We start from the raw sequence: 144179 nt of genomic DNA, 5'->3' as shown, positions 1-144179 counted from the left end.
TCTCACCTGCCTTTGCAGCCCTTATACACATCTAGGAGACTGCAGATTCTGCCTCCTGGCGTCACAGGCAAGGAGGCCTGCAGTGTCTTTCGGTTTTCCTGGTTACAGGATAGCTTCCAGGAGGAAAAGTGGAAAATGCTGACTTCAGCCCTGTTCATCTGGAAGTTTCCACTCTCTTCCTAAATGTTCATAAACCATCTGCTTAATGACCAGTTCTAAAAAAAAGAAAAAGTGCTAAAGAGCAGTAGTCTTCATCTGCCAGGAGTTCTGGAATTTTCCCTTTTCTCTTTTTGCAAACCCAGATAACGTTCTCTTGCCTCTTAGCTGAGTGAATTGAATGTTGCGTTATGTGTTTTCTGACGCATCTTGGGTTTCATTTCTGTCGGGCACATTTCCTACCCTTCCCTCCTCTGTTCCCCGTCGTAGGAGAGAAGGAAGCAAACCACTTAGCTCACACACTCGCTGCCTCGTAGCTCCCTGGGCTTCTCCAGCCCTTGCCTGACCCATTGTGTTACTATGACGTCCCTGTATGTGAGCGTCCCAAGAAGAAGGACTGAGTCTTACTCTGTGGCGTCTCCGTCCTCGTCAAATCCACCACAGGGACTCATCAGTGCTGTAGAATGACTAACTGCACCAACGAGCCCTTAGTTAATGACACTTTTGCTGTTAAGAATTTAGTCTGTTGGTTTTTTGTTTTGTTTTATTTTTTGTCAGTCACCTTGGAGTTGAGTCATAGCGACCCCGTGTGTTACAGAGTGGAACTGCTCTACAGGGTTTTCTTGGCTGTAATCTTAATGGAAGCATATCGCCAGGACTTTTCTTTCGCAGTACCGGCTGGGTAGATTCAAACTGCCAACCTTTAGGTTAGCAGCCAAGCACAGATCGTTTATGCCACTTAATGAATGAATCATGAGCTGACAGTCTCTTTCTTATTAAGGGCTTAGCCTAGCACATTGGAAGGAAGAAGCCTAAGATATCATGGGCATGCCATACTTTGCAGGAGGGAGAAAGGAAAGGGAGGAGGGAAGAATTCCTTCCACTTAGCAGACCAGAACCCTTGCGTACTGAAAAGAGACCAGATTTTGGAGTCTGATGCATCCTGATTTCATCCAGTCTCTTCTTGATATTTGCATGACCTTGCTATTGGAGTGACCTTAAGCAAATAAATTAACCTCTCTAGCACCCAGGTTTCCTCATCTCCTCGTCTATAAAGTATAGCTTATAAATGTCTCACCAGGCTTTTGTGAATAGTAAAGGAAAGAACGTAGTTCAGTAATCAGCTTGTAGTAGGTCCCGGGGTAGTGCGAACGGTTAATGCAGTCAGCTGCTAACCAAAAGGTTGACAGTTATTCCACCCAGAGGTGCCTCAGGAGAAAGGCCTGGAGATCTACTTCCAAAAAATCAGCCATGGAAATCCCTGTGGGGCACAGCTCTACCCCAACACATACGGGGTCGTCATGAATTGAAGTCTATTTGATGGCAGCTGATTTTTTTGCTTGGCTGCTTACCTAAAAGTTGGCAGTTTGAATCCACCCTGTGGTACTGCCAAAGAAAAGCCCTGGTGATCTGCTTCCATTAAGATTACAGCCAAGAAAACCCTGTGGAGCAGTTCCACTTTGTAACACACGGGGTCGCTATGACTTGAAATTTACTCCACAGTATATTTTGACTCCATGTCCTCTGTCCTTATTCTATTTCTTGTTCCCAGTGTATGTCTTCAGGGTTTTTTTGGTTTGAAAATTATGGTTTTCCTTGGTCATTCCAACAAACCTCCAACTTACTGAATGCCAGTGTTCTTCACGCTCTTTTTTCAGCAAGGTGCCCCCCTTTTGTACTGCTCTGAATGGGATCTCCTCCTTCCTCATTGTCAAATACTCCTTAAACCCTGACCTCTTGGGAGGACCCCCCCCCCCCAGTGCAGCCACCACAGTGTGACAATACCTGCCTTTCTCCTCCCCACCAGGGTCCTTTGTGCTTTTATTGTTGGCATATCATTTCTGACAACCCCCCATCACTCCTGAGCTGCCGCTCATTTTACTGCTCTGGGCAATAACACAGAAGCCACCTTTTTATGACTTTGTGAGATTTATATCCCTGGAGTACACAGAAGCGGTCTGCCGAGTTTTTTGACCACACACACCTATGAGTAAAATCACTTCATTTACGTCCCTCCAAGAATACTAATACAAGTATCTCTGGCTTTTCAAAAGTTCACTTTACCCCACTTCACTTTATCTTTTAACGAAAGACCTACATGGTAGTATTTATCTTTTAACTATGTGCAGACACAACCATAATAATGGTAGCAGAAAGCCTGGGACACTAATAATCTCTCTCTCTATATATACGTATATATTTTGTCTCTATGTATTTATCTCTTTCTATATATAGGTGTAGATTTCTACATATAAGTGCGTGTAGACAGACAGAGAGAAATAGAAAGAGAGATCTTTATTTATGGGGCACAGTTCTACTGACATACATAGAATTGCCATGAGTCAGAGCCTACTCGGCGGCAACTGCTTTGATCTTTTTAGTTATATCTATGTGTACATATACACACACACACTTGTATAAACACACATGTCGTTGTTGTGTGCTGACAAGTTGATTCCAATTCATAGCAACCCTGTAAGACACAGTAGAACTTCCCCATAGGGATTCCTAGGCTGTTGTCTTTACGGGAGCACATCGCCAGGTCCTATCTTCCACAGAGTGGCTAGTGGGTTCGAACTGCTGACCTTTCAGTTAGCAGCTGGGCACTTAATGGTGGAGCCACCAGGGCTTCTGTATATGTTGTTGTTGTTAGGTGCCATCGAGTCAGTTCTGACTCGTGGGGACCCTACGCACAACAGAATGAAACACTGCTCCGTCCTGCGTCATCCTTACAATTGTTGTTATGCTTGAGCTCATTGTTGCAGTCACTGTGTCAATCCATCTCGTTGAGGGTCTTCCTCTTTTCCGCTGACGCTGTATTTCACCAAGCATGAGGTCCTTCTCCAGGGACTGATCTCTCCTGACAACATGTCCAAAGTATGTAAGATGCAGTCTCACCATCCTTGCTTCTAAGGGGCATTCTGGTTGCACTTCTTCCGAGACAGATTTGTTCATTCTTTTGGCAGTGCATGGTATATTCAATATTCTTCGCCAACACCACAACTCGAAGGCATCAATTCTTCTTCGGTCCTCCTTATTCATTGTCCAGCTTTCACATGCATATGACGGAATTGAAAATACCATGGCTTAGGTCAGGCGCACCTTAGCCTTCAAGGTGACATCTTTGCTTTTCGACACTTTAAAGAGGTCCTTTATAGCAGATTTACCCAATGCAATGTGTCATTTGATTTCTTGACTGCTGCTTCCATGGCTGTTGGTTGTGTATCCAAGTAAAATGAAATCCTTGACAACTTCAATCTTCATTTATCATGATGTTGTGTACTGGTCCAGTTGCGAGGATTTTGTTTTCTTTATGTTGACGTGCAATCCATACTGAAGGCTGTGGTCTCTGATCTTCATTAGTAAGTGCTTCAAGTCCTCTTCACTTTCAGCAAGGAAGGTTGTGTCATCTGCATAATGCAGTTTGTTAATGAGTCTCCCCCAATCCTGATGCCCCATTCTTCTTTATATAGTCCAGCTTCTCGGATTCTTTGCTTAGCGTTCAGATTGAATAGATATGGTGAAAGGATACAACCCTGACGCACACCTTTCCTGATTTTAAACCACTCAGTGTCCCCTTGTTCTGTCCAAATAACTGCCTCTTGATCTATGTAAAGGTTCCTCATGAACACGATTAAGTGTTCTGGAATTCCCATTCTTCGCAATATTACCCATAATTTGTTATGATCCACGCAGTTGAATGCCTTTGCGTAGTCGATAAAACACAGGTAAACATCTTTCTGGTATCCTCTGCTCTCAGCCAGGATTCATCTGACATCAGCAATGATATCCCTGGTTCCATGTCCTCTTCTGAAACTGGCCTGAACTTCTGGCAGTTCCCTGTCGATATACTGCTGCAGCTGTTATTGAATGATCTTCAGCAAAATTTTGCTTGCATGTGATATTAATGATATTGTTCTATAATTTCCACATTGGGTTGGATCACCTTTCTTGGGAATAGGGATAAATATGGATCTCCTCCAGTCAGTTGGCAAGGTAGCTATCTTCCAAATCTCTTGGCATAGACGAGTGAGCACCTTCAGTGATTCATCCATTTGTTGAAACATCTCAATTGATATTCCATCAATTCCTGGAGCCTTGTTTTTCACCAGTGCCTTCAGAGCAGCTTGGACTTCTTCCTTCAGTAATTGGTTCCTGATCATATGCCACCTCTTGAAATGGTTGACTATCGACTAATCCTTTTTGGTATAATGACTCTGTGTATTCTTTCCATCTTCTTTTGATGCTTCCTGCATCATTAATATTTTCCCCATAGAATCCTTCAATATTGCAACTCAAGGCTTGAATTTTTTCTTCAGTTCTTTCAGCTTGAGAAACACCGAGCGTGTTCTTCCCTTTTGGTTTTCCATCTCCAGCTCTTTGCACATGTCATTATAATACTTTACTTTGTCTTCTCAAGACGCCCTCTGAAACCTTCTGTTCAGTTCTTTTACTTCATCAATCCTTCCTTTTGCTTTAGCTGCTCGACATTCGAGAGCAAGTTTCAGAGTCTCCTCTGACATCCATCTTGGTCTTTTCTTTCTTTCCCCTTTGCAAAGACTTCTTACTTTCTTCATGGATGATGTCCTTGATGTCATTCTACGACTCGTCTGGTCATCAGTCACTAGTTTTCAACACATCAAATCTTTTCTTGAGATGGTCTCTAAATTTAGGTGGAATATACTCAAAGTCATATTTTGGCTCTTATGGACTTGCTCTGATTTTCTTCAGCTTCACCTTGAACTTGCATATGAGCAATTGATGGTCTGTTCCACAGTTGGTCCCTGGCCTTGGTCTGACTGATGATATTGAGAGTTTCCATCGTCTCTTTCCACAGATGTAGTCAATTTGATTCCTGTGTGTTCCACCTGGTGAGGTCCATGTGTATAGTTGCCGTTTATGTTGATGAAAGAAGGTATTTGCCATGAAGAAGTCACTGGTCTTGCAAATTCTGTCATTCCATCTCTGGCATTGTTTCTATCACCAAGGTCATATTTTCTAATTACCGATCCTTCTTCTTTGTTTCCAACTTTTGCATTCCAATCACCAGTAATTATCAATGCATCTTGATTGCATGTTTGATCAATTTCAGACTGCAGCAGCTGATAAAAATCCTCTATTTCTTCATCTTTGACCTTAGTGGTGGGTGGATAAATATGTATAGAATATATGTGTGTGTGTGTGTGTGTGTGTATATATATATATATGCATATATGTGTGTATATATACAGAAGGGGGCCCTGGTGGCACAGTGGTTAGGTGTTTGGCTGCTAATCAAAAGGTTGGCAGTTCAAATCCACCAGCCACTCCTTGGAAATCCTTTAAGGTGGTTCTACTCTGTCCTGTAGGGTCGCTATGAGTCAGAATTCACTCGACAGCAATGGGTGTATATTCACATATGTACATATATATCCATACAGGTATCTATATGCATATACATATATGGAAATCCATATGTATTTTATAAGACATACCAAAAAAAAACAGAAATAGAAAGGATGAACTGAAAAATAAATATAGGGTGATTGTTGGATCTAGCTCAGACACTTGTCCTGTGCCAAAATGTTTTGAACCATTATTGAATATTATTGGATCCCTATGAGGGCCTGCTCTACTAGGTGTGCCAGGAGATTTGGTTTGGCCAGAGTTAATGAGCTTTATGGTTTATATAACTAGAAGAAATGCTGACCAAAAAGTCAATTGGAGTCTTCAAGTGCTATTCCTAATGGTCACCATTAAACTGCTTTACCTTGGCTTTTGTGTAAGGGGAACCCCGGCCCCCAGATCCACACGTGGGTAGCTGCATCAAAAGGAATCCCGGGAGCACCAGGAACCTGGGGTGGAAAGGGAAAGGGGGAGAGTGCTGACACATTGTGGGGATTGCAACCAATGTCACAAAACAATTTATGTACACATCTTTTAATGAGAAACTAATTTGTGCTGTAAACTTTCACCTAGAACAATAAAAAGGAAAAAAAAGGAATTCTGGATGGAAGTCATTGTACACAATTAGGCACAATGAAGAAATAGTGTGTGTGCTGGTGTGCTGAACTAGTTACTAGGTGTGAGTATCATGGGGGAAAACATTTAAAACAAAACAAAATGGCCTGACTCAACTAGATAAGTTGAAATAGGATCAAAGAACAAACTTTAATTGATTTTTAAAAAATGTGTGACTATGTTTTCCCTTATTTCACCCCAATACAAACTAGAATTTGAGTTGCTGGTCTCACATGACAAGATCAAATATTTCGGCCTACCCAAGCCACGAGGGCATCGTTTTGGTGATGATGGGGTCAGAGTGAGAGAGGAGGAATAGCTGATAATACTCAAGAGGCAGCTGTCTCTAATTTAGGGAATTTTTAAAAAGACGTTTGTTGTTGTTTGCTATCAACTCGATTCCTGCTCATAGAGACCCTATAGGAGGGAATAGAACTGCCTCATAGGGTTTCCTAGGCTGTAATCTCTATGGGAGCAGATCTCCGGGTCTTTTCTCCCCCTGCAGAGCAGCTGGTGAGTTCAAACCACCAACCTTTCAGTTAACAGCAACACTTAACCATCGTGCCACCAGGGCTCCTTGAAGTGAATCCTCCCTAATAATCAAAGAAAGTCAAATTAAAATAATCAATAATATTCTAACTCCAAATATTTAAATATTAAGGATTGGAAAGAGCGTGGTGCAGTGAGCACTTCATGCGTTGTAGGCAAGGAAGTAACGTGTTACATTATTTGGAAGACATTTTAGCCACAGTTGTGGGGAACTTCATATCCATCTGTGTGGTTCAGCCCAGTGAGTCTGCCTCAAAGAATTTATTCCAAAGACATAATTGTCAATAGGTCATAAAGACGTATTATGAGAACATCCTTTGTGTAGTAACCCACGGGGCTGCTGGGGCAGGAGGTGAAAGGTCAATAGGCCAACGGGAGTCCATCCAGCACCCCCAGCATGACCTCCAGGAAAGGACTGACATGCCCACGTTCCCCCACTGGCCAATGGCTTAAACATCCCCATCCTGGGACTGAGTACTTCCCATCAGGATAGCTATTCCAATGAAGCTGTGGTATAAAAAGGTATAGACATTAAAAAAAATGTGATGTCCGTCATATTAACCCAGTCAAAAGACATAGATTCATGGCTGTGAATCTATCTTGGGAGAAGTCACTCAAGAGAGTGACTTGAAATGTGAGGATCTCTGGATCACCACAAAGTTATGGCTCAGTGACTATGGCTTTGCTAACACTCTGCAGTCCTGTCAGGAGTCCTATAGATGGCTTCCCATAGAGTACATAAGATGCCTTGCAGTTATCTTCAGTCATGATCATCCATTCTGAGACTCAACCAATTTTTAAAAATATATCTTAAGGAATTAATAATTTTGTAATGCTGTGTGAATCTGGACATGACAGATGGTAGAAGAAATATTGTTATATGATTTTAAAGAAATAAAATTTTTATTGTGTTTTGGAAAAAAAAGAATGTCCTTTGCAGCATTAGTGTCAAAAACTAGGTCTTTGTTATTGTAAATAATGGTGTTATAATAAAAATACAGGTATTCAACCATTGGCATTAAACCAGTGGTTCTATATCCATATAACGCCATTGAAAAATGTATTTTCGAGAACTTTTTCAAAAATTATCTCATGACATAAGATGAATGCTTGCTAACGTTCAATAAGAGAAGCATGCTTTTGTTAAAATACAAAAATAATGCTTAAATATTACTTCATCTCTTGCTTCTTTTATTCTTTACATCTATAAATACATATAGAGAAAAAATATATAGAAGGGAAATATCCTACAATGTTAACTGAGAGAATCTTTGATGGTATTAGGTTGATTTTATTTTCTTTATATTTTTCCTTTTTTAAAAAAATTTTCTGCAGTGAATATTTAACACATTTAGAATCAGAAGGAATGTACATATTATTAAGAATGACTAATAAAAATCCCACAAACATGGCTCCTTTAGATTAGTTATAAACAATATATAATGTTAAACAGAATACATGATTTTGCTTATTCTTATCAGCCAGTTCTTTTCACTATAATTTCATGAGCCTTCATTTGGAGCCTCTTAAGATCAATCACGGAGTCCCTAGTGGGTACAGTTAACACGGTCAGCTGCTAACTAAAAGGTTGGAGGTTTGAGTTTAATCACATAAAAATCTACAAATATTACAAAAATAAAAAAGAAGCTATGTCAAAACTACAAAAGATTGCTTAAAAGTTTTAAAAAGCAAAGATATCACTTTGATGACTAAGGCACGCCTGACCCAAGCCATGGTCTTTTCAATTGCCTCATATGTGTTGAAAACTGAACAGTGAAAAGGAAGACAGAAGAACTGATACTTTCAAACTGTGGTGCTGGCAAAGAGTATTGAATATACCGTGGACTGCCAGAAGAAGGAGCAAATCACTCTTAGAAGACATACAATTAGGATGTTCCTTAGAAACGAGGATAGGGAGACTTTGGCTCACTTACTTTGAAAAGGTCATCAGGAAAGACCAATCACTAGAAATGGACATCATGGTTATTGAAGCAGAGAGTCAACAAAAACAAAGGAAACTCTCAGTGAGATGTATTGTGGACTAAACATACCAGTGATCGTAGATGGGACCAGACAGGGCAACGTTTTGTCCTGTTATGCATAAAATCACCATAGATTGTAGCTGACTCAATGGCAAGTAACTAACAACAACATACCAAAGGGATAACAGAATTCCTTAGATAAATTTTAAAATGTATAAAAACAGTAATGTGGTAGCAAGTGGCAGGGCCGGGGAAAGAAGAGATGGGTGTCGTTTACACTGGGTGGTCTGGGAGACCTCTCTGAAGAGGTGGCATTTGAGTGGAGATCTAGTTGTCGCGAAGGATAGGGAGCAGACAGATGTCCAGACAGAAACTTCCAGAAGAGAGCAGCAAGGGCAAGTGCACCTGTTGCGTGGTAAGAAGAGAAAGAAGTAAGTCAGTGTTTAGTGTTTGCTATAAACCATCTACTTTCAGTGATGGAAAATCTGGACCATCGTCTCAGATCTAAATTTAGGCTATGCATAATCAAACTTCCCTAAATATAGTGGGCAAAGATAGATCCAAGGCTGCCCATCACAACTCCTGGGATGAGAGTGAGAGAAGGGGCGGGGGGAGAGTAGGGACAAGGAAGGACATAAAAGTAAAACTTGCTGGCTTAAACCCTTGGTCTGGGTAGAACTTAATTTACTTCAAAGTCATAGAATCCCCATCGCTGCTTGGAAGACAGCGACGAGCCAGCAACAAGCGGAATAAAAGCTTGTGAAATCCCTCGACCTCCAAGTTCATGTTTCATGTTCTAAACCTTGCCATCTATCTAAATTTTATAAGAATGTTTCTATTTATTTAAATCTTTTTTTTAATCTAAAAATTGGCTTCTTAATTTTATGTAAAAATTTATTTCTTGGTACTTCTTGGACTGGCCCTTTAGAGCTAGCTAACTGCATGCAGCTAAAACATAATTTTTTTCCATTTTTGGTTTCTTTTTATTTATATAAAGGCAACAGCATTGCTTTAATTTTTGAAGTATTTTCAAAAGAGATTTAACAAAACGCTACCTCATGTTTGCATGTATGCACATGTATCACACGGCACAGGGCATGTTAGGAGTGACCCTCTCTATGCAATCTTGATCTGATTTTTTTGCATATATTTTCAACAAACCAGTAGCGAGTTCCTAGCTCAGCAATGTGTTACAGAATTTTTGCCTTATTCCTGTAATGGGACGCTTTGATGATGTCAGGGATATTCTTCACTGGCAATATGTGATGACTCTGTGTGTAGTCAAGAAAATAAAGATGGACTCTTTCTCGGTTCCCTTGGGGTTATAATAAAAATGTACAGTGGGAGATATCTGAGGCCTCCCTTTACGTTAAGGCATTTGTTATATGCCATATGTCAAGTGGAGAGGAAAGACGATCTTTCCAAAGAGCACGTTTTCCCCTGGCCAATCCACCCTGATAAAAATGAACGTCACACAGCTCGACAATCTAATGAAGCCCAACAGGCAACCTGCTCTCTCCATGGGGGAAACTGGAGTGAACAAGAGCTGCATATTCCCATCAGCCAGTCAGCCACCCAGGGCTTCCAGGTTTCCACTCTGTTGCTTTTGCTTCTTCCGGCCACTCAGATTGAAACGGCCTTCCCCTTCTATCCTTAGCTCTCCCCGCCCAGTGCACCTCAAGCACGGCCACCAGGTTTCTGTCAGTGGAGGCTTGCATGTTGCTATGATGCCAAACAGGTTTCAGCGGAGCTTCCAAACTAAGTCAGACTAGGAGGAAAGGCCTGCCAGCCTACTTGTGAAAATTAGCCAGTGAAAACCCTATGGAACACAAAGGTCTGATGTAACCAATCATGGGGATGGCACAGGACCAAGCGGCATTTTGTTTCATTGTGCATGGGGCCGCCATGAATTGGAGCCAGCTTGGTGCTGACTAGCCACCACCACAATAGCTCTGTAATTCTCCTACAAAATACAATGGGTTAACACTTTAATAAGTAACCCCCCCCTTTGATTCCTAATAATTCTGTAGGTATAAGACTGAAATAATTAGCAAAGTTACTCAAGTAAATTCCTCCATTAAAATAAACACTATATTACATTACATCACATCATTCTTAAATGTTTGCTATTGTGGTTAGGTGCCATCGAGTCAGTTCTGACTCATAGCGACCCTATGTACAGAAGAACGAAGCACTGCCCAGTCCTGCGCCATCCTCACAATCGTTGTTATGCTTGAGCTCATTTTTGCCGCTGCTGTGTCAGTCCACCTCGTTGAGGGTCCTCCTCTTTTCTGCTGACCCTGTACTTTGCCAAGCATGATGTCCTTCTCCAGGATCTGATCCCTACTGACAACATGTCCAAAGTATGTAAGACGCAGTCTCGCCATCCTTGCTTCTAAGGAGCATTCTGGTTGTACTTCTTCCAAGACCAGATTTGTTCATTCTTTTGGCAGTCCGTGGTATATTCAATATTCTCCAACACCACAATTCAAAGGCGTTAATTCTTCTTCGGTCTTCCTTATTCATTGTCCATCTTTCACATGCATATGAGGCGATTGAAAATTCCATGGCTTAAGTCAGGCTCACTTTAGTCTTCAAGGTGACATTTTTGCTTTTCAACACTTTAAAGAGTTCTTTCACAGATTTGCCCAATGCAATGCATCATTTGATTTCTTGACTGCAGCTTCCATGGCTGTTAATTGTGGATCCAAGTAAAGTGAAATCCTTGACAACTTCAATCCTTTCTCCATTTATCATGACGTTGCTTATTGGTCCAGTTGTGAGGATTTTTGTTTTCTTTATATTGACGTGTAATCCATACTGGAGGCTGTGGTCTTTGATCTTCATCAGTAAGTGCTTCAAGTCCTCTTCACTTTCAGTAAGCAAGGTTGTGTCATCTGCATAATGCAGGTTGTTAATGAGTCTTCCTCCAATCCTGATGCCTTAATCTTCTTCATATAGTTCAGCTTCTTGGATTATTTGCTCAGCATACAGATTGAATAGGTCTGGTGAAAGGATACAACCCTGATGCACACCTTTCCTGACTTTAAACTATGCACTATCCCCTTGCTATGTTCAAATTCTGCCTCTTGATCTATATACAGGTTCCTCATGAACATAATTAAGTGTTCTGGAATTCCCATTCTTTGCAATGTTAACCATAATTTGTTATGATCCACACAGTTGAATGCCTTTGCATGGTCAATAAAACACAGGTAAACATCTTTCTGGTATTCTCTGCTTTCAGCCAGGATCTATCTGGTTCCACGTCCTCTTCTGAAACCGGCCTGAATTTCTGGCAGTTCCCTATCAATATACTGCTGCAGCTGCTTTTGAATGATCTTCAGCAAAAATTTGCTTGCATGTGATATTAATGATATTGTTTGGTAATTTCCACATTTGGTGGCATCACCTTTCGTCAGAATAGGCATAAATACGCATCTTTTCCAGTCGGTTGGCCGGGTAGCTATCTTCCAAATTTCTTGGCATAGAAATAGAACCCAGTGCTCCATCCGTTTGTTGAAATATCTCAAGAGATGGATCCTGAAAATAACTAGGGATCTAGTCCCAAAGAGACCATGGCTCGGGTCAGACACACGTTAGTCATCAAAGTGACATCTTCTCTTTTTAAGGTTTTAAAGGAATCTTTTACAGTAGATTCACCCAATGCAACATGCTGTTTGATTGAAGAGACCAAGCCAAGCCATAGTATGTTTGGTCGCCTGATATATATGCAAAAGCTAGACAATGAAAAAGGAGGACGGAAGAAGAATTGACACCTTCAAGTTATGGTATTGATGAAGAATATTGAATACACCATGGACTGCCAAAAGAACAAACAAATCTGTCTTGAAGGCAGTACAGTCAGAATGCTTCTTAGAAATAAGGATGGAGAGACTTCATCTCCCTCACTTTGGGAACGTCCGTCAGGAAGGACCAATCCCAGGAGAAGGACATCATGCTTGGTAAAGTAGAGGGTCAGCGAAAAAGAAGAAGACCCCCAGTGAGATGGATTGACATAGGGGCTGCAACAATGGGCTCAAACATACCCACTGTTGTGATAGTGGCACAGGACCCGGCAATGTTTCATTCTGTTATAGATAGGGTCTCTGTGAGTCAGAAGCAACTCAACGGCACCCAACAACAAATTCCCAAAGAAGGGGAGTGGACGTAGCAAACAACAAACCCTGCTATGAGCAACTGCCTACCAACAGTCCATCTTCACTACTAATTCCATTGCCTTCTGTTTCCATAAGAGAGCATGTTACACCATAGTCATCCATTGGTGAATCTCTACCGCCTCCTGCTCACTTGCTGGCACCCCAAGGATAGGAGCCGTCTTACACATCTGTGTATTCCTCACAGGGCCTGGCTTATTTCCTTGCACACAGAAAGTGTTCAAGAAATGTTTGTGCATTGTAATTGAATTCTCATTCCTGAAGTTGACTTAGAGAGCTCAAGAGTTGGCCATACTCAAGGCAGGCAGATACTGTATTTTCACATGGATCTAGCAATCAAGTGTGTTCTAAGAAACTTCCCTTGCCATCCAAAATAGCATGGAATCCTACGTTAACACCGGTCAGCATAAAAAGCCCAAATTTATTGAATTGTTAGCGTCTTGTGCTCAGCACCTTTGGAGGTAATGTTAATGTCACAGTTTTATTATGATTTGACATTTCCACTAATATTTAGAGAAACACATCAGAGAGCCATACAAAAGTCTCTTGGATAGCACCAAACCAAAGCCAAACTCACTGCCATTGAGTCTGTTCCAACTCATAGGAACTCTTTGGATAGAGTAGAACTGCCCCACAGGGCTCCCAAGGCTGTAATCTTTACAGAAGCAGACTGCCACATCTTTCTCCCATGGAGTGGCTGGTGGGTTTGAACCACCTTCCTTTTGGTTAGCAGCCCAGTGCTTTAACCACCGCGCCACCAGGGCTCTTCTTTCATAGCACACCCTATATAATTTGTAGACAGAGCTTCAAACTGGTTAGGTCTGGTTCGAACCCTTGTTGAGAATTTGCATCTCTAACGAGTTCCCTGCTGAGAATTTTCGTTTCAGCCCCAGATACACTGAGTCAGAATCTACATTTTAACATGATCCGCAAGTGATTCTTATGTATAATTTCCCGGGAACTTGTTAGAAATGCAGATTCTCAGCAGGGGTTCAAACTGGAAAGGAACCAGTTCAAAGCCCCATTTGTAGGACGCAGGGCAAAGTGAAAATGCAGGTCCCCAGCTGGGGTGGATAAATTAATCCCTCCTCCCCATGGATCCATCACCCCAACCCATGGCAGATGGGAGATACCCAAGGGATTGCAACATCCTCACCAGTACACGCTCAGTACCTGGATGGGGGGTGGGGGAGAAGACCCCTAGAGCTGCCACTGAACTCACACTGGCACTGACTTGCCCAATGCCAAGGTGCCAAGTATGCTTGATCCCAACCCTACCTCCACCCGTGCCCAGGCCCCCACTGGGGCAGAATGCAACAGTAAAACTCCAGCGCTCCCCACAGAAGCGACCTAGCTACCATTAGGGCAGAGGGCGGCAGCAGTCGGAGGGCAGAGGTGCATGGGGTGGGGGAAGGTAAGGCACGGCTCAGCATCTGGTGGGTAGCTGAGAACCTACCCCAAGGAGGCAGCGGGAGGTGGAATGGTGCGTGAGCCAAGGCTCCAAGTCTCCATGCCTGCTCCACTGTCCCATAGCATTTCACTTACAAAACACAAATTCCAAGATGTTATTACTAAGGATTTCAAGATGGCGGCCACAAGCATCAACCCCAAGAACAAGGCGCTTCTGATCCTCAGATCTCGTGCTCCTGCATGGTTTTCACACTCACAAAGCTGGCCCAGGCCATAGATGTGCCTTGTTTTACGGAGTGTCCTGGCGGTGCAAACGGTTAATGCGCTCAGCTGCTAACCAGAAGGTTGGAGGTTCGCATCCACCCAGAGACACTTCAGAAGAAAGACCTGATGATCTACTTCTGAAAAAGCAGCCACTGAAAATCTGGTGGAACCCAGTTCTATGCTGACGCACATGGGATCCCCAGGAGTTGGAGCTGACTCTGCAGCACCTAGTTTAGTTTTATTACTTCCCCTAATTCATAATCTATTCTTACAGCCCTGGAGACATAATGCTAAAGTGGTCAGCTGACTGAAAGGTTGGCATGTGGGACCTACCCAGTGGCTCTGTGGGAGAAAGACTTGGCAGTCTGCTCCCGTAAAGATTAGAGCCAAGAAAACCCTGTGGGTCAGTTCTACTCTGACACCCGGGGTCGTTATCAGTCAAAAGCAACTTGACGGCAGCTAACTACACCCTCATAATCTCACTCTTCCACCTTCCGGCTGCAGCCTCCAGAGCTAGGTATCAAATATGGAGTGGCATCTTCTTTACAGAGAAACTCCTGCGAGGGTCCCTGAAATGTGAAAGGAATTTAGAAAAAGCGACTTTCTGTTCATAGCCTAATTTTAAACATATCATCTCGCTAAAAGAGGTCGTCTCATTCATTTTTCCATTCAGTCATTCATTTACGCTCTTTTGCCCTGGGTCAAAAAGCCTGTGTAAAGAAAACGATTAAAGAATAATGCCTTGACACTTTGAAATGTGGCGTCTGGGGTCTTAAATGCCAACAAGCGGCCATCTAAGATGCATCAGTTGGTCTCCACCCACCTGGATCAAAGGAGAATGAAGAACACCAAGGTCACACGATAACTATGAGCCCAAGAGACAGAAAGGGCCACATGAACCAGAGACTTACATCATCCTGAGACCAGAAGAACTAGATGGTGCCCGGCCACAACTAATGACTGCCCTGACAGGGAGCACAACAGAGAAACCCTGAGGGAGCAGGAGATCAGTGGGATGCAGACCCCAAATTCTCATAAAAAGACCAGACTTAATGGTCTGACTGAGACTAGAGGAATCCCGGCAGTCATGGTCCCCAAACCTGCTGTTGGCCCAGGACAGGAACCATTACCGAAGACAACTCATCAGACATGGAAGGGACTGGACAACGGGTTGGAGAGAGATGCTGACGAAGAGTGAGCTACTTGTATCAGGTGGACACTTGAGACTGTGTTGGCGTCTCCTGTCTGGAGGGGAGATAGGAGGGTAGGGAGGGTTAGAAACTGGCAAAATTGTCACGAAAGGAGAGACTGGAAGGAGGGAACGGGCTGACTCATTAGGGGGAGGGTAAGTGGGAGTATGGAGTAAGGTGTATATAAGCTTATATGTGACAGACTGACTTGATTTGTAAACGTTCACTTAAAGCTCAATAAAAATTAAAAAAAAAAAGAATAATGCCTTGAGGGAGCAATAAAAATACATTAATATTTGCAAAATATTGTCCCGACTGAAGAGATCATTTGTCATCGTTACAGTGATGTAATAAGCGAAGTCATTTGTGGAAGCCCCAAGTCTTGTCAGGATGCGTGTAATTCTGGAAACACAACAAGAGTGGATTTACCAGAAGCACCAGAGGCTGCTGGCTGTGTGTGCCAGGCGTTAGGAAAGACCTAGAAATTGAGTGAAAGAATGTGCTCGCCGAGGTAACCTCCAGGGTGTGCCCCTGGGCGTTAGAACCAGGCACATCAGATCGCAGGTGTGGAGCGAGGGGGAGAGTTAGCAATCAAATGGGCAAAGCCTGTTGGGGGTGGGCCCGTTGCAATTGCATTTCTGGCCATTGGGTGATAGCTTCAAGGAGCCCTGGCGGCGCAGTGGTTAAACACTCAGGCGCTAACTGAAAAGTCCACAGTTCAAACCCACCTGCTGCTCTGTGAGAAAAAGATGTGGCAGTCTGCTTCCGCAAAGATTACAGCCTCGGAAACCTCATGGGGCAGTTTTACTCTGTCCTGTAGGGCTGCTAGAAGTCAGAAGCAACAGCAGTGAGTCTGGTTTGGGGTTTTTTGAAATGACGGCTACAGATGAGGAAGTATGTGTTTTACGACCTCCTGGGCCCTAATGGTCAGTGTTAGGGACGAGATTGTGTCCTCTACCAAAATGTGTGTTGGAGTCCTAACACCTATACCTGTGGATGTGGTCCTGTTAAGAGACAGAGTTTTCTTTGTCATGTTAATTAGGTCATATCCTCATAGCATGGGTTCTAAATCTGATCACTTCTGAGTTATGAAAAGAGCAGATTAGCACAGACACATGCGGGGAGGACAGACACCATGGAATTATAATCTAGAAGCCAAGGATCCAAGGAATGCTCGGGAGCCTACAAGGGAGGAATGGACATGGCCAAGACCCTGATTTGGACTTCTAGCCTCCAGAACTGTGAGAAAGTAATTTTCTGTTCTTTAAAGCCACCCACTTGTGGTATTTGTGTTAAAATAGCTCTAGAATACTGTTGTTGTTGTGGTACGTTGAGTCGATTCCAACTCATGGTGACCCTACATGACAGAGTACAACTGCCCATTGGATTTCCTAGGCTGTAGTCTTTACGGGAAGGAGCCTTGGTGGCGCAGTGGTTAAGCACTTGGCTGCTAACCTGAAAGTGTATGGTTCGAACCTGTCAGCTGCTCTACGGAACAAAGATGTGGCAGCCTGCTTCTGTAAAGATTACAGCCTTGGAAACCCTATGGGGCAGTTCAACCTGGTCCTTTAGGGTCACTATGAGTTGGAATCGACTCAGCGGCAACAGGTGGGCTTTATGTGAGCTGATCACGAGGTCTTTCTCCTGCAGGGCAGCTGGGTGGATTCAAACCGCCAACCTTTAGGTTAGCAGCCAAGCTCTTAACTTTGTGCCACCAAGGCTTCTTCTAGGAAACTAAGACAGTCAATTAAAGAAGTTGCTGCTGAGGCAGGGGAGGAACCAGAGATGCAGATGATGTCTGGGTGTCCCTCCTCAAACTTTAACGTGCAAATGTGCATATATGTACATATATGTGTATATAATGTGCATAGGAATCTTCTGGAACTCTCCTTAAAATGCTGAGCCTGATTCAGGAAGTCTGGATGGTGCAGCTTGAGAGTCTGCATTTCCGACAAACTCATCATTGATGCCAGTGCTGTCGTTCCTGGACCTCACTCTGAGCAGCCAGGACCATGCTCTGTTGAACCCTCCTGGTGTGACCTGCATTACAAACCTCTTTATCTGAAGTCACTCTCTTGCTCTCACTCTTTTTCTTCAAAGCTGCCATCGTCTTAATCCTGAGCAGCAGCCTTCTAGTTTCAGAAAAGAACTGTTGTTCTTGTTGTTAGTTGCTCTAACTCATGGTGACCCCATGTACAACAGAAGGAAATGTTGCCTGGTCCTGGCCAAGTCCATTGTTGCAGCGCTGTGTATTTTGAATGCTTTCCAACTAGGGGACGCCTCCTCTAGCACTATATCAGACAATATTCTATTATGGTACATAGGGTTTTCATTGGGTGATTTTTGGAAGTAGATTGCCAGGCCTTCCTTCCTAGTCTGTATTAGTATGGAAGCTCCACTGAAATCTGCCCACCATGGTGAACCTGTTTGTATTTGAAATACTGGTGGCGTTGTTATTGTCAGGTGCCATCAAGTCAGCTCCCATTCATAGCGACCCTATTTACAACGGAATGAAACACTGCCCGGTCCTGCACCATCCTCACAATAGTTGCTGTATTTGAGCCCATTCTTGCAGCCATTGTGTCAATCTATCTTGTGGAGGATCTCTTCTTTTTTGCTGACCCTCGTCTCCTTGACCAAGCATGATGTCCTTATTCAGGGATTGGTCCCTTCTGATAACATATCCAAGGTACCTGAGGAAGTCTTGCCATCCTCGCCTCTAAGGAGCGTTCTGGCTGTATTTCTTCCAAGACAGATTTGTTCATTCTTCTGGCAGTCCATAGTATATTCAGTATTCTCCACCAACACCATAATTCAAATGCATCAATTCTTCTTTGGTCTTCCTTATTCATTGTCCAGTTTTTACATGATTTTTCAAAATTCTATCATGCAATCTCTGGCGTTGTTTTTTTTCACCAAGGCCATATTTTCCAACTACTGATCCTTCTTCTTTGTTTCCAATTCTCCATTCCAATTACCAGTAATTATCAATGAATCTTGATGGCATGTTTGATCAATTTCAGACTGCAGAAGTTGGTAAGAATCTGTAATTTCTTCATCTTTGGCCTTAGTGTTTGGTGCGTAAATTTGAATAATAGTCATATTAACTGGTCTTCCTTGTAGGTGTATGGATATTATCCTATCACGGACAGCAGTGTACTTCAGGATAGACCTTGAAATGTTCTTTCTGACAATGAATGTGATACTGCTCCTCTCCAATTTGCCATTCCTGGCTTCGTAGACCACATGTGTATCTGATTTACAATGACCAATACCAGTCCATTTCAGCTTGCTAATGCCTAGGATATCTACCTTCAAAAATGAAATGTCATTTCTGACAACTTCCAATTTTCCTAGATTCCTACCTCGTACATTCCACGTTCCAATTATAAATGGATGTTTGCCACTGTTTCTTTTCATTTTTGGTCATGCCACATCATTCACATGAAGGTTCTGAAAGCTTGACTCTATCCACATCGTTAATGTCCACTCTACTTTGAGGAGGCAGCTCTTCCCCGTCGTCTTCTGAGTGCTTTCCAACCTGAGGGGCTCATCTTTCGGCTCTAAATCATTGTTCCACTGCTATTCATAAGGTTTTCACTGGCCGTTTTTTTCAGAAGTAGACTGCCAGGTCCTTCTTCCTAGTCTGTCTTAGTCTGGAAGCTCCATTGAGACCTGTCCACCATAGAGAGTGAACCTGCTGGTATTTGAAATACTGGTGGCATAGCTTCCAGCATCACAGCAACATGAAAGCCACCATAGTACAACAAATTGACAGATGGGTGGTAAACGAGTGGTATTGTACCATATGTAGTCTTCTGTGTCTATGAAGCCTGGAATTTGACAATGTGAGGAGTAAGTGGATTTTTGTAGCTTCACCTAGCAGTTGCTGAATTCATGATAAATATTTTTTAGAGGAGCAGTTTTTTAGATCGTAGGCCTGTCAAGCTGGGTCTCCATTGTCTTCTCCTGTGTCTGGGAGCATCTGTTGAACAGAGTAGACATGTAGGGAGGTAGAAAGTAGAGGAATGAAGCGGGGGATGTGACATTTGTGTCTAAGCATCCTTATACCAGTTCCCCAGGGACTGTCATGGAACATGGCCATCAAAGCTACGTTCATTCCTCATGATCCCATCCTTTCTGGAATGCCTGGGAAGAGTCTGCCCTCCTGCCAGTATACCCACAGGTCCCTGGCTGGCTCTTCTGAAGTTAACAAGCTGCCAGCATCACCACCTGTCCCCCATCAAAACTGACTTTGTACTCCAAACTCCTCCTCTCAGTTGGTGGACCATCCTTGTAACGCCTCCATCATGGTTTCTCTTTAGCCAGGTCCCCAGGCTTCCCACCCCGTGAACCAGCTGCACGCCTGAGCCCATGTCCTCACAAAGGGCACATGTCTCTTGAATGTGAACCAATTTGAATATAAAATGACCACCTGACATGCCAAGTAAAGTGAAGCTCATTTTCAAATGATTCTCAGCTGTCAGCATAGCCACCTCCTTGGATGGCTTGGTCATCGCAGGAGTCAGGAGGGCAATTTCACTTCATATTTGACCTGATAGCAGGAAATGTGGTTGGAACTAAACTGGAGAGACTCAGAACAGCCACTTAGCATCACGTTGGTTAACATTTGTGCATTTTCTGCTGTTTACACAGCACTTTTATGTAGACTCTCATCGTATGTTAGGGAGGGATGGGGGCTCCAAGCAGAGAATAAACCTGCCTCATGTTACTTCCTAAGCTTTGAAACAGGGAGGAAAAAGCCAGGTTCTTGCAAAAGGGACTAGCAAAAACAGATGACAGAGCTAAGCACAAGAAGCATTACCAACTCCAGACCCAGTGAGGCTGGAATGAAAGCATCTCCAACTCCAGACATATTCACGATGGAGGAAACCAAGCCAAACTGAGATCCCGTACCAAAGTGCTCAAGACTAAGTGCTGAGCTCAAGACTGTTAGGTCTGAATAGATTTCTTATTGTTGTTGTTTTCTGTTTTGTTTTGTTGAGGGGGGGTGCTAAATACATTTATTGGCTTGATTTGAGTGGAATTTTTTTTTTTTTGGCTTTGTTTTTTGTTTTGTCCTTTAAGTGACAGTTTACAGCTCAAGTTAGTTTTTCATACAAAAATTTATACACATATTATGTGACCCTGGTTGCTCTCCCTGTAATGTGACAGCACGCTCTTCCTTTCCACCCCAGATTTCCTGTGTCCATTCAACCAGCTCCCACCCCTTCCTGCCTTCTCATCTCGCCTCCAGAGAGGAGCTGCCCACATAGTCTCATGTATCTACTTGAATTAAGAAACACGCTCTTCACAAGTATCATTTTATGTCTTACAGTCCAGTCTAGGAAACCCTGGTGTATAGTGGTTAAGTGCTGTGGCAGCTAACCAAAAGGTCAGCAGTTCAAATCCACCAGGCGCTCCTTGGAAACTCTATGCGGCGGTTCTAGTCTGTCCTATAGGGTCACTATGAGTCAGGATCAACTCGACAGCGACAGCAATGAGAGTCCAGTCTATGTCTGAAGAGTTGGCTTCGGGAATGGTTTTAGTTCTGGGTTAAGAGAGAGTCCAGGGTCATGTCTTCCGGGGTTCCTCCAATCTCAGTCAGACCATTAAGTCTGGTCTTTTTTAGCATAATTTGAGTTGTGCACCCCACTTTTCTCCTGCTCCATCAGGGAGTCTCTGTTGTGTTCCCTGTCAGAGTGGTCATTGGTGGTAGCTGGGCACCATCTAGCTCTTCTGGTCTCAGGCTGATGGAGTCTCTGGTTTACGTGGCCCTTTTTGTTTCTTGGGCTAATATTTTCCTTGGGCTAATGTTTTCTTTGGTGTTATTCATTCTCCTTTTCTTCAGGTGGGTTGGGACCAATTGATGCATCTTCCATGGCTGCTTTGCTAGCTTTTAAGACCCCAAACACCACTCATTAAAGTGGAATGCAGAACATTTTCTTAATAAACTTTGTTATGCCAATGGACCCAGATGTCCCCTGAAACTATGATCCCCAGATCCCCACCCTTGAAACTCTGTCCCTCAAAGTGTTTGGTTGTGTTCAGGAAACTTCTTAGCTTTTGGTTTAGTCCAGTTGTGCTAACTTTCCCTATATTGTGTGTTGTCCTTTCCTTTACCTAAGATGATTCTTGTCTATTATCTAGTCAGTGAATTCCCCTCTCTCTCCCTCCCTGCCCTCATAACCATCAAAGAATGTTTTCTTCTGTGTTTGAACCTTTTCTTGAGTTCTTATAATAGTGATCTCATATGATATTTGTCCTTTTGTGACTGACTAATTTCGCTCAGCATAATGCCTTCCAGATTCATCCATGTTATGAGATGTTTCACGGATTCATCATTGTTCCTTATTGTTGCATAGTATTCCATTGTGGAATATATCATAATTTGTTCATCCATTTGTCCATTGATGGGCACCTAGGTCGTTTCCACCTTTTTGCTATTGTGAACAGTGCTGCAATGAACATGGGTGTGCATATATCTGTTCATGTAAAGGCTCTTATTTCTCTGGGATATATTCCAAGGAGTGGGAATGCCAGATCATATGGCACTCCTATTTCTAGCTTTTTAAGAAAGCACCAAATTGATTTCCAAAGTGGTTGTACCATTTTATATTCCCACCAGCAGTGTATAAGTGTTCCAGTCTCTCCATAGCCTCTCCAACATTTATAATTTTGTGTTTTTTGCAAAATTTTTTAAATAATTTATTTTATTTTGTTGTTATTGTTGAACATATACACAGCAGAACACACACCAATTCAACAGTTTCTATGTGTTCGATTCAGTGACATTGATTACATTCTTCAAGTTGTGCAACCATTCTCACCTGCCTTTTCCGAATTGTTCCTCCCCCATTAACATAAACTCACTGCCCCCTAAGTTTCCTGTCTAACATTTCGAGTTGCTGTTATCAGTTTGATTCCATATAGATAGTTCTTTAAAAGAGCACGATGCTCACGGCAGACATTCTTTACTAAACTATTGTTTGGTTTAAAGAAGACTTAAGAAGATATTTTTGGGTTAAGGACTAAGGTTTACAGATATGTCAGAGCAATAGCTTTGGGGGTTTATCCAGCCTCAATGGCTCCAGAAAGTCTGAATTCTATGAGAATTTTAAATTATGTTCTGCATTTTTCCCCCTTTTGATCAGGATTCTTCTATAGCATCTTTGAGCAAAATATTTGGTGATGATAGATTGTCCTGAAATTTTTTTAATTTCATATAATTAACACATAACTTTGATCTTTTAAAGTAGCAACTGTAGATAAACCAAAAAAAAACTTCCACAAGTTACCTAGGAAGTAGTTGGTAATAGGATTAATAGGGCACAAAAACCACTTTGTCTCTAAAAAAGAATCCTGTAATTTCCATTTCTTTGTGAACATGATTGTTATTACTTTGTTCCTTTATTCATTTATTACTTTATTCCTGGACTACTGGAAAAGAATATAGCCCTTGTTACCAGAAGTAATTGCTTGGATTTTTTGCTTCTTTGACAGTTCATTTCTCAAGACAACCTTCTCTCCAGAGTTCTACAGTTGTACCCAAATGCCTCAAGTATAAATTGATCTGAGTTCTGGGAGAAAACAAGACTCAGGCCATCCTGGGCAGGACACAGTCAGAGATGAACACTCCAGAATGAAGAACAGTGGGAAACAAGGGAATGAAATGAGGACAGGAAGCAGGCCAATGAGATTCATGCTGAAATGTTATCTTAGTTATTCAGTGCTGCTATAACAGAAATACCACAAATAGTTGGAGGAAGGTCCTTGTCTCTTTTAACTTCTGCTTCTGGAAGATCTTCATGTGGCTTGGCATTTCTCTTCCCCATCTGTTTCTTTCACTTGCTTGTTTAAACTCTTTTGTATCTCAAAAGAGATTGACCAAAGATACATCCTATACTAATCCTGTCTCATTAACATAACAAAGAAAATCCATTACCAAATGGGATTATAACCACAGGCAAAGAGGTTAAGATTTATAACACATATTTTGGGGAGACACAAATCAATCCATAACATTCCACCCTTTGGCCCCAAAATTCATGTTCTTGCCACATGTTAAACATATTCATCTGATCACATCATCCCAGAAGTCTTAAATCCACTCCAGAATCTCATCTTCTGAATCATCAAAATTAAATATGGGTGAGACTTTAGGCATATTCCATCCTGGGGCAAAATTCCTCTCCATCAGCAAACCTGTGAAATCTAGACTACAAGTTCCCTGTTTCCAAAGTACAATGGTGGAACAGGTACAAAGTAGACATTTCCATTACAAATGAGAGAAACTGTGGGGAAAGCATAGATAACAGAAAAATCCAGAACCCAGCAGAATACATTACATTAGCTGTCAAGGTTTGAAAATGATCCTGTTCTCTGAAACCACCTGGGCGATGGCTCCATCCTCCAAACTCTGGGTGTTGGCCACACCCTCTGGATTCTGGATAGAGGCCCCTCAATCCTGTGCTTCAGCTTTGCTTTCCAGGCCCACTGGGACGGCAAACCTGCTTCCTTGGTTTTGGGCAGCCCTATTCTCCTAGTCCATCTGAATGGCGAACCTACTCTCTCAGCCCCAGTAGGCCCCATTCTTCTGTCCCCTGGGCATGGAAACCCCACCTCCTCAGCTTTGAACAATGGCTCCATCTGACTGGCACACCTTAATGGCAGTCCCACACTCCAGAACCCAGTTGGCGAAGATCCAACTCTTTGAAACCTAGGAGGCTATGGCTCACCCTTTGAGATCCAGGGGACTGTAGCCTCACCCTTTGAAACTGAGAAGGCCCTGCTTCCCATGCTCCTTCCAACAGTTCTGCTGATTTCCAAGCTTACTCCAGGGATGGTTCTTTTCTTTTCTTGGAGGACAACAGATGTAGCTCCTTTGGCCTGTTTCCTGCCTGTGGAATTTCAAGAGTCAGACAGCATTGTCTCCTTTTGTTGTTTCTATCTCTGCTTTAGTCTAAGCTGGTTGGTTTTCTATTATGGTAGTTGGTTAGATCCCTCAGTCACAGGGTTAATCTCTTTAACAAAGTTTGTGTAGCCATGTTATTGGAGTACGTTCTAGGACACATGTCTTTAGTTTGTACCACAGAATTTTCCAAATCTTTAAGTTCTGTTTTCATTTTGCATAGTTCATTTTTAAGCCCATCTCTTTCATCTCACATTTTACTATAAGCAGCAAGGAGAAACCACAAGGCCCCTTTAAGATCTTGCATAAAAATATTCTCAGCCAAATATTCAAGTTCACCATTTACAAGTTCTTTGTCAATGCATAGAAAGCATCGCCCTTGCTCCACTGTCCAATCATATGCTTGTCATTTTCTTTTACATCCTCACTAGAAGCACATTTAACATCCACATTTCTAACAACGTTCAGTTGCCAGTGTCATATGTATTCTCTAAGACGATAGAGACTTTCTCTATTGCTCTCCTAGCTTCCTTCTGAGCCCTCACCAGAATTGCCTTTGACATCCATAATTCTACCAACTGTCTCTTCAAGGCCATCTAAGCTTTTAATATTAGGCACCTTAAAACTCTTCGAGCCTCTACCCATTACCCAATTCCAAAACATGGAAGCAGCATTCTACTCTCCCAGTACGAAATTCTGTTTCAATTATCCAATACTGCTGTAACAGAAGTACAAGTGGATGGCTTTAACAAACAGAAATTTGTTTTCTCACAGTTTAGGAGGCTAGAAGTCCAAATTCAGGATTCCAGCTCTAGGCCAAGTCTTTCTCTCTCTATCAGCTCTGGAGGAAAATCCTTGCCTATTCTGAGCTTCTGCTCCTGGGCAATGTTCACGTGGCTTGGCATCTCTCTTCCCCCATCTTTACTTCCTTTGCTTGCTTGTTTAAACTCTTTTATATCTCAAAAGAGATTGACTTAAGAGACACCCCACACTAACCCTGTCTCATCACCTTAACAAAGACAACCCATTCCTGAGTGGGATTATAACCACAGGCATAGAGGTTAAGATTTACAACCCATATTTTGGGGGGACCCAATTCAATCATAACCCATGGTCCAAACAGTTAATGTGCTCAGCTACAACTGAAAGGTTGGCAGTTCAAGACCACCCAGAGATACCTCCAAAGAAAGATCTGGAGACCTACTTTAGAAAATCAGCCAGTGAAACCCTATGGAGCACAGTTCTGCTCTGACACACACGGGTCACCGTGAGTCAGAGTTGACCTAACAAGTGGTGGTTTTCTTTTTTAGCATTTCTGAAACATCATTGAGGGGCTTTTCCCCTCCCTCTGGAAAATACAGATTTCTTGCTCCCACCTCAGACTCTGCTCTGTCCCAGAGATGAGATAAAGAGCAGGAATGAGGCATAGGGGGAAAGACAAGAGAATGAATGCAAAGACATGTTGAATTGGAGGGAGAAAAGGGGATTGTAAGTAGAATCGATTGAATTATCAACAGCCCTTTTCCCAGGTAGCTGTTGAAGAGTGTCTGTCTGTCTAGCTATCATTATTTATTTATCTCCCTTACCCAGTTTTCCAACCTACCTACCCATCCATCCATCCATTTACCCATCTATCCATCCTTCCTGCCTTTTTCTAAAAATATCGACATTAGCTCCCAATGACAAGTTGTATATGATGTTATAGTGCAAATTAAAATTACAAGGAAACCCAAGGATGGGGGCAAATGAGCCTGTGCTACCACACACACTTGTTGTGGCTGGACCACAGTGCCTGTCATGGACAGCCTATGACAACAGAAGGCAGTGACACACCCCAGGTGAGCAGCTTGCTACACCTGGCACGTTGACCTGTGACACAGGTCTTCCATTCCAGATTTGCTTGAACTCAGCCTCACCCAGTTGGGCTTTGTGTTGTTGCTGTTACTAGTTGCGACCAAGTCAATTCTGACTCATGGCGACCCCATGTTTGCAGAGTAGAGCTGCACTCCACAGGGTTTTCAAGGTTATAACCTTTTGGAAGCGGATCGCCGGTCCTGTCTTCTGAGGCGCCTCTGTGGGTTCAAACTTCCAGACTTCTGGCTAGTAGGCGAGTTCTTAACCATTCTTGCCACCCAGCGGTGAGCGATGAGTGGCGAAGGGAAGACAGGCTAAAAGTGTGAGTATTATGTATGTTAAAACCCAATGCAAAACTTAACTTCACTTGCAGAAGGCAAAGTAACAGAGGAACCCACCCAGCTACAGAAGATACCTTGTCGGGGCCATAAAACAGAGCAAATAATTTTTTCAGAGCTCGAAAGATAGGAAATTTTAAAACCACTTTATGAGTTAAAAAAAAAATAGATATAAAAGTGTGTTGCTAGGAAAGTCCTTTTCTCATCTGACATCTCCCTCTACTGAGAGCAGTCCCTAGCTTCCCGCTAACAACCCAGCAGGAAAGCCTTTGTAAGGGGTATGTGGTGAAAGGCCTTTAAGCCCTTGCCTGGAGATCGCAGGAGGCCCAAGGTTGGTGGGGGAAGATCAGAGGTTCTGTTTGGGATTTGGGGAATTGGAGCCCTCCAGGTTCAGGCAGCAACAGGTTACATGCCTGGAGCTCAGAAGACAGATGGCAGACAAAGGCATGTGAGAGTGGATGAAAGGAAGGAGGACATCACCTGAGTCTCTGATACATAGGGGTCAGGTTGATGGTAGGCCACCAGCCATCTGTCAGTTTGCAGTTCTCTGATGGTTCTCGTGTTGCTAGGATACTGGAAGCTATGCCACCAATATTTCAAATACCAGCAAGTCACTCATAGTGGACAGACTTCAGCAGAGCTCCCAGGCTAAGACTAGGAAGAAATGCCTGGCAAGCTACTTCCAAAAATTAACCAATGAAAATCTAGTGGATCGCAACAGAATATTGTCTGATACAGTACTGAAAGATGAGCCCCCTAGGCTGGAAGGCATTCCAAATACACGATGGCTGCAACAATGGAGTCAGGCATACCAATGATCACGAAGATGGCAGGGGACCAGGCAATTTTTCATTCTCTTGTGAATCTGGTCGCTGTGAGTTGGAGCCAACTCCATGGCAACTAACAGCAACAGACGGGTAGGAGCAAAACCACGTAAATTTGGTCATTTATTCCTCCAAACGCCTTTGACGGCTTTTCCAGACAGACACGCCCATCTTTGGCATGTGTGATTCCAATGTCGGGAAACTCACTTCTTTGTCACTGTTTAATCATTTGTTGTTGTTGTTGTTGTTGTTGTTAGAACATAATCATTCCTTACAGTGAGCTGGAATCAGCTCCCCCACAATTTCTATCCTTCCCCCCTCCCCGATTCTGCGTGATAAAGATAGAATCTGTCGGCTCACACATTCACCCGACAAATGCTTCCCCACGAGAATCCAGTGAGACAAATATGACTAAATGGTTAAATCACTCCTTTCAAGGTCTGTTTCTGCCCCTCGCCCCTGCCTCACCATAAGCCCTTGAGAAGAAGGATGGTTTCGATGTTCCTCCCTCCCCCCACCATCCAGAATGTTAAACATTTTAGGGAGGCTTCCTATGTAGTACAACATACTCAGCTGCTAACTGAAAGGTTAGCGACCCAAATCCACCCAGAGGCACCTTGAAAGAAAGGCCTGGCAGTCTTCTCCAGAAAAAGTAGCCACTGAAACCCATGTAGACCACACACGGGATTAACATGAGTCAGCGTGGACTTGACAGCAACTGGCTTGGTTTTTTTCTTGGTTTTCTACGTTGTAAGTGCTTGGTGTAAATGATCTCTTTAGACATCACATCAAACGTATAAGCCAGGTGTCTTTCTTCATTTACTAATGAGGAAACTGAGGTTCAGAGAGAGAGTCAGCTTCCACGAGGCTGTATTGCTCGTGCGTGGTAAAGCCTGGCTTAGAACACACGTCTTTCTGATTCCGAAGCCTGAGCACCTAAACCAGCATTAACCCACCGCTCTGCACCTCGACAGAGTCTAGCAGGGAAAAAGGCCACGGTAGTACCCGCTGGACTGAACCAAACTGTGATCACTCCTCTTTTCAAATCAGTATATTGGGGGTCACAGGTGGCTGAGTTACAGGTAAGACAAGCTAAGACTTTGTCTCTGGAACCAAGCTTCTCCTCAGTTAACACTGCTGTTGTTGTTGTCAGGTGCCATCCAGTCGATTTTCATGTGACAGAGCAGAATTGCCCCGTAGGGTGTTCTTGGCTGTAATCTTCATGGGCGCAGATTGCCAGGTCTTTCTCCCACGGAACCAATGAGTGGGTTCTGTCAAAAAATAAACAGCTCAGGACTCCATTACTGTATTTTTACCCAAAAAATGCATGGCTTTTACTTTTGTTTGCCAACTGCTCCCTTTCCCCACAGGGTATTTTTGCAAGTACCGCTATGCCTATTTGTTTTTCTTTTTTTTTCACATGTTGCTGTGAAAAGAATTAGCCTAGCACACTTACAAAAATACTTAATGGTGTGGGGAGGGGCAGTTGACAAACATAGAATAGAAGCAGCCTGTTATTTGTGTAAACATACGGTAATGGGTCGCTATATAGGTTTAATAGACAATTTTTAAGTGAGGCAGTGCCTCATTTACCCGGTAAACAAGCGCTCCGATTAGTCAGGATTCTTAAAGTGCTTATATACAAAGATATCAGAAGCTCTTCAACAAAAATTCTGATTGGTTGACATTTATGTAACATTGCTAAAAATCATGAGACAATCACAAGATTAGTGAGTCTTGGTTACAAGACTCCTAAAGTTTTGGAAACAGGCTATTTTCATCAATCTTGAAAACAGAATATGTTTATTCATTTCAATTGTTTTCTGAGTTTTAAGTGAAAGTTAATTAGTAATGAAACCAGTCTTTCTGGTTTCAGTGAGACTAGTCACCTAACTACTCTTAAAGGTTAGTTTATAGCATAGCTAAAATTATTTGTTAGGATGCAGAAATTTTCAACATTTAACGTGATAACCTTTAGCATTGTGGGTAAGAGAATTCTTTACGTTTTCATAATGCAAAACTTGTGATTTCCTGACAGTTCGAACCACCAGCCTTTCACTTAAGAGCCAAGCGCTTAACCATTGTGCCACTAGGGCTCCTTCAATTAGCCACATTGACTCTTAAAAAACTTAATAAAGTTCTATTGGGCTATAGTTCACAAGGTCCCAGGAAGTTATACATAAGAATCAGCTGGGGGATCTTGTTAAAATGCAGATTTTGATTCAGTATATCTGGGGTGAAAAGGCAGATCTTCGGCAGGGAACTCGTTAGAAATGCAGATTCTCAGCAGAGGTTCAACCTGGAATGAACCGGTTCAAAGCCCTGCTTATCCCAACAACTGCCATAAATCAGCTCCCCTTGGCTTATTCCATCAGCGTAGCCATTCTGACCCTGACTCTTCTGTATGACCTTCACCTGCCCACAGCTCCCCCCAGCCCTCTCCACTGAACACTGCATCCACATAGGGACCCCTGTTGTGCTAAAGGTTTGGTCCCTCAGTGCTTCCAGCTCCCACTGCTCTAGATTCCTCCAGAGGGCAACAGATTCTGGCTTGCCGTATTTTGAATGTAATTGGCTCTGCACTAACTAGTTTATTTAACTCCTTTGGGCTTCAAGTTTCTTATCTTTAAAATGGGAATGAGAACTAGGGCTTGAGGGCATATTGTGAGTTTAAATGAGAATGCGCGTACAGCTTCCAACCCAGTGCCTGAGCTGTACCTTGTCCCTTCAGAAGGAGTAGCTACTATGGATAAGCACATGGATGGCCCTTGAAAACATGGTGCTGAGTGAAATAAGTCAAGCACAAGAGAACAAATATGGTATGATCCCACTTATATGAAATACCCAGAATAGGCAAATGGGTAGAGACAAAAGTAGATTAGAGGTTCCCAGGGCTGGGAGGCGGAAAACATGGGAAGTATTGCTTAACAGATAGTGAGTTTCTGTTTGGGTGATAAAAAGAAGTTTTGGAAATAGATCACAGTGATGGTTGCACAATATCATGATGTAATTAATATCACTGAATTGTATGCTTAACCTAAAACCTGGTACCGTCGAGTCGATTAGAAATGGTTAAAATGGCAAGTTTTATGTTATAAATACTTTATCACAATAAAATGTTTTGAATAGTAGTAGTTATTTTTGCTCTGTGGATGGAAACTGGAAAGTCTGTGGTTGTTCTTTCCACCTGGAGAAGATGCAAAATTAGAGGAAATAGAGACAGCAAAGAGAGAGAGAAGTCGCAGGGGAGAACGAGCAAATAAAAGATAACATCATGGAAGATGTAGAAAGACAGCGTGCCATCGTTAATTCCTATTTCCTAGTAGGTGTTCAAGAATTTTCGTCTTGTGGGAGTATAGAGACCAAAGCTGACTAGTGGTTACCCAAGGTAGGAGGGAGGGCAGGGGAAAGAGGGGCCTGTTACTTAGGGACACTGAGGATCTGTTAAGGGTGATGGAAAAATTTGGAAATGGGTAGTGGTGATGATTGTACAACGTGACGACCCTAATCAATGCCACTAAATTGTACATATGAAGAATATTGACGTGGCCAGTGTTACACACATGTTTACCACAAAACAAAACAAAAACTCACAGTCTTGTGTTTGGCAAAGAGACACAGGGGACTTTGCAAAGCTTACATGTGTAGAGAAGTGGGGATAAAGGCAGATGGCAGAGAAATGAAGATAGCAAGATCGTAAGGCAATGATGACAGTTATTGGTGACTACTGCAGGAAAATGGAGGAGGAGGCAGCTATCGGAGAGCAACACATTCACGTTAAGTAGCTGATCAATAAATGCTCCCCAGATGAATGGCTGAGGGAACAAGTCAATGAGTGAATGAGTGAGGATGCTTGGAATTCGATTAAATGATTTTGATAATGTTGATGTAGAAATAGCTTAACACTTGGTGGGGTGGAGAGTACTCATTGCAGACCCATGAGTTCCAGATGGCTCATTTACTACAGATGAGCTGATTATTGTTGGCTCCATGGCATCTATAAACCTTTTTGGCAATAGTGGTGGTAGTCGGGGAGGTGGGGAGAATGGGAGGATTATACAAAGTGTTCAGTCAAAATAACACATCAGATGACCAGCAGCATTAGGTAAAAACTCTTTCACCTCCTCTGTTTGTGCATCCCTAAACCACCAAGCCTTCCTGAATACCCTCCAGTTGTCTGAAATCTGAAAGAAGGGGCTCGTTGGAGACCCAGGAACAGCAGTTTTTGGATACAAGCTGTTATGGATTGAATTGTGTCCCCCAAAAATGTATGCTGAAATTCTGACCTCTGTACCTATAAATATGACCCTCTTTGGAAAGAGGGCTTTTCTTATGTTAATGAAACCACACTGGAGTAGGATGGATCCTAATCCTAGTCTGAAAAATCAGCCACTGAAAACTCGCTGGAGCACAGCTCTACTCTGATACACATGGGACCGCCATGAGTTGGAATTGACACCATGGCAAGTGGTTTGGTTTTGTTTTTTTCTCACTCACAAAAGAGCAGGATAGTCACAGAGACACACAGGGGGGGAAATAGACACTGTGTGGAGTTATATCTACATACAGCAAGGGAACCCCAAGGAACACCTGGGGCTATGGAAGCTGAAAGAGACAAGGACCTTCTCTCAGAGCCCACAGAGAGAACAAGAACCCTGAATTCACACTTCCAGCCTCCAGAAATGTGAGGAAGTAAATTTCTGTTCTTTGAAGCCATTCGCGTGTAGTATTTTTGTTACAGCAGCACTAGGAAACTAAGATAGAAGCTGATTTTTCAGGATTTGCATCTGGACAGGTATCATGAGCTGAAATGGACCCCCCCCAAAATATCTGTCAACTGGGCTAGGTCATGATTGCCAGTATTGTGTGATTGTCCACCATTTTGTCATCTGATGTGATTTCCCTATGTGTTGTAAATCCTTTCTCTATGATGTTGATGAGATGGGATTAGTGATAGCTTTTTTTTTTTTTATGTAGATTCAATCTACAAGATTAATCTACAATTTAAACCAATCTCTTTCGAGATATAAAAGGGAGAAGTGAGCAGAGAGACAAGAAAGGAGCACCACAAATGGAGTGTGTCCTTTGGACCTAGGGTCCCTGTGCTGAGAAGCTCTTCGACCAGGGAAAGACTGATGACAAGGACCTTGCTCCAAAGCCATCAGAGAAAGAAATCCTTCCCCTGGAGCTGACACCCTGAATTTGGACTTGTAGCCTACTAGACTGTGAGAGAATAAATTTCTCTTTATTAAAGCCATCCACTTGTATTTCTGTTAGAGCAGGCCTAGATGACAAAGACAGCAGGTGAGGCTGAGACTTGAAATCCATGTGGGAGTGGCTTCTGAGAGTCTTGCACTCCAGTCGTTGAGGGCAGGATGAAAGCCCGCTGATCTATTCCCCTCTGCCCTTTCCCAGATCCAGAACTTCCCTCCCTGAGGGCTCTTGGTTAGGCAGAAGTAGTCTAAACTCCACACCAGTTGGTTGGAGAAAACAGACCCAGTGAGGACAGATGGTCACTTATTATAAATCAACACAGATCTCCTGGGAATCTTATCAAAATGCAGATTCTGATTCTGTTAGTCTGGGGTGGTAGGGATTGAATTGTATTCTGCAAAAAGGTATGTTGAAGTCTGTAATGGTTGATATTATGTATCAGTTTGGCTAGGCCATGATTTTCAGTGTTAGGTAATCAGCCTCCATTTTGTGATCTGATGTGAGCAGCCAATCAGCTGGAAGGGGAGTCTCCTTGTGGGTGTGGCCTGCCTTCAGTATATATGGATGTTCTGGTAAACCTCACTCTCTTGATCCATCCCTCCTGCATTTGTCTCACTGCCACCTGACCTGCTGATTTTGGGTCCATCAGCCCCTGCAGCCACATGAATCAGTACAAGCATTCAGCCTGTCGCCTGACTCATGAATTTGGGACTTGCCAGCCCCCACAATTTCATGAGTTATGTCCTTGAAGGAAATATCTGTATATATCTATATGTGCTTCACTGGTTTTGCTCCTCTAGAGAAGCCAGACTAAAACAAAGGCCTAATCCCAATACCTATGAATGTGATCTTCTTTGAAAATATTATTAGTTAACATGAGGCACCAGAGTAGGAGGGTCCTAATCCAACCTGAGTGGTGTCCTATAAAAGAGGAGAAGAGACACCGAGGGAAGACAGCCATGTGACCACAAGTTACACTACAGCTGCAAGCCGAGCAACACCTGGGGCCACCAGAACTGAGAGAGACAAAGATCTTCCCCTAGAGCTTTTGGAGAGAGCATGGCCCAGCCAACACCCTCAACTCAGACTCCCGGCCTGCGGAACTGAGACAGTACATTGCTGCCACTTGAAGCCACCCACTTTGTGTTACACATCACTAGGAAACTAATACAATGGGACCTGAGAGTCTCCCGTTGAGAAAGCACCCACATGATGCCGGTAGTACAACTGAGCTAGTTTGCCTGCACCCAACTTTGTGACATTTGCTGCGTAGTTGAGACATCCTTGGTGTCCGTCAGTATTAGGACAGGTTCTCTCCCATCCCCACCTCCCACCAACCCCACCCCAGACCTGGGAAATGCAATGAAAAATGGTAATAGGAGCTGTTCAGACTTCAGAGTTCACAGCTGAAAGATTTTTTTGCTTTGCAAAAAAAAAAAAAAAAAATGTGGGGGGAGGGGGCTTCTCTCTTTCTGAGATCCGAGAATTCTTGATTTTCCTGACCTTAAAGGTTTGATGCAAACCCACTTTTGTTGATCTGGCATTTCCTCTGTGGATAAACCTTCGGACTTTGGAAAAAGTCTCCTTCCTTTTTGAGGTTCCTGTCACCTGCAGGATTTCCATTTAGCCTAATTGGCATGTTTACGTATTGACACGGGGGCCTAGAGGGCTTGGGCCACGGCATCTTTTGTATAAATCAGAAAAAAATGAAATGAGCTCTTCTCACAGTCACGTGCCCTTCAGTCCTGCGGAGCGCAGCGCTAAAAGGCTTGGCACCCACAGGCTGCCAAAGCTCAGGAAGATCAATGAGCATTGTGCAACCCGGACCCATGCAGAAGAGCAAAATGCGTCATCTTCAAAGCCCAGTTATTTCAAGAACTTGGCCATTACTAATTCCCTGGGAAACCCTCCTGGGGCCTTCCATAACTCCCCTGCTAAGGAATGGGCTGCCCAGCTCCTGATGTACTTCTTCCTAAGTTAAGCTGGAAGCCATCTCCCAGGGCGGGGTAATTTGTAAACTCTGGGGAGCCTGGACAGTGTGTAAATTCCGGCTCCCGTCAACCTCTCAGATCACGAGCCCAGCTGGGGACTGTCACCGGTCAGGTCACGTCCGAAGCCCAGCACCCTCGGAAGGCAAGCGTAAGAGCTGACACTGGTTAATATCTCTATGGTTAATGGCTTATGGATTTTGCTGCAGTCTGGCCCTGCTAGGAGTGTCTGCTAAGGTTGATAGAGGTCAAAGGGACTGAGACAAAGACCTGACTCCCCCAAGCCAGACTGAGAAATATCTCCTTAACAAGAGTTCTTAGGACCTTCTGACAATTTGCAAGAAAGAGGAATTTTGCTTGGCCCTTGCCTTCTAGAATGCACTTTTCACGAGAGGTGAGGAGGACATCCGAAACAACAAACAAACAGTTGCTGTCAGGTTGACCCATCATGACCCCAAGTGTGTTGGGGTAGAAATGTGCTCCACAGGGTATTCAATGGCTGATTTTTTGGAAGTAGATAGCCAGGCCTGTCTTTCAAGGCTCCTCTGAGTGGGCTTAAACCTCCAACCGTTTGTTGGACCTTACGGGGATTCTGACAATAATAGCAAGGTGGCACAAATGCCCCACAGGGTGAGGTCATTGTTAGGTGCCACTGAGTTGATTTTGAACTCACAGTGACCCCATACAACAGAGTAGAACTGCCCCCTAGGGTTTTCTAGGCTGTAATCCTTACAGTAGCAGATTGCCATGTCTTTCTCTCTAGAAATCACTGGGTGGGTTCAAACCACTGACCTTTTGGTCAGCAGCCAATCGCTTAACCATTGCACCATTAGGGCTCCTTTTAATGGGATGAGAAGTTGATGGAAACAGGTTCAGGGGAGCCAGCTACCCCTGGAGTTTTCATCTTCTGCCAAGATGGTCGATGATTTAGGTTGCTGGCTCCCTCCTCCAAAATCAACCCTGGAGAAACTCTTGCACCAAAAGGAAAACCTGAATTTCAGAAACTAGTGAAAAAAAATGTGAGATGCCTTCAAGGATCCTGAAGGCTGTTGTCTGAGTCACCTAGCGCTGCTATAACAGAAATACCACAAGGGGGTGGCTTTAACAAAGAGAAATTTATTCTCTCACGGTCTAGGGGGCCAGAAGTCCGAAGTCAGGGTGCCAGTTCCAGGGGAAGGCTTTCTCTCTCTGTTGGTTCTGGGGAAAGATCCTTGTCATCAATCTTCAGCTGAACTGGGAGCTTCCCAACACAGGGATCCCAGGTCCAAAGAATGCACTCTGCTCCTGGCTCTTCGTTCTTGGTTTTATGAGGCCTCCCTCTCTCTCTGCTCACTTTTCTCTTTTATATCTCAAAAGAGATTGACTCAAGATACAACCTAATCCTATAGATTGAGTCTTGCCTCATTAACATAACTGCCTCTAATCCTGCCTCATTAACATCATAGAGGTAGGATTTACAACACTTAGGAACATCACATCAGATGACAAAATGCTGGGCAATCACACAATATTGAGAATCATGGCCTAGCCAAGTTGACATACATTTTTTGGGGACACAGTTCAAATCATAACAGCTTTCTTGCCTTGGGGTAGAACAGGTGGGGAGCTATAGGCAAGAGGATGACCTGAGGCAAGAGTAAAAAGAGATGTTGGAGGAAAGCTCATTAAACTCTGACCCTGCTTCTCCTTCAAGTTACTAGGGCTGGTCGCCAACTAACTCTTTACTACAAAAACCCCCACAATTGGCCAGGCTTCCTCTGCCAGTGTCCACAGGGTGATATAGATGAGGGCACAAAAGCTTTGTGTCTTAGTCATCTAGTGCTGCTATAACACAAACAACACAAGTGGGTGGCTTTAACAAACAGAAATTTATTTTCTCACTGTTAGGAGGCTGGAAGTCCAAAATCAGGGGAAGGCTTCTCTCTCCTGGCTCTGGAGGAAAATCCTTGTCTATTCAACTTCTATTTGCGTGATAGAATTTTGCAAGACCAACGACTTCTTCATTGCAAATACTTCTTTTCACCAACATAAACAGTGACTATACACATGGACTTCCCCAGATGAAATACACAGAAATCAAATCAACTACATCTGTGGAAAGAAATGATGGAAAAGCTCAATATCATCAGTCAGAACAATGCCAGGGGCTCAGACTGCAGAACAGACCATCAATTGCTCATGTGTAAGTTCAAGTAGAAACTGAAGAAAATTAGAATAAGTCCATGAGAGCCAAAGTACAACCTTATGTAAAACCAGAAGACCTGTTGCCATCAAGTCAATTCTGACGCATAGCAACCCTATCAGACAGAGTGGAACTGCCTCATTGGGTTTCCAAGGGGCGGCTGGTAGACTTGAACTGCCAACTTTTGGTTAATAGCTCAGCTGTAACCGCTGGACCACCAGGACTTAGCCTTGAGTATATCCCACCTGCATTGAGAGACCATCTCAGGATAGATTTGACACGTTAAACACTAATAACCAAAGACCAGACAAGTTGTGGAATGACATCAAAGACATCATACATGAAGAAAGCAAGAGGTCATGGAAAAAACAGGAAAGAAAAAAAAAGACAGAAATGGATGTCAGAAGAGACTCTGAAACTTGCTCTTGAACGTCAAGTAGCTAAAGCGAAAGGGAGAACTGATGAAGTTAAAGAGCTGAACCAAAGATTTCAAAGGACAGCTCGAGAAGGCAAAGTAGTATGTATTATAATGACATGTGCAAAGACCTGGAGATAGAAAACTAAAAAGGAAGAATAGGCTCAGCATTTCTCAAGCTGAAAGAGCTGAAGAAAACATTCAAGCCTCGAGTTGCAATATTGAAGGATTCTACATGGAAAATATTAAATGACACAGGAAGCATCAAAAGAAGATAGAAGGAATATACAGAGTCACTATATCAAAAAGAATTGGTCAACATTCAGCCGTTTCAGGAGGTACCATGTGATCAGTAACCAATGGTACTGAAGGAAGAACTCCAAGCTGCACTGAAGGCATTGGTGTAAAACAAGATTCCAGGAGCTGATGGAATACCAACTGAGATGATGCAGCTAACGGATGCAGAGCTGGAAATGCTCACTCGTCTATACCAAGAAATTTGGAAGACAGCTACCTGGCCAACCAACCAGAAGAGATCCATATTTATGCCTATTCCCAAGAAAGGTTATCCCACCAAATGCGGAAATTATCAAACAATACCATTAATATCACACTCAAGTAAAATTTTGCTGAAGATCATTCAAAAGCAGTTGCAGCAGTATATCAACAGGGAACTGTCAGAAATTCAAGCTTGGTTCAGAAGAGGATGTGGAACCAGGGATACCATTGCTAATGTCGAATGGATCCTTGCTCAAAGTAGAGAATACCAGAAAGATGTTTACCTGTATTTTATTGACTGTGCAAAGGCATTCGACTGTATGGATCATAACAAATTATGGATAACAGTGCAGAGAATGGAATTCCAGAACATTTCACTGTGTTCATGAGGAACCTTTACATGGATCAAGAGGCAGTCATTTGAACAGAGCAAGGGGATTGGGTGGTATAAAGTCAAGAAAGGTGTGCCTCAGGGTTGTATCCTTTCACCATACTTATTCAATCTGTATGCTGAGCAAATTGTCCAAGATGCTGGACTATATGAAGAGGAATGGGGCATCAGATTTGGAATAAGACTCATTAACAACCTGTGATATGCAGATGACACAGCCTTGCTTGCAGAAAGCAAAGAGGACTTGAAGCCCTCGCTGATGAAAAACAAGGACCACAGACTTCATTATGGATTGCACCTCAACATAAAGAAAACAAAAATCCTCACAACTGGACCAATAAGCAGAATCATAATAAAGAGAACAAAGGTTGAAGTTGTCAAGCATTTCATTTTACTTGGATCCACAATCAACGTCCCTGGAAGCAGCAGTCAAGAAATTACATGCCGTATTGCATTGGTCAAATCTGCTGCAAAAGACCTCTTTAAAGTGTTAAAAAGCGAGATGTCACCATGAAGACTAAGGTGCTGCTGACCCAGGCCATGGTGGTTTCAATCATCTGATACGCATGCAAAAGCTGGACAATGAATAAGGGAGACTAAAGAAGAATTGACACCTTTGAATTGCGTTGGTGAAGAGCTTTGAATATACCCTGGACTGCCAAAAGAACGAACAAATCTGTCTTGGAAGAAGTACAGCCAGAATGCTCCTTAGAAGCAAGGATGGCAAGATTATATCTCACATACTTTGGGCATGTTGTCAGGAGGGATCAGCCCCTGGAGAAGGACATTATGCTTGGTAAAGTGGAGGGTCAGCGAAAGAGAAGAAGACCCTCAATGAGATGATTAACACAGTGGCTGCAACAATGGACTCAGACATAACAAGGTTGGTAAGGATGGTGCAGGAACGAGCAGCGTTTCATTCTGTGGTACATAGATAGGATAGATATGAGTCAGAATCAACTGGACGGCACCTAACAACAATTCAACTTCTATTTCTTGGCTCCTTGATCATCTTCATGGGGCTTGGCTTCTGTCTTCCCCCATCTCTCCTTCTTTTCTTTCTTGCTTAATCTGCTCCTTTTGTAACTCAAAAGAGATTGACTGAAGACACACCCTATGCTAATACTGTCTCATTAACATAGCAAAGACAATGCATTCCCAGATGGAGTTATGACCACAGATATAAAACCCATTGCCATCTAGTCAATTCTGTCTTCTATTTGCAACATGTATTTTGGGGGGACACAATTCAATCCATAACACCTTGCAAGGAGCCTTAGTGGTGCAAAGGTTAAGAGCTCAGCTGCTAACCACAAGGTTGGTGGTTTGAATCCACCAGCCACTCCATGGGAGAAAGAGTTGGCAATCTGCTCCTGTAAAGATTGTTGTTGTTGTTAGGTGCCACCGAGTCAGTTTCTACTCATGGTCACCCTATGTACTACACAATCGAAGTCCTGCACCACCCTTGGAGTAGTTGATATGTTTGAGCACATAGTTGCAGCCATTGTGTCAACCCATTTATTCAAGGTCTTCCTCTTTTTTGCTGACCCCCTACTTTACAAGGCATGATGTGCTTCTCCAGGTACTGGTCCCTCCTAATAACATGTCCAATGTACATGAAATGAAGTCTCACCATCCTGGCTTCTAATGAGCATTCTGGCTGTGCTTCTTGCAAGACAGACTTGTTCATTCTTCCGGCAGTCCATGGTAGGTATACTCAATACTCTTCACCAGCACCACAATTCAAATGCATTGGTTCTTCTTCGGTCTTCATTATTCATTGCCGAGCTTTCACATGCATATGAGGTGACTGAAAATACTATGTCTTGGTCAGGCACACCTTAGTCCTTTTGATCATTAAGGTTGTGTGTCAACTTGGCTGAGCCATGATTCTCAGTGGCTTGGCAATAATGATGTATTTTAGCACTCATATAATGATGTGATCACTTCCATGATGAGATTTGATATAATGGGATCACCTCCATGATGCAATCTACTGTGAGTAACCAATCAGTTGAAAGGTAATTTCCTTGGGAGTGCAGCCTGCATCCAACATTGGCGGACTTTCTGGCAAGTCTCTCAGGCTTTTGTTTGCTCTGAATCCTGCAGGCAGCTCCTGTTTGTCTGACCTCCAGCTCCTGGAACTTGAGCTAGCAGTTTACCTGCCGTCTTGCCTGCCTATCTTGGGATTCGTCAACCGTCACAACCTGTGAGCCAGAGCTGTGCTGTCTGACCTGCCACTTTTTGGGTTCACCAGCCCCTGCAGCTCCATGAATCCTGATTCATGGACTTGGGACGTTCCAGCCTCTACAACCGCATGAGATATTTCTTTGATATAAATTTTTTTTTATGTATATTTATATGCCTTACTGGTTTAGCTTCTCTAGTGAACCCAGCCTAAGTTCTCAAAGTGACATCTGTGCTTTTCAGCACTTTAAAGAGCTCCTCTGCCCCAGATTTGTTGAATACAATGCATCATTTGATTTGTTCACTGCTGCTTCCAAGGGCATTGATTGTGGATCCAAGTAAAATGAAATTCTTGACAACTTCAATCTTTTCTTCGTTTATCATGATGTTGCTTATTGGTCCAGCTGTGAGGATTTTTGTTGTCTTTATGTTGAGGTGTAATCCATACTGAAGGCTGTGGTCTTTGATCTTCATCAGTAAATGCTTCAAGTCCTCTTCACTTTCAGCAAGCAAGGCTGTGTCATCTGCATAACGCGGTTGTTAATGAGTCTTCCTCTAGTCCTGATGCCCCGTTCTTCTTCATACAGTCCAGCTTCTCAGATTGTTTACTCAGTATACAGATTAAGTTAGTATAGTGAAAGGATACAACCCTGATGCACATTTTCCTGATTTTAAACTGTAAAATATCCCCTTGTTCTGTTCGAATGACTGCCTCTTGGTCTATGTACAGGTTCCTCATGAGCACAGGTAAGTGTTCTGGAATTCCCATTCTCTGCAGTGTTATCCATAATTTGTTATGATCCACACAGTCGAATGCCTTTGCATAGTCAATAAAACAGAGGTAAACATCTTTCTGGTATTCTCTGCTTTAAGCAAAGATCTACCTGACATCAGCAATGATATCCCTGGTTCCACATCCTGTTCTGAATCCGGCCTGAATTTCTGACAGTCCTCTGTCCATGTACTGCTGCAACCGCCTTTGAGTTATTTTCAGCAAAATTTTACTTGCATGTGATATTAATGATATTGTTCAATAATTTCCTCATTGTGTAGGTCACCTTTCTTTGGAATAGGCACAGATATGGGCCTCTTCCAGTCAGTTGACCAGGTAGCTGTCTTCCAAGTTTCTTGGCATAGACGGATGAGCGCTTTCAGCAGTCCATCTGTTTGTTGAAACATCTCAATTGGTATTTTGTCAATTCCTGGAGCCTTGTTTTTCACTAATCCTTTCAGTGCAGCTTGGACTTCTTCCTTCAGTACCATTGGTTCCTGATCATATTCCACCTCCTGAAATGGTTGAACATCAACCAATGTTTTTTTAGTACAGCGACTTTGTGTATTCCTTGCATCTTCCATGGGAGAAAGACCTGGTGATCTGCTCCTGTAAAGGTTACGGTGTAGACAATCCTATGGGGCAGTTCTGCTCTGTCACACTGGGTTGCTATAAGTAGGAATTGACTCAATGGCACCCAACAATAACAAAAGCCTTGCAGGAGGAGGGCATTGACTGCAATGAGAATCAACACTGAGCCTTCTGGGAGTACTCACTCCTCCACTTCCTCCTCCTCCAAACCCTGTAGCTCTTGCTTACAAACTAGGGAGGAGGCTCCCTCCTTCCAGCACTGCTTCTGTCTACCTTTAAAAGGTGTAACCCTGAACAGAGGTGTGATGACTTGGCAGCAAATGGCAATGATCAACAGTGGTTCTGTGGTGCCTGGGCACCACCCTGGATCTCCTTCCTCTCTCTTCAAACTCACCTGAACTCACACAGGTAAGCCCTTCATATTCCATCTAGAGCAGGAGTGCTGGAACAGAAGGACCAAGAATTTAAAATTAACATGGAAAGTGCTCGTGATAGGGAAGCAGTTACCAGTTGCCATCACATCAACTCCGACTCATGGTGACCTCACGTGTGCTATTCTCCATAGGGTTTTCAGTGGCTGATTTTTGGGAAATAGATGGCCAGGTCTTTCTTCCTAGGTGGATTTGAACCACCAACCTTTTGCTTAGCAGCTGAGCACACTCACCGTTTGCACCACCCAGGGACTCCAGGTGTCTGATTCCCAGGCTCAAATCAAAATTCAAAGCTAAAGGCTTTTAATAAACACTTTGAGCTTTGTTAGCTCTGTTCACTATCAGCCTTGCCATAAATTTTTCAGGACCTTTAGTTACAGGCGTTTGGGTGAGTCTGACATCCATTTCCTGCAAAATACCATGAAACTTGCATTAATCACAGAGTGGTTGATTTTCTAGTTAAATTTTTCCCATCTAGTTTTTCTGTGGAAACTCCGGAGCAGGTGGTTGGTAACATGAGGAGAGTTATTGTCCGAGTTATACACAAGAGCGAGCAGATGTGGGCTTTAACGGTTAGGATGGAAAGAACACCTGTAAAATATATTTTCCTCTGGTTTTCCAAGTATAACTCATCACTCCACCTCCCTCTAATGGTTCCTCTTTGCCCCAAACTTATATGAACCAAAACCCAAACCAAAACAAGCCCGTTGCCATCGAGTCGATGCCAACTCATGGTGACCCTGTGTGTTACAGAGCAGAGCTACTCCTTAAGGTTTTCTTGGCCTTTCTTCCACAGCATCACCAGGTGGGTTCAAACTGCCAACCTTCAGATTAGCAGGTGATTGCAAACTGCTTATGCTACCCAGGGACCTTGAACTTAGGTAAAGGAACAGGTAAAAGATGGGCCACACCAACATCAGAAGCCAAATGCTAGAGATACTGAATTGGAAGGGTCAAGGCAAAGCTTCTCTGGAAAGTGGGCCATGGCCCATGTGGTGTGGCTGCAGCAATGCCAGGAAGTGTCTTGCTCCCTCCCAGACGCAGAGGGCTGGGGCCCAGGCTGCCTCCTGCAAATTTCCAATGCTTTATTCCTCGTTGGGAAGGAGCTGGAAGGAAAAGGTTCATACTGATGAGGACACCTGGAGAGAAGAAGGTCAGTTCTAGAGCCCAGGGCACAGGTCTGAGGGATTTGGAGAGGACTGTACTCTTAATCAAGAAGGCAGCAGCTCTGAGATTCATGGTTAACAGCCCTCCATGTCCCTCTTGACGTCATCAATGTATCATTAGCCAAACCTTCTTCTCCTTGTAGGCCCACCCCACTCCCACCTCCTTGCTGCTAGGAGTATCTATGGAATCAAGTTTATTAATAAAATTTATATTAAAGGCTTCATTACCAACTGCCCCAGTAGGACCTCTGGTGCCTAATACAGTCCTTTTTTGTCTCTGGAGACATTGTTTGAGATACAAAATAAAAAAACAACCCAGTGCCATCGAGTCAATTCTGACTCATAGCGACCCTACAGGACAGAGTAGAACTGCCCCGTAGAGTTTCCAAGGAGCGCCGATAAGATGGGGCAAATCGATAAAGGACCCTTCCTTCATACTCCAAACCACATACGTGATTTTTTTTGGGGGGGGGGGGCGATGTTTGTTTTCTGGTTTTGCTCAGAGGTTTTAGGTATCTTCATCATGGGTGCCTCTGGGACAATAGTGGATGGGACAGTGACTGTGCCTGAAAAGGATCTTTGATTCTCACAAAGGTTACATTTCATGTAAAAGGTTCATCATACATCAGTTCTCTCCCACTCTGCATGCGTGACGGGATGCGAATGAGAATGTTCAGAGCAGTGTCACTCATAATGGTGAAAAGCTGGAGAAGGTGTCCATCAAAGTAAAGTTGATAAACTGTGGATACTTGAGAGCAACAAAGTAAATGAACCGTAACTACATACAAGAGTCTGAATCAGTTTTTTTTTTTTTAATGTTGAGCAAAAGAAGAGATAGAAAAGGACATGTTTCTTATGACTCCTTTTTCATAAAATTTCAATATATGCAAATCTAAACGACAGTGCTGAAACCCACTGCCATCAAGTCGATCCCGACGCACAGCGAGCCTACAGGACGGAGTAGAGCCGCCCCGTCGGCTTTCCAAGGCTGTCATCTCCGGAAGCAGACTGCCACGTCTTTCTCCAGACGAGCGGCTGGTGGGTTTAAACTGCTGACCTTTTGGTTAACAGCTGAGCATCTAACCACTGCGTCACCAGGGCTCCTTCTATAGTGCTTAAGCCAAAAAAAAAAAAAAAAACCAAAGCTGTTACCATCGAGTTGATTCCGACTCATAGTGACCCTATAGGACAGAGTAGAATTGTTCCATAGGGTTTCCAAGGAGTGCCTGGTGGATTCGAACTGGTGACCTTTATGATTAGCAGCCGTAGCACTTAACCACCACGACACCAGGGTTTCCTCTGTAGTGCTTATGGGTGCACCTTTATGTTGTTAAGTGTGGAAAAAGCCAAGGAAGTAATGAGCACGAAGGAGGTGTGCAAACACGTTTTTAGGCTCAATCATGTTTAAGAGAATTTTACTCCTAAGGGTCCTGAGCCATATTTCTAGAATCATGCATCTCAGGACTGAAAGGGACCCTCAAGGTCACTAAGATAAGTAGCCCTTTGAATTTTTAAACTTCAATTTTGATCATGTTTCACGAGAAATTAGAGAGTTCAATATAGGATTGCCAACCTTTTGATTTTGCCACCTAAAAAACCTGCCACTATTGCTGGAGTCCCTGGTGGTGAAAACAGTTAACGCACTCGGCTGCTAACAGGAAGGTTGGAGGTTCAAGTCCACGCAAAGATGCAGGACTGGGCAACGTTTCATTCTGTTGCGCACGGGGCTGCCGTGTGTTGGAGCCGACTCCATGGCACCTAACAACGACAGGGGATCAGGAGTAATGGGGCCAGGAAAGGAGATATTTTAGGTAGAAAGATGTAGAGATTCTGTGGCAGCCATATTTTGTGTCACGGTAACTACTGGACATTGGTGGCTTTCTCTTCTCCTTTTCCACAGCGGGCAGGAGAAGGAAAAGCAAAGAATGAGCCACTGAGTGGTGTTTCTGGGACCAAGTGGGACTGATCTTGGCTTTGGATAAAGATATAAAGGGAAAAGCAAAGGAGCCCTGGTGGCACTCGGCTGTTCAAACCCACCAGTGAATTCCCAGGTGAAAGACCTGACGACCTGCTCCCGTAATGGTCGTTGTTGTTAGGTGGCATCCAGTCAGCTCTGGTTCGTAGCGACCCTACGTACTACAGCACGAAACACTGCCCAGTCCTGTGCCATTCTCATAATCGTTGTCACGCTAGAGCCCATTGTTGCAGCCACTGTGTCAATCCAACTCATTGAGGTGCTTCCTCTTTCTTGCTGACCCTCTTCCTTACCAAGCATGATGTCCTTCTCCAGGGACTGGTCCCTCCTGATGACACGTCCAAAGTACATGAGTGAAGTCTTGCCATCCTGCCTTCTAAGGAACATTCTCACTGTACTTCTTCCAAGACAGATTTTTTTTGCTCTTCTGGCGATCCAGGCTACATTTAATATTCTTCACCAGCACCATAATTCAAAGGCATCAATTCTTCTTTGGTCTTCCTTATTCATTGTCCAGCTTTCACATGCTTACGAGGTGATTGAAAATACCGTGACTTAGGTCAGGCCGATCCCCTAGTGATTACGGCCAAGAAAACCCTATGGGACAGTTCTACTCTGTCACATGGGGTCACTATAAGTTGAAATTGACTCAGCAGCGTCCAACAACAACACCAAAGAGGTCTTTCAGCTGCCAGGGAAGAGAGCATAGACTCAAGTAAGAGATAGTGGTAAAGAAATCTTCGTGCTTCCGAGGTCTGACACAGAAAGGAAGAGCGCTTCACCAGCAGACACCAGGAAAAGGGGGGTTGTGGTCGTGAACAGTGGCGAGTAGGAGAAAGGGTGAGGAGTGGCAGGGAGGGGCTGGGGAGGAATTGAATTCTTTCCTTCTCTAGCTTGAACCTGGCTAATCTGAGTGAGGCTTTGCTTCCTTCAATTGGCAAAATGCGTGACCGACTCATTAAAAAGTCAAGGAGCCTCAGATCTTCCCGTCCCCAAAAGGTCCATGGAGAGAATTCAGAAGGACCGTGAACTTGAATGGTTAAAAACAAAAGGGGGCGGGGGCGGGGGCGGAGGGAAGAGAAGGGAAAAAAAATCACATCTTTATTTTCATTAACCTCTGGCTGAAATTAAGCATTTTAATCAAATGTGAAAGTAGACCACAAATATCACATTTCAATTGCTGCAGATACCTTGAAAAAAATTTTTTTTTCTCATTAAAAAAAAAAAAAGCCGTGGAGTTGACTCTAACTCATAGGGACCCCACGTGTGTTAGAACAGAGCTCTGCTCCAGAAGGTTGTCAGTGGCTGATTTTTCAGAAGTAGATCGCCAGCCCTTTCTTCCAAGGTGCCTCTGAGTGGACTCCAACTGCCAACTTTTCTGTTAGCAGCCGAACACGTGAGCCATTTGCACCATCCGGGGACTCGTACTTCAAGATTATCATGGATAAGAGGCCTGCACTGGATCTTGTCATCTGCTGTATTCATGTTGCTGTTGTCGTGCTGACAAGTTGATTCCGAATCTAGTGACCCCATGTGACACAGTAGAACTCCCTATAGGGTTTCTAGGCCGATTCTGAATCTAGTGACCCCATATGACACACAGAGCTGCCTATAGGATTTCTGGGCTGTGATCTTCACGGAGGCTGACTGCTCCGTCTGTATTAATAAGAAGCACACGTATGATAACTGCATCTCACATTTTCTTAGATGGTCTGACAATTACATTTCAGTTTAGCTGGCTTCCTTTGTAAATCTATGAATTCCATTTTACACATTTAAAAGCGTAATGCTGAGGAGGAATTCAGAAGCCTTACCCAGCTGCCAAAGGGCTAAGCACCCCAGTATTAAGCTCCCCTGAGAGCTTGGATGGGGAGAGCAGGATCCTTCTGAACTTCCTGTTCCAGGGAGCCTGCAGAATTGTCTAAGGGCAGACAGGACCATGCTCACCCCTGGCCTTTGGAGCTCCAGGCACCTGACATTGAAAGAGATGTTAATAGTAATCAACACTCTCCTCTCTAGCTGCTAATAATCCCTGCAGGCTTCCACCTTTATGGGTTTGGGGGGGAATCAACTCGATGGCACTGGGTACTGGGGTTCAGCTATTTCAGGAGAAATGGTGCCATCTGGTGGCTGATTTTCTTCCTCTGTGCATAGCTCTGTTTGCCTTGGAATTAGGGATATTCACAGCAAAAATACATTGGCATTTAGAACGGCCAATGCATCGCTCCACCCTTTTCTGTTCACTGCATGTGTCCAATCTTGTCAATCACCAAATCTCAAAAGATCCAACGCACCACAACACTTGAGCAAGTTTCTCCAGAATCCTACTTGTAGCCTTCTTAAAAATGTCCAGCAGGGGGCAGCAAAGGGCAGTGTTGTAGTTACAATTCTCACAACGTCCAACAGGAGGCAACAATTGGCAATGTTTAAGTTACCAAGACCCAAAAAAAAAAAGAAAAACCAAACCCGTGGCACTGGATTCCAACTCACAGTGACACTATAGGACAGAGTAGAACTGGCCACAGGGTTTGTGAGGCTGTAAATCTTTACTCAAGCGGACAACTACTTCTTTCTCCCACAGAGCAGCAGCTGGGTTTGAACCGCCAACCTTTCAGTTAGCAGCTGAGTGCTTAGCAACTGCGATAACAGGGCTCCTGACAATTCTCACAAGACTTCAATAATGGCGAATGTGCCTCCCCTCTCAGAAAAGGATTTCTATTTGTGATAGTGCTTGTAGCATTTCAAATGCCAGGTGCACACACGGGAGGGCTGTGTGGGCCGTCCATCTTTCTGTCTGTCTGGAGGCTTCAGGTGGCATTGACCTTGGTGGATCTCTGGGCTTCTGACACATTGCCCCTGAATTTTCTTCCTTATTGTGTTCAGTTGACCCTTGGATCAGTGTCTCGATGCTGGCTGCTCACCTGTAAGGATCACTGAATGATTGTCAAGTCCGTGCTAAACTCAGGTAGGTTTCTCTGCTGCATTAAAACGAGACCCCCCCCCCCAAAAAAAAACAGCAGGAACCCAAATCCACTTCTCATGTCAAATTTGAACCAACCTGGGGATGCACGGATCACTACATTGCAAGTTTTGCCTATAATTACTTTGGGGGAAACAACACTATACAAATTTACATTTGAAATTTTGCTTAAAATACTAATGCTGAGGCCCCTCCCCTTGGATATCCTAATCCAATTAGCCTGAGGTGTGAGCTTAGGCTTCGATGTCTTTGAAAAACTCCTGGGGTGATTCTAGAGACAGTGGTGGTCCAGTGGCAGGAGACCCGGGTTCGATTCCTGGCCCCGCACCTCAAGCGCAGCCACCACTCGTCTGTCATTGGAGGCTTGTGTGTTGCTATGATGCTGAACAGGCTTCAGCGGAGCTTGCAGACTAAGACAGATTAGGAAGAGAGGCCTGGCTCCAAAATCAGCCAATGAAAGCCCTATGGATCAAATGATCCAATTTGCAACCAATCATGGGGGTGGTACAGAATCAGGCAGTGTGTTCTGTCATGTAAGGGGTCGTCATGAGTCGGGCTGACTCAGTGACAACCAACAACAACCTGAAGATCCTGGAAGGTCACTGAAAGCCAACCAGAGAGCCCAAGAACTGTGTCATGGATCGAATTTTGTCCCCACAAAAATGTGTGTATCAGTTGGGCTGGGCCATGATTCTTAGTATTGTGTGATTTTCCTATATGTTGTAAATCCTGCCTCTATGATGTTAATGAGGGAGGATGGACAGCAGTTGTGTTAGTGAGGCAGGACTCAACCTACAAGATTGGATTGTGTCTTGAGGCAATGTCTTGAGATAAAAAAGAGAGAAGCAAGTAAAGAGGCAGGGAGACCTCATACCACCAAGAGGGGTCCTTGCACAGAGAAGCTCCTAGTCCAGGAAAAGATTGATGAGGAGGCAGACACAGAGAAAAGGCCTTCCCCCGGAGCTGACACCCTGAATTTGGACTTTTAGCCTACTTTACTGTGAGAAAATAAACTTCTCTTTGTTAAAGCCATGCGCTTGTGGTATTTCTGTCATAGCAGCACTAGATGACTAAGACAAGCTGGGACTAAGACAATCTAGGGCTCTTGCCAACCAGGGTACAGCAAAAGGCATCTGTAAACGAGGTTATATATCTATTTGTAACAACCTCCACTTCTTCTTGATAATTTTTTTTGGAAATATATACAGCTGTACACCATTTCAACAATTTCTACATGTACAGCTCAATGATGTTGGCCATATTCTTCAAGTTGGGCAACCATCCTCATGATCCCTCTCCTAATTGTTCCACCACCATTGACTTAATCTCACGGCCTGCTAAGCTTCTCATCCAGCCTTTTGAATTCCTGTTGTCAATTTGATCTCACATAGATAATTCTTTAAAAGAGCACAGTGCTCAAGGCAGACATGCTTTACACCCACTCCTCACTTATCAACATGGTTAAGTTCCGACAAGCAAAAACTGGCATTATGTAGAAATGTAGGATGACTACATCGGATGACAAAATGGAGGATGACTACATCACTCCGTAACTGTCAAACCACTGAGAATCATGGCCCAGCCAAGTTGACACATAACCTTAACCATCACAGTCAGCATTACTCTCGCCTTGCACTTCAGCATTCATTACTGCCAAACGTACTCATTAATGTGTAGATTTTTTACCATTGTCATAAATGCAAAATGTCATGCAATGAGACAGTTGGTAAGTGAGGAGTGGGTGTACTTATGAAGATGAGCTATTTTTTGTTCAGTGAAGACATCAGGGGATAGTTTTGGTTTAATGTTTAAAGATTTACTCGGGGCAGTAGTTTCAGGGGTTCATCTAGCCTTGAGGGCTCCAGAAAGTTGGTATTCCTTTGAGAATTTGAAGTGTATTTTTACTTGCATTTCATTATCTGTCTTTTCCATTAGACTGTAAAACTCCTTGAGAACAGAGACCAGGCTGCCTCAATCACACAGAGCCGTGCATAGTTCATGGCCTGAGCCAACTTTTACATCTAGCACCCGGAGACTGAAGAGGTGGCCAAATCCCCAGGGGGAAGAACCCTCCAACACCATAGCAAATATGTGCCATCAATATTCCCCTAGTCCTCCAGAGGAGAAGGTGGCAATGGAAGAAAGAGGTGACTGAGGGAAGAGGAATCCCTACACATTCCAAGGACTGCTGGGTTCCAGGCTGAGTTAACATCAATGTCTGGAAGCTCAAAGCATCATTATGTCCCTCCTTCTAGAGTGGGGATGTTCTAGGTCCAGGTAATAAGTAGAGTCCTGGCCAAAATCACATAAAGTAAATCTACTAGGTCTGTGGACACAGTTACCAGTCATTTCTCTCATTCCCAAGAGTTACTCGGCGGTTGCAGTCATCCCCGCATGGGTTTTTTGGCTTGGAGGGTGTCATAGACTGAATTATGTCCCCCCAAAAATGTGTGTATCAATTTGGCTGGGCCATGATTCCCTGTATTGTGTGGTTGTCCTCTATTTTGTGATTGTAATTTTATGTTAAAGAGAATTCCGGTAAGATTCTGACACCCTTACTAAGGTCACATCACTGATCCAATATAAAGGAGTTTCCTGGGGTGTGGCCAGCACCACCTTTTATCTTACAAGAGATAAAAGGGAAGGGAAGTAAGCAGAGAGTGGGGGCCCTCATATCACCAAGAAAGAAGCACAGGGAGCAGAAGGCGTCCTTTAGACCGGGGTTCCTGCACAGAGAAGCTCCTAGTCCAGGGGAAGGTTGACGAGAAAGACCTTGCTCCAGAGCCAACAGAGAAAGAAAGCCTTCCCCCGGAGCTGATGCCCTGAATTTGGACTTCTAGCCTACTAGATTGTGAGAGAATAAATTTCTCTTTGTCGAAGCCATCCACTTGTGGTATTTCTGTCACAGCACCGCTAGATGACTAAGACAGAGGATTGGATGAATCGTAATGAGAACAGACGAGGGGAAGCCCCTGAAACTGCTCTGGCCGCCCCTGCACCGCAGACAAAGTGGTAAATCAAAAGCTGTGTTACCTGCTGGGGGCTGACAGACACCAGTACCTCCGTTACAGACTGAAGGAGACGGGGTAGTGGCCTCTGTCATACTAACCAAACCGATCCAGCTGCTGCTCCGTCAGCTCCCATCCATGGGGCCCGTTGGTAGGGTGGTGCTCCATAGGGCTTTCAGTGGGTGATTTTTCAGAAGCAGATTGCCAACTCTTTCTTCCAAGGTACCTGCCTTTTGGTTAGCAGCATGCGCGTTAATCATTTGTACCAACCAGAAATTTTGGTCTCTGTCGTTTCTCCCCTTAATTTGCCAGTCTGGCCCCTGCATTAACAGATGGGTCCAGACTACTGCATGTTCAGTCAAGAGTCCCCCTGAGTGCAGCGACTGTGCCATCCACATATTATTCCTGGGCCAAGGATGAGGCATAGGCTACGTGTCTGCAGTCCTCCGTCTCTGCTTTGTGAATGCCAGATCAGAAAAGGGGACCAGCAGCAGTTCATTCCCTGCGATGAACAGCGATATTCATTTACAGCTTTGCACCAGGACTATGCCAACTCGCCCACTGTCTGTCTTAATATAGTCCACAGATCTGGGCCATCTGGCCATCCCACAGAATAGCACACTGATCCGTCACATCGGTAAGATCGAGATGAGTAGTATGCTAGTGACCTGGGCCATGTGCTCCAGAGGGCGGGAGACAAACCCTATGAAGATTCAGGGACATGCAACTTCAGTAGAGCTTTAAGGAGTCCAGGGGCCAAGGACATGTCAGATATTCCTTCCAATGTAGAAGACACATTGCTAAACCTTGTGTCCTCTGTGACAAAGAAAGAAGTTGAATGCCTGGTGGGCCTCTTCAGGTTCTGGAGGTGACATATTTCATGCTTGGGAAAACTGCTTCAGTCCACGTGCCAGGGGACAGGGAAGGCTGCTGGCTCTGAGTGAGGCCTGGACCAGGATCTACAGTAGGTCCAGACCGCAGTGAAGGCAGCCCTGCTGCTTAGCCCGGCCATCTGGTAGACTCTGTGGTGTTGGTGGTGTCCATGGTAAGAAAATATGCAGTGTAGAGCATATGGGAAACCAAAGTGGGAGAATCACAACACAAGGTCTTGGGGTCTGTCTTAGTCATCTAGTGCTGCTATAACAGAAATACCACAACTGAATGGCTTTGACAAACAGAAATTTATTCTCTCATAGTTTGGGAGCCTCGAAGTCCAAATTCAGAGCACCAGCTCTAGGGGAAGGCTTTCTATCTCTGTCAGCTCTGGAGGAACGTCCTTGTCTCTTTAGCTTCTGCTTCCTGGTTCCTTGGAGATCTCCATGTGACTTGGCATACATCTTACTGTCTTAGTTATCTAGTACTGCTATTACAAAAATACCACAAGTGGATGGCTTTAACAAAGAGAAATTTATTTCCTCACAGTAAAGTAGGCTAAAAGTCAAAATTCGGGGTGTCAGCTCCAGGGAAAGGCATTCTCTCTCTGTCAGCTCTGGAGGAAGGTCCTTGTCCTCAATCTTCCCCTGGACTAGGAGCTTCTCCACGCAGGGACCCTGGGTCCAAAGGACACGCTGTGCTCCCAGCACTGCTTTCTTGGTGGCATGAGTTCCCCCTGTCTCTCTGCTCACTTCTCTCTTTTATATCTCAAGAGATTGCCTCAAGACACAATCCAATCCTGTAGGTTGAGTCCTGCCTCACTAACACAACTGCCACTCATCCTCCCTCATTAACATCATACAGGCGATTTACAACATACAGAAAAATCATGTAATATGGGGAATCATGGGCCAGCCAAACTGATGCACACATTTTTAGAGGGACGTAATTCAATTCATGACACTTACTGCATCTCTCCTTTGCTCACTTGTTTAATCTCTTTTATATCTCAAAAGAGATTGATTCAAGGTATCCCTTACACTAACCTTGCCTCATTAACATAACAAAGGCAACCATTTCCGAGTGGGATTATAACCGCAGGCATAGAGGTTAGGATTTACAACAAGTAATTTGGGGGACATAATTCAATCCGTAACAGGGTTCTAGAACAAAGCCTTGCCATCTGTAGTGGAAAATAACCTGCATTTCAAAAAGCAGCTCTGGGAGTGTTACTGGCCTCCAATAGAGATAGATGCTGGACCACAGGGGACCCTCTTCACAGGAAAGATGGTGCAGGAGTGGACTCATACTTGTGGGACCCACAGGTCATATCACATCTGCATCATCCAGAAGAAGCTAGCCTGAGAGAGCATTGTGATGGTCTGTTGAAGGCTCAGGTGAGGCACCAGCTGGAAGGCAATAATCTCCAACCAGGGTGCTCTTCTCCAGGACACAAAATACATATTAACTCACAGACTTCTAGTGGCACTGTGCCCCTAATTGGAAGAATGCGTGGTCTGGGAACCAAGGAGTAGAAGCAGGAATGGCCCCACTTATCATCGCTCTCCATGACCCTCTAGGGAACTTTGTGCTTCCTCCCCCACAACTCTGGGATCTATAGCGTTAGAGGTCCTTGTCCTACTACCTCTTCCTGGGGATACAGCAGGAGTCCCATTGAACTATGAATGCCACCTGGATATTCTGGACTCCTTGTATCCGGGACCTGCAGGTAAGAAATGGAGCCACTGTCTTGGCAGGGGGGATTTTCCCTGATTAGTAGGAGGTGGTAGCGCTGCTGTATACAATAGGGAAGCAGGGGGATATATGTACCATCCACGTGATCCCCTTGGGTGCCTGTCGGTGCCCCTTGACTCTGTTGTAACTGTAAATGGTCATGTGTGGCAACCACTGCCCTAGAAGATATGACTACCAGAGTCTCAGATGGCTCAGAAGTGAGGGTTTAAGTCAAGCTAATAGCTGAGGGTGAGGTGAACTTACAATGGACAGTGGAGGAGGAAGATGATGAGTACCAATTACAGCCCCAAGGGGACTAGGGATTGCCCCACTAATTTACCTCTTCTAACTTCCCCTCATGAAACAAGCAACTTTGTTGTTTCCCCCTAATGAAATATATGTTTGGTTATCAAGCCCTTATTGCTCATAAAGAAATCACAAGCCAACACCAGTGTCATGGTTTGAGTTGTGTCACCCAAAAATGTGTGTCTACTTGTCTAGGCCATGATTCCCAGTATTGCATGGTGGTCCACCATTTTGTCATCTGATGTGATTTTCCCATGTGTTGTAAATCCTACATCTATGAGGTTAATGAAGCAGTTATGTTAATATATTAATGAGACAGGACTCAATCTACAGGATCAGATAGTATCTTGAGTCAATCTCTTTTGAGATATAAAAGAGAGAAGCTAGCAGAGAGGGGAGGGACCTCATGCCACCAAGAAAATAGCGCCAGGAGCAGAGCCCTTTCTTTGGACCTTGGGTCCCTGCACTGAGAAGCTTCCGCCAGGGGAAGATTGATGACAAGGATCTTCCAGCAGACCAACAGAGAGAGAAAGCCTTCCCGTGGAGCTGGCACCCTGAATTCAGGCTTCTAGCCTCCTAGGCTGTGAGAGAAATAAATTTATCTGTTAAAGCCACCTACTTGTATTTCTTTTATAGCAGCACTAGATAACTAAGACAACCAGTCACTACCTTCCAAAGGAAATACTTTTTATCAAGCCGAAAAGAAAAATTTAAACAAAAACTTACATCACAAATGCGTCAACTGTTCTTGCTGTAGCTAAAACCCACGGCTGGTATATGCATGGAAGTGCCCCATGTATAAGTGATAATTTGTGCCATTTAAGTGACATTAACTAACATTTATTTTTAATTCTCCATCACATGATGACATGATCTTTTATTAAAGGTGGCACAATCAGATAAATTTTCATTCTGGTCATATAATTTTTCTATTGCTCCAAAGCCTGTCATCAAAGAAAGAGCATGAGGACAAGGTCAATTCCGTGTTTACTAGGCAACACCCAGAATGTTGTGAATGTTCAATTGATGTTTAGACTATATCGGCGCACTTTTTAGCAAACGTATTGTGTTGAAAAACCATCATCCACACTACTCAGGAGCAGTTCTTTTTCACCCAAAGAAAATATGTTGGCAACCACTGCATTTCCATAGATTTGTGATTCTAATAGCGCCTGAAAATAAAACCCAATCTTTGCCAAAATCTTACTTAGGCTTTACAGCAATAACATGCCCTCTGCCCCTCCTTATGTATTTGGGAAACAGAAAAAACAACCCCAATTAGTTAAAAATCCACTAACTGGAACACTAACAAACTGATTTCGGGGAGGGGAGATATGTGACAGCTGATACATACTTGATTTTTGTGAAAAAGAAAAAAATGGCACAAAATCATGGGAAATTGAAACAAGCAGCAAACATTTTCCAGAGTGTGTTTGGAAGTGTCCGATGCAAATTTAAACCATTTTCAATATCTAATGATGTCAAATCACAACAGGAGACCTCGATTAAGAAAGATGTGGTTATGCCTAAGATATTCTACTTCAACGAGTACATCATGCATTTAGTCTCTAATTCTGCTGACTGCAATCAAAGGAAGGGCCGGGGGGTTACAGGGCTTAACTCTAGTTACCTAAAAGATCAAATCAACAACTTGAACCCCATCTCTTAAACAAGTGGCTGGTGACCTTGGTGTACATTAGCATCATTGGGGGAGCTGTTCAAACTCTTAATGCCCGGGTCTTACCTTGGACCAATAAATTATAAATACTGGTACACTTAAAACTGCATCGGTGACTGAGAACCACCACCTCGAATGCTACAGTTATTTCAAGTTTTAGCTCGTGAATTTAAACTAGATTTGTTTAAATTACAAGTTAAATCTCTACTACTGGATGCAAGCCTATTTGCCAAGTGACTTTACTAAACCCATTGCTGTTGGCTTGATTCCCACTCGTAGGGACCCTACAGGACAGAGTAGAACTGCCCCATAGCGTTTCCAAGAAGCACCTGGTGGATTTGAACCGCCAACCTTTTGGTTAGCAGCCATATCGCTTGACCACTATGCCACCAGGTTTCCCTCAACTTTGCTAGAGTATTGGAAAAAAAGAATGAGATCTGAATGTCTGGTTAACATCATATGAGATGGTCCTCCAAATCCTGGGGCTAGACATGTGGCCCAGTTCCGGGCACTGAAATAGAAGGGGAACTCTGTTGGTGGCTTTTCTTTTTAGGATAAAAAGAGAGAATCCTATGGGGGAAAAAGGCTTTTGTCCCTTTCACCACTCTTCTTGCCTTGAGCTCTGATATATATAAATCCTGGAACTGAGAATTACATTTTACAACCAGAAAGCAACAAGTGTGAGAAGGAAAAGCCAGCAAGCTGGGGATGGCAGAGAAGCATAGAGAGCAAAAGAGCTTGGGTCTTTGATGACATTGTTCAGTCCCTGAACTAGAGCAACCAGCTACCTTCGGAATTTTTGTGTAACAAACATGAGGGCCTATTTAGTTAAGTAAGGCACTATTAGCTGAGCTTTTCATTACTTGCAGCCAAAAGCATTCCTAATGGATACATTTTACTTTGTTTTTCTCTGTCTTTATTGTAAGCAATGAACCATTGACCATTTACTCTTGGCTAAGAACTTTATAGATATTATTACTTTTGAGCCATACAACAACTCCAAGAGAAAAGTGTTATTTTTCCCGTATTATATATGCAGAAACTGAGGCCCAGAGAAGTTAACTATCTCATCCATGGTTGTACAGAACTTGGTTGGTAAGCCAGACTCATACGATTCCAATGCCAGTAATCTTAATTGCATTGCTACAGTTCTGCGACTACCCTCTCGGATGTGAGCAGGTCTAGTTGCTCTGATTAAATTGTATGCTGTATCATGCAACAAGAGGAACGCTCTATTGCTGTACATTTAGATCCTTGGCTATTTGAAGGAATCATGGGGTCAACTTGGTAAACTGCAAAATTATAAGATAAACGTTTGTTGTTGTTCTATAAAACGACAAGATACTTTCAGCTCACTCCAAACAGATAAAATACTCAAGACAATCCACTTTTTTTGGCAGCACAGAAGACAAGATAAAAAAAGAACTGATAATAATCTAGAACTTTGGCACGTGATGACTTTTTTCTCTCCCTGATGAGAAGAAAATGAATACAGCAGTCGGGTTTTGATGTGTATGTTTAAGGTAGCTACACGGACGTGTCTGTGAGGATCTGGGGTGCTGTTATCTGTCACAAATGAATCCCTTCCAGGGATTGTGTGGTGTGTTTTGTGAATTTTTTTTTTTTTTTTGCCAGTATTTATTGCCAGTATTTCAGGCTATCTAATAGTTCCACTACCATACTATTTGGCCAATAGGCACTGCAGGTGGGTCTCATGAAATTCTATTTCTGAGCTCTCTTCTCTTGAGCATTTACTAAAGAAATAATGGGTGTTATGGATTGAATTGTGTCCCCCCCAAAAATATGTGTCAACTTGGCTAGGCCATGATTCCCAGTATTGTGTTGTTGTCCTCCATTTTGTGATTTTATGTAAATTTCCTATTTGTTTAAATCCTAATTTCTGCCTGTGGTTAATGAGGCAAGATTAGTTCATGCTAAAGAGGATTAGGGTGGGATACAACACCCTTACTCAGGTCACATTCCTGATCCAATGTAAGGGGAGTTTCCCTGGGGTGTGGCCTGCATCACCTTTTATCTTGTTGTTGATAGATGTCCAGTCCATTCATTTGGACTCATAGCTACTCTGTGCACAACAAAAGTTAACGCTGTCTGGTCCTCCACCATCCTCACAGTTTTTGCTGTGCTTGAGCCCATTGTTGCAGCCACTGTGTCAATCCATCTCATTGAGGGTCTTCCTCTTTTTCACTGACTCTGTATTTTACCAAACATGATGTCCTTCTCCAATCCCTCCTGATAATGTATCCAAAGTATGTGAGACATAGTCTCGCCATCCTTGCTTCTAAGGAGCATTTTGGCTGCTCTTCTTCCAAGACAGACTTGTTGGTTCTTTTGGCAGTCCATGAGTCCATGGTATGTTCAATATTCTTCGCCAACAGCGCAATTCAAAGGTGCCAATTTGTCTAACATCTTCCTTATTCATTGTCCAGCTTTTGCATGCTTATGAGGCATTTGAAAACACCATGGCTTGGGTCAGTGCACCTTAGTCTTCAAGGTGACATCTTTGCTTTTCAATACTTTAAAGAGGTTTTTTTTGTTTGTTTTTTTTTTGTTTTTTTGCAGCTGATCTGCCCAATGCAATGCATCTTTTGATTTCTTGACTGCTCCCTTCCATGGGTGTTGATTGTGGATCTAAATAAAATGAAATCTTTGACAACCTCAATCTCCTCTCTGTTTATCATGATGCTACTTATCGGTCCAGTTGTAAGAATTTTCGTTTTGTTTATGTTGAGGTGTAATCCCTACCGAAGGCTGCAGTCTTTGATCTTTATCAGTAAGTGCTTCAAGTCCTCTTCACTTTTAGCAAGCAGGGTTGTATCATCTACGTAACACAGGTCGTTAATGTGTCTTCCTCCAATCCCGATGCCCTGTTCTTCTTCATATAGTCCAGTTTCTTGGCTTATTTGCTCAGCATACAGATTGAATAGGTATGTTGAAAGTATACAACCCTGACACACGCCTTTCCTGACTTTAAACCATGTGGTAGCCCCTTGTTCTGTTGGAATGGCTGCCTCTTGATCCATATACAAATTGTTCATGAGCACAATTAAGTGTTCTGGAATTCCCATTCTTTGCATTGTTACCCATAACTTGTTATGATCCACACAGTAGAGTGCCTTTGCACAGTTAATAAAATATGGATAAACATCTTTCTGGTGTTCTCTGCTTTCAGTCAGGATCCGTCTTACATCAGCAACGATATCCCCGGTTCCACGTCCTCTTCCAAGTCCAGCCTGAATTTCTGGCTGTTCCCTGTCACTACACTGCTGCAGTTGCTTGTGAATGATCTTCAGCAAAATTTTGCTTACACGTGATATTAGCGATGTTGTTCGATATGGAAGGAATACACAGAGTTACTATATCAAAAAGAATTGGTCAATATTCAACCATTTCAAGAGGTAACATATGATCTGGAATTGATGGTACTGAAAGAAGAAGTCCAAGCTGCTCTGAAGGCACTGGTTAAAATTTTAAAAAAGGCTCCAGGAATTGACGGAATACTAACTGAGATGTTTCAACAAATGAATGCAGTGCTGGAAGTGCTCATTAATCTATGCCAAGAAATTTGGAAGACAGCTACCTGGCCAACCGACTGGAAGAGATCCATATTTATGCCTGTACCGAAGAAAGGTGATCCAACTGAATGCAGAAATTACTGAATCTTTTATCTTACAGGGAAAAAAAGGAGAGAGAAGTAGAGAGATGGGGACCTAATTACCACCAAGAAAGAAGTGCCAGGAGCAGAGGGCATCCTTTGGACCTGGGGTCTCTATGCTGAGAAGTTCCTAGACCAAGGGAAGATTGATGACAAGGACCTTCCCCCAGAGCCAGCTGACAGAGAAAGCCTTCCGCTGGAGCTGGTTCCTTAAATTTGGACTTCCAGCTTCCCAGACTGTGAGAGAATAAATTTGTTTGTTAAGGACATCCATTTGTGGTACTTTTGTTATAGCAGCACTAGATAACTAAGACAACGGGCTAGGGAAAGCAGTCCAAAGGCAGCCATGTTGAAAAGATCATGATTTTGAGTCAGACTCATGGGATCAAATTTACTACAGGTTTTCCCCTTTTCCATAAAATGAAGGGGAAAGACTTAAACACTATTCTCAGACTCAAGAGAGCTGAAATGTGAACATATTTGTAGCAGTAAATATAGGCAACAACTGTTTATCAAACATAACTATGTGCTGGGTAGTGGGATAGATGCCTGGCAAGTTACATGGCCCCTGCTCTCAACAATTCACTACAGTCTCAATCCTAATGCCTTAAGAGGCAGGAAACGGCATGAGTTGGAACACAGTAAAATATGAAGCTTGACACACCTGCGATCAAGTTCCACCCCAACTTTGCAGATGTGTATGGTGGGTTGTATGGTGTCCCCCGAAATGCTATGTCTACATGCTAACTCTCAGAACCTTATTTGGAAAATGGGTCTTTGCAGATGTAAGTTAAGGATCTCGAGATAAGATCATCCTGGATTATCATGATGGGCCCTAAATCCAATGTGTTCTTATAACACAGAGAAAAAACACCGATAAAGAAAACGGCATGTGAAGACGGTGGCAGAGACTGGAGTGACGCAGCCATGAGCCAAGGAATGCCTGGAGCCACCAGAAGCTGTAAGAGGCAAGGAAGCATTCTCTCCTAGAGCCTTCAGAGGGAGTGTGACATCTTGATTTTGGATTTCTGGCTGTAAGATATTAAATTTCTGTTGTTTGACACCACTAAGATTTTTGGTTAGGTTATGAAAGCTCTAGGAAACTAATACCAAACAAACAAACAAAAAGAGTTGCCATTAAGTCTGTTGGGACTCATGGGGACCCCATGTGTGCAGAGCAGAACTGCTCCATAGGATTTTCAAGGCCATGACCTTTCAGAAGCAGATCACCAGGCCTTTCTCCCGAGGCATCTCTGGTTGGAACCGCCAACCTTCTGGCTAGCAGTCAAGTACTTAAGCGTTTCTGTCATGCAGGGACTCCAGGAAACTAATACACCAGATTTATCTTCTCGGGCGAGTTATTGAACCTCTCTGTGCCTCAATTTCTTCATCTGTAAAACAGGAATAACCACCTAATGACAGCTTCACTTTCTAAAGTGGAAAATGAGGATAACTACAATCTTAGAATTGTACAGACATTAGTAATGGTCTTTATTGAGCGCTTACCATGATCGTTCATTGTGCTAAGCACTTCGCACGTGCGATTTAGCTACCTCTATTTTATTGATTAGAAAATCGAGGCTGGAACAATTTAGTAATTTGCTCAAAGCCACTCAGCTACTGCGCAGAAAAGCCGGGATTACAAGTCAAGCCTACTCTCCGGATATTCCTTTTAACCTCCACCCAACACAGCCAGAGAGAAGGCAGCCGAACGCACTTTAAAAACATTAGCGATTTTAATATTAGTACAGGCTACAGGATTAACCGCGTCTGAGCTGAGACTCCAACGGGCCAGCTAAGTCCCCTCCCAACAGCGACTAAAACCATTCCCACAAGGAAATGACAGGGTTAACAACGTCACTTTCAGGAGCCACCGACACATCTTCGGCCCTACGGATCCTTTCGAGGGCCAAACTTCGTGTTAGGCACGTCCGTCGCACCTCAAGATTAGGTAGGCAGAAGCGGACCAATAGAAATTCAGCATTTCTGTTTTTCCTCCGAGTCCCCGCCCCGTTTAACCCCAGTTCTGTTCCGAACAGGAAGTAAGATGGCCGGGGGCGGGGCAAGGTCTGGAGGCGGAAGTGGCGGCTGGGGAGCGGGACCCACTCGTGGCTCGGCCTCACGTGTGCGGTGAGTGCGGTGAGGTGGTAGCCTGCAGCTCGGTGCAGGGGCCGGCGAGCCCCGCGGCGCCCCGGGAGAGGGCGGAGGGGGTCAGGCCACGGTTTCTCAAAAGGGTTCGGGGATCGACGGTGACCTGGCAAGGGGCGGCTCGTTCATTCCAGGGTCCCCCTTCGCCCCGCGCGGCCCCCGTGCTGCTGCGTGGACTGGAGTAGGTTCCCTCTCTAAAGTCCCGGCCCTGCGAGGTCGTTCACCCTACCTGTCGTACGTGTGACAGACATCCACTCTGCGCCCGATTCTGTGCTGGGCGGTAAATTGGGCACTTACTCCCCTGGGGTTTACAGCCTAAACGTACGGTTGCGAATTGTAAACGCTGGGAGGGAAACGAACCGGCTTGCCGAGATAGAGAATAGGGGAGTCTGAAGACGTGATCTCTGAGCCGAGACCTAAAGCCTAACAGGAGGAAACCCTGAGCTCTGAAAGCTGAGGGAAGACAGCTCTGCAGTAAGTCTGTTGAAGGCTTATAATCAAGGGAAAAGCACGATAGACCTGGGTGCTCTTTCGAAAATATGTTGTATACAAAGTGGAAGGCTAGTAAGGAAGTGGTTTGGTTTTGATAAGGATGGTGGTTTGGATTCGAGTGCTGGTAGTGGAGTTAGGAATTGGACGGTTAGTTGTTAGGTGCCATCGAGTCAGTTCCAACTCATAGCGACCCTACATACAACAGAAGGAAACACCGCCTAGCCCTGCAGCATCCTCACAATTGTTAGGCTTGAGCCCATGGTTGGAGCCACCGTGTCAGTCCATCTCTTGGAGGTTCTTCCTCTTTTTCTGCTGACCCTTAGAAGTATTTTTAGAAGGCATCAAGAGGACTTCCTGATGGATTGAATGTAGGAGACCAGTGATTCAAAAATGTGAAGGACAATTTTTAAGTCCCTTCCTTGAGCAGCGGAGTGAGTGATGTGCCATTGACTGAGATGGGGAAGAATAGGGTGGGGTGAATTGGTGAAGCTGTTTGGGGTGCTTTACAGTAGAGATACAAAGAATTGTGTGTCAGGTCTTTTAAATGTAGGGTGCCTGTTAGACACACAGAGGTGTCAGGTAGGCAGTTCGACATGCAGGCCTGGAGCCCAAGGAGAAGTTCATAATAGAGAAATAAATTGGGAGTCTTCAGCATAGAGATCCACGAGGTCAGATGAGATCATCTAGGAAGAAGTGTGGAGAGAAGAAAGGTCATGAGGACAAAGACTTGAGGTATGTTAACATTTAGGGTAGGTATTGAATGGTTACGGAGCCCTGGTGGTGCAGTGGTTAAGCCGAAAGGTTGGTGATTTGAACCCACCCAGCGGCTCTGCAGGAGAATGACCTGGCATCTGCTCCTGTAAAGGTTATAGGCTAGAAAACCCTATGGGGCTGTTCTGTTCTGTCACATGGGATTGCTATCTGTTGGAATCTAGTCAACACCACCCAACAACACAGTGAATGGTAACTATTTTCAAAGTAAGAAACCCAATGGTAATACTGTCAGTTACCCGTCACAAAGCCTTCCCAGGTTACAAGAAATGCAAATGCTGATACTTTTACTTAATATAAACAAGAGTCTATTTTTAGCTAGTACTATTTCTGACTGGCCTCCACATAGGTATATCCATGAGGCAGGAGTCAGGGTGGATGTTCTTAGTGTCTGTATTGAAATTGTGTTCATTTTTCATTCTAAAGTCTTAGAGCAGTGAGTGGTGATGGCTGGGCTTGTGTGGATACCCGCACCCTACCTGGCAATTTTGTACTCCACCAGGGAGCTGAAGGACTGCGTGCGGCAATGACTGTTTACTGACTCGTATGTGATGAGAAGCAATTCAGTGATCCCGTTGTGTTTTTGTTTTCCAGAGTTGACGTGATGGAAGTCAAGGGGAAAAAAAAATTCACTGGAAAGGGCACAAAGGCATCACAAGGGAAAAACAGATTTCATAAAAGCACTGGTAAGGTGGACGCCCCCAAGCAAGTGTCACAGCATGGTTGTTCTGGCCATCACGATTGGAGGTGGGGGGAGGCGATGGTGGAATAGTGGGGTGGGTAGTAGACTCCAATTTGTACTCATGGGCCACGATTAGGATTGAAATGTTCGAATGAAGTAGGTGTTAGCGTATGTGGGTGGGTTAGCATGTTTTTTTGAAACTGAAAACATTTGAGAAATTGCCAGAATAATTAGAGAGCATGACACGTGATACTCATGAAAGATTGCGTGTCTCAGCCGGAGATGCTGCTGCCTGGTTACATTCACTCTAACGCACAGGTTGTACTTTAATGTTTGACAAATCAGGGCTGGTTGATACATAGTGCTGGTCATCCAGATACTTTCAGTGTCGGGATCTGTAACTACACAATGTCTTTATTATTCCCTCAGGTGTCAGTGTTGGGAAATAGGAATGTCAAGCACCATGTAACTGACTAAATGTAGGGGTCGGAATTGACTTGATGGCAGTTGGTTTGGTTTTTTGTTGGAAGCTCATCTCACCTGTTAAGCTCTTAGTTTGCAAGCTTTATTGACCAAAGGTAGATTTTATCAAATAATTTTATTATAGACTTTGAAAAAAATTTTTCTCTAAACTAGAAATTTTGAAAACATTATTGATTTATGTTTTTGATGTATTTTCTAAATTTCAAGGGTGTTGATTTTATTCTTAGAGTCCTTCTGTTTTATTGGACCACCAAAAACTATGTGTAAAGGCCTTGATGAGCTAGAGTCATTAAAGTGGAATTCAAAAATGTGAATAATATCCCTACTAGCTGCTTAAAACTAGAGAATTACACTAAATACATGTCACCAGCGGCCTCTCTCTTGACCAGGTAGTAGGATTATGGGTAGTTTTTGTTACGTATTTTTGCTTTCTAGGTTTTTTATAATGAACTTTTAATTTTTTAATCAGGGAAAGAATTTTTGTTTTTTCTGATTGACTTTTTTAAAATCTCACTCTATTCAAAAGGATAAGTTTTGCATGTTTGAGAGTAAGACAAAATATATCTCACAAAAAAAAAAAACCCCAAACCTGTTGCCATTAAGTCGATTCCCACTCATAGCGACCCTGTAGGACGGAGTATAACTGCCTCCTTGGGTGTCCAAAGAGCACCTGGTGGATTCAGACTGCCAACCTTTTGGTTCGCAGGAGAGCTCTTAACCGCTGTGCCACTGGGGCTCACTAAAGAGCCTGCACATTTCTGTAATGAACATAATCCAGTGAATAAAAGAGATCTGTGCCCAGGGTCATTGAATTAATTGCTTATCATTGTCACTAGATTCTGGTTCTTCAAAGACGTTCCCAGGAAAAGCTGTTAAGGAAGGTGGACCTAAAGGCCCATCTAAGAACTTTGAGAAAAGTGCCACCAAACCTGGGAAAAAGGGTGTGAAGCAGTTCAGGAATAAGCACCAAGGGGATAAAGTACCAAAGAACAAATTCCAGGCGGCCAATAAATTCAACAAGAAGAGAAAGTTCCAGCCGGACAGTAAAAGCGATGGTAAGCACTGGTCCCTTTAGCCAGGTCTGTGCAGAGCCCTTGCCCTGCCTGAACTCCTGCCTGAACCAAGGAGACTCAGAAGACTTTCGAAGTCCTCTATATAGACCTCTCATTCATGTTCTTGAAATGCAGTAGTTTTGTGGGGAAGGAGTAAGGAACAGATTGGCTTACATAAGCAATAGAAACCTTCCCTGGCCAGCATTTCCCTCTTAAGAGTTCCTCATTTCCTAAAACCCTCCTGAGTTAGCTATGGAATTAAGCTAAGCGGTAATGACACGATACAGTGAAGCATCAATAAAACATTCAGGAGGTTAAAATTCATTCATTCATTCATTCATCAAATACTTGAGTTTCCTATGCCCTGTGCTAGGAGATGGAGTTAAAAAAAAATTAACCAGTAAGAGTACCGGCCCCGACTAACAGGCATAATTGTTGTTACGTGCCATCGGGTGGATATTGACTTATAGTGACCCCGTGTGGTGGAGCAGAGCTGCCCCATAGGGTTTTCTAGGCTGTAATTCTATAGGAGCAGATCCCCAGTCTTTCATGGAGCTGCTAGGTGGATTCAAACCACCAACCTTTTGATTAGCAGCTAAGCACTTAACTATTGTGCCACCTAAAATAAACCCATTGTTGTCGAGTCGAGTTTGACTCATAACCGTTGTATAGGACAGAGTAGAACTGTCCATACGGTTTCTAAGGCTGTAATCTTTGTGGAAGCAGACTGCCACATCCTTCTCTCGTGGAGCAGCTGGTGAGTTTGAATCGCCTAACCTTTCGCTTAGCAGCCAGGCGCTTAACTACTGCATCACCAGAGCTCCTTAATTGGTTCGTTCCAAGTTGCTATCTGATTGGAAGTCTTGGCAGAGCTCCTGTTCGCCTGTTGAAGTAAACCGCTGATGTCTTCATCTGACGCTTACGGGGCATTTTTCACCCAGAACTCTGTTGAACAGCACATCCTGCTGTGCGTTGTCCTGCCCAGGTCTCAGCTGTCTCCCAGGTACGGGAGCTGACGGACACGCACCTCTGCTGCAGCGGGATGGAGATCACTCGGGTGGCTTTCATTCTTTTTCTCCAACACGGCATGTCCCAGCACGGTCGCTTGGCCACCAGCTGAGGCCATGCCGTGGGGCCGTCTTGGGAGCTCTCTGATCTGCCTCAGCGCTCAGCGACAGAGAGGGGGGAGAAAGGAAGGAAAGGAAATGTCATTGTTTCTCGTCATGCCTGCAGGATCCTTTCATACTGCAGCCTCCATTTTTTCCCCAGGTTTTCCTCTTCCCTTTCTCTCCCTCCTCCCACTCGAGTAGTTTCTCGTCCAGCTTCTCTGTCCTATGTTTTCTTTCCCAGCCTGTCTGTCGTTAGCTGCTGTCCAGTTGGTGCCCAATTCACGGTGACTCCATGCAGAGCAGGTTCGAATCATTGTGATCCGTATGATTTTCATTGGCTGACTGTTTGGGAGTAGATTGCCAGGCCTTTCTTCCTACCCTACATTAGCCTAGAGGCTCCATTGAAACCTATTCAGCATCATAACAACACACAGGCCTCCGCTGACAGTCAAGTGGTGGCTGCGGATGAGGTGCATCGGCCAGGAATCAAAACAGAGTCTCCTGCGTGGAAGGTCGGAATTCTCCCACTGAGCCACACTGCCCCCTATCCTGTCTAACAGGTCCTAAATCTGCCTTTTCCTGTGGGAGTTCTCGAGGCTCGCGTTCTAAACACACACGTTCTCACGGTACGACCCTGTGGTGCTAGAGCCCTGCTTCCTTTGGCTGTGGGAGACACGTTCTTGACATCTCAAAGTGAAGCTGAATTTGTTTTATTTTTATACCAGCAGCTGAGAGGGATTGGGTACTACTGCATCTCCCCAGAATTGATGTATCTGCTATGACCTAGCGTGGCATCTGCCATGGACGCCCAGATATTTGTGTTCTTACTCTCTGTTCTATAGAATGGAGTGCTTTAGGGTTGATGGTAGACACTCCCCCCATTGCCTGTAACATGTCTTACCGGGGGGGAACAACGAGGGGAATAATTAAATAAATTTTGGCATGTAAGCTATTAAAAGCTATGATCTTGAGGAATATTTCGTGGGAAAACACTTGTAACACGAAGTTAAGTGAAAAGACAGGAAGATGATAAATTTCTATAGGAGATTAATATAAAGTTAACACGTGTAGAAAAAAGGCACCAATGAGGTAAAATGTCAGTGGTTATTTCCGGGTTTTGATATTACAGGAGGATTTTGTTTTCTGTAGAAGTTACTTTTACAGTGAGTCTGATTTTGTTTTTTTACAAGAAGTGGTTTTACAGTGTGTATGTTTTCTATGTGTAATCAGAGAAAGATATTTAGAAATCACTAACTCTCCACAGGGTGCTCCTTTTAACAACACCCATTTTATTAGGTTACTGTTTGTTTTACCTCTTCGGGTTTTTTTATTCAGTTGGTATATTGCTCAGAGTTTTGAGAACAAGAAAAAAGTAATAGATACTAGACCTTTATAGCATTCTCAGCTGTTCGTAGAGAACTTAGAAATTTCAGCTGCTCTTTGTTGTAAGAGACTGCGGAGCACGGGGTTTCAGAGGGTCGTCTCTAGGTTTGGATTCCAGCTGTACCACTTGGGAGATGTGTGACCTTGGGCCCAATGAATTTAACTACTTGGTTCCTTTGTTTCCCAAACTCGAAAGGGGATATGATAATAGTAGCCACGTCCTAGGGTTACTGTGAGAATGATTTTAAATGCATTCCAGACAGTGAACTGTGTACGGTTATTCCTGGTCTCATTTGGACTCTCTTTTGTTGAGAACTGGTGATACCTAAAGCCCAACGATATTATCTAAAGCAGAATTTTATTTTATAATTGAAAAAGATTTTTTTTCTTTAAATTGCCTTTACAATCCTTTCTATTTTCTTAATAATTGTTTCTGTTAACACCTCGTCAGTAACTGTTCAGTGAATGAGTGATTGGCCTTGATCAAGTTTAAAATGTACAAACTGCTCAGAAGATGAAATAAAGTGTTAAATCTTACGGGCTATTTCCCTCCTCTAGCCTCCACCGGAATAGCGAGCCTGATTTCTGATAGACTTGCGTACCTAAGTTGTATTCGTTTATAGCACTCAGAATGTTAAATGTGATCAAAAATCGTTTCTATAATTAGAATCAGCCGCCAAGAAACCCAAATGGGATGATTTCAAAAAAAAGAAGAAAGAGCTGAAGCAGAGCAGGCAACTCAGCGACAAAACCAACTATGACATTGTTGTCCGGGCAAAGCAGATTTGGGAGCTGTTAAGAAGGTAAAGATGTCTTTACTAGTCCTTTTGAAATGATGGAGAAGTATTAGTGCCTTGTAAACAGCGAGAAGCCCCGGAGTAAATGGCAGAGCACTTGGGCTACTTAGGGATCACATCTACCACCCCAGTAGACATATTGGTATTTGGATGTCTCCTCATTGCAGAAATGTGCGGAATCATTAGGATGGTGTCAGGTATGTTTCTGAAATGTATATTGTGAAAGCCAAAATGGGCTTGACATCCTTCCTGCAAGACTCGAGAAAACGAAGGACGAGACTTGAGAAAATGAAGGACCGTTTCTTACTAGCTAGGCTTGGAAATACTTCTTAAGTATTTGGTATCCTCGACTTGGTTTATGGTTTTCTTTACTTCTGAAGTTCTGGCTGTGAAGATTTAGATTGATGCATAAATTTACACCTTAGTGAGATGAGTGTCTGCCTTCGAGGGGATTACTTTATCTCTGGCTGCTCAGTTTTAACTTCTGAAAAGAAAATCACGCTGAACTGGGTGAACACGTTAGTATGGTTTTTAGTCGCGTGTGTTTAAAATAACTTCTTAAGCCATATTTCCTTCCACCTTCTTACTTATAGAAAAGACTGTGACAAGGAAAAAAGAGTGAAGTTGATGAGCGACTTGCAGAAGTTGATTCAGGGGAAAATTAAAACCGTAAGTGTGGCGCAGTCATGGTTGCAATTGTAAGCAGTTGAAACTAACTCACTCTCAGTGACCATTTATGTATGGCAAGTGGATTCTTCATCGTTTCAAATGTATTTGGTCAAGAAATTTCAAATGCCACTCATAACACGGACCAAATACAAACTTAATAGTGAGAGAACCTTCCTGCTGGGTGCTTACGGGAAGACTCACATACTTGGCTGTGTCATTTTTTAGTAATTTACTTAAAATCCATTTTCTCTTAAAGTTATCTTGAGAAATTTAATAGTATATGTTCGAATGTCTTACTCAGAACTGTGTATAATTTAGGACGTTTTAACTCGTTGGCTCTTTTGTGTTTGTGGTAAGGACATTTAATTCCTTCTTTCTTTTCTTCCTTGCTCTTACAAACTTCCTTCAAACATCTTTAACTGAAATTGAATAGATTTGGGAGCTGTGGGGTAATTTTCATTGTTGCTGCTAATCCTGTTTGTAGTAAACTTCCCTTGATTCTCGTGTATCTGGATAAGTACTTAGTGGCCGCATACTTGAAGGGAAACAGACTCCAGTAGCTTTGGGGCCCTGGAGGTGCCGGCTTTGCCGAACCACATGCGTAACCTGTTGATATCAAGTCGATTCCAACTCAGAGCGACCCTGTAGGACAAAGTAGAATTGCCCCGTATGGTTTCCAAGGCTGTCGTCTTTACGGATGCAGACTGCCACATCTTTCTCCCGCAGACCAGAGCAGCTAGTGATTGTGAACCACCTGCCTTTTGTTTAGCAGCCGAGTACTTGACCACGTGCAGAGATCTAATCCAATCCCAGGTTACAGTCTGAAGGAATGTCTTGAAACAGCAAGGCTCCAGCTGCTGCTTTCTTGCTAATCTAAGCAAGATCTTTTTAGGGCAGAACTGCCGCTCAGCTCTAGCTGTCTTCTTTTGTCCTCAGTTTACAGGTATTTCCTGCTCAAGGTCGTTCCCTGATGGCCGTTGGGTTTTATTACAGTACCACGGACTTAGCCTTTGAGCAATAATAACAAATGGTTAATCAGCTCTTACTGTGTGCCAGGAACCGTGCTGACCAACATACAGTGTCTCGTTTAACTTGTGTCCTTGTCCCCATCCTACACGTGGACATCTCAGGCTCAGAGAAGTTCAGTTTCTTGCCCAGGGCCATGGGGTAGCCAATTCCCTAACTTGTCATGACCTCACTCTTCTCCTGTAAAGCAGGAGTAGCAGCACTTCACTCTTAGGTTGCCTTGAGTTCTGAATGATAGCCTGTGTGTTAAAGAGCTTACTTTGGTTATGTGGGAGCTGCTCGAATATATGCGCATGTGATTCTCAGCCTTTTTTTTTTTTTTTTTTTGGGAAATGTAACCCAACCTCAAGCATGGGAAGAAGATCAAGAACTTGACTTCTAGTGTTGATATTTTGTTACTGTGCAGCCAGCCAGTAAAAAAGGTCAACAAAGTAAATGATTGTATATCCATCTCTTGAAAACAGCCTTTTTGTTGTTGTTTTGTTTTCTCAAAGATATGTAAGCAAATCTCCCTTAAAGAAATTCTTCTGTAATCCCTATCTTTGATGGAGTGTACTTTCACCTTCTGACTTGTTGTAATTAAAAAGAAGTTAAAGATGAGGTGAGCAACAAACAAGGACTTCTGGAATAGACCAGCACAGTAACATAATAAAGACAATTTGGCACGATCGATTACCTGTGGCCGTTGCTATAGAAAATTGATCATCGAGGCCTTGATAGGGTCTAATCTCTCTAATATTTGTAGAGGTGGTGAGGGGGAGCGGGGAGAGGAATGGGGTGGAGAATCAGATTTGGTAGATAGTGACCGTTCTAGGAATATAACCAGATGTGTGTGCAGGGATTATGAAAATAGGAGAAGTGGAATATTGGTAATGTAGCTGCCAGTGTGTGTTTATAGATGTATTTGATCGATTGATTTATCTTTATCTATGGAAGAAATGCAGCCAGAATGCTCCTTAGAGGCAAGGATGATGAGACTCAGCAGAAAAGAGGAAGACCGTCAACGAGGTGGATTGACACAGTGGCTGCAACAATGAGCTCAAGCGTAACAACGATTGTAAGGATGGTGCAGGACCGGGCAGTGTTTCGTTCTGTTGTGCATAGGGTCGCTATGAGTCGGAACCGACTCGACGGCACCTAAAAACAATAGGAGCCCTTGGATGGCACACACTGTTAAGCACTGAACTAGTAGCCAAAAGGCCCATGGTTTGAACCCACCAAGCGGTGTCCCTGGAAGACAGGCCTGGCGATCTGCTTCTGAAAGGTCAAAGCTTTGAAAACCCTGTGGAGCAGTTCTGCTCTGCACACATGGGGTTGCCATAGTCAGACTTGACTCAACAGCAGCTGACAACAGCATCTTTATCTATACCCTTAGTTGCTTAACCCAAACGTTTTTAGATTGTTGTTGTTGTTAGGTGCTGTCCAGTCGGTTCCAACTCATGGAGACCCCATGTACCACAGAACGAAATACTGCCCGGTCCTGCACCATCCTTACGGTCTTTGTTACACTTGAGCTCATTGTTGGAGCCACTGTGTCAGTCCACCTCGTTGAGGGTCTTCCTCTTTCCCGCCCACCCTCTATTTTACCAAGCATGATGTCCTTCATAGGGACTAATCCCTCCTGACAACATGTCCAGACTATGTAAGATGCAGTCTTGCCATCTTTGCTTCTGAGGAGCATTCTGGTTGTACTTCTTCCAAGACAGATTTGTTCGTCCTCTTGGCAGTCCATGATGTATTCAATATTCTTTGCCAGCACCACAATTCAAAGGTGTCAGTTTTTCTTCAGTCTTCCTTATTCATTGTCCAGCTTTCACGTGCATATGATGCTTTTGAAAATACCATGGCTTGGGTCAGGCGCACCTTAGTCTTCAAGGTGACGTCTTTGCTCTTCAACACTTTAAAGAGGTCCTTTGCAGCAGATTTACCTGATGCAATGTGTCTTTTGATTCCTTGACTGCTGCCTCCATGGGCGTTGTTTGTGGATCCAAGTCAAACGAAATCCTTGACAACTTCAGTCTTTTCTCTGTTTATCATGATACTGCTTATTGGTCTAGTTGTGAGGATTTTTGTTTTCTTTACGTTAAGGTGTAATCCATAGTGAAGGCTGTGGTCTTTGATCTTCATCACTAAGTGCTTCAAGTCCTCTTCACTTTGAGCAAGGAAGATTTGTCATCTGCGTAATGCAGGTTGTTAGTGAGTCTTCCTCCAATCCTGATGCCCCGTTCTTCTTCATATAGTCCACCTTCTCAGATTACGACAAACTGACAGACATGGGGGGTTCTTAGATTATATATATGTAAATCCTAAAATAATAGTATTTTTGAACCTGGAAACTTTCCCTTTTTAGGGAAAGAAACTTTCAGAGAGATACAGTACATATGATCACTGGACAGTTTTGGTTTGGTTTGGTTTTAATTGTGATGATAGGAATCTTGCAAAATGGTTAAATTTATTCCTCCTTAATACCATTATTAATTATACCTATAAAATGTGTTAGGTAACAAAAGCAAATACGGCTGGTTCATCCTCGTTCTATACAATTAAAACAAGCTTTTTTACATCCTAAGCAATCTAGATTTTATTTTATATATGAAAACCCAACTTTCTTTCTAACAAGGAATTCTGAAGGAAGTAGCAATAAAGCAAGAAGGGAACATAAGTCCTCAGAGAGAATCAGTCTGAAGGGCCATACTGTTTTCCCCGCAGATTGCCTTTGCACACGACTCCACGCGTGTGATCCAGTGCTACATTCAGTACGGAAATGCAGAGCAGAGAAGAGAGGCTTTCGAAGAACTGCGAGGTATTCGTTGTATACTGAAGTTGAGACTTATCCTAATCGTTTGTAGTATGTCGTTTCTTCCTCTTGAAATACCCAGGACACCCCTGTCAAACGATTCTATTGAGCAGCATTGTGTGCTTGGCAACATGCTTTTTGTTTTTGTCTTTGTTTGGACTTGTTCTTTGCCTGGACAGGGAAGGCAGAGTTACTAGTTTGTGTCCCCAGTGTTGTGCTTTTATTCTCTCCTCTGCTCAGAAGGGCTGAAGTGAGAACACTAAATCATCGTTAAGTTATTTTGTTTTTCAGATAATTTGGTTGAATTGAGTAAAGCCAAGTATTCTAGAAACGTCGTTAAGAAGTTTCTCATGTACGGGTAAGTTGTTTCTGTGTTTCTGTTTTGTTTTTTTCCTTAGCTTTTTAAAGGAGCAGGTATCATGTGCGTGTGTTACTTAGAAAGCTGGCCATCACCGTAATAGTCCTAAGCAGGCGTTTGTCGTGTTTCCAGGGAATGTAGTCCAGGCAAGTTATTGAAATTAATGTGAAATTATGCTACTACCTTTACTGTTCTTAAGGGTGTATTTTTATATCTTGAAGCTCTGGAGGAAGAGAGTTGGAGTAATTAGTTTGTAATTAGTTCCAGTATTTGGAGAGGGCAGGGGGTGGGGGCGGGGGGGTCAGGTGAGTAGACTCAGGTAGTGTAAATGGGTCAGGAAAGGTCAGGATCGGGGAGTCTCTAGATTAGGTGAGATTGATACTTGCCTCGATTTATCTTTTTGAGCATAACGATATACCAGAATATGATAACCACCAACAACAAAATGACAGTACACACAGTTGACAGAGTCTTCAGAAAACATATTCCTGGCTAAGGTGCTGGATTATTTTAAAATATGAATACTTCTATCGACTCCTGTCTTAAAAGAACATCCTAGAAAATGTTGTATTCCTGTTTCCCCACATCCTCGATTTTTTGCCTTCCCTTTTCTCCTACTTTGTTTCAACCTGAAAATTAAGTAATAAACCACGTACTGTGCAGTCAACTCTGACTCTTGGGGACCCCATGCATGTCAGAGTAGGACTGTGCTCCATAAGGTTTTCAATGGCAGATTTTTCAGAAGCAGATCGCCAGGCCTTTCTTCCTAGCTACCACCTAGACACTCCAGATTTGCTAACAGCAGGTGACACTTACTGAGCACTTACTCCGTGCAGGTCACTGGTCTTGGTGCAGCTTCTCCCCCATAATACAGCCTTACTCTCTGTACTTTATGTGTGTGGAAGCTGAGGCACAGAGACATCGGCTCACTTGCTGTAGGCCCTTCAGCTGGAAGCAGAGCCAGGTCGCAAACCTCGGCAGCCTGGCCACCAAGCCGCTTTGACAGCTCTAGGTGGAAACACAGGGCAATTGGAATTGTCCTCTTATCAGATTATTCAGTGGGAGCCTTCCCACGCGCGCGTGAGCTACTCACAGGAGAAGTCAGTCAGTTTTTGTTGTTGTTGCCAGCCAGCCGCCTTCTTTCATCATTTATTATTGTTCTCTATGATTGCTGGGTTTAAGAAGCCCTACTGGCACAGTGGTTAAGCGCTTGGCTGCTAACCGAAAGGTCTGCAGTTCAAACCCACCAGCTGTTCACCAGGAGAAAGATGTGGCAGTCTGCTTGTGTAAAGATGACAACCTTGGAAACCCTGTGGGGCTGCTCTGTCATATAGGGTCGCCTTGAGTCGGAATCGACTTAGTGGCAACGGGTTTGGTTTTTTCTTTTTTGCTTTATCGTTGGGTCTAGGAGCAAACCACAGATTGCAGAGATCATCCGCAGCTTCAAAGGCCACGTGAGGAAGATGCTGCGGCACGCCGAAGCCTCGGCCATCGTGGAGTACGCCTACAACGACAAAGCCATCCTGGAGCAGAGGAACCTGCTGACGGAGGAGCTGTACGGGAACACGTTTCAGCTCTACAAGGTGACGGCTCAGGAGCTGCTTGCAGGATTCTTACTCTACGTGCTGCTCTTCCTTCGGTGCCCCGTTTTCTGAATGGACTTGTACTTTGGTTGAGCATTGAAGAAACCATGTCACATCCTTGATTCTCTTAGATTATTTTGTCCCTAGCGAGCAAGTGACCATATGGACATCTCTGTCTCCCAGGGCTCTTTTAAGTCCTCCTCACCACTGCTTTGTGGGTAGCATTCCAGTACTTCTGGTTCAGCTGTCAGTCAGGCCAAGAGCTTGTTTTTTTTTTCAGTTGCCATCTAGTTGACTCCAACTTACGGCAACCCCATGTGCGTCATTGTAGAACTGCTCCGTGGGGTTTTCAGTGGCTGAGTTTTTGGAAGTGCATAGCCAGATCTTTCTTCTGAGGTGCCTCTGGGTGAACTCAAAGCTCCAGCCTTTTGGTTAGCAGCCCAGCGTGTCCCAGGGAGTCGCAGGCCAAGGTGGAAGACTCTTAGTAGCTAGTGAAGCTGCACTGTGTTGGGTGCTCCGTGGCTGCCGTCCCCACGCTATTCATGGGCAGGGATGCCCCTGCCCCAGGTCGTGCCCGGGGGTGAAGGGGAACAGAAGCCGACTGTTGATGCGGGGTAGGGACTGAGTCTGAGAAAGACAAGTGGTGGCACTTGGACGCTAAAAGGGTCTGTTTCAAACCTAGGGACGTAAATGCATGTGTTTATCTGTAGAGATATGGATTGATTCCGGGGTTGCTTCGCCATTTGAACATGGTGCTCTGTTTCTTTTGTAACAGTCTGCTACACGGGTGATTATAAAACACTCGGTGGTAAGAATTTGTGAACTGACCACTTAGGGCACGTGCCCGTTGGCTGCTTGCAGGTTGGTTTTGGGCTGGCCTCTTTGGCCTGGTCCCTTGGAGGATGTCCAGACTGAGAATCGGATCATCAGGACGTCTTCCACCAATGTGTATACATCAGGGCTTTCGTTGTGCAACTGTGGGGAGTCTGAAATTTCCTGTAAGGCTATTTAAACTGTCTGTAATTGATTTTCTTTGATCTAAAATTGGAGAGTCCCTAGGTGGTGCAAACGTTAACGTGCTCGGCTGCTAACCGAGAGGTTGGCAGTTCGAGTCCCCCGCAGAGGCACTTTGGAAGAAAGGCCTGACGACCTAATGAAAAAGCAGCCATTGAAAACCTTGTGGAGCACAGCTGTACTCTGACAGGGGCTTAGAACTTGTCACATTTCTAACAAGCTCCCAGGAAGTTATACTTAAGAATCTCCTGGGGATCTGGTTAAAATGTAGATTTTGATTCAGCGTATCTGGGGTGGACGTGCAGGTTCTCAGCAGGGAGCTCGTTAGAAATGCGTGGGGTTGGCAAGAGTCAAGGCAAGCAGTGGTGGCAAAGACGGAGAACACGATTAAATTTAGAGGGTGTGATTTTTCTTTCGTTGCAGGCAGCAGATCACCCAACCCTGGACAAAGTATTAGAAGCACAGCCAGCCAAACTGGAGCTTATTATGGACGAAATGAAGCAGATTCTAACGCCAATGGCCCAAAAGTAAGAAAGATGCTTTTGGTTTTTCCTTAACAGATGGTTTTTGAAGGAGGAAAGCTTTACCATAACGCTGGCGTGAAAAAGGTGGCTGTTTCTTCTTGACTGTTGCTATGTACCCCAAGCTAAGAGTCTGTAAACCTGGGGATTGGAAACCATTCTTTGGTGTGAATGGAGTTGTTCTCTGATAGTGTATGCTGTGGAGCAATACCATGTAGTTGTGGCTTGTAGACCTTTTTTGTTAGCAGTGAAACATTTTTCCTTCAAATGAAACATTATCCTGAATTTTACATACTAAGTAGTTTCACAAGTACAGCCCGTGGTCTAGATTGACTTGTAAGGCCCAGAAGCCCAAGTGTGTGCCCTTCTTGGCGTTTGTAGGATAGTGGAGTGGTTAGGAGCATGGACTGGGACCAGGGCGTTTGGGTGTGAATCCTGGTACCTCCAGCTGCTGTCTCTGTGACCTTGGGCACAGTCACCTCTCTGCATTTTAGCTTTGTTATCTGTAAAGTTGGGAACATAATCGTAGGTGCCCCCTACCATTCTAAGATTAAATGGGTTAACATTCCTAACGCACTCAGAGTGGTGCTTCCCCCACGGTAAAGGCCACCTAAGTGTTTGCTGTCTACTTGGATGCTCCATGTGACCTCAGGTCTGTGATGCCCAACCATCAACCTCCACACCACACCTGAGTCCCCCAGGTGTCATATGGGGAGGCTTGAACCCATTACGTGTCAGTGCGATTGCTGGTATTGTTTTGATCCATGTAAGTTTTCACTGTGTTAGTCATTTTATGGAACAGATCCGTTGTGAAGGATGTCTGACAGAAAGCGTTGTTCAAGAAGCAGGTCCACAGGTGTGAATTTCTAATCATGTGATTCCTCGTTGGGGAAAAATACAGGTGTTTCTCTTTAAAAGGCAGAGTCCTTGGGTGGTGCAAACGATGGATGAATGTACTCGCTGCTAGCTGCTAACTGAAAAGTTGGAGGCTCGAGACTACTCACAGGTACCTCGGAAAAAAGACCGAGCAATCTACTGCCAGACAAGCAGCTATTTGAAAATGGCATGGAGCCATAGTCTACTCTGGAACACGGAGTTGCCATGAGTAAAAAATTTTACGAGGTGGAGTGTATTTTGAGTGACGCTTCATCTCTGCTGATTAGATAACTAGAAATTCGTTCCCCTGGCCTTGGTTGTAGATGGCACAAGCTCAATTTCACAACCTGAAAGTAAAAAAAAAAAAAATCTTTAGAATTGCTGAAAGAGACAATCTACCTCGTCACAACTGCGTTCGGTAAAACCATTTCCCTTTGCTTTGAATGTTTTATAGGCCACACCAAGGTTCCTGTCTCCGAATTAACTTCAGCGTCAGGTCTGACGTTTTCCTTTCTTTTCTGCTTTCAGGGAAGCGGTTATTAAGCACTCTTTGGTACATAAAGTGTTCTTGGATTTTTTTACCTACGCACCCCCAAAACTAAGATCGGTAAGTTCTTGGTTTTGTGTTTGAACCAGGGCCTGGTGGGTGAGCTGTGTCGAAACGTGAAACGCAGCTGTGATGTACACGGCCTTCTGCAAAGTTTCAAAGGCTATTTCCTTGCTTAGAGAAGTTCATAAAAAAAAATTCCTCCGAACACGTCTGCTAATTCCGTTCAGATTTTTACCAGAAAACCATTGAATAGACCTAATTTTTATTAATTGGATTTTGATCGACTTATTTTTAATCTACTGAATTAAAGTTAATCCATTACGTTTTTTCTGTTTTAATTATAATTTAGGGAAATGTCCTCCAGCCAACCCAGTCTGAAAATTAGCTAACAAGTAGTGGTATGGTCAGAATTCACGTAGTTTTAAAGTCAACTGTGAATCCATAAAACGAGAAGCCATGTTGGTGTTGAAAGGTTATGGGAGGGTGCTTGATTAAAAATAAATGGATGGGGTGTGTCAGAAGGATGAGGAACCAAGAGTGAAGGTGGGCTGCGCCACCCCAGAAGCCAGCCGTGGGGACACAGAGGAGGGTTCAACATTCGGTCTCCTGGGCTTTGCTTGTCTCATCCTGCATGGAGCTCACTGCTCATTTCTTCTTTCTAATCACAAGAGATAACTAGTGAGACTGACTGCTTTCTAGCAAACATGCCGGATTGTGTAGTCATAGGAATTGTGAACCTTTCGGGAGCGGCCACCCTCGAGCCAGGCCTCACTGCCAGGGCCGCTGCTGCTTTCGTGGGGGTTTCTCCCCCTCTCCTGCAGGGGGCAGTGTCTTACAGGCCTGGTGCACCACGGCGGGACTGTGCGTGCAAAGCTGACAGTGTGGTCGTTGCAGTGTACTTACTGATGGAACGTCTGTCTCTTTTTAGCATTGAATGTGGTTTAGTTAACAGCAAAAAAAAAAAAAAAATTTTTTTTGGAAATTAGCGTGAATATAAAGTAAGTGTATGAATTATCTTTCCGGGCCCCAGGGGCATTTTCTTTAAAAAAAAAAAAAAAGAAAGAAAAAACGCTCTTGGGGATGATGGAAATGTGCTTGGAAAACCTGCAGAAGTCCCCCGTGGGACCTCTTGGGAGGGTGGCGGTCACCAGGGGTGTGTAAGTTCCGGCGTGTGAGCCGAAAGCTGTGCTCCTGGGTTCATTCCAGGAGAGTTGTAAGCCAGTTGTGGAGGTGAAATCTTCCGTTGGCATTAAAGGTGGGTGCCCACGCTCCTCTTTCCTGACATGAGACTTTTGTATTTGTTTATTTCATTTGAAGTTCTTAAGTTGGCACTACGTGCTTAGACTTCCAAGGTATGATTTAGAAATTACCTGCACTGGAAACCAAGACTGAAGGTTAAAAGTAAGCCAGATTTGTAAGAAATCAAATGACAGAGTTTTTCCTGCAGGGGCATTGATAGGCAAGGGCCCTGTTGAAACATTAACACAAAGGTGGTTTTTTCTCAGGGAAATGTTACTGAAGTGTCTGTGGGGAAAAATAGGAGCCCTCGTGGTGTGACAGTTAAGCACTCAGCTGGTAGCCAAAAGGTTGGTGGTTCGAATCCACCCAGTGGCTCTGTGGAAGAAAAGACTTGGTGATCTGTTCCCGTAAAGATGACGGCGTAGAAAACCCTACGGGGCAGTTCTACTCTGTCACGTGGGATCGCTGTGATCCGGAATTGATTGACATGACCTAACAACAACATGGTGAAGAATGAATATGAGTTCTGGAGTTAATTCAGTGAGAAACTACAAAACAGAAACTTTCCCAGCTAAAATTAGGGCTTGGGTTCCCCCCTCACTATATACACTCCTGTTTTAGGGAAAAGCGTTTTGTTCTCTTTATCTAGGCTTTCTGTTAGGGGGTCCTTTCTCACCACAGCCACCCGTTGGACTTCTTTCTTGACAGATGGCTTAGAACAGTGTATCCTGTACATACAGCCTGTGACTGGTTTTTGGTAGACATGGGTACAACTCAAGTGTTTTGTTTATAGAAATTGCTTTCCAGCCACAGTTGCTGCTCTGGATAGAAAAGAACCTTTCTAGAAAGAGGTCATGTTTCTGCATGATTGTCTACAAAATTAATAATTAAATTGGTGGCTACCTTTGCTCTCTTTCTCTCATTCTCTGTGCATAACCACCCCCACCCCCCCAGTCCCAATGGACAGACAAAAGGTTGGAAAGAAAGAAAAACCACCCAATCGCTAACAGCCTTTGCCCCCTAGGAAATGATTGAAGCCATCCGAGAAGCGGTGGTGTACCTGGCGCACACCCACGATGGGGCCAGAGTGGCCATGCACTGCCTGTGGCACGGCACCCCCAAGGTACGTGAGCTGGGCCGCCTGCACGGGGGGCAGTGGGTCCAGTGGAGCCGCTCTTTAGACCTCCCTCGCCGTGGTCTTTGCCCCATGGTGCATAAACATCATTGTTTCCGTGGAGCTGTGCCTCACTGGAATCGGCTGTCTTCTCTGTTTTGGTAGAAACCTTGAGCTTTCATTAGAAGTATGGTAAGGGATCTGCCAAGCCAGTAATCACAGTATTTATGTTATTTATAGAAGTTTTGATACCTGTCAGGCTCATTAAATTCTCGCCTTCTGTATGGGGAGACCCAGGTTCAATTCCCAGCCAGTGCCCCTGTAAAAAAATGGTGTGAAGGCAGAGTCTGACCTCTAACTTCACAAGGGGTATGGAGAACCAAGATCGACAGCCCAAGGCTGATTCTTATGAGGCAGGAGTCAGACATGCCTCCTCTCTCTGCCATCTTTACCAGTTCTGGTACCAGCCATCCCTCCCACAGCACTCTCTACTTCTCTGTTGGGTTTGATTATTCATTGCAGTGGCCACACAACTCACAGACCGGTCCCACAATTATGGGGTTTATTAGCAAAGTTACAGGTTATCATTCAGGCTCAGAAACACTCAAGGATATAGTTCTTCCATCAGGACAGCCTCTCCCCAGCCATGCTCGCAGGCATGCCTCTCAGAGGCACTCAGCTTTCTCTCTCCATGGGCCAGGAAGCCGACCGTGCTGTCTCCTGCTGCTGGGCCTTTCCTGCCACTTCTCACTGCCTTCAGGGTTAGAGCTGACTCTGTGTTTCCTGTGCCCAGGAGCTTCTAAGCACAGGGATACAGAGTCTAAAGGACTTGCTGGCCCCTGGCTGTTCTTCCTTGGTGGTGGTAGGATCCTCTTTTTTCTTGCCTCTGGGGTGGCTCATTTCAAGCCCAATGGGATGACAAAACTGACCAATCCCCTTGGTGGACCACAATTACCCTATCACATCGTCCTGCCCAGTCAGTGCCTGGAAGTTACGAGACCATGGCTAGGAAGGTCACACAAAAGCGATCTGTGGCACTGCATCACCTCGCACACAGTCCCATCCATCTGTCACTGGAGGCTGGCATGTTACGATGATGCTGAACAGGGTTCACTGGAGCTTCCAGACTGACTGACAAGGAAGAAAGTCCTGGCAATGTAGTCCCAAATAATGTAGTGAAAACCCTGTGGATCTCAGTGACCCTATCTGCACCTCCTCCTGGGGATGGTGTAGGACTGGGCAGCATTTTCTTCCCTTGTGCATGGGGTTACGATGAGTTGGGGGCCACCTGGAATGACAAAGATCCCAATGGGGGAGGACGAGGGAGTAGGAGATTAAGAACAGCTACAGGTTTGCTCAAATGGGTGTTCAGTGCTCTGACGGAAAAGATAAGGCTCCGTATTAATCACAGAAGTTTAACGGAATGGTAGTCATTTCTTTGTATGGTTATATCTTCACAAGACACTTGCCCATTGTCTACTTCTTTAAATTAATAGAAATTAAATTTAAGTTAATATAGCGCCTGCTAGATCCTCATGTGTTTAAGGACAGTTTAGACATTGGGAAAGGGCTCTTAGCCCTCACTGTGAAAGGAGGCATCGGTTTCACTATGTTTGCCTGCTACTTGCAGATTTTATGGTTCCATATTTATATTTGGAGCCCTGGTGGCACAGTGGGTAAGAGCTGCAGCTGCTAACCAAAAGGTCAGCAGTTCAGATCCACTAGCCGCTTCTTGGAAACCCTGTGGGGCAGTTCTCCTGTGTCCTGTAGGGTCTCTTTGAGTCGGAATCAACTCGACAGCTATGGGGTATGTTTATAAAAAACAAAACCAAACCAAACCCACTGCTGTCGAGTTGATTCCGACTCATAGCGACCCTACAGGACAGAGTAGAACTGCCCTGTAGGGTTTCCAAGGAGAACCTGGCGGATTTGAACTGCCGACTCTTTGGTTAGCAGCCGTAGCACTTAACCACTACGCCACCAGGGTTTCCGGTGTGTTTATGTCTGAATGGATTTTCACATAGAAGACTGAGATGGTGAGGGCTGCGAGAGGACTTCTGTGCTATCTTGCAATTCTTTGTTCCAGCTGAGCAACAGTTATTTTCACCAATCTAAAGTTATGCCATCAGGTGGAATTCAATAATATACACAAAATTTGACTGTAAGATACCCTTAATCCACACCAAGCTTACCGAGGCACTTTTTCTTTTCTTTTAAGGATAGGAAAGTGATTGTGAAAACTATGAAAACGTACGTTCAAAAAGTGGCTAATGTAAGTATAATAAATCTACACGTTTCCTGTAAGTATTTTTAATAGTAAAATTAATTTATGTCAATTATAGAAAATTTGAAAAACTCAAAAAATTACCAAGAAGAAATAATTATTTAATCTTTTTCTATACATATGCAGGTATTTTTATATGTTCTTAAACTCACACAACACAGCGTCCATACCGTGCGTGTTCTTCTCGCTGCTTTTCATTGAACATTGTGTTGTGGCCGTTTCCCGTTTTGTCTTAGCTAGTCTCTGAAGACCAGATAGTTACTAATTACTTTAATGAATTTGTTCAGTTGTGTTGCTGGACATCAAATTACCTCTTTTTCTGTAATGGTAATGTTGCAGTGTAAAGCTTTGAATGTAGCTTTTGTGTGTTTTTGCTTATTTGTAGGCTCATTTCCTGGAAGCATAACTGCCTTGCTAAGGTATATACATGTCTTAGGCTCTAGGTAAATAATGGTAAATTATACTGTAGAAAGCTGGGACTGTTTTTGTCACCACCAGAAACATATCAGAAAGTGAAACTTGTGTCTCTTTTTCTTTATAGTGTGGTCACAGGAAAGCCTAAGCTCTTGAATCCTTTGGAGATCAACTTTCCTGGTGAACTTAGCACCCACAAAGTTATTTTTGAGGGATCGATTGCCTTAAAATGTTCATTTTTGTGTGTTTAAATGCTAAACAGTTTTTCACACTATTTCTGTAGAATACTGTAAGTAGAGCATATGTAATAGTAACCATTAAGTGCTTGGCTACTAACCAAGACTTCGGAGGTTTGAACCCACCTAGAGAGGATGTGCTTCCGAAAGGCCACGGCCTTGAAAACCCTGTCGAGCAGTTCTGCTCTGAAACAGGTGGGATTGTCGTGAGTCAGAGTTACTCCACAGCACTGGGCTTTCACCATTATTTTAGTTTTAGAGTTATATTTTGTGTATTATGTTTAACAGCTTCTAATTTGCTAGTGAACTAGAATTATTTAGTGATAGCAACTACTTTTTCCCCCGGAAAAATCCCGTGAGAACTGCTGACCTCTGGTAGACACTTAAGCTAGCAAATGCTAACTCAAACAAAGGCAGATTGGTGCCGGTGCCTCTGTGTCCTCTCTTAGGCTTGGGGACTTGGAGGGGAGTTAGTACAAAGCCACCCAGAAGGCGGCTAACTTCTGTAACAAAGCGAGATTCTCTAGTGGTTGACTCTGTAGCATGAGAAGACTTAGTTATTCATAATTTATCGTGAAGTAAATCTTTGGTATGATGTTTTCATGTGAATATTTTAAATTATAAATGAGTAAAATCGTAATGTTGATTAAAAAAAAGTATTATACTAGTAAGAAAACAATTTTTAGTCATAAAATTAATGACATTGTTTTCATTTTAGTTTGGTTACGTTAGATGATTCAACACACAGGCTTTTGAGAACCTGATCCCAGCCGTTGGCCTGGTGATGGTAACACACATTGACAATACAAGGCCCTTTTTAATCTCAAGGAGTAGCGTTTCTAAGGGAAAGATAAATTTAACGCAGCCCCTGGGTCGTTTAATCCATGAGCTATTTAGAAGTGTTGTTTGTTTATTAGCTGCTGAGAGAAGCGTGTTAACCTCTCCAGGTACGATTGTGGAAGCGTCTAGTTCTCACTTAAATTCTGTTTGCAGCTTCTTTTGTAGTCACCCAAGGATCCTTCGTTTGTGTGCCTGTTTGTGTGCCTGTGACTTAAACGGAAGCCAGTGGTTGTGTAGTCTGTAGGGCTTCAGACTGGTTCCTCCTGGTTGGAACCCCTGCTGAGAATTTCCGTTTCTAACTAGTTCCCAGGTGACGCCAGCACTGCTGGTTAGGGACCAGTTCCGAGAAGCACTAGTAGAGCAGTGGTCTCACAATTTATTATAGGTAAGAGTCACTTGGGGATCTTGTTAAAATGTTGATTCTGGGGTGGAAGCCTTAGCATCCCCCAGGAACTTGTTAGAAATGCAAATTCTCCACAGGGGTTGTGAGCCAGAAGGAACCTGTTCCAGGCCCTGGTACCTTGCACATTGTTCTCAACTTCGTGTTCTTCACTTAATTCATTTTGGAGGTCATTTTATTCCAGTACATATACATTGTTAAGAAAAATAAAAACCTGCCAGAGTTTGAACATTAAGGTTTCTTCTGAGCATTGTATTTTGTATGCATATAGGGAAGCCATTTCGATCCAGAAAAAGCAAATGGCTCGGAGAAGCCACGTGCAGGAGGAGGGAGAAATTATAGAAGGTCAACCACTGGCTAATCTTCACGTGACAGATTGAGCCCTGCCCTCCCCCTTTGCTGAGATCTGCTGATAGCAGTTTATTTCTGGCCTGGCTGCTAACAATTTGGCCCTCTACCACCTGCAAGGAGCCTTGGTGGCACGGTGGCTAAGCACGTGGCTGCTAACTGAAAGGCCGCTCCATGGGAGAAAGATGTGGCAGTCTGCTTCCATAAAGATTACCAAAATCGTTGCCATCCTGTCTACTCTGATCCATAGTGACCCTATAGGACAGAGTGGAACTGCCCCATAGGATTTCCAAGGAGCAGCTGGTGAATTTGAACTGCCCACCTTTTGGTTAGCAGCTGAATTCTTAACCACTGTGCCACCAAGGCCTTGGAAACCCTATGAGGCAGTTCTGCTCCATCCTATAGGGTCACTGTGAGTTGGAATCGACTCTGTGGCAAAGGGTTTGGTACCCACCATTGGAAAGCCTGGTGGCATAGTGGTTAAGTGCTACAGCTGCCAACCAAGAAGTCGGCAGTTTGAATTTACCAGGCGCTCCTTGGAAACTCTGTGGGGCAGTTCTGCTCTGTCCTGTAGCGTCACTATGAGTCAGAATCAACTTGAGAGTAACGGGCTTTGCAGCCATGAGCTTTTTTTGGGATTTGAATTAGGAGGCAATGGTTTGACCAGCTGTCCTTCTCTAGCAAGTTAAAACAGATTTACATTGCTACGGTGCAGCTTCTGGCAGGCTTTTGCAGGTTGGGTTGGGCTTTTTATGGTTAATATTTGGTTTCCTGGATAAGAAAAACCTTAAAATCAAAGGAAGATGTCTGTTGGTAATTTTCCTGTTCCACACCTTTCCCCCTCACGCCTTTAAATGACTGGGTAATATTTCAGTCCATGGCTGTGCCTTCATCCCTTTACCCAGCCTCTACTGTTGGACTTGGGTACTTTCTAGGTTCTTGTTGTTACAAATAGTACTCCAGTGGATATCCTTCCACACCGGTCATCGTGCTTGTGTGGCAGCATGTCTGTGGGGTCAGTTCCTAGAACAAGAATTGCTGAATCACTGGGCGCACGTGTTTCATGTTTTTATTGGGGTTGCCAGTCAGCCTCCAAAGAGATAGAAACCCTTTGTGCTCTCACCAGTAGCCTGCAAGTGCACCGGCTTTCCCCAAACCTTTGCCAACTTAGCGTATTATTAAAGGGCTTCCTCCTTGCCAGGAGCATAAGTGGAAAACGGTCTCTTATTGGCTTAATTTGTGAGCAAGCTTAGTTAATGAGTAAGGTTGACCATTGTTTCACGTGTAAAGCCTGTGCCCTTCCCTTTTCCGTGAGCTGACATTTTAGTGGGTTGGAACTACCTTTATGTAAATATATAAAACTTTATGCATTCGAGGAAGTTAGCCGTTGGTCGTTCTCCTCCAGTTGTTTTTTGACCTTGTAATTGACGTATTCCTCAGTGTTTCTAATTGAGATTTTATTACCTGCCATATTCATCAGGCTTGGCTCTGAGTGAGTTCTGGCTGATATCAAAAATCAAATCTTCCCCTTGGAGTAAAAGAAAAGAATTATATGGTCATCCAGGATACTAAAAAGAATTGAAAACACGCTCTGAAAACTTTCTCTAATCCCAAGTAGCAGTGTTTTAAGTGTCTGGAACACTGTCAGCACCATGGAAATAAAGGTGTCATTTCAGGAGGCAACTGCAGGCAGCCCTGACTTAGACGTCTTCAGTTACAACGAACTGCACTTATGACCATCTTTTTTTATGATTTGTGTCTTTTTTATGTATTAAAATGTATCTCTAAGTTTATATGTAATGTTTCCAGCACTCAAAGACAAATATTGTATTTATAAAGATACTGATAATAAAAGGCAATAATAAAAACTGAAAATGATTAGGTATTCGACTTACAGCAGAACCGACTTACGAGTGAGCCGTCAGAACAAACCCCATCCTAAGACAGGGATTACCTGTATTAAGAAGGCCACAATGTATATTTCATGAGTCCATGCTGCCGCATTTATCTAAGAACAATTACTTTTATCTCATTCTTAGGTTCGGTATGTGAAGTATAGACTTCTAGCCTGTTTTTCACTGTTGCTGTTCTGGTTATGTACGATCATTCTATAGCAGTTGGAAAGCTTCCAAAAGAAAATGAAAAATCATTGTAATCTTTTAACCCAAAGATGACTATTGCAGTGTTTTTCCTTCAGGGATTTTCTGTGTACATGTATTATATATAATCATGTACGTATATGGAGCCCTGGTGGCGCAGTGGTTAAAAGCTCAACTGCTAACCAAAAGGCTGGCAGTTCCAATCCACCAGCTTCTCCGTGGAAACCCTGTGGGGTAGTTCTACTCTGTCCTGTAGGGTCGCTATGAGTCCAAATCAACTTGACGGCAATGAGTTCTAGTTTTTTTATATACGCATATAATTCCATGTTTATATATTTTCATGATTGGAATGCTATTCTACAGTTTTATATTCTCGTTTTTCTTTTTCACTTAACCTTTCATTTGAGTTTTCTTGAATATAATTTTCAAGTAGCTGTTTATTACAGGGGGAGTTTTAGTTTTTTTATGTATGTATATATTTCTGTGTTTCTGTATTTTCTTTTCGTGACTGTAATGCTATTCTCCATACAGTTTTATATTCTTATTTTTCTTTTTCACTTAGTCTTATCATTTAAGTTTTCTTGAGTATAATTTTCAGGTAGCAGGAGGAGCCCTGGTGGTACAGTGGTTAAAGCACTGGGTTGCTAGCCCAAAGGTCAGCGGTTCAAACCCACCAGATACTCCATAGAAGAAAGATGTGGCAGTCTGCTTCCCTAAAGATGACAGCCTTGGAAACCCTGTGGGGCAGTTCTGCTGTGTCCTGTAGGGTCACTATGAGTCAGAATCAACTGACAGCAACAGTTGTTTTTTTTTTTAAACTCATTAACAGGACAGTTATTTAGAGAGGTACTGCGTCCTGGTTAGTTAGAAAAAAATGAGCCTGAGATATTTGGTTTTGAAGAATGTGTTTTTTTATTTCTTCTTTTTTTTTTCTAACCAACCTTGCCTCTAGAGTGTAATTAACTAGGTCCTGATAAGAGAGGAGGTTTATTTGAATGGCTTTTAGCTGTCTTGTTTATATCATGTGCGAGCAGTTGTCAGTGTTGGTAACCTTCATAAAGTGACTCCACAGGGCAGAGTAAAAGGGAAAACCTGGGCATTTTTAAACCTTAACTGTCTTCTCATTCTTACAGGGCCAATACTCCCACCTGGTTTTACTGGCAGCGTTTGACTGTATTGATGATACTAAGCTGGTGAAGCAGATAATCATATCAGTAAGTAATTCTGATGGTCTTGGTCTTACTTAAATCAATCAGTTGTGGGTGTCTGAGCTTGATTTCACATATGCATGTGTGCAGAGACTTATGTATGCTTTCTACCCAGTATTTTCTGTTATCCTGTCAGGTGTCTCAACTGAGTCTTATTTTTGCAATTTGCTTTGTTCTTGTATAGACTATAATTTTATAACTTGATGTTAATATTGTTTTATCTGTTTAAAGACTCAACACTTTTACATTTGGGGTAGGATAACAGCCTTTTTTAAAATTTTTTCCCTAAGATGGATTTGTAAAAACTATTTTTTAGCACTGTGCAGAAACCTTTTATGCTAAATAATATCGAATTTCATTCTTCTGAAAGATGTTGCTGATGTTTCTTAGGGCACTCCTATACATACTATGTTTAGTGAAACTATTTTTTACAAAGCAGTGACTTGGGCAGACCAACCCTAGTTCAGTAAGTCATTCCCTGTTTTCATTTAGAAATCGCAGGGTTGCGCTTCTGTAGTTTGCCTACCCAGCAGTGTAAAACACAGACACATTACAAAACAAAACAGAAACGGAGTAAAAACTCACAGTCCTTTTGATTGATGCTCAGAGGGTAGTCAGTACCAGGAACCAGTCCAGAGCGAAGCCAGATGCCTAGTCAGCGTGTCACACGGCCCCAGTGGCTCAGCCTGTCTGCATCAGCTTTCTCTAGCCTGAGACCGGATCAGTTCAGTCTTAGTACGGGGAATGGGAGGAACACACCGACCTCCAGCCATCAAACTTCTCTCAAGCTCAGGAAACTGTTTCACAGGTAACCGTTCTGCCCCATAGCAGGCAGGCAGCTTTCTCAAATCTCCAGCTCTGCCCCCTGCTTCTAAGCCACCAGGTTGTCTCAGAAGTCACCTTGGATCTCAGTGACGTTAGTGTGTTTCCTCCAGCTACCTTGTCACCTGTGAGCTCATCATAAAGAATCATGGCCACCAAGTCCTGGGAAACTCTGCTGGACTTGGCCTGTCACTGTAGCGGGCTCTGTTTGTGGAGCCCAGGCTTTGATCAACGGTTCTAGACTCCATGCTGGACTGTAACACTGATGCTGTAACCCTGAGGAAATCCATCTTGGTGGCCTTCTGCCCTCAGGAGGTCTGTTACCAGATGCACTGCGAGGTGCACTGCCAGCTTCTCGAGCAGGTGCTCCATTTGGTTTCAATAACACTTCAAGCCTCAGGCCCGTAAATCTAGCTCAGTGTCCCGGTGGCTCGCTCATTTTTAACACTTGGCAACAGCAGCTTTCTCAGTTTACTTCAGGACAACCACCTCAGCAACCCACAACTTGTAGTCCTCAACAGCCAGGAGGCAGGGTTCTGGACCAGGCTCGGGCAGTTCAGAGCGGGCCTCACCCGTTGAGCAGGCTGCCGTTGTTAACCTTACCACAGCAGGCTGTGTGCAGCCCCAGGCAGCTGGCGCACTTCTTGCAGCCCAGATGTCCACGGTAGCAGCAGCAGTACAAACAGCTCCGTCGTCATGGGCGTGCAGGCGGCCAGTCAGAAGGTGCAGTGAAGAGAGGTGCGCCAGCCACTCCACGATCCTGAGTCTTGGAGAAGACCAGAGCATTGAGTATGGCTTTCTAGACCACAGAAGATATTAAGAAAAGAATAAAAATTAGCAAAGCAGTGTTTGGATTTGATCTGAAATTAGTTTACACAGTAATTCTTGAATTAATCGGGGACTGTGATCCAGGCAGAGGGTGTCCCTGGCTGTTTAACCTTCCCTCCTTATGGAGAAGCAGCCTGTGTACAATGACCCTGTCCACCGATCTCTCCCCGATTGAGCCGGAGAAGAAAAACTGATAAAACTCACTCGATTCTGATACTTCTTAGAGCTTCTGTGAAAAATTTTATGGAAACAGATTAAAAAACAACTACCGAAGACCCACGGGAGGAGAGTGTGGAACAGGATTCAAATTCTTGAAAAGCGCCGGCCTGCCGGATCAGTAGAGGCTAGAGGACTCCCTGAGACTGTTGCCCTGAGGTGGTCTTTAAACTTTGACCCAAAACTATCCCCTGGGGTCACTGACCTTTTAGCAAAATAATGGATTGGCACACAAAGGATATTATCCGCAATACAGTGCTCCAATAAAAACATCTGTGTAAGACCAAAAAGTCAGCAATTATGCTAAACCAAAAATGAGAGGATAAGGGGCAGGGAAACTAGAGCAGTGGAGATGGAACAGCCAGGACGCAGTGAAAGAGAATGTGGACACGTTGTGAAAAATGTAGCTAATGTCATTGAAAAATTTGTGTCAAAACTGTCAAAAGGGAACCTAATTTGCTGTGTAAACTTTCACGAAAACACAGTGTTTTTTTTTAATTATTACTAAGATTAAAACCCTAGCTTCCATTTTGTATGTCAGCAATTCCTTCCAGCCCGTTCTAATGACCACATAAAGCGGTAGTCGTTGGACGCAGTTTAGTTAACCCTAAGATTGCCTTCAGAAAACCCAAGCCATCTTCTTGGAGAAACTCCTCCAAAGTAAAAAGTACAGTCTGAAACATTTCTCTCACCCTGCAGCGACCCTCCTTCTGACTTCTAGTTCTGTTATCCTCTCTTCCCTTCCTTTATATGTAGTGTGTGAGTGGTATCGGGTATACTATACGGAGAGAGGGGGTAGTGGCCATTAAGAACTTGGCAACATTGATAGCAAAGAGCGACCTTCTTTTATGGAGCCCTGGTGGCTTAGTGGTTAAGAGCTCAGCTGCTAACTAAAAGGTTGGCAGTTCGACTCCACCAGCTGCTCTTTGGAAACCCTATGAGGTAGTTCTGTTCTGCCCTATAGAGTCACTGTGAGTTGGAATCGACTCAGTGGCAATGGGTTTGGTTTTTTTGGTTTTGTAGTCTGTATAGATGTAGATTCTTCATCTGAACGTTTCACAACCTTTCTGCTTGATAAATGGCCGGGCCCCTTGGAGAAATCTTAGGGGCAAATGTGGCTTTCACACAGTCCAAAGGGAGAGGCATATGGATGATGCAGAAAGAGACTTTACCTGGTGACAGGTGGTCTTGCTGTGACCTGTCTGTGTGGCCTGTCTGGACCAGCACAGCTGGGTGTAGTTAAAAAAGTGTATCAGTTGGTAGAGGGAAAGATTTGTTTTCTTTGGTGGCAGCTAAAGGTCCTGTGCTTGGGTTTCTCATGCCCTGGCTGTCATTTTCCGGCTTTGCCCATGCGTGTTTGATGGTGGTGACTTTGTTTGGGACGGACTTGTGGGAAGAAACCCGTTGGCAAGACTTTCGTGTCACTGACTTGAGTGTTTTGACAAGTTCCTGGTGACTTTATTACCCCTCTGACTCCAATCAGTGATGATTCTTTTTCGTTCCTATAACAGCGATGGGAGCCCATGGAATTAGCTAATGAATAAAGTTGTTTCATGAAAGTGGAAACTGGCTGGGGCCATTGAAAGTTCGCTTTTGTTTCATATTTTCACTACAAATAAAATTTGCATAACCCCTCCAAGTGAATTTCCAGGGAAGCCAGACTTTCTTCAGAATTTGTCACAATTGTGTGCCTTCTAGTTTTTTCTGAGATTGATTCCTTTTAAGTCATCATTGAAGCAGTCGTGGTTCCCTGAGCATGACTCCGTTTATCAGTTCAGTTCCCACAACTCTTTAACCTGCGTTCTAATGGCTACTCATACTCAGGGCGACTTTGCGACCTCCCGCCTCTAACTGACAGACGCTCCCCAGGTTCTGTGTATCCTTCAACTATGGAGCTAGTGAAGTAACTCCGAATGCTAATTGCTCTTGCGTTTTTTCTCACCCATCCACCACAAAACCTGTTGCAGTATGCAGTGCTTTTGAAAACTAGCCCAGACAGCTTAGTGTTGCTAGGCGTTCCGTTCAGGGGGACCAAATTTTCCAAAAGGCCAGATTGCAATTACAGCCTGGTCAGCCAAGCGCTTCACTTTGAAAATGAATGCACTGTTTCCACCCACTTCACTTTCCGAAATAAACGTATGGAGAACATTTGGTCTGTTTTACCCTTAAATCGCTGCTGTGGTGTAGCTGGTTTGACAGCAGTGATCCCCTGGAAAGGAAATAGGTGCACCAGCCAGTTGCTGAGGAGCCCTCGTGGTGCAGCGGTTAAGCTCTCGGCTGCTAACTGCAGCGTTGGCAGTTCAAACCCACCAGCCAGCGGCTTCTGGGGAGGAAGACTTGGTGATCTGCTCCCATAAAGATGACAGCCTAGGAAGCTCCATGGGGCAGTTCTACTCTGTCATCTAGGGTGGCTGTGAGTTGGAATCAACTTGATGGCACCAAACAATAGCCAGTTGCTATTTGAGGTTGAATAAATTTTGGCACATATTTTACAGCATATTATCTTTAAAACGTACAGCTACATGTATGAGTATAGCAGTGAACACCCAGCTTCCCACCATCTGACATAGGGAGGAAAACCTGACAAACACAGTTCAAATTCAAGCCTTGGTGTATCCCCCATCGCGTGCCGCACCCCCGCTCTGTATCCGCTGTGCTGAGTTTGCTGTTTGTTATTGGCTGGCATTTCCTTGTTCTCTCTCTATATGTAGATGTGTCCGGTATTGTTTTGCATGTTTATAAATGCTACATAAACGTCCTGTGGTATGGCTTCTTCTGCAGTTTGTGTTCTCCTTTTGGCGTTATGTTTGTGAGATTCACCCGTGGCTAGATGAGCCTCTTTTGTAAATACAACGAGTATTTTAGGCTTTGTCGGCTGCATGTTGCCTGTGTTGCATACTCGTGTTTGTTTGTTTTTGGAACCCTGGAAAAATGTAAAAACCATTCTTTGCTCATAGAATGTGCAAAAACAGGCCACGAGCTGGATTTGATCCGCAGGCTGTGGTAAGCCTACCATTGTTCTAAAAACACATATATGTTATTGTCAGGTAATATTCTACTGTATAGAACCAAAAACAAAAAAAACTTAATAAACCCATTGCTGTTATGTTGATTCCAACTTACGTTGACCTCGTGTGTTACAGAGTAGGACTGAGTCCCGTAGGGTTTCTTGGCTGTTATCTTTACGGGGGTGGAAGACAGCTGCCTGCCCAACCTACTGAAGAGATCCATATTTATGCCTATTCCCAAGTAAGGTGATCAAACCAAATGCGGAAATTATAGAACAATATCATTAATATCACACACAAGCAAAATTTTGCTCAAGATCATTCAAAAGTGGCTGCAGCAGTATATCAACAGGGAACTGCCAGAAATTCAGGCCGGTTTCAGAAGAGGACGTGGAACCAGGGATATCATTGCTGATGTCAGATGGATCCTGGCTGAAAGCAGAGAATACCAGAAGGATGTCTACCTGTGTTTTATTGACTATGCAAAGGCATTTGACTGTGTGGATCATAAATTATGCATAACATTGCAAAGAATGGGAATTCCAGAACACTTAACTGTGCTCCTAAAGAATCTGTACATAGATCTAGAGGCAGTCATTTGAACAGAACAAGGGGATACTGAGTAGTTTAAAGTCAGGAAAGGCATGTGTCAGGGTTGTATTCTTTCACCATACCTATTCAGTCTGTATGCTGAGCAAATAATCCGAGAAGCTGGACTATATGAAGAAGAACGGGGCATCAGGACTGGAGGAAGACTCATTAATAACCTGCGTTATGCAGATGACACAACCTTGCTTGCTGAAGGTGAAGAGGACTTGAAGCACTTACTAATGAAGATCAAAGACCACAGCCTTCAGCATGGATTATACCTCAACAAAAAAAGAAAACAAAAATCCTGACAACTGGACCAATGAGCAACATCATGATAAATGAAGATTGAAGTTGTCAAGGGTTTCATTTTACTTGGGTCCACAGTCAACACCCATGGAAGCAGCAGTCAAGAAATCAAGTGATGCATTGCATTGGGCAAATCTGCTGCAAAGGACATCTTTAGCGTGTTCAAAAGCAAAGATGTCACCTTGAAGACTAAGGTGCGCCTGACCCAAGCCATGGTATCTTCAATTGCATCACATGCATGTGAAAGCTGGACGATGAATAAGGAAGACAGAAGAAGAATTGACGCCTTTGAATTGTGGTGTTGGTGAAGAATACTGAATATATCATGGACTGCCAAAAGAACGAACAAATCTGTCTTAGAAGAAGTACATCCAGAATGCTCCTTAGAAGCAAGGGTGGCGAGAGTGCATCTTACATACTTTGGACATGTTGTCAGGAGAGATCAGCCCCTGAGAAGGACATCATGCGTGGTAAAGTAGAGGGTCAGTGGAAAAGAGGATGACCCTCAATGAGATGGATTGATGCAGTGGCTGCAACAATGGGCTCAAACATAACGATTGTAAGCATGGTGCAGGACCGGCAGTGCTTCGTTCTGTGGTACATAGGGTCGTTATGAGTCAGAACCGACTCGACAGCACCTTTGCAACAATCTTACGGAAGCAGTTCACCAGGGCTTCTTCCACAGAGCCTCTGGGTGGGCTCAAATCAGTAACCTTAGGTTGGCACCTGATTGCAAACCACTTGCACCACCCAGCTCCTTTCTCCTGTGTAAGTATACCACAATTTATTTTTCCGTTTTCCTGTTGATGGGCATTTTGGTTGTTTACGGTTTAAAGTCTGTTTATTCACTCATTTATTCATTCTGCTGCTCCCAGTAGTTCTAAATTGTAGTCCCTGTCTTCTCATACATGTGTTACGTCCCCCTGAGGTGTTGGCTTAGCGGTAGAATGGCCGGGTTGTCACGTAGGCTGCTCCCGGTGATGAGGAGCCGAGTGGGCATGTTTCCCTCTCAGCCACTGTAGAACCTGTTGTATTGTGGTGCTTTTTGAAGTAGCTGAGGAAGCTTTGTGTTGCTAAGCATTCTGTTCAGAGTAGCTGGGTTTCCCAAAATGTCCGATTGGAATCATAACCTGGCGAACACTCTCCTCTTTCTCTCTTATTCAAAGCCCAAGCTGCATTTTGCTTCCCATGTAGCGGCCTTGATATCCCAGCCACACCTGGTCTCCCACTCACTCAATCCTGTAGTTTTTGTCTTTGCCGTCTGTCTTAGTCATGTGGTGCTGCTATAACATAAATACCACAGTGGATGGCTTTAACAAAGAGAAAATTTATTTTTTCACAGTCCGGTAGGCTAGAAGTCCAAACTCAGGGCATCAGCTCCAGGGGAAGGCTTTCTCTCTCTGTCGGCTCCGGAGGAAGGTCCTTCTCATCAATCTTCCCCTGAACTAGAGCTCCTGCATGTAGGAACCCCAGATCCAAAGGACAGAACGTGCTCTGCTCCTTGCACAACTTTCTTGGTAGTAGGAGGTCCCCCACTCTCTGCTTGCTTCCATTTCCTTTTATCTCTTGTAAGATAAAAGGTGGTGCAGGCCACACCCCAGGGAAACTCCCTCTACATTGGATCACAGATGTGCCCTGAGCAAGGGTGTTATATCCCACCCTGATCCTCTTTAACCACTGGCAGAGATTATGATTTAGAACACATAGAAAAGTCACAAAATGAAGGAGAACCACACAGCACTGGGAATCATGGCCTACCCAAGTTGGCACATATTTTTTGGGGACGTGATTCAATCCATTACGCCATCCATTTGTCTAGTGGTACTTCATGTGCTGACTCATGGAGTTCCTGGGTGGTACAGCTGGTAAATGGTCTCGGCTGCTTACAGAAAGGCTGGTGGTTTGAGTCCACTCGGAGGCACCTTGGAAGAAAGGCCTGGTGATCTACTTCCAAAAGGTTACTGACCCATTACCATCGAGTGGATTCTAACTCATAGTGACCCTATAGGACAGAGTCGAACTGCCCCATAGGATTTCCAAGGAGCAGCTGGTGAATTCAAACTGCACTTACCCACTGTGCCACCAGGGCTACCTGAAAGGTCACAGCCGTTGAAAACCCCGTGGAGCATGGTTCTACTCTGATAAACATGGGGTCTCCATGGCTCAGAATTGACTCTGCAGCAGCTGGCTTTTTTCATGATCAGGCCCAGTGCTTGCAGACTCAGAAGCGCTCCTGGACCAGGAGGGAAACAAGTAGGCCACGAGTGTCAGACAAGGGAGCCTGGGGGCAGGGGTGGCGGGGCGGGGGAGGTGCTGTGCTAATGGAGAGAGCAGGTGCCTGGACCAAGTTCACGGCCTCTGCTCGGCCAGCCTCTGGGAGCTTGGGCTCCATGTTCACAGACCGTCAGATTTCTGAGTACAGCCAAAGAGGTGGATTTTGGGGTGAAATCATCAGATTTTTGAAACAACTCAGGAAGCTGGTGTCACTGCCACTTTGTGACTAATGATGCAAAAAGAATGTTATCCTCTAAACTTCTGCTATGAGCCATTATTTAAATCTTTTATTTTTAGCTTTTGGTTAAGTTTGTCTTGCCTCTTGCCACAGATTTTAGCTCTGTAAGGTTCAGGCCAGTCTGCGTTTCCGTTTGTCCTCACACACCGCCTACGTGGAGTTGCATGCACCCAGGCTCAGCTCTGTGCATGTGGTGTTTCCTGCATTACTGCGCTGCACCCAAGGTGCACGTGCACTCTGACTCTGCTTCCTGTGTGCACCTTTGACTTTGGCCTTTACCTTTCCTTTTTAAAAGAGGATTGGCCAAACAGGAATGCAAGGAATCTGGCAGGGGGTCAGTACCAGGTCAGAGCTCACCAAAGACATCTTCATGAGGGAAGCCCTTTGTTCTTCCTGTGATTTGTCATCTGTTCACATACCTGCTTTAGAGCATAATAAGAAATCACAACTAGATGGCTTTGGGGTGGTTCTGTCTGAGATAATTCTTGCAAGGGGAAAACGCTAAGCAGAAAACCTATAAGATTGAGTCTCTACTGCTGGTATTCACTTTTGCTGGGATCCCAAGCCCATGATCCACGCTCCTTGGAAACTCTATGGGGCAGTTCTACTCTGTCCTATAGGGTCGCGATGAGCCGGAATCGACTCAGCGGCAGTGGGTTTGGTGGTTTATATACTCCTAATACTCCTACAGCAACTCCTTCTCTCCACCCTGTATTCCCGTGTCCATTCAGCCAGCTTCTGACCCCCTCCGCCTTCTCATCAACCCTCCAGACAGGAGCTGCACACGTAATCCATGTGTCTACTTGAGCCAAGAGGCGCACTCCTTACCAGTATCATTTTCTATCTTATAATCCAGTCCAATCCCCGTCTGACGAGTTGGCTTTAGGAATGGTTCCTGTCTTGGGCTAACAGAGGGTCCGGGGACCATGACTTCCACAGTCCTTCTAGTCTGTTAGACCATTAAGTCTGGTCTTTTTATAAGAATTTGAGGTCAGCATCCCACTGTTCTGCTCTACCAGGGGTTCTGTGTTGTGTTCCCTGTCAGGGCAGTCATCAGCTGTAGCTGGGCTGCTCTCAGGCTGATATGGTCTCTGATTGATGTGGCCCTTTCTGCCTTTTGGGCTCATAATTACCTTATGTCTTTGCTCCAGGTGGGTTGAGACCAAATGATGCATCTTAGATGGCCGCTTACTAGCATTTAAGACCTCAGACGCCACCCTCCAAAGTGGGATGCAAAATGTTTTCTTAATAGATTTTATTATGCCAGTTGACTTAGAAGTCCCCTGAAACACCATGGTCCCCAGACCCCCGCCTCTGCTACTCTGGCCTTTGAAGTGTTCAGTTTATTCAGGAAACTTCTTTGCTTTTGGTTTAGTCCAGTTGTGCTGACCTCTCCTGTATTGCGTGTTGTCTTTCCCTTCACCTAAAATAGTTCTTGTCTACTACCTAAAATGGTAAATACTCCTTTTCCTAATGTGTTTAAACTGTTTCTTGAGTTCTTAATAATAGTGGTTTCGTACAATATTTGTCCTTTTGCAACTGACTAATTTCACTCAGCATAATGCCTTCCAGATTCCTCCATGTTATGAAATGTTTCACAGATTCATCAGTGTTCTTTGTCGATGTGTAGTATTCCATTGTATGAATATACCATAATTTATTTATCCGTTCATCCGTTGATGGGCACCTTGGTTGCTTCCATCTTTTTGCTATTGTCAACAGTGCTGCAGTAAACAAGGGTGTGCATATATCTGTTCGTGTAAAGGCTCTTATTTCTCTAGGGTGTATTGCAAGGAGTGAGATTGCTGGATCTTATGACACTCCTATTTCTAGCTTTTTAAGGAAGTGCCAAATCGATTTCAAAGTGGTTGTACTATTTTACATTCCCACCAGCAGTGTATAAGTGTTCCAGTCTCTCCATAACCTCTCCAACATTTATTATTTTGTGTTTTTTTTTTTTTTTTAATGCCAGACTTGGTGGAGTAAGATGGTATCTTTGCAGTTTTGATTTGCATTTCTCTAACGGCTAGTGATTGTGAGCATTTCCTCACATATCTGTTAGCTGCCTGAATGTCTTCTTTAGTGAAATGTCTGTTCATATCCTTTGCCCATTTTTTAATTAGATTATTTGTCTTTTTGTTGTTGAATTTTTGCAGTATCACATAGATTTTAGAGATCAGACACTGATCGAAAATGTCGTAGCTAAAAACTTTTTCCCAGTCTGTAGGTAGTCTTCTTACTCTTTTGGTGAAGTCTTTGGATGAGCATAGCTGTTTGATTTTTTAGGAGCTCCCAGTTATCTAGTTTTTCTTCTGGCGATTCTGCATTGTTAGTAACATTTCGTATACTGTTTATGCCATGTATTAGGGCTCTCAGCGTTCTACCTATATTTTCTCCCATGATCTTTATCATCTTAGATTTTGTATTTAGGCCTTTGATCCATTTTGAGTTAGTTTTTGTGCATGGCGTGAGGTATGGGTCTTGTTTAATTTTTTTGCAGATGGATATCCAGTTATGCCAGCACCTTTTGTTAAAGAGACTGTCTTTTCCCCCATTTAACTGACTTTGCACCTTTGACAAATATAAACTGCACATATGTGGATGGATTTATGTCTGGATTCTCAATTCTGTTCCATTGGCCTATGTATCTGATGTTGTAACAGTACCAGGCTGTTTTGACTGCTGTGCTGGTATAATAGGCTCTAAAATCAGGTAGCCTGAGACCTCCCTTTGTTCTTCTTTTTCGGTAATGCTTTACTTCTCCAGGGCCTCTTTCCCTTCCATATGAAGTTGGTTATTTGTTTCACCATCTCACTAAAAAATGTCATTGGAATTTGGATAAGAATTGCATTGAATCTATAGATCGCTATTGGTAGAAGAGACATTTTTACAATGTTGAGTCTTCCTATCTATGAGCGAGGTATGTTTTTCTACTTACGTAGTTCTGTTTTGGTTTCTTGCAGGAGTGTCTTGTAGTTTTCTTTGTATAGGTCTTTTAAATCTCTGGTTAGGTTTATTCCTAAATATTTTATCTTCTTGGGGGCTGTTGTAAATGGTATTGATTTGGTGATTTCCTGTTTGTCTCTCTCTTTGCTGATATAGAGGAATCCAACTGATTTTTGTATGTTTATCTTGTATCCTGATACTCTGCTGAACTCCTATATTAGTTTCAGTAGTTTTCTTGAGGATTCTTTAGGGTTTTCTGTGTATAAGATCATGTCATCTGCAAATAGAGATACTTTTACTTCTCCCTTACCACCCTAGATGTCCTTTATTTATTTATCTAGCTTAATTGCTCTGGCTAGGACCTCTAGCACAACGTTGAATAAGAGTGGGGATAAAGGGCATCCTTATCTGATTCCCGATCTCATGGGGAATGCTTTCAGACTCTCTCCATTTAGGATGATGTTCTCTGTTGGCTTTGTATAAATGCCCTTTATTATGTTGAGGAGTTTTCCTTCTATTCCTATTTTGCTGAGAGTTTTTATCATGAATGGGTGTTGGACTTTGTCAAATATCTTTTCTGCATCAATTGAAAAGGTCATGTGGTTCTTTTGTTTTATTTATATGGATTACATTGATTGTTTTTCTAATGTTGAACCATCCCTTCATGCCTGGTATGAATCCCACTTGGTCATGGTGAATTATTTTTTTGATATGCCGTTGAATTCCATTGGCTAGGATTTTGTTGAGGATTTTTGCCTCTAAGTTCTTGGGGGATATGGGTCTGTAATTTTCTTTCTTTTTTTTTTTTTTTTTTTGTGGTATCTTTACCTGGTTTTGGTATCAGGGATACGGTGGCTTCATAGAATGAGTTTGGGAGTATTCCGTCCTTTTCTATGCTCTGAAATACCTTTAGTGGTAGTGGTGTTAACTCTTCTCTGAACGTTTGGTAGAGCTCTCCAGTGAAGCCCTCAGGGCCAGGGCTTATTTTGTTGGGAGTTTTTTAGTTACCTTTTTGGTGTCTTCTTTTGTTATGGATTTATTTAGTTGTTCTACCTCTGTGTTAGATTGGGTAGGTAGTGTGTTTCTAAAAATTCATCCATTTCTTGTAGGTTTTCAAATTTGTTAGAGTACAGTTTTTCATAGTAATCTGATATTATTCTTTTAATTTCATTTGGGCCTATTGTGATATTGCCCATCTCATTTCTTACTTGGGTTATTTGCTTCCTCTTCTGTTTTTCTTTCGTCAGTTTGGCCAGTGATTTATCAATTTTGATAATTTTTTCAAAGAACCAGCTTTTGGTCTTGTTAACTCTTTCAGTTTTTCTTTTCTCTATTTAATTCTGCTCTTTTATTATTTGCTTTCTTCTGGTGCTTGAGGGTTTCTATTGTTGCTCTCTATTTTTTCAAATTGTAGGGATAGTTCTTTGATTTTGTACCTTTCTTTTTGGATGTGTGCATTTATTGCTATAAATTGACCTCTGAGCACTGCTTTAGCTCTGTCCCAAAGGTTCTGATCAGAAGTGTTTTCATTCTCATTGGATTCTATGAATTTCTTTATTCCATCCTTAATGTCTTCTATAACCCTGTCATTTTTGAGCAGGATAGTGTTCAGTTTCCAAGTGATTGATTTCTTTTCCCTGCTTTTTCTGTTATTGATTTCTATTTTTGTGGCCTTATGGTCAGAGGACATGCTTTGTAATATTTCGATGTTTTGGATTCTGCTAAGGCTTGCTTTATGACCTAATGTGTGGTCTGTTCTAGAAAGTGTTCCATGTGCACTGGAAAAGAAAGTATACTGGGCTGCTGTTAGGTAGAATGTTCTGTATGTGTCTGTGAGGTCAAGTTGGTATTTGGATCTTCCGTGTCTTTATTGGGCTTCTTATTGGATGTCCTGTCCTTCACCAAAAGTGGTGTGTTGAAGTCTCCTACTATTATTGTGGAGCTGTCCGTCTCACTTTTCATGCTGATAGAGTTTGTTTTATGTATCTTTCAACCCTGTCATTGGATGCGTAAATATTTAATATGGTCATGTCCTCCTAATATATGTCCCTTTAATCATTATATAGTGTCCTTCCTTATCCTTTGTGGTGGATTTAACTTTAAAGTCTATTTTGTCAGAAATTAATATTGCCACTCCTGCTGATTTTTGGTTGTTGTTTGCTTGATATATTTTTTTCTATCGTTTGATTTTTTGTTTGTGTCTTTAGGTCTTGTAGGCAGCATATAGATGGATCGTGTTTTTTTATCCATTCTGCCCCCTCTGTCTCTTCATTGGTGCATTAATCCATTTACATTCAGCATAATTATGAATAGGTATGAGTTTAGTCCTGTCATTTTGGTGTCTTTTTTTGTGTGTTGTTGACAGTTTCTTTTTTTCCACTTAATTTTTTATGCTGAGTAGTTTATATATTGTCTTTTCCTCTTATTCGTTGTTGTTTTGTTTTTGCTGAGTATTTATATTTTTCTTGTATTTTATTTTGATGTGTAGGAATCTTGGTCTCCTTTGTGGTTACCTTAATATGTACTTCTATTTTTCTAAGTTTAAACCAAAGTTTTATTTCTTTATATCGTCTTGACTTCCTCTCCATGTGAAAGATCTGTGACTACATTTTTTAGCCCCTCTTTATTGTTGTAATGTTGTCATCTTTTGCATAATGACATCACTGTTCCCCTGTTTTGAGCATTTTTTAATCTTGATTTATTTTTGTGATTTGCCTATCTGGGTTGATATCTGGTCGCTCTGTCCTGTGTTCTAGTCTTGGGTTGATATCTGATATTATTGATTTTCTAACCAGAGAACTCACTTTAGTATTTCTTGTAGTTTTGGTTTGGTTTTTAGAAATTCCCTAAACTTCTGTTTATCTGGAAATGTCCTAATTTCATCTTCATATTTGAGAGACAGTGTTGCTGGATATATGATTCTTGGCTGGCAGTTTTTTCCTTCAGTTATTCATATGTCATCCCATTGCCTTCTTGTGGCATGGGATCTGCCGAGTAGTCCGAGCTTATTCTTATTTACTCTCTTCTGTGGGTGACTTTTTATCCCTAGCCGCTCTTAAAATTCTCTCTTTGTCTTTGGTTTTGGCAAGTTTGATTATAACTTGTCTTGGTTACTTTTGAGATCTACCTTATGTGAGGTTCGTTGAGCATCTTGGGTAGGTATCTTCTCATCTCTCACGATATCAGGGAAGTTTTCTGCCAACAAATCTTTAACAGTTCTCCCTGTATTTTCTGTTATCCCTCCCTGTACTGGTACTCCAATCACTTGTAGATTATTTCTCTTGATAGAGTCCCACATGATTTTTAGAGTTTCTTCATTTTTTTTTTTAATTCTTTTATCTGATTTTTCTTCAAATATGTTGCTGCCAAGTGTTTTAGCTTCAGTCACACTAATTCTGCCTTCCATTTCCTCAATTCTGCTCCTCTGACTTTCTATTGAGTTGTCTAATTCTGTAATTTTATTGTTAATCTTTTGAATTTCTGATGGCTGTCTCTCTGTGGATTCGTACAGCCTGTTAAAGTTTTCCTCATGTTCTTGAATAACCCTTTTAATTTCTTCACCTGCTTTATCTGTGTATTCTTTGGCTTGTTCTGCATTTTGCCTGATCCCATGAAGAGTTCTGTAAGTTAATCTTTTATATTCTACATCTGGTAATTCCAGGAATACATCTTCATCTGGAAGATTCTTTGATTCTTTGTTTTGAGGGCTTGTTGATGTGATTGTGGTCTGCTTCTTTATGTGATTTGATATTGACTTGTCTCCGAGCCAGCTATAAGTTATTGTATTATTTTATGTTTGCTTACTGCATCCTAGCTTCTTGCTTTGTTTTGTTTGATTTGCCTAAATAGGCTGCTTGAGCTAGCTTGATTATTTGCTTCTTTGAAGCTCTAACGTCCTATCTGCAGCTAGAGCTGTTACCACGTATATGAGCCCAGGAGTCCATTCACTTTTCTTGTATGGATTCAGCTCAGGTGTCCAGGTAGTTGGTCATCAAGTGTGTGGTACAGGCTCTGTCTTACAGTCTTAGAGGGGCAGGGGTGATTGGTGTAGGCACAGGTATCTGGTTACAGCGGGGGGTGGGGTGTCACACTCTGAACAAGGCAGGGGGCTGACAACCGTTCCCTTAGTGTCTGTGAGGAAAGTATGTCCCTGTTTCCTAAAGCGCACAGGTGGGTGGGTTTTGTAGCCAGACCATGGGTATCCAGTGCTTTTGGTGGTAAGGACTGGGAGGCACCACTTATCCTTGGACCCCTGTCGCAGGTGACTGTGTGACTTGAGTGGAGCCAACAGTCCTCAGGCCACTGATGTGGATACGTGAGAACCGTGTTTAATAGAGAAAGTGGTGTCAAACATCAAAAACCCACCTCTCCACCACACAGCTAAAACAGTTGAAGTGAGACCTGAAGCACATACACTGTTGCAGTAAGAAGGGCCTGATCTATTGAAATGGGCCCACACAAGCCCATGCAGGGGTGAAAGGTATTCAGAGTCAGCAGACTGTTTGTGCCTGGACAGAAGCCACTTCTGTCCTGAGCTCCCCAGCTTAGTGGAGCTGGCAGATTATCTTTTCCCCCAATTGTTAATTTATTCCTTCTTCAAGGTGGGGAGAATGGCCAGAATGGCTCAGGGTTCACAGCAGGACCTATCTCAGGCCCAGGGAAATCTACAGCCAATAAAGCAGGCTTGGCGGCTGGAGTCATGGCAAAATAAATGCAAGTACTTACTTGGCTTTTACCAAAGCGCTGTTCTTCTCTGGTTCTGGAGGTGTGAGTAACCTGTGTGGCTCACCGTCTCTTCCTGAGGAAACCGCGTCCCAAATGCTACCATCAGCCCCGCCGCGGTTGCTCCAGGAGATCGTGCCTGAGGGGCGCTGGTTCTCGCCAAGTGAGGTCTGGCAACTCCTTGCCACTTCTGAACCATCTCTCCTTTCGCCTGCTGCTCAGTCCGATTTCTAACTTTGCCTTTGATGTTCGGGACTTCTAGCTTGTCATGTATATAATCGTTTCACTTGGTTTTTTTGTGTCTTCGTTGTAAGAGGGATCACGAGATGCATCTGACTACTCCGCCATCTTGGGCACACCTCTCTCAAACTCTAGAGTGGTATTTTTAAAGATTGCCAAGTTGTTTTGTTTGTTTTTGGCCCAAGCTGTGTATCATTCCAAGTAGCCCTGGTGGCACAGTGGTTAAGCACTTGGCTGCCAATCAACAGGTCGATGGTTCAAATCCACCAGCTGCGCCACAGAAGAAAGATGTGGCAATCTGCTTCCGTAAAGATTACAGCCTTGGAAACCCTATGGGGCAGTTCTACACTGTCCTATGGGGTTGCTATGAGTCAGAATCGATTTGCTGGCAATAGGGTTTTTTTTAAATGTATTGTTCGCACCCTTCTCTCTTAACAAATTCACAGATTGGACAACAAATTAAAGTGGCTGTCTGCTTTTATGAGTTGGTGAAACCGAAAATAGAAAAAGCTGCACTCAAAGTAACATGTATTTGTGGCACTAAAAAGTTCATTATCAAAAACAAATATATTGAGCCCACTTTGAGGGTCATCTTTGGGATTACAAAAGAATTCCCTACCCTATAATAAGCCTGCCCATTCTTTCTTTCCGTCTTTCCTTTTATGACTGAAATTTTAAGCTCTTTGCCCTCTGGGTAGTTGAAATGATGAATTCTTTTTGAGGTGGTCAGATCTATTGCACCTTTTCTCTGCTGTCCTTTAGGTTTTATGTAGAAATCTTTATACTTGGACCTTAAGCTTCTTCAGAAGTTTAAGTTTAAGGAGTCGTGGGAAGAGGGGAGCATATCTTGGCTCTGCCACGTTCTGGGTCAGTGACCTTGGACAAGTTGCTTTCCTTATCTGAGCCTCATGGTTCTTACCTGCAAAATGACAAAACTGTAGTACCTACCTCATGGTATCATGAAGATTGTTTCAGATGATTGGTGTACAGCTGTCAGCGTAGCGTCCGGCTCCTAGGAAGCACTTAACAAGATGTGTTGTTGTTGTTGTTAGCTGCCATCAGGTCAGCCCCCAACTCGGGGGGACCCCACCACAACAGAAGAAAACGCTGCCCGGTCCTGTGCTGTTTCTGTGGCTGGTTGTGGATCAAGCTCTCTGTGATCTATAGGTTTTCATTGACTGATGTTTGGAAGTAGACTGTCAGTTCCTAATTGTAATTCCTAATTATTAATATAATTTTGTGCAAAAACGAGGGAACCTGGGATTTTAAAAGAAGAAGAAATAGAATAGGTGTGGTGTGTGGAGTCTAGAGTTGCTTATTTTGCTGTGTCACAATCCCATGGTTGATGACCGATCATTTTTAGCTTGGTTCCTTGGACAAAAATTACTGATCTCATTGTAATAAACGGGAGAGCCCTGGTGGCACAGTGGTTAAGAGCTTGGCTGTTAACCGAAAGGGCGGCAGTTCAAACCCACCAGCTGATCTTTGGGAGAGTTGTGGCAGTCCGCTTCTGTGAAGATTATAGCCTTGGAAACCCTACAGGGCATTTCTACTCTGTTCTGTAGGGTCGCTGTGAGTAGAAATCAACTGCACGGCAGTGGGTTTTAGCGGGTTTAGGAGAATAGCAAATTCTAGTACGTCATTTCCTAGAGAATCTCTTCCCTTAAGAGGAGGGCCTATGTTTTATTTGAAAGAGATGGGATTTGGAATCAGGGGACCAGGACTGGTCTGAGTCCTGCCACTGATACTCGTCATCCTCTGGCAGGTCACCTCTCTGCTCTGCGAATCCATTGTCTGCAAACCTGGGGAGGTGGACTGAATGAAATCTTCCTGTGGCCCTGCTATTAGTTACCATCGAGTCAATCCCGGCTCATGGCGACCCCATGTGTGCAGAGTAGAACTGCTCCATAGGGTTTTCAAGGCTGTGACCTTTTGGAAGTAGATCACCAGGCCTGTCTCCTGAGGTGCCCCTGGGTGGTTTTGAACCACAAACCTTTCAGGCAGTACTCAAGCGCTTAACCCTTTGTACCACCCAGGGGCTCCACCAGCCGGCTGTAAAGAGCCCGTGCTGCTCAAACATACATGCGCTTCAGTGCCTCTAACGTTTGTGATAAGAAATAGGAATGCCCTTGTCAGTTACCTTGGAGTCGGCTCCACCCGGAAGCGACCTTACGTGTAGCCAAGAGAAACATCGACCTGGTCCTTTGCCATCTTCATGATCGTTGGTACCTTTGAGTCCATTCTTGCCACCACGGTGCCAGTCCATCTCGTCGCAGGCTTCCCTCACTGTCCTTGGCCCTGATGACGTGTCCTGTTCGCTGCAGACTGGGAAGGTCAAAGGACAGTAAGACAAACCGGTGATTTTTCTGTCGCATATTCCGTAGTAAGAAGAAGGGCATTTTTAAACAGTGACGTTTCTGTCTTTGAAAACATCAGCTAATTTATAGGGGAGCCCAGTCGGGGTGGGGACGACATTGCCATTGTCACTGAAATTCACACAGCCAACAGAGGGGCTACTGTTCTGGGGTAAACTGAATGAAAATGTCATAGGGCCTTGCTGGAACCCGGTCAGTGGAGCCTTCCTGGCTTTGGCTCCCCTCCCCGCGCAGCTCTTGTCTTTCATGGCACGACTCCCCCCGCAGCCTGCCTCAGCTGTGAATGCGCACCCTAACTCTAAAAGCCTCTCTCCCCTTGTTCGGTTTAACAGAGTTCCTTTATCTCCCTTCACATACATCTCAGCGGGGAATCCTAAGGGGAACGGTCTTCACCGCCTGGTGCTGCGTTTAGCTGCAGCTGCAAATTAACTGTGTGCTTAGGGACCCCAGCAAGCAGTGTCCCTCGTAACAGTGGCCTGAGGAATACCGGTCACTGTGAATGAAGATGACGCCTTTAAATGTTTTCTTAAGTCCTTGGGCTTGGCCAGTCAAATGTAAATGGATTTGCCCAGTAATGCTTGCCACTGAAGAGGGTCGACTCAGTTCCAAGTGTAAACCTCTTTGGGCTTTAATGAGAGGATTTCAGAGCCAGCCACCAGATTTCCCAGGAAGCACCCTGGGGGAGACAGTTCAGGATGTGTGCTTCTGTGCTGTTGGAACCCCAGGGTACTTCATTGTAAGGGTGTAGGTGTAGATGACTTTTTTGTTTCTCTCCCTTTACAGGAAATTATCAGCTCCTTGCCCAACATAGTAAATGACAAGTATGGAAGGAAGGTGCTGTTATATTTACTGAGCCCCAGAGATCCCGCACACACGGTGAGAGAAATCATCGAAGTTCTGCAGAAAGGAGACGGAAACGCACACAGGTGGGAGCAGCTAGAACGGCCTGAGCCCGCTCCTCTCTCAGGTCCTCCATTAGTGGTGTGCATAGCACGAACTCACGGAGCTTTTTGTGAAAATAAACCTGTTGCTGCTGGGTCAATTGTGACTCACAGCGACCCCGTAGGACAGAGTGGGACCGCCCTGTAGGATTTCCAAGGCCGTGATCTTTAGGGAAGCAGACTGCTGCGTCGTTCTCCCACGGAGCAGCTGGTGGGTTCAAACCGCTGACCTTTTGATTAGCGTTGAAGGCTTAACCACTGTGCCGCCAGGGCTCTTTTTTGTGATAATAAGACCTCCTATTTCCTTTGTCATTTATCTCCCCTTAATACCATAGTGGTTAAGTGTTTGGCTGCTGACCAATAGGTTGGCAGTTCGAATCCACTGGCAGCTCCTTAGAAACTCTATGAGGCAGTTCTGCTCTATTCTGTGGGGTGCCTTTGAGTCGGAATTGACTTAACAGCAACAGGCTTGATGGTTTTTTTTTTTTTTGGTTTTAATACCACATTCAACGTATTCCGACAGTAAGAAGGATACAGAGACCCGCCGGCGCGAGCTTTTAGAGGCCATCTCCCCAGCTTTGTTAAGCTACCTGCGAGGACACGCCCGAGAGATGGTGCTGGATAAGTCTGCATGTGTGTTGGTGACCAACATTCTGGGATCCGCCCTCGGAGACGTCCAGCCTGGCACGAGCGCCATCGCCAGCTTGGCCGCAGAGGAGCTGCACCCTGGCGGCCGGGACGGAGAGGTAAATTACAGGACAGGCAGGAGGGATGCCCAGTGCTCAGTCCCCAGGCACTGAGAACGTTGCCACAAGGAGAGCTCTGATAACACTCCTGAAATGGGCCTCATGCCGGCCATACGCTTGGAAGCTGTGACTTCAGACATAATGCCTTTGCAATACTGTCTTTCTCAGAAACTTACAGTGACCCCGTGGTGCCCACAGAGTGAGAACAGAATCCTTGTACTCCGGTTCTCTGTTGTCCGTGATTGGCCTAGCCTGTCTTCCCAGCATACTCTTCCTGTGTGTCTGAACTCTCTGTCTTGGATTTCCTGTGGCTTCGCACCTTCTGTGTTTGCCCAGGCTTCTCCCCTCAGCCTAGGCTGCTGCCGTTTCACCATTTCCTGTGCCCTGTCTGTGGAAAGCCTGCCTCCCCTTCATGGTCCCCAGAACCCTTCTCCACGAAGCACCCCTAGTTTCTCCTCATCAGAGGTATTTGTTCCTTCTGATAGCTTCTGCCTGTGTTGTTTCGGCCTTCTCTTACTCCGCCTTGCGTCTCGAATTCATTGACTTATGCATCTGATTCTGCTAGACGGTGGTCAGCACGGTCTGCGTCAAAGTGCCATCTTTGGAGGGTGCAGTATTCAAATAAATATTTACACAAAGAATCATTCACGTTAAGATGGAGATAAGCGATCTGAAGGAAAACCAAGGGCTCTGTGAGGATGTAGAAGCAAGGGAGCCAGCCTGTCCCCAGGAAGGCTTCCTGAAGCAGTGATGGCCAGCCTGGGCCCCAGAGGACTAGTGAAGAATGGTGGGATGAAGGTGGGAAGAAGGTTCCAGGCAGAGGACGCAGTGCAGGCAGCAGCCCTGGGGCAGGAGGAGCTGGGTGCAGCTGAGAAGAGTAGGCTCTGGGAGTGGATGTCAGTGAGCAAGGGAATTGGGGGCCAGAGGCCAGCCCCCAGGGAACCTTTATCCCCTGCTCGGTCATATACTCCTTGACAAACATGTTTCTGGGGTTCCTGCTGCTCTCTGAGGCAGTGCGTCTGCTCTCACTTAGCTTGTTCTTACAACAACCTTTCCTTATTGTCCCCAGTATTACAGTCAGGGGACAGGTCATCATTTATGCAAGTCTGATGCCCTCCAGGGAAACCCTCATGGCCCAGTGGTTAAGAGCTATGGCTGCTGACCAAAAGGTTGGTAGTTCGAATCCACCAGGTGCTTCCTGGAAACCGTATGGGGCAGTTCTGCTCTGTCCTGTAGGGTCGCTATGAGTCGGAATTGACTCGACGGCAGCAGTTTACGGTTTTACAGTTAATGCCTTTCACTTATTCCTCAAAAATGCAGTAAATCCCTGCAGGATGCCTGCAGGAGTGTTAAAGATGAGGTGCAGGCTCCCTGCCCTTCCCAACAAAACCCAGTGCCGGAGCCGGAATCCAGATGGGAAGGCAAAAGATGACGGTCTACAGCATTGAGTCCTTTTCAGGCTTCGCGGGGAACTGAGTGCAAACGTCTGAATTTAGTCCAAATCTAAGGACTTTAACTGCATTTCTGTGGGTAGTAGTTGTTTCAGTGCAGAAGCGTTTGGCTGCAAATAAGGGCATACTTGATAGTGGCCGTTAAGATGTTTAGTTACCATAATAAGAAAACGGGGTGACAGTTCCATGTGACGTCCGAGCTGGCTCTGGCTTTCCTGCACCCCGCCTTTGGGGTTGTCGTTGCATTATGGTCACGTGCTAACGTTCACAGCCTTCGACATCATATCTCACATCAGTGTACCAAGTAGGTGGAAAGGGCCAGAGCAAAAGGTGTCTCCTGTGACTGAGACGAGAACCTCCAGGCAGATGTCCTCAAGTGCTTTACTGCTCAGGATCGAGTTGCATGTGGACTCCTGATGGTTTACCAGGACTGGCTGAGGCTGGGGGAGGACCCCTTAGAAATGAACAGAACGTACAGTGGAGGGCGGGAGGTGGGGGTCCACAGGGAGAAAAGCCAGGGGAGGGAGATGCCTGTTGAGTAAAAACCCAAGAGTCTCATCCACAGGAGCCAGTAGCCAGTGCCAGGCTTTGACCCAGATGGTTAGGAGGATTGAAGATGACAGGACACCTGGGTCACAGCTTGGTGCTCGGAAGTGCTTGGTGCAGGTGCGTGTTTGAATCTGAGTCAAATCAGGACCACGTACTGAGTGCCCAAGTGTCCCTGACAAGTGGGATTGAGAAAGAGACAGGGCCATGGGTCTCATAGAGCAGGTCACACTGGTACAGCGGAAGACTGCGGGCATAGTGAGAGTTCTCTGGGAGGAGACTGAGCCCAGTGCCCCCAGGGCTTGAGAAGGAGCTGCCTCGGGCACCATCAGGACTGCCGGCATGGCCCTTGGGGAGAAGTAAGGTTGAGCAGAGGAGACGCTTTGGTGGCTTGCTCTTCAGATAACACCCCTTGTCACATAGTCCCGTGTACTTGAATATTGTTTTGGTCTTAATGTCTCTGCTGTAGTGTTCTAGCTGATGAGGTACCCACAGCTGCACACGGTGGCTGTCACGTGGTTAGTGCGATTCAGGGAGTGTGTGGGGCGCTGTTCACACTGCAACTCAGGAAGCTTGGTGCAGACTGCCTTCAGTGGCTGTGTCATTGAGAGTGACCAGCTTTGTCTTGGTCTGGGGAGCGGAGTGGATCTCTACTCCCTCCAGTTGTGGTCATTTGGGATCAAGATGCCCTGAACTTGTGGAACTTCAGACTTGCCTGGGTCTTTATCTGCAGTGGTGATGTAGAGGGCACTGTTAGCCAGGTCCCAGGGGAAGCAGCTGTGTGAATTAACCTGTGTTCTTGACCTTGATCTGTTCTTGCAGCTTCACGTTGCAGAGCATCCTGCAGGACACCTGGTTCTGAAGTGGCTGATAGAGCAAGACGGGAAGATGAAGGAGAGATCAAGAGAAGGTAGGCCGTGGAGCTTGACCTTGCCTTGTATCGGTTGTGGAATCTCAGCAATTCCTCGTTTCCCTGAACTTTACCCTGGCCATTCAAGTTCAAGTGAAAGCTTGTTGAGTGTTTAGAAACAGTATCTGTAAGTAGGAAGTGTTTCAACAGCACCAGACGGTGCTTTTCCCTCTCTGAAATGGGTGTTCCTGAAATCCTTTGCTTTTCTTTCCTACCCTCCCTCCGCTTCCTCCTCTGCCACTTCAGACCTCTAAGCAGGCTTGGCCAGTGCCCTGAACTGTTGTTGTATCCGTATCCTTGGGGGTGGAGTCCGTGGATGGAGCTGACTGTGCTGGGCTGCTAACCAAAAGGTTGGCGGTTCATGTTTACTCAGAGGTGCCTTAGAAGAAAGGCCTGGTGATCTACTTTGGAAAAATTAGCCTTGAAAACCCTGTGGAGCTCCTTCTACTCTGACACACATGCGGTTACCATGAGTTGGGGTCAACTGGTGAACAACCGAAAGAGAAAAAATCTCCGGGGATGTCGGTTACTATGAGTTGGGGTCAACTGGTGAACAGCTGAAAGAGAAAAAAATCTCCGGGGATGTCAGTTACCATGAGTTGGGGTCAACTGGTGAACAGCTGAAAGAGAAAAAATCTCCGGGGATGTCGGTTACCATGAGTTGGGGTCAGCTGGTGAACAGCTGAAAGAGAAAAAATCTCCGGGGATGTCGGTTACCATGAGTTGGGGTCAACTGGTGAACAGCTGAAAGAGAAAAAAATCTCCGGGGATGTCGGTTACCATGAGTTGGAGTCAACTGGTGAACAGCTGAAAGAGAAAAAATCTCCGGGGATGTCGGTTACCACGAGTTGGGGTCAACTGGTGAACAATTGAAAGAGAAAAAATCTCCGGGGATGTCGGTTACCATGAGTTGGGGTCAACTGGTGAACAATTGAAAGAGAAAAAATCTCCGGGGATGTCGGTTACCATGAGTTGGGGTCAACTGGTGAACAGCTGAAAGAGAAAAAATCTCCGGGGATGTCGGTTACCACGAGTTGGGGTCAACTGGTGAACAATTGAAAGAGAAAAAATCTCCGGGGATGTCGGTTACCATGAGTTGGGGTCAACTGGTGAACAACCGAAAGAGAAAAAATCTCCGGGGATGTCGAGAGTGGGGTGGGGGAGGCCCAGCTGTAAGTATCCTTATCTCAATTGAAAGGTGTGGTATTTGTCTCTGGTTTTTGGAGAAGGATAAGCTGACGACCGTTATCCTCATCAGAGAGTTTATACTGGTGCCTCTTTGTTTCACCTTGAAATACACAGGGCCCAGGAGTACGCCAGCCCTTGCTGCTTTTGATTTGTTCTAAAACGTAAAGCTGCTCTGTAGAAACTCAGCAGTCAGGAGGACGACAGCATCTTTGATCTAATCGAAGAGTTGCCTGTCTGTCCTAAATTCAGACTACATCTGCTAGTTTGGCCCTTAAGGAGGTTTTCCCCGCTGAGCCTAAACAGTGAGGGCTTTCTGTTACCGTGTCTGGAAGAGTTTATGTCCTGAGGCAAGTTGCAGTTCTCATGGCCGCTGGGCAGTCAGTGGAGAGGTCGCCTGGCACTTCTCGGTCTACTTTTAAGAACAGGAAGCTGGGGCTGCTTTTCACTGTTAATTTTTGGTGAGAGGTGACACTGCTTGAAAAAATAAATATTGAAAAAAACTAATATATCGAATCATCTTTCCCATTATTAAAAAGTTAGTACATTCTTAAGTTTATTTCAAAACAGTTGTCTGGCTGGCTCTTCAGGTTCAAAGAATTTCCCAGTGTTTTTTTTTTTTTTTTTTTTGCCTTTTCCTTGCTCTTAATTAAAATGCACTGACAGGTCTAAAACATGCCTGTTTGGGCCTGATATGTGTGTCATTTTCATGTAGCACTGAATGAGTGTGTCTAGTGGTTTTGGTTGTCTCTTGTTGGCTAACAAGCCACCTCAAAACTTAGTAGTTTGAAAAAAACAATCATTGGGTCAGAGCTTGGCAGAGCTTATCTCTGTTTCATGCAGAGTCTTCTGGGGCTGCTGGAACCCAACAGCCTCAGTTCCTCATCTTTGGTTGCTTGGGCTTCCTCACAACATGGTGCCTTGGTGCCAAGTGCGAATGTCCCAAGAGAACAAGGCAGATGTGTGGAGCTTCCATGATTTAGCCTCAGAAGTCATATGATGTCACTTTTGCTGTACACTCAGTCACAAAAGCAATATTCAAGAGGAGCACACAGGACAGGAAATAATGTTTTGGCTGTCTTTGGAAAATATAATGCGCCTAGCTAAGCTCTGTCCCTCTTCAGCAGGTGCCACGAAAGACTGAACAGCCACAGGCTGTTTCAGGGGGTCCTTACATCTGGGCCTGGGCTTTTCCCCCACTGCTTCCCAAATCTCCTGTAAAGGCAAAATACATTCGTTGTTCGAATTTTCCTTTTTTTCCTTGTTGAAGGGAGGCTCGTTTATATCACTGAATGACGTACCCAGGCTACCTACCATTATAAGACCAAAATGTTTGCCTTCAAGATAGGCTGTCCTTACCTCCACCCGCATTAAATCCTGGCCTTCAGAAGTTCTCTTTTGTCCAAGAGTTAGTTGCACTGAGATGGCACAGTGAGTAAGAGAATATACCAAGTCTGTGGGTGTCAGAAGTACAGGTAGTCCCCCCGGCCTGTCCGAGTTACGACGCACTGCACTCACGACTGTCTGTCTTTTTTGTACATGTTATCGTTAGCGATATGTACTATATACAGTGTTACAGCACGTAATTTGCTGTTGTCATTCTCAGATGTCCACTCACAGGTGTTCAGTGCAATGATTTATAGAGTCATCGTCGTCGGGCCGGAGCCCCGTTGTCAGTTCGGGGACCTGCCTGTGCTATGATGACAGAGGTGGGTGGTATTTTTGATCGGAGGATGTTACAGCGTTGTAGAGAGGAGGTGCCAGGTGAAGTGACAACAGTCATTGTTTGGCCGCTAGTTGTGTTGGTGGCACCTTCTAGCTGAGCATTGCCCCACGAGGGAAAATGCCATTCCAGCCAGCCATGCTGGCTGTCAGACATTCATTTCCTGAGTAACTTTCAGATCAAGGTGAAATCATTAAGTAGCACCAAGAAATGCAGATGTGACCGACTGAGGGTTTATAAGAATTCATTGTTTCTCTTGAGTGATTCCCATTAAACATAGTTTAGGATTTGGATCCAAATGTCTGTATTAAAAACGCGTTTTTTTTTTTTTTGGTCACTGAATTGTACATGTAGAAGTTGTTTACGTGGCATATGTTTTGCTATGTATATTTTTACCACAGTTATTAAAAGCACGTTATTTAAAACAGCTGGAATTTTTAGTGTTAGGAGAGTTTGGGTGAGAGTTCTCTTTATTAGCTGTTTTATTAAACCGTAGTTGCAGGCTCAGGCTGGCAGAGGAGGGGCTTGGGATTTACATCTTGGTATGTGATATTTGCTAAGCTCCAGTGTATTTTGCAGGTTGTTTTGCAAAGACACTGGTGGAGCACGTTGGGATGAAGAACCTAAAGTCCTGGGCTAGCGTGAACCGGGGTGCCATTGTCCTCTCCAGGTGCGTACACCTCATCCTTTCTCTGCTCAGCGCCCATTCATCAACAGGCACTCTTCCTTCTCATTCACCTCCGTTCTGATACCAGCCCAGGATTCTGGTGTCACTCTCAGTCGCTCGTGGTCTAGACAAACATTCCAAACTTCAGAGAGCAAATGTAACTCTTTCCCTCACTCCTCACCATGGTTTTCAGCTGCCCCCGTTGTTTAGATGTCAAGGATTATAACATTCATGGCATCGGCAAGGTGTTGAAGCACTGGTGGCCCAGTGGTTAAGAGCTCGGCTGCTAACCATAAGGTCAGCAGTTCAAATCCACCAGCCGCTCCTTGGAAACCCTACGGGGCAGCTCTACCCCGTTCTGTAGGGTTGCTATGAGTTGGAATTGACTCAACGGCAACAGGTTTGTTTTACCATGTGATTGTTGCACCCCATTTATGGTTTTCATGAAAACACACAGTCGTCTTTAGTGAATAAATCTTGTTTCTCTGAAAACAGTGACAAAGTTGTTGTTTAAATGTGACTAACTTTACATTTAATTTTCTATCAGTGTTTTCAGCTATTCTCAAAATAGTCCCTCTTAGAAAAACAAAAAAGCCCATTTCCTACTGAAGTCTGCCTGCTAATTGTATATCTCTAGTTCAGCGCTAGCCAATGACGTGGGGCTGAGGCCTGTGCTCAGCTTGCCGGTTGTCCTCTGGCATTGTTATGTTGAGCTTATAATTTACAGGGCCTAGATTTCTGTGCACTTGATGCCTGACTGAAACCCTTCTGTTTAGGATATTCATTTGAAATAGATTAGTGTATTGTTTTGAAGCAATCACCATTGATTTTTTCTTCTGTTGTTTTATCATAGCTTTGAAAAACCAGATACCAACCCTAGTTTGAATTTCCCCCAGTCTCTCATGTGCAACATGCTATGCAGTTCGCTCTGTGTTGTTTGTAAATGTTGAGTGATACGTTTCTTCCCTAGATAATTTGATCTGACACACATACGCTCACGCGCACACTTGTCTGAGCGTTCTTGCTTCAGGTACACCAGTATCCCAGATACGGATAATGCAGGTCATTTCGTTCATTTCTCATTAAAACCAGTTAATTTTCCAGTTGACGTTGAGCAGCCAGAATCCATTAGCTAAATCATGAACTTTTTGATATGAATTTCTTTACCAGGGATTTGGAGTAAAAAAAAAAAAAAAAAAAAACACCTAATAACACATTGTTTTCTTAGACTCAATTAACTAGAAATTTCAGTGATGTCATGAAATTAATTTATAAAGATCGCTCATCAGTCAGCGCTCTCCTGGGATAGATTTCAAACATATAAGGAGGATATGCTGGGTTTACGATGGAGCACCACTTCCAGCTGGAATATTGGAAGTTCTGAAGGGAGGTTTGACTGTAGAGAACTGAACAGTTGATTAATACAAGAATATTTTGTTTCTTTTTAGTTTTGGAATATTTAATATGCTTAACTTGTTTGGGAAAATTTCCCACCTGTTTAATTTAAAACACGTTTGCATTTTTTTTTTTTTTGGCCAAACCTTTTGACGGTAGCTAAAAAAGCATCCTGGGTAAAGAGACAAAATTGGCCGTATATGCAGTCTGAAAAATCACTCAGGAACTTGGGATACTCTAGCATTTCAGAGCACGGCTCTAGACAACAACCTGGCTTCCAGTCCTGGCTGGCTCAGTGTGCTACCCAGGGCAGCTCGTTCAGCCTTTCTGAGGCCTAACACGCTTGGTTGTAAAATGTTGTTGTTAGGTGCTGTCGAGTCGTTTCCGACTCACAGCGACCCTGTGGACATAGCACTTCGTTAGTGCGTAAGCAATTTGAGATTAAAAACCCTGTCTAACAGAAAACGTGTCTTCTCTATTCTCCTAAGCTCAGTCCTTATCCACCTATCTCATCAAAATTTCTTTTTAAAAAATCATTACTTGTACAATTTGTACGTGTATTTATTGTGGGAAAAGTTAAAAATATAAACAGCAAAAAAAGCAAAAGTCAGAAAATTCCATTTTCTTACTTCCCATAGGTAAATCCTGTTAAGATGGACTAAAGCACTATGAAAGCCTAGATTAGTTCTAAGTCAGTGTTTTTTTGTTTTTTTTTTTCCATCATTGCCCCCACTAAGGAGCATTTATGGAGCTCCTGGGTGGTGCAAACAGTTAACACACTTGGCTGCTAACAAAAAGGTACCCCAGAAGAAAGGTCTGGCAATCTGTTTCTGAAAAAACCAGCCATTGAAAACCCTGTGGGTCACAGGAGTTGGAGTCAACTTGACAGCAACTACAAGGGGCATTTTTAGACATTTTTCTTAATCACCTCCACCTCCCATGAAAATTTAACAGCTCAGATATGCCATATATACAGTTGAGTTGAGCTTTGGATGGTAACAAACCACCGTGATATCCAAGATTTTCTTCTTCCTCAAGAACGAATTTTCACTCCCTTGGGGCAATATTGCTGCCATTGAGAATGCTATTGTTGTTAGGTGACCTCGAGTCATTTCAACTCATAGTGACCCCTTGTGACAGATTAGAACCGCACCATAGGGTTTCCTAGGCTGTGATCTCTATAGGAGCAGATAGCCAGGTCTGTTCTCCCACAGAGTTGGTGGTGGGCTCCAACCTCCCACCTTCTGGTTCTCAGCACAGTGCTTTAACCACTGTGCCACAAGGGCCCTGTTGAGAATGTTACCGTCAAGTCAGTTCCAACTCAGAGGACTCTACGGGACAGAGTAGAACTGCTCCATAGCGTTTCCAAGGAGCAGCTGGTGGATTTGAACTGGTGACTTTTGGTTAGCAGGTGAATGCTTAACCATAAACACTATTGATTTTAAATGCCGAAGGCCTTGGCATGCCTATAGCATTTTAAATGGACAGCGGTGCCCATCCAAATGAAAGCAGATTCAGTCAAGTCTTAAGTGCAGAAATAAAATCTGCTAGAGAATAAAAATCATGAGACATTGAAAGAAAGGAAAGCTTTCTAGAGAGGCAGCTAACATAATCTTATAAAAAGGAAACATAAAAGAAAGGTTTGAGGGGCAATAGATAGAAGGGAAATTGTGCTGGGTAAGAAAGTTGATGATGATGTAGTCAATTTTGATTTCTGAGTGGAGGTTCCGTGAAATCTGAAAGTGCAGAAAAAAAATCTGCTAGAGAATAAAAATCATGAGACATTGAAAGAAAGGAAAGCTTTCTAGAGAGGCAGCTAACATAATCTTATAAAAAGGAAACATAAAAGAAAGGTTTGAGGGGCAATAGATAGAAGGGAAATTGTGCTGGGTAAGAAAGTTGATGATGATGTAGTCAATTTTGATTTCTACATCAAGAAGAATTGACGCCTTTGAACTGTTTTGTTGGCGAAGAATATTGAATATACCATGGACTGCCAAAAGAACGAACAAATCCGTTTCGGAAGAAGTGAGGCCAGAATGCTCCTTAGAGGCAAGGATGGCGAGACTGTGTCTTACATACTTTGGACATGTTGTCAGGAGGGATCAGTCCCTGGAGAAGGACGTCATGCTTGGCAGAATTCAGGGTCAGCGGAAAAGAGGAAGACCCTCAACGTGGGGTTGACACAGTGGCTGCAACAGTGAGCTCAAGCATAACAACGGTTGTAAGGATGGCGCAGGACCGGGCAGTGTTTCGTTCTGTTGTGCGTAGGGTTGCTATGAGTCGGAACCGACTCGACGGCACCTAACGACAACAAGAAAGTTGAAGGAAATAATATCAATTTTTCTTTGTTTCAGGTGAAACTTACTATAATAACTAGGTAGCTTTTCTCTGCTGTTTGAAAAGGAAAGATTAAACACGATTGAAAGTGAGAGGCATGTCATGCATTGGGGACAATAGGAAACAGAGCCCACCAGTCATCTGTCAGTAGGTTGTACTGTGGTGGCTTGAGTGTTGCTGTGATGCTGGAAGCTATGCCACTGTTTTTTCAAATACCAGCAGGGTCACTCATGGTGGACAGGTTCCAGCAGAGCTTCAAGACTAAGACAGTCAAGGAAGAAAGGCCTGGCCATCTACTTCGGAAAATCAGCCAATACAGTCCAATGGATCACAACGAGAACATTGCCCTATAGAGGTGCTGGAAGATGAGCCTACTAGGCTGGAAAAAAGCACCAAAACCAAACCGTTGCTGTCGAGTCTATTCTGACTCATAGTGATCCTATAGGACAGAGTAGAACTGCCTGAAGGCTTCCAAGGAACAGCTGGTGGAGTTGAACTGCCGACCTTTTGGTTAGCAGCTGAATGCTTTAACCACCACGCCACCAGGGCTCCTCGAATGTGTAGATAGACACCTTTATCTTACAGATGGATGAATGAAGATAAATAGAAACAACAAAGTTAACTGGGTTATACATTTCATGTTTTGTTTCCTGCTCATCTGTTAGCATCCTTGTGACAGAGTAGAACTGCTCCTCAGGGTTTTCTTGGCTGTATTTATGGCAGCAGATCACCAGTCCCTTCTGTGACACTGCTGGGTGGGTTTGAACCACCAGCTTTTAGGTTAGCAGCTGATAGCCAGCCACTTGCGCCACCACGGGACCTTTTGAATATCACACATGTTGGTTCTATATAGGGCAGCAGGATTTTTTTAGGCATATGCTATAGGCTGTTGTTGTTGTTGTTGTTAGATACTGTGGAGTCGGCTCCAACTCACAGTAACCCTATGCACAACGGAATGAAACACTACCCGGTCCCGAGCCATCCTTAAAATTGTTGTTACGCTTGAGCTCATTGTTGCAGCCACTGTGTCAGTCCACCTTGTTGAATGTCTTCCTCTTTTCCGCTGACCCTGTACTCTGCCAAGCACGATGTCCTTCTCCAGGGACTGATCCCTCCTGACAACATGTCCGAAGTATGTAAGATGCAGTCTCACCATCCTTGCTTCTAAGGAGCATCCTGGTTGTACTTCTTCCAAGACAGATCTGTTCATTCCTTTGGCAGTCCACGGTATATTCAATATTCTTCACCAACACCATAATTCAAAGGCATCAACTCTTCTTCCATCTTCCTTATTCATTGTCCAGCCTTCACATGCATGTAATGTGATTGAAAATACCATGGCTTGGGTCAGGCACACCTTAGTCTTCAGGGTAACATCTTTGTTCTTCAGCACTTTGAAGAGGTCCTTTGCAGCAAATTTGCCCAATGCAATGCATCTTTTGATTTCTTGACTGTTGCTTTCATGACTGTTGAATGTGGATCCAAGTAAAATGAAATCCTTGACAACTTCAATCTTTTCTCCATTTATCATGATGTTGCTTATTGGTCCAGTTGTGAGGATTTTTGTTTTCTTTATGTTGAGGTGCAATCCATACTGAAGGCTGTGGTCTTTGATCTTCATCAGTAAGTGCTTCAAGTCCTCTTCACTTTCAGCAAGCAAGGTTGTGTCATCTGCATAATGCAGGTTGTTAATGAGTCTTCCTCCAATCCTGATGCCCCTTTCTTCTTGATACAGTCCAGCTTCTCATATTATTTGCTCAGCATACAGATTGAATAGGTATGGTGAAAGGATACGACCCTGACGCACACCTTTCCTGACTTTAAACCAATCAGTATCCCCTTGTTCTGTCTGAACAACTGCCTCTTGATCTATCTAAAGGTTCCTCATGAGCACAATTAAGTGTTCTGGAATTCTCATTCTTCGCAATGTTATCCATAATTTGTTATGATCCGTACAGTTGAATGCCTTTGCATAGTCAATAAAACACAGGTAAACATCCTTCTGGTGTTCTCTGCTCTCAGCCAGGATCCGTCTGATATCAGCAATGATATCCCTGATTCCACGTCCTCTTCTGAAACTGGCCTGAATTTCTGGCAGTTCCCTGTTGATATACTGCTGCAGCCATTTTTGAATGATCTTGAGCAAAATTTTGCTTGTGTGTGATATTAATGATATTGTTCTGTAGTTTCCACATTCGGTTGGATCTCCTTTCTTGGGAATGGGCATAAATATGGACCTCTTCCAGTCAGTTGGCCAGGAAGCTGTCTTCCATATTTCTTGGCATAGACGAGTGAGCACCTCCAGCGCTGCATCTGTTTGTTGAAACATCTCAATTGATGTTCCATCAATTCCTGGAGCCTTGTTTTTCGCCAGTGCCTTCAGAGCAGCTTGGACTTCTTCCTTCAGTTCCGTCAGTTCCTGATCATATGCTGCCTCTTGAAATGGTTGAACATCGACTAATTCTTTTTAGTATAATGACTGTGTATTCCTTCCATCTTCTTTTGATGCTTCCTACGTCGTTTAATATTTTCCCCATAGAATTTTTCACTATTATAACTCCAGGCTTGAATTTTTTCTTCAGTTCTTTCAGCTTGAGAAACGCTGAGTGTATTCTTCCCTTTTGGTTTTCCAGCTCTTTGCACATGTCATTATAATACTTTGTCTTCTCAAGATGCCCTTTGAAATCGTCAGTTCTTTTACTTCATCAATTCTTCCTTTTGCTTTAGCAGCTCGACGCTCAAGAGCAAGTTTCAGAGTCTCCTCTGACATCCATCTTGGTCTTTTCTTTCTTGTCTTTTCAGTGACCTCTTGATTTCTTCATGGATGATGTCCTTGATGTCTTTCTACAACTCGTCTGGTCTTCGGTCACTAGTGTTCAATGCGTCAAATCTGTTCTTCACATGGTCTCTAAATTCAGGTGTACTGTACTCAAGGTCATATTTTGGCTGTCGTGGACTTGCTCTAATTTTCTTCAGTTTCAGCTTGAACTTGCATATGAGCAGTTGATGGTCTGTTCCACAGTCAGCCCCTGGCCTTGTTCTGACTGATGATATTAAGCTTTTCCATCATCTCTTTCCACAGATGTAGTCAGTTTGATTTCTGTGTGTTCCATCTGGCGAGGTCCATGTGTGAAGTCACCGTTTATGTTGGTGTAAGAAGGTATTTGCAATGAAGAAGTTGTTGGTCTTGCAAAATTCTATCATTCGATCTCCGGCATTGTTTCTGTCACCAAGGCCGTATTTTCCAACTACTGATCCTTCTTCTTTGTTTCCAACTTTCGCATTCCAATCGCCAGTAATTACCGGTGCATCTTGATTGCATGTTGGATCAATTTCAGACTGCAGCAGCTGATAAAAATCTTCTTTTTCTTCATCTTTGGCCCTAGTGGTTGGTGCGTAAATTTGAATAATAGTCCATATTAACTGGTCTTCCTTGTAGGCGTATGGATATTTTCCTATCACTGACAGCATTGTACCTCAGGACAGACCGTGAAACGTTCTTTTTGACCATGAATGTAACACCATTCCTCTTCAAGTTGTCATTCCCAGCATAGTGGAGTATATGATTGTCCGATTCAAAATGGCCAATACCAGTCCATTTCAGCTCACCAATGCTTAAGATATCGATGTTTGTGTGTTCCATTTCATTTTTGACGATTTCCAGTTTTCCCAGGTTCATACTTCGTACAATCCAGGTTCCGATTATTAATGGATGTTTGCAGCTGTTTCTTCTCATTTTGAGTCGTGCCTCATCAGCAAATGAAGGTTCTGAAAGCTTTACTCCGTCCACATCGTTAAGGTCGACTCTACTCTGAGGAAGCAGCTCTTCCCCAGTAACCTTTTGAGTGCCGTCCAAACTGTGGGGCTCATCTCCCAGCACGTGTCTGTCAGTTTGTTGTACTGTGGGGGCTTGCGTGTTGCTGGGATGCTGGAAGCTATGCCACGGGTGTTCAGATACCAGCAGGGTCACTCATGGAGGACAGGTCTCAGCTGAGCTTCCAGACTAAGACAGACTAGGAAGAAGGACCTGGCAGTCTGCTTCTGAAAAGCATTAGCCAGTGAAAACCTTATGAATGGCAGCAGAACATTGTCCGATATAGTGCTGGTTGTAAAATAGACTAATGGTAATCCCTGGACTGCTAGGAAAACTAAAGGTGATGTTGTACATGAAAGGCTTAGCATTCTGTCTAGTAAAAAGGTTAACTTCTTATCATTGTGTATCCTCATGTGACAGAGTCCCTGGGTGGTGCAGGCAGTTAATGCATGTGGCTGCTAACTGGGAGATGGTAGTTCAAGTCCACCTAAAGGTGCTGCGGAAGAAAGGCCTGGCGATCTGCTTCTGAGAAATGAGCCATTGAAAACTCTGTTGAGCTCAGGTCTTCTCTGACGCACACAGGGTCCCTAGGAGTCAGAGTTGACTCGATGGCACCTGATTTGGTTTTTTCCTGGTTTTGTGGCTGTGCGTTTAGCCAAGGGTGAAAAATAACAGCACCTAGCAAGTCACAACCCTATGAAAGGAGGCTTTACTTTTCCCACTTTTCAGCCTTGCAGGTGGCAGGCTGTGCCTGTGTCTCGTCTCCACCAGCAGTGGGGTGCCTGCCGCTGGACGCTGCTGACTTGCCCCCCTCTTGGCTGACCTGAGGGACATTAATGGGAATCAGGGACTTTGGAAAATGCCGGGAGGTGGCTTTCTGGGATGATTCAGAGACCGCCATTTCAGTGAGGTTGTGAAGATGTGGAGGGAGAACAGGAGAGGCAGACCTGGTATTCTCTGCTGTGTCCACTTGTGGTGACAGCGCGCAGACAAGCCTTCAGAAAGCAGAGGCCGGCAGTTTGTTTAAGGGTGACATTATGGAGCACTAACTGACTGCCAGGCTCTGGCTGCGTGCTTTATACCTACAGCCTTTTGAAACTCAAAACGTCCCTGGGAAATAGAAGGTGGATGCTGCTCTTAATCCCATTTCACAGATCAGGTAACTAAGTCATAGAGAATTTGAATAATCTTGGTTATATAGCCAGTGAGGGGCAGAGACAGGCTTCACCCCCTGTAGTTAAGCTCCCAGGTAAAGCTCCTCACTTCTTCATGAAATGTCACGGCCATTGAGCTCAGTGCACAGGCCCTCTCTCCTCTCTATTGAGCTCAGTGCACAGGCCCGCTCTCCTCTTCACTATTGAGCTCAGTGCACAGGCCCGCTCTCCTCCCCTCCCTACTTAGTGCACAGGCCCGCTTTCCTCCCCTCCCTATTGAGCTCAGTGCACAGGCCTGCTCTCCTCCTCTCTGTTGAGCTCAGTGCACAGGCCCGGTCTCCTCCGCTCTCTGTTGAGCTCAGTGCACAGGCCAGCTCTCCTTCCCTCTCTGTTGAGCTCAGTGCACAGGCTCCCTCTCCTCCCCTCTCTGTTGAGCTCAGTGCACAGGCCCGCTCTCCTCACCTCTGTGTTGAGCTCAGTGCACAGGCCCCCTCTCCTCCCCTCTCTATTGAGTTCAGTGCACAGGCCCGCTCTCCTCCCCTCTCTGTTGAGCTCAGTGCACAGGTCTGCTCTCCTCCTCTCTATTGAGCTCAGTGTACAGGCCAGCTCTCCTCCTCTGTATTGAGCTTAGTGCACAGGCCCAGTCTACCTCCGCTGTGGTGCCACAAGGCCTGAAGGAAATAAACACAAGGGCCCAGCTCTTGTGCTGACAATCTAGATGAGGAAGAAAAGATACGAAGCGTGTTACCAGTTACCGTCGAGTAGATTCTCACTCGTGGCAGCCGCATGCATGTCAGAGTAGAGCTCTGCTCCACAGGGTTTTCTATGGCAGATTTTTCAGAAGTAGACCTTCTAAGGCCTTTAGGTAGACTTAAACCATCTGGTTAGCAGCTGAGTGCATTAACTGCACCACGCAGGGACTCCAGGATACATGTAACTAATTCCAAGGCAGCGTGTATGTCAAGTCATAAGGTGAGGTGGAGGTGTGGTCAGCCTGGACCACAGTTGGCTCCAGCAGTGTCTTCTCTCTGGTGACTCCACCAGCAGGGTTATAAAACGCTCTCTCTGTAGTGTTAGATACAGGCTGCTGGCCCCCCGTCCTTCATCTGGCAGATGAAACACATATTTGCATATAGCTACAGCCTTGTCTCACAGGCAGCGCGTTTTTATACCATGAGTACAGGGACATTGGCACGTGATCTGCAGGTTGTCATGGAATTCAGCTTTTTGTTGGCTGGTTTCAGTTTTTCCTTTCTCTTCAGCCTTCTCCAGAGTTCTGATCAAGAAGTTGCAAGCAAAGTTAAAGCTGGACTGAAGAGCCTGCTTCCCACGTTGGAAAAGACCAAACACACCAGCAAAGGAATCGAAGCACTGCTGGAAAAACTGGGGGCCTAGGCGGGACAGTTCCGACCGAGACAGCCGTCCCCCTATCCTGTTTCACTTGCCCAGGGAGGGAAAGAAGACTCGGGGTCCACCTGGCTGGTAATTCGGGTGCTCTGTACATGTTTCTTCTTTGTATGAGAATCTATTCATAAAGTGGTTTCTAAAAGTGGTCTTCTTTCTTCTTTAATTATACCCATCTCCTGTATCAGATTGGGTAGCAAGCAAATCACAGCATGAGGCCGTGATGCAGAAGCTTAACAACTGTACGGGGTACGAACCAACTCTGTATAGAGTGTGGCAGCCTGGGTTGATTAGGGGGAGAAGGCATCTCCCATGAGCAGTCTGAGAAGGCTTCATGGAGGAGGTGGCGCTGGTTGAAACCTCAAAGGGAAGTCTGAGTGTAGGAGAGGACAGCACATTGAGGTGGAAGTTACTGCCCTTGAACTGACCTTCAGGAGCCTTAGCGCCTGGATGGGTTGGGGAGAGGATAGGATCCATAGCTGCGTTCCCAGCTGCCCTGTGATTGGGTTCCCTGTTAGATTTTGTTTGGAAGCCACTCGAGAAAATGTTTTAGATGAATTAGGGGATCACGGGGGTTATTGGCGTTGGGTCAGCGTCACTGGGAAAATCTAGTCTCTGGATCTGGGACCTCCAAGGAAATGGCTCCTTGGGGTGACACATTCTCCCTTGAGACTGCCTCAAAGTAGTTGAAGTCTACAGGGTTTGTGTTAGAAGGAAGGAGATGCAAGTTGGTTACAGTACAGAAGTTCAAAGTTAAGTGCAGGTGATAGTGGTGGTGGCCGGCAAGTCAACTCCGACTCTTGGCAACCCCACGTATGAAACGTCCAATTTTGTGCCATCTTCACAATCATTGATATGTTCAAGTCCATTGTTGCAGCCACTGTGTATTTTGAGTGCTTTCCAACCCAGGAGCTCATCTTCCACCACTCTATCCAACAGTGTTCTGTTGTGGTCCCTAGGGTTTGCACTGGCTAATTTTCAGTAGGAGATCTCCAGGTATTTTTTTGTAGGCTGTCTCAGTCTCGAAGCTCCACAGAAACCTGTCTTCCATGGGTGACCCTGCTGGTATTTGAAATACTGTTGGTGTAGCTTCCAGCATCGCAGCAGCGCGCAAGCCACCACAGCACTACACACTGACAGACGGTAGTTTGAGTACAGGTGGGATGTTTGGATTTTGAAACTGTGTTGACTCTCAGCAACAAAGCTTGGAAGGGTTGTAGCTCTGCCTGTGAATGTCTGCCCTCGACACAGAGCTGTGATGATGTCCTGTGCTGCTGGCCCTTTCTCTGGTGGCCTGGCAGAACAGAATGTCCTCTTGGGTCTCTGTCACTGCAGTCACCCCTGTGGGGGCATCGTAGTGCTCCCTCACCAGGCTGCAGGGTCCTAGGGCCACTCCCAGCCGACCAGCTACAGGGCTGACCTGCCGGGTGCGTCAGCCTTTCCCAGGGTGTAAAAGAGCCGATACCTGCTCCTCTTGGCGTGAATTCTGCCTCCCTGCCCACCCTTTGCCCAGCGAGAGGCCTAAGGGTGGGGTGGGCAGCTGGGGGGAGTGGGCGGGGTGAGGGGGAGCAGGAAAAGGCAGTAGGGAGCTGCTTTTGTTTAATGCACGGTGAGTTTGTGCTCGGCATGTGAAGAAAGAATTCTGGGGCGGAGGGGGAGGCCAATTTTTTCATCTTTCCAAAACTAAAAATAATGTGCATAATTTCAAGAGTTAGTCAGAAAACTTGAAGGTTATAACCAAAGCAGCAGCCCTGTCCGAGCCTTCCACATCCCTCCCTGACCCTCCCGGAAGCAGATGGTGCTTGTAGTTCTTCTAGCGTCACTGAATTTCTAAATAGATAGTATCTTTCGAGCTATCAGTGGGAGACATTTTCTTTTGACTTCCTGTTACAAAAAACAGAGAGCTTTCACCACGGCCACCCCCCTGCTTCCCCTCTCACCTCCCTGCCAGTAGAATTGAGTCCTTTTTGATAAATCAGCAGTTCCGCGTAAATTGTTAAATGTGGAATCAGGTAGCAAACTCTCATTATGTTTCCTATACCATTTTGTTTTTCCTGGAATTAATCATGGCTTCATTTGTTTTCATTTGCTTGGTTTTCTACATTCCTGTGATGAATTTCTCCCAGGTTTTTCATGAGAGTTGCTTAAGCTTTTCTCTAACAGGCACCATTGCTGTCCACGCGACAGTGGGAAGCTCTTGTCCTCTTCTTTTAGCCTGGTGGTGTTCCCGTGTTATTCTGGCCTACCCCCTCCACGATACTCAGGTCCAGCCTGATGGGTAGAGTCCAGTTCTCTCCACCCAGGGCACCTTGAATGGGTCAGAGATGTGCTGAGATATTAACAACCTCAACCCTGGGGCGCTTGAGTGGGAGCAACCCTGAGCTGGCTGCCCTGGCCTCCAGCAGCCTCATCTGTTACCCCAGGGGCCATGCACAGATATTCCTTGTATGTCTGCTACAAAAGAGCTCCGGTGTAAACTCATCCTGGGGGTCCATTCCTTACGTTGGCGACGGGCTTAGGAAGGGGCCTGGCCAATGGAAGCAAGGTGGTCCTGGGAGGTTTCTTAGGTGGTACTCACAAGGAAGAGAGACCCTTTTCTGCCAGCCAACTGGTTCGTGCAGACAGGATGCCTGGAGCCATCCGGCCAGCTTGCAGCCACAAGGTGAGGAACAGACGTGCTGAGGACGGCCAGACACGGGGTACAGAGATGGGGTGGGTCTGCTGACTAAATCAGCTCCGAGAGCTGCCACTGTTGTTGCGGGGTGTCTGAGTCAGTTCTGACTCACGATGGCCCCTGGGTGACGGGTTTCCTAGGCTGTAATCTTTGCAGAAGTCGGTCACCAGGTCTTTCTCCCGAGGACCCACTGGGCGGGTTTGCGTTGTCCCAGCCCTGGACTGTGTTATGTGAGAGAATAAGTCCATGTGTCTCATTTAGGCTCTGTGGACTTAAGTCTTTAGAAACTTGGAGCCCAAAGTACGCGAACCTGCAACAGCCCCTAAATGTCAATTTCCATACTTTCCAGCATGTAATGTCCACTAGCATTTCTACTTTCTCCCAGAGCCAGTGGGCTTTCTGGGTACAAACGGTCCTTATCACCCTGGACTTGCCCTTCGTTTCTGTCCTACAGATCCCTTGCATTTCCCTTTCTTGTCTAACAAGCTCTGTTGAATGAAGTACAGCCTCCGGTAGCTTCCTGGGAAAGAATGCCCGGGAGGTAAAGTTCTGAAGACCTTGCAAGTCTAAATGTCTTCGTTTCTACCCTTTCACACCCAGGTGCCTAGTTTGGCTGGATTTAGAATTCTGGTTTGAAATTAACCTTGCCACAGGATTTTGAAGGCATCGGTCAGAGTTGCTATGGAAGTCCAGTGCTGTCCTCACTCCCAGTCTGTGGGTGTCCTTTTTTGAGGGCGGTGGGGAGCATCTGTGGAAGCTTCCAGGGCTTCCTTCATCCCCAGCCTTTTCGCATTTCAGGCATCGTGTACGTGGATGCTTGTCACGTCTTCTTGCTGGGCCTTTGATGAACCGCTTCAGTGAGAGAAGCCTTTCCATTCGTGGAGTTGGTTTTGTATTATTTCTGATTATTTTCTCCTCTGTTTTCTTTAGTCTTTCTTTTTGGAACTCCTGTTATTCAGCTTTTGAGTGCTGGTTTGATCCTCTGATTTCCTTTCTTTTCTCCTGTTTTTCGTCTCGTTGGCGTTTTGTTTTCTGAGTGAGACATTTGCTCTCCTTTCCCCCCAGGCTTCCCACTGACGTGACCTTTCATCTTTCTTGGAAGCAATATCTCTTGTGTTGCTGGGCGTGTGTGTATTTAATTTTCGTCTTGCTTTGTCTCTTCTGTCATCTGCTCTCACTGTTGGTTTTGGTCTCCTTATGGTGGAGGCTTTCCTAGAGAGATCTCTGGCTCTCCTTGTGTATTTAAGATACAACTCTGATTAGAAAGGGGCAGGCCTTCCTGTTCCCTCCTGTTGGCTGCTTCCTGTACAGGTCACCAGGTGCAGACCCTGCTGTTTCATTGGGGTCCTCCAGATGTCAGTATCTGTAGGTCTTTTGTCTGGCCATTCATTGTCTTCGCAGAGGAACTCACCATCAGCCCCTGCTCTGAGCGCTGTGTGCTCAGGCGGGGTTGTAATTAAGCCCTCTTTTCAGGGCAGTGCCTCTGCTCTGCTCTGTGCTCCGTGCTCCGTCACATCTGATGCTCCCCAAGCTGGAGAAACCGAGCCAGCGTGGGTCCACAGCCTCCTGCCGGGGTAGGGATGGGGGTCCTCGTTCTGCTTAGAAAGAGCTGTAACTAACCCCCCGTTTTCCACCCCGGGCCTCCTGCAGCCCCTAGTACCTCTGATTGCTGGGACTTTATGGTATATTGTGGTGAGAATTTACTTCAGTGCACGCACTTGGTACTCAGTTTCCCCAGCTCCACTCCTTTCTCTACTGCTTTCTGTTCTTCCAGAAACTGGCTGTCGTCGCTCATCCGCCGCCGGCTGCTCCCCTGCTGACTTTGCCCCATGAGTTTATGCCATTTTTACTCTTAAATTTCCCTTTCTGGAGGGAGCAGAGATGCCCTCACAACACACTTTTCTTTTTTTTTAATTGAACTTTACATGAAGGTATACAGAACAAACTAGTTTCTCATCAAACAGTACACACATTGTTGTATGACATCGGTTAACAGTCCCACACATGTGAACACTCTCCCTTCTCAACCCTAGGTTCCCTATTACCAGCTTTCCTGTTCCCTCCTGGCTTCCAGTCCCTGCCCCAGGGCTGGTGTGCTCCTTTAGTCTTATTTTGTTCCAAGGGCCTGTTCAATCTTTGGCTGAAGGGTGAACCTCAGGAGTGACCTCATTACTGAGCTGAAAGGGTGTCCAGGGGCCATACTCGCAGGGTTTTTCCACTCTCTGTCAGGCCAGCAAGTCTGGCCTTTCTTTTTGAACAACACACCATTTTTAAGCAGAAGTCTGCAAATGGCTTTACTCAAACTAAAAACAACCCACCAGCCTGGAGGAAGGGCTCATTTTCCATACATTCAATAATGTCTTGATTTTAAAGTTCAACTTGTTGTAGCCAACATGCACCCAGTCTTTGTTTTCCCCAGGGATCTGGTGTTGCCTCGAAGGAAGGAAAACCCCACTTCTCCCTTTAAGTGAGGTGTGATAAGCATTTGTATAACCCAATATCAGCCTGTCTTAGTTACTTAGTGCTGCTGTAACACACATTACAGGTGAGTGGCTTTAAAGAACAGAAATTTATCTTCTCACGGTACAGGAGGCAACAAGGCCGAATTCATGGCACTGGCTCACTCTCTGCCGTCTCTGGGGGAAGATCCTTGCCTCTTTGAGCTTCTGTGGCCCTGGCGCTCCTTGGTGACCTTCATGTGGCATCTGTTTTCCCCCAGTTTGTCTGTGTCTCTTGCTCCTTATACTTGAGAAGTGATTCGTGTAGGTAACACCCTACACTGACTTGACCTTGTTAACAAAACAAACCTTCCTCCCACATGGGATTACATCTATGGGTACAAGGGTTAGGATTCCAACACATACTTTTAGGGGACACAGTTCAGTCCATAACAGGGCCTCTCACGGCCTACATGACGGAACTTGAAGAATCAGCTCTTCAGAATAGGAGATGACATTGCTGTTTTCATTGAAATTCTGAAAAGTTTGCATCTTCGTTTTAGGAGGTTATTCTTAAGTAACTCTTGCGGAATGAAGATACGTATGTGTATACATTTAGAGTAATGGCTAAGCGAATGCAAGGTTTCCAACAACGCCAGATAATACTAGGCGAACAATCATAAGCTATTTCTAGACCAAACCTAAATAGATAAACATAGAAATCTGCGACTTGAATTCTTACCCCACATGGTGCTTAACCTAAAGAAACTAAATATTAACCACCTCCATAACTCTTTTCCTTTTTACTTCTTTCCTGAACTTAAAACCAGCACCACCACCACAGGGCCCCGAGTTCCGTAATCTTTTTCCCACATAAATGATTAAGGTTTTTTTAAATGAAGAGTCTTAGCCAAGAGAGACAGTATGTTCCTTGGACAGTAGGTCTTTTATGAACAGGATCAAAGTGGCTGTTTGGCCCTGCATTCTAGAGCATACAGACAGACACTAATCACTGCGTGTATTTGTACCCCAAAACCAGCACCTCTCAAGATACCGCTGGTGTTTCCACTCCCTTCCCCATGAAGGACGGCATTGGGAATCTCTCATCAAAACATCTTATCTAATTTTAAGCATGGACTCGTGCCCATTGCTTGATGTACGTGGACAGACAGCCACAAAAATGTCTAAATGAGAAGTCTCGATCCAGGCTCTCTTGTTCTTGAGGAGTTGTTTATATCTTGGGAAGCTATGATTAGCTCTGATATGCGCCTGGTGTGTGATGAAAACTTGGCGTGGAAGGTGCTAGGAATTTGAAAGGTTATGAGAATCATCCGACTTTTGCTCTTGATGACTCTAATTAAGCATAGTGAATAATTTAGATATTGTAAATGACTTCCAGATGCTTGCAAACAGTCTTTCCTGGTAGATGGAAACCCCCTCCCGTTTAGAACTCATGTCCTTATTGATAGGCCTTCCCACGGTGAAGGGATGCTCTCTTGGTGTGGCTACATTTAGCATTTGGCAGCGATGGAAAAAGAACGTGACCCCTGAAGACTTGAGTGGCCACAAGAAAGCGCTTCTGAGAAAATGGACAAGACTTGGATTTTGTTTTACATACCAGAGCAACTATTCTGCCCCACCTGTGCTGATTAATATCTAAGCCTGATTTTAAATATAGATCTGTTGGAATCCAGTCTATCTGCTGGTAATAATAACCTGGTGGATGGATGTTTCACTCTGGAATACCTCTTTTCTTTGGGGAGTCCCCTCCTGCCACATTTCAAAGTCATCCTATTTGGGTGGACGGTAGTAGGCCATTCTGATTCAGAAAATCATATGGTCTACTATGCTGGGAATGACAAATTGAAGAGGAGTGGTATCTCATTCATCAGCAAAAAGAACATTTCAAGGTCTATGGTGAAGTACAATACTGTCAGTGATAGGGTAATATCCATACGCCTGCAAGGAAGACCAGTTAATACGAATATTATTCAAATTTACTAACCAACCGCTAATACCAAAGATGAGGAAATTAAAGATTTTTATCAACTTCTGCAGTCTGAAACATACCGTCAAGATGCACTGATAATTACTGATGATTGGAATGCAGAAGTTGGAAACGAAGAAGGATCCGTGTTGGAGAACATGACCCTGGTGATAGAAACGAGACCAGAGATCATATGATAGATTTTTGCAAGACCAGCGACTTCGTCATTGCAAATACCTTTCTTCAACAACATAAACGGCAACTATACACATGGACCTTATTGGATGGAATACTCAGGAATCAAATCAACTACACCTGTGAAAAGACTGGAAAAGCTCAATATCGTCAGTCAGAACAAGGCCAGGGGCCAGCTGCAGAACTGACCATCAATTGCTCACATACAAGTTTAAGTTGAAGCTGAAGAAAATTAGAACAAGTCCACAAGAGCCAAAGTACGAACTTAAGTATATTCTACCTGAATTTAAAAACCATCTCAAGAATAGATTTGATGCATTGAACGCTAAAGACCAAAGACCAAAGGAGTTGTAGAATGGCATCAAGGACATCATACGTGAAGAAAGCAAAAGGTCATTAAAAAGACAGGGAAGAAAGAAAAGACTAGAATGGATGTCAGAAGAGACTCCGAAACTTGCTCTGGAACATAGAGTGTCTAAAGTGAATAGAAGATGTGATGTAGTAAAAGAGCTGTACAGAAGATTTCAAAGGGCAGCTTGAAAAGACAGTAAAATATTAAAATGAAATGTGTGAAGACCTGGAGTGAAAAAACCAAAAAGAGAAGAACACACTTGGCATTTCTTAAACTGAAAGAACTCAAGAAAAAATTCATGCATTGAGTTGCAGATTTGAAGGATTCTGTGGGCAAAATTGCTTGAGAGCTTGGCTACTAACCTAAAGATCAGCAGTTTGAATCCACCGGCTGCTCCTTGGAAACCCTGTGGGGCAGTTCTACTCTGTCCTGTGGGGTCTCTATGAGTTGGAATTGAGTCTATACAGTGGGCTTTTTTTTTTTTTTTCTAATGGACAAAATATTGAATGACACAGGCAGCATCAAAAGAAGATGGAAGGAATACAGAGTCACTGTACCAAAAAGAATTGGTCAACATTCAACCATTTTAGGAGGTAGCATATGATCAAGAGCTGATGGTATTGAAGGAAGAAGTCCAAGCTGCACTGAAGGCCTTGGCAAAAAACAAGGCTCCAGGAATTGATGAAATACCAATTGAAAAGTTTCAGCAACGAATGCAGTGCCGGAGGTGCTCACTTGCCTATGACAAGGAATTTGGAAGACAGCTACCTGGCTAACCAACTGGAAGAGATCCATATTTGTGCCCATTCCAAAGAAAGGTGATTCAACAGAATGAGGAAATTGTCAAACAATATCATTTATATGACACGCAAGTAAAATTTTGTTAAAGATCATTCAAAAGTGGTTGCAGTAGTATATCGACAGGGAACTGCCAGAAATTCAGGCCGGATTCAGAAGAGGATGTGGAACCAGGGATATATCATTGCTGATGTCAGATGGATCCTGGCTGAAAGCAGAGAATACCAGGAAGATGTTTACCTGTGTTTTATCGACTATGCAAAGGTATTTGACTGTGTGGATCATAAGAAATTATACATAACAATGCAAAGAATGGGAATTCTAGAACACTTAATTGTTCTCATATGGAACCTGTACGTAGACCAAGAGACAGTCATTCCAACAGAACAAGGGGCTAGTGTGTGATTTAAAATCAAGAAGGCTGTGTCAGGGTTGTAGCCTTTCACCATACCTATTCAATCTGTATGCTGAGCAGATAATCCAAGGAGCTGAACTATATGAAGAAGAACTGGGCATTAGGACTGGAGGAAGACTCATTAACAACCTGTGTTATGTAGATGACACAACCTTGCTTGCTGAAAGTGAAGAGGACTTGAAGCACTTACTGATGAAGATCAAAGACCACAGCCTTCAGCATGGATTACACCTCAGTATAAAGAAATTCTCACAACTGGACCGATAAGCAATAACATGATTAATGGAGAAAAGATTGAAGTTGTCAAGGATTTCATTTTACTTGGATCCATCATCAACGCCCGTGGAAGCAGCAGTCAGGAAATCAAATGACCCATTGCACTGGGCAAATCTGCTGCAAAAAACCGCTTTAAAGTGTTAGAAAGCAAAGATGCCACTTTAAGGACTAAGGTGTGCCTGATCCAAGCCATGGTATTTTCAATCACATCATATGCATGCGAAAGTTGGACAATGAATAAGGAAGACCGAAAAAGAATCAATGCCTTTGAATTACGGTGTTGAAGAATATGGAATATACCATGGATTGCTAGAAGAATGAACAATTCTGTCTTGGAATACAGCCAGAGTGCTCCTTGGAAGCAAGAATGGCAAGGCTTCATGTCACATACTTTGGATATTTATCAGGTTTCAGGGGAGCTTCCAGGCTAAGACAGGCTAGGAAGAAATGCCTGGCAGTCTTCTGAAAATCAGCTGATGAAACACCGTGAGCCACAGCAGAATATTGTCTGATGAGGTGCCGGAAGATGAGCCGCTTAGGTCGGAAGGCACTCAGATACAAGTGGCTGCAACAATGGACTCGAGCGCACCTGTGCCTGTGAAGATGGCGCAGAACTGGGCAACATTCCTTCTGTTGTGAGTGGGGTCAACATGAGTAGGAGCCGACTCAAGGGCAGCTAACAAGGACAACCCATCACGACCTGCCTGGAGAAAGACATATGGCCCAGGTCTCCCAAATCACGGCATGATATTTCTTTGGGCACAGTGATTCATTAATGGGCAAAGCACTCTGATTAATAAGTAGCATCAAAACAGGATCTCGCGTGGGGCTGAAAGCAGAGCATGTGGTGTCCAGGGGCCTCTGCAGGAGACACGTGATGGATGCTCGCGCTCCCCCGGGTCTCCAGCTCCTCACTCAGGTCGTGGGCTAGAGAGGCCTGGCTGCGTGTCCCTGTGCTCGTCAATTCTCAGATGCACGTTGGTTTCGCATTTTAAGAAACATGAAAGCAGGGTCCGTCTTAACAGTCGATGTCTCAGCATGGCCGTTGTTTATTGGCAGCTCTTTTCCTTTCTGAGCGATGCGTAAAACAATGGTGGTCTTAGAGTCAAGGCCTTTTGCAGTGGGTAGAATACAGCACCTTTTCTCAGTATCTCCCAGTCTCTACCGAAGCCTGGGCAGCTTTTTTGTAGTAACTTTTCCCCTCTCAGAACTTTTCTCTACAGTGGGCACTCCTGGAAGTGAGCAGGGTTAGGGTGGGGGGTTTTCTGCTGCACATTCGCACACCAGTCCCTTTGGAATGGGAAAGTTGTCTTAGTCGCCTGGTGCTGCTGGAACACCCACTACCACACGTGGGTGGCTTTGAAGACAGCAGTGTGTTTTCCCACAGTTGAAAGGCTAAAGGTCCAAATCCGGGTCTCGGCCGTATAGCTTCCTTCCTCATGGGTAGCTTCCCACGGGCGTTCCTTGGTTTCTTGGCTGGTAGTCAGTCCTCACAGGGCGTTTCCCTCCACCCCACCCTATTTCTCTTTTTATAACTCAGAAGAGATTAGGTTTAGGATCCACCTGTATCGGTATGGCCTCATTAATATAACAAAAGAAAGCCCTATCCAAACAGGATCACACCCACAGGTACAGGGGCCAGGAATTCAACACGTTTCGGGGACACAGTCCAACAAAAGTCACAAAAAATTAGAGGCAGTGTAGGGTAGTGGCCAGGAGCACTGGCTCTGGAAACAACGTTGTGACTGGAAGCCAGGCTCTAGCTGGGTGTCCACGGACACTCCCTGCTTCGATTTCCTTGTTTATAAAACGAAGGTAATGCATCCTCTTTGTGAGGGTTAAATATATGGAAAGCATTTAGGGCTGGGCCCCGCACACAGACTAGACGGGGCTCGCTGTCCAGGCCAGTTCTCCATACAGGCAGGGGCAGTGGCAGTTCCATGTGGTAGAATTCTCACCTTCCATGCGGGAGACCCAGGTTCGATTCCCGGCCAGTGGGCCTCGTGTGCAGCCAGCACCCGTGTGTCAGGGGAGGCTTGCATGTTGCTGTGATGCTGAACAGGTTTCAGAGGAGCTTCCAAACCAGGAAGAAAGGCCTGGCAATCTACTTCTGAACACCCCCAGTGAAAACCCTGTGGGCCACAGCTGTCCCATCTGCATCTGATCAGGGGGACGCTGCAGGACCACAGCATTTCGGTCAGTTGTGCTTGGTGTCACCTTGAGTTGGGGTCACCTGAATGGCAGTTGGCATTAAGAATCCCAGAGATTGGGGCACTGCTGGACAGCCCCTGTGACAACTCTGAAAGTCGTGACTTTGAAATCAAGTAAGGTTCCCATCCCTGAGTTTTTAAACATCAAACATTCCAGGGATCCCTGCCCCCCCGCCACAAAATTACGGTTGTGCTTTTGAGCGATCTATTGGCCAAGAAATCACATAGAAACCGCCATGAGTCCATGACCACTTTTAAACATGTACTTTACGTTTTAAAACATCAGTGGTGACGTCCATTTGAAAAGCAGCCAAACACGTGTGGGACATCGTGCCCTTGGTAGCCAGTGCTAGGGAACAGTCAGGTGGCAGGCTGCTTACAGTCATGTCTGCCCACAGGTTGGGAGGCAGAGGATTAAAGCATGTGAGCCAAGCTGGGGCCTTTGGAAATGCAGATTGCTCTGGTAGGTTCGAAGAGCCCCTCTAGCGGTGGCCTGCCATTCACCTTACTGCGAGGTCTCTCACTTTGCTCAGGTAGACAGCCGAGAGCTAGACAGGTTAGAAGGAGTTTGTTTTCTTGAAGGAGAAAAGGGTAGTTTTACCTCGAGGCAAGGAGCCCTGGCAGCGCAGTGCTTAAGCGCTCAGCTGCTAAATGAAAGGTTGGTGGTTCGAACCTACCAACCACTCCTCGGGAGAAAGATCTGACAGTCTGCTCCCAGAAAGATGACAGCCTTGGAAACCCTATGGAACAGTTCTACTCTGTCCTAGAGGGTCGCTGTGAGTCAGAATTGACTCGAAGGTAACGATTTTTTCACCTGAAGGCTCCCTGCATGACACAGACAGTGTCGCGCTCAGCTCGTAGCCAAAGGTTGGTTCCAGTCCACCCAGAGGCACCTCGGAAGAAAGGCCTGCCGACGGGCTTCTGGACAGTCAGCCAGCGAAAACCCCATGGAGTGCAGCTCTGCTCCGACACACATGGGGTCGCCATGAGTCGGAGTCGACCCTACAACAACTGGTTTCACCTGGGAAGGTAGGCCTTCCGGTGTATGGTGGCAGCATCCAGAGGCGGAGTGTGGTCTGCACCAGGAGGAGCCCTGGAAAGAGCGCACCGACTCTGGGTGACGCTAGTTGAGGAAACAGCCTTGGACGTGTTTGGGGAACCCAGACACTTGCTGGGCAGATGATCTGGGGCTTCCTGCTCCTGCCATTTATAAAGGGCTTTTCATTCTTTTAATAATTTATTTTCTTTGTTGTTGTTGGGAATATCCACAGCAAAATATACACCAATTCAACAGTTTTCTACCTGTACAACTGAGTGTAGTGGATTGCATTCTTGAAATTGTACAGCCATTCTCACCCTCCTTTTATGGATTTTTCTCCTCCATTTACATCAACTTACTATCCCTCAAGCTTCCTGTCTAACCTTTAGAGTCGCTGTTAATTTGTCCCGTAAATAGTTCTGGAAAAAGCACAATGCTCAAGGCAGACATTCTTTACTAACTAAGCTGTTGTGAAGTTTAAAGAAGATTTCAGGGGATATTTTTGGTTTAAGGCTTAAAGATTATCTCAGGACAGTAGTTTTGGGGGTCCATCTAGCCTCAATGGTTTCAGAAATTCTGAATTTCATAAGAATTTGATATTCTGCATTTCCCCCGTTTTGATCAAGGTTTATCTAGAGAATCTTATACAGGGCTTTTTAAATGAGAATCTGTGATTGTGAGGGGTTGCTGAGAGCTATGCCACAGTGAAAACCACTTGAGGTTCATGGTATAGAAGATCCATCAGTCTTGGAGGCTTGGCCTGGCTCCACCCAGCCCTGGAATGGGGGCAAATCACAGCTCTTAGGAACCTCCACACCCTTAATTGTAAAAGTAGGGGTAATAGCTGAGAACCCCAGGGCTGTGTCAGAATCTAATGAGGCTGTGTGTGTGAAGGTGCCTCTCTCGGTGATCCGTCACATGTGTGGGGCTGGCCCTCCTCCCCTTGTCTGATTCCCAGGTCACAGGGCTACTGTGAACAGTCTTTTTAAAGTCTCCACTTACATTAGTTCTGTCCTCCATCAGAAGAGGGCTTGGCATAGATCACATGGGATCCTCGAAGGCCCAGGGTGCCTGAGACACTTCAAGAACTGCAGTTGGGTCCGAGGCCTCCTAGCAATCGTATTCATCCCTCACAAAACGTCTTCAGATCTCCAACGATCCCCTGAACTGGCCCCTGGCCCCTCGGCAGTGAAGGGCAGGGGGTGAATTCCCAGAGAGCAGAGGTGTAGTCAAGGGTGAGGTCACAGGGCCCTTCTCAGCTGAGTGCTAGGAAGGACTTTCTGAATGGGGAGGTGGAGAACAAACCCGTTAGCAGCAGGGTCTGAACTGAGGGGCACAGCCACTGGAGGGGGTCAGAAGGTGAGGAGATGGGACACCAGGTAAAGGAGAGGGGAACATTAAAAAAATCAGTGGCTGTCAGATCAGCCCCGACTCTTGGTGACCCCACGTGTGTCAGAGTAGAACTGTGCTCTGTAGGGTTTTCAGTGGCTGATCTTGGAGATGCATCTCGCCAGGCCTCCTGAGGCAGCTCTGGGCGGACTCGGCCTGCCAGCATTTCACTGAGCAGTTGAGCGTGTACCCGTTTGCACCACCCAGAGACTCCTCCAGCATTATATCAGGCAGTGTTCCGTTGTAATCCACAGACGTTTCATTGGCTAAATATCAGAAGGAGCTCACCTGGCCTTTATTCCAAGCCACCTCTGGGTAAACTTGAACCACCAACATTTCCGTTAACAGCAAAGTGTGTTAATCATTTGCACCACCAAGGGACTCCAAGGTAGAAAAACCGCTGACCTAATCCAACCCCGAGCGGTGGTGCACCTGCCCCAAGACAGCAGAGAGGGTCCATAGCAGGTGTGCTGTCTGATACCTGGCTGGCCCTGGAACTGCCCCAAGCCGGGTGCACCGCCATGTTAGCTGCCTCTCATGTAGTGGTCAGTGATGTAGGGTGCTGGGTGCTGGAGGCTCTCACTGCGCTCAGCTCAGTAACTGACCGCTGAGGCCCATCAGTTTCCTAACAAAATTTTCCTTGGTGACATGGAAACAGATCATTTTAATTAGCATTAGATAATGAATTTAAACGGCCTTGAAGTAGTTCCAAAATCTCCCTTAACTGCCCTGAATAACATCATGAAGGAGCTGCTGCAGTGGGATTTCTTGTTGAGAAATAACCAGCGAGGACGCAGCCAAGAAGGCTCTCTGTGGATTATTTTCTCTGGTATTTCTTCGAACGTGCAGTCAGATTAGAATCAGAGGCCGTTAGAGCCGCGGAGACTTAGATGTCCTCTGATGCCCTCCTGGTCCCTGGGTGGTGCAAATGGTTAACACGCTAGGCTGCGAAAGGTTGGTGGTTTGAGTCCACCCGGGCATGCCTTGGAAGAAAGGCCTGGTGATTTACTTCTGATATTAACCATTGAAACGTCTATGGATCATAACAGACCATTGCCCCGTATAATGCTGGAGGAGTTCCTGGCTGGGTGGTGCAAACCGATACCACACTGTGCTGCTAACTGAAAGGTGGGTGGTTTGAGTCCATCCAGAGGCACCTCAGAAGAGAGGCCTGGTGATCTGCTTTCCAAGATCAGCCATTGAAAACCCTATGGAGCACACGCATGGGGTCACCGTGAGTTGGAGTTGATGGGACGGCCACTGGTTTTTTAACGTTGGCCTCCCCCTTACCTGGTGTCTCATCTCATCTCTTGTCCCCCTAAAGTGGCCATACCCCTCAGCTCAGATCCTGCTGCTAACAGGGGTTTCACCCTACCCCATTCAGAAAGTCCTTTCTAGCACTCAGCCGAGAAGGGTCCTATGGCCTCACCCTTGACCACACTTCTGCTCTCTGGGAATTCACCTCCTGCCCTTCACTGCCGAGGGGCCAGGCACCATATTGGGGGATCATTGGGGATCTGAAGAGATGTTGTGAGGGAGGAATACCTCTGCTGTGAGGCCTTGGGCTGGAGGGGCTGGGAAGATGCCACATTGTCACTTGCCACAGGGATCATTTCAGAATTGGCCATGAATATTTGTGTTCCCCAGTTCTCTAAAGAAAAGAAAAACAAATACTTAGCAACCTGAGCCATCGGATTATGGGCATCTTGTTATGGTATTAGCATCACCAGTCATGTTCTGATTTAGAAAGGGGAGCTCGGACTTCTTAACTGGCCAGGGAGCAGCAAGGGACCACGGCTGTTGTTGTTGGGTGCCATCAAGTCGATTCCCACTCACAGTGACCTTCGTGTGACCGAGTAGAACTGCCCCATAGGGTTTTCTAGGCTGTCATCTTTACAGAAGCAGATTGCCAGGTCTTTCTTCCACAGAGCTGCTAAGTAGGTTCAAACCGCCAGCCTTTAAGTTTAGCAGCCAAGTGCTTGACCACTGCTGCCCCCAGGGCTCCTCCCATCAAGGCTGTTGGAGTGTTAGCATCAGCAGTCGTGTACTGATTTAGAAAGGAGAGCTCCAACTTCTAATCTGGCCAGGGAGCAGCATGGTGTCACGGCTGTAGCATTCCACCAAGGCTCATTACCATTGGGTTCCAGTCCCACTGTGGTTCCTTGCTGGCCCTGTGATGTTGGACAAGCTCCTTTTACCTTCTGAGTCTTGCTTTTCTCACTTAACGGTGGAAACAGTAAGGTCTGCCCTGCCCACATCTCCGAGTTGTCTTCAGAATAAAACCAGACGACGAGAGTTACGTGACTGAGTATTACTCAGTGAGAGTCTGTGACATTATGGAGGCTTCTTGTGAAGTGCAGGTGGAAATGGAAGCAGATTTGTGGGATTTCACCATATCCACTCCTGCTCAAGTCTTCCTTCACCGATTGCACATCACAATGGAAGAAGAAACAAGACCAACCAATTTGCTGAACTCATTCATCTTCATTTGGTCTTTAGTTGGTACCTCTACTAGTAACGTTACTCAGTTAACACAGAGCAAACAAGCATTAAACCCACTGCCATCGAGTTGGCTCTGACTCATAGCAAGCCTAGGACAGAGGAGAACTGCCCCACGGTTTCCAAGGCTGGAATCTTGACGGAAGCCGACTGTTGCATCTCGCTCCCAAGGAGCAGCTGGTGGGTTGAAACCGCTGATGTTTTGGTTAGCAGCTGAGCGCTTAACCACTGCACCCCCAAACCCGTTCCTGTTGAGTTGATTCCAGCTCATAGCGACCAGATCGTTAAGACTAGCGGAATTGTTTTCCTTTAGACAGACCCCCTTGAAATAGGGCTCACTGATAAGCACCGCAGTTAACTGCTCAGCTACCACTTAAACCTTCCCTCCTCTCCCTCCCCTGGGGAGAGGAGAAGAAGGGGAAGAGATAAAAGCAATGGCTTGTTTTCATGTTGGCCTTCTAATGTTGATAATTTACAACTCATAAAATTAATTGCTGCCGTTATCAGTGGGTTGTCTAGAAGGCTTGTTCAGGAAGTCTCAGGGAGGGAGCTGCCAGTCCGCTGGAGAGCTGGCCAGAAGGGCCAGGGTGGTGGCCCTGATTCCTCGCCATGTAAAAGAAAGAATGCAGTAAACAGGGTTTTACAAGTTCAGGCAAAGTAATTTAGAAGTCATTTGTTCCCTGTGAATATTATGTGAATATGTATTTATCACATGCAAATGTATTGTTCCCAAAAAAACCAAACCCGTTGCTGTTGAGTCGATTCCGACTCATAGCGACCCTGTAGGACAGAGTAGAATTGCCCCATGGGTTTCCAGGGAGCACCTGGTGGATTCAAGCTGCCGTAGCACTTAACCACTTAACCACTGCGCCACGTGTTGTTAGGCTTTCAACTCATAGCGTCCCCACGTGACAGTAGAACTGCCCCACAGGGCCAGGTCCTTCTCCCACAGAGCTGCTGGTGAGTTCAAACCACCAACCTCTCAAGCCGGTGGGCGGGTTCGAATTGCCACCTTTTCAGTTAACAGCCAAGCATTTAACCGTTGTGCCACCGGGGCTCCTTCATGTGAGTACCTATTGTGAGAATAATAATAGAGCATATAATGAGTGTGTGTGTTCTGTGTGTGTGACCACCAGTTGCCATGGAATCGGCTCCGACTCATGGCGACCCCATGTGTGTCAGAGTAAAGCTGTGCTCATTGGGTTTTCGATGGATAATTTTTCAGAAGTAAATTGCCAGGCCTTTTTTCCGAGGCACCTCTGGATGGACTCAAACCTCAGTTAGAAATGGAGCGTGTTAACCATTTGCACCACCCAGGGACTCCTTTCTCTCTCTCTCCTAAAAAAAAAAAAATTATATATGTATATCATTTTTTTAACCCACACGCAGCGAGGGCACTTTAACGTCTCGGAACTCCTCGGCCATGATCCGGATCTGTCGTCAGAGCTTTGCTGCTCTTCCCTGGTGTCTCCTCTGACTCAGGAGGAGACTTGGGGGCCCCTCCCCAGAGGCTGGCTTAGAAATGGGCTGCATCTTGGCCTCGGCAGCCGAGACCTGCCTCCTCCCCACGCCTCCACTGACCGCCACCCATCACAGATCCTCTGTGACCTTCACTTGGCAAGTGTAAAAGCCTCCCAGGAGTCCCTGGGTGGCTCAGGTGGCTAAGTGCTTGACTCCTAGCCAAAGGTTTGCAGTTTGAACCCACCCAGAGGCGCCTCAGAAGACAGGCCTTGAAAACCTTACGACCAGTTCTACTCTGACACGTGGGGTCGCCGTGAGTCGGAATTGACTCAGCGGCAACTAACAACAAAGCCCTTCAGTGTTTCCGTGTGTTATTTGTGTGTGAGGCCGCCATGAGTGCACCCCAGGGACTCCCCTCCCAGCCTCAGGGGGTTATCGCCTTCCTGCCAGACTGAGCCAGTCCCGCCTCTGACCGCAAGCACCAGCTGCCATCCTCTTCCTCCGCATCCCAGCGTGATCCCACTCCCTCAGCTCACAGAGGAAACCCTGTATGGCGAGTCTGCTGGCTGTCGGTCCTGAATTACCGGAGTCACAAATAGCCCGCGGAGCCCGAAGACCCAAAACAAAAGGAACAGCAACCGGAAGCAAATGTCTGGCTCTCCTACTTTGGCGGAGGGAAAAACCAAAAACCAAACCCAGTGCCATCAAGTTGGTTCTGACTCACAGCAACACTACAGGACAACATAGAACTGCCCCACAGAGTTTCCAAGAAGCCACCGGTGCATCTGAACTGCCGACCTTTTGGTTAGCAGCCGAGCTCTTAACCACTGTGCCACCAGGGCTCCTTGGTGGAGGCAAGGAGTGTGTACAAACTACCTTTGGCTGCTAACCAAAAGGTCAGCAGTTCGAACCCACCGGCTGCTCTGTGGGAGAAAGATGTGGCAGTCTGCTTCCGTAAAGATCGCAGCCTTGCAAACCATGTGGGGCAGTTCTACTCTGTCCTACAAGGTCACTATGAGTCGGAATCGACTCAACAGCTGCGGGTGTGTGTAAGTATCTTCTAGGAGCCCTGGTGGCACGAACGGTTAAACGCTCGACTGCTAACCAAAAAGTTGGTGGTTCCGACCCACCCGGTGGCGCCATGGGAGAAAAGACCTGGAGATCTGCTTCTGTAAAGATTGTTGTTAGGGGCTGTCAAGTCTGTTTTGACTCTCAGTGACCCCGTATAGAACAGAACGAAACACTGCCCGGTCCCGCGCCGTCCTCCCAGTCACTGCTATGCTTGAGCCCATTGTTGCGGCCACTGCGTCAATCCATCTCCTCGAGGGTCTTCTTCCTTTTCGCTGACTCTCTACCGAGCATGATGTCCTTCCCCAGGGACTGGTCCCTCCTG

At 44.6% G+C, this 144179-nt stretch overlaps 1 protein-coding gene across 3 annotated transcripts; it reads left to right on the top strand.

Moving 5' to 3' along the window:
• Window positions 1-61739: 61739 nt before the first annotated feature.
• PUM3 (pumilio RNA binding family member 3) lies at window positions 61740-125198 on the top strand. 3 transcript variants are annotated; one of them, XM_003420459.4, is made up of 18 exons: window positions 61740-61848; window positions 63724-63815; window positions 65131-65349; window positions 68506-68641; window positions 69229-69304; window positions 73040-73133; window positions 73419-73485; window positions 74894-75068; window positions 76506-76609; window positions 78008-78086; window positions 80293-80391; window positions 82601-82654; window positions 88137-88217; window positions 107561-107703; window positions 108242-108464; window positions 111284-111371; window positions 114859-114949; window positions 124912-125198. In XM_003420459.4, exons 1-18 carry the CDS (start codon window positions 61766-61768, stop codon window positions 125042-125044), a joined length of 2037 nt encoding a protein of 678 aa, XP_003420507.3. In that variant the 5' UTR covers window positions 61740-61765; the 3' UTR covers window positions 125045-125198. The 3 variants fall into 3 exon arrangements, with proteins under 3 accessions (XP_003420507.3, XP_010598304.2, XP_010598303.2); XM_010600002.3 differs by lacking the exon at window positions 61740-61848 and adding an exon at window positions 61917-62340; XM_010600001.3 differs by lacking the exon at window positions 61740-61848 and adding an exon at window positions 61918-63090.
• The last annotated feature ends 18981 nt before the right edge of the window (window positions 125199-144179 follow it).

Source organism: Loxodonta africana, chromosome 9, assembly GCF_030014295.1.
Source record: "Loxodonta africana isolate mLoxAfr1 chromosome 9, mLoxAfr1.hap2, whole genome shotgun sequence".
NCBI classification, from domain to species: domain Eukaryota; kingdom Metazoa; phylum Chordata; class Mammalia; order Proboscidea; family Elephantidae; genus Loxodonta; species Loxodonta africana.
The sequence above is the reverse complement of the archived record's forward strand: the minus strand, read 5'-3'. Positions and strand labels throughout refer to the sequence as shown.

Bases quoted from the DNA above. Each gene is read 5' to 3' on its own strand.
- PUM3 (XM_003420459.4), top strand. From the start codon at position 61,766: ATGGCCGGGGGCGGGGCAAGGTCTGGAGGCGGAAGTGGCGGCTGGGGA. The intron at 80,392-82,600 runs GTACGTGAGCTG...TTTTCTTTTAAG, and splicing joins TGTGGCACGGCACCCCCAAG to GATAGGAAAGTGATTGTGAA. The intron at 82,655-88,136 runs GTAAGTATAATA...TCATTCTTACAG, and splicing joins ACGTTCAAAAAGTGGCTAAT to GGCCAATACTCCCACCTGGT.